Genomic DNA, 105,404 nt, shown 5'->3' on the forward strand with positions numbered 1-105,404 from the left:
CTAGTTTGCAAGCATGAATAAATGGAATCTAGAATAGTCCTCTCCCTCAATGCCCCTCATTAAAAAAGAAAATCACCGCTTAGCAGGTCCCCTGCTCTTCCTAAAGAGGATGGGCTTGAGAGTAACCTAAGGAGGCTGGAGGGCTGCAGTCACACGGTGTTAATCATCATATCTGCTGCCGGTTTCTCTCACCGGGCAGCCAGAGGCCGCAGGCAGCTATATATAGCCTGGCAGGCAGCTCTCCCCTCACAGCGAGGCAACGAACTTGGCAACAACAAGAGCCATAAGGGATGAGACAGGCAGAGTCATGAGCCTGTTGTCTGCCCACCAGTGCCTGCCCTTTGGAGATGCCATGACAAAGGAAAGCTCCCTGCCTTTGCCTCCAATGGGGAACAAGCTGACTGGAAAGGCTAGGAAGAACCTACTTTGCCCAAGTTCACCGGAGTGCCTTTGTCAGCCAAAAAAAGGAGCCAAAGAGGAGAAATAAGTGTGTCTCCCGAGGCCCCCTGTTTAGGGGCTTCCTAGAGGGGAAAACCCCAACTCCTAGACAGTACACAGCACTGAGAAGGGACACCCTTCCTTTGGACTGGCCTATCCAGGTCACTCAGATTACAAGACAGTCTCTCGAACGACACCGATGAGGCTGTGTGGGCGCTCAGCCTCAGCTCGCAGCTGAGGCCTCCTCTCAGCTCTTGGCCGTCCTGCCAGGGAAAAGGTGCTCAGGTCGCCACAGCTGCGCAGGTGCAGCAAGCCCAGCTGTCTCCTCGAGGTCAGCATGTGGGCCTGGGAAGTGCTGGCCTGTGATGGGGCCATTATCTTTGGGAAAAGAGCAGGACAGGGAAAGATGTTAGCAGCCTCACCAGGACTGGCCTTCTGACCTGCCCCCCCCCCTTGTATCCATCTGTGGATTTTAACGCTTAGTTGCTTTAGAATAGAAAGGCGTGTTTTCCAAAGTAGAATCTATTTAGAATTCTGAAGATGTCTTGAATTTTGCCTCTTTATAAAGTTTTGAAGAAATTCTCCTTATTTCTTTTTGTTTTAGCAGAAGGCAAGCCACTATATAATGGCTCAATTGTACTTTCTTATTTTATTGGTAAGGTTATAGTCTTCATATTTCTCCAGTCTCTCTGTGTTCCAAGCCAGTGACTCCTAGTGGGTGGAGAGGGATGTAGGCGGTATAGTTTCTTAGGAACATGGCAGGCCACCTGCCACTTATTCTGACAGTCTACATGGAAGCCTGGTGTGTGTGTGTGTGTGTGTGTGTGTGTGTGTGTGTGTGTGAGAGAGAGAGAGAGAGAGAGAGAGAGAGAGAGAGAGAGAGAGAGAGAGAGAGAGAGAGAGAATGTATAACCTAGAGGTGACAGTGTCTTCCTCTATCACTCTCCACCTTATTTTTATTTTTTATTTTTTATTTTTGGAGAGAGTTTCTCTCTCTCTCTCTCTCTCTCTCTCTCTCTCTCTCTCTCTCTCTCTCTCTCTCTCTCTCTCTCTCTCTCTCTCTGCACCTGATGCTGGTCATTTGGTTAGACTGTGCGCCCCAAGGATCAGCCAGAGTTATAGGTCAGTGCCACCATGCCTTGTTTTTACATGTATACCTGGGATCTGAACTTTGTTCCTCAAGCTTGCACAGTTAACATTGTATCCACTGAACTGTCTCTCCAGCTTTGTGAGTTTTAACCAGAAGCAGGTGGTACAACACAGAACCACTGGTCTGGATTAGGTAATGAGTTTATAAAATGCCAGTTAAAAATCAATGATGCTTCAGGCAGGTCTGATAACCTATGGATAAATAGCATTTAAAAGCAGGACACTTTATCTGTGAAATCTGGAAAATGGCTCTACTGCTAGGCCTGACTTCAATGTGTCATGTCATGTGAAGCATGGAACAATATCACTTCTCAAAAATGAAAAAAAAAAAATACAGACTATTTCTGATCCAAGTAGAACTGATGAGGAGGGACTGGCCAGCTGATGGATCTGTGGGAAGCTGAGCTTGCTATGGTGTGTGATGCTGTTAGTGCCTTCGGAAGGAATCAGGACTCTCACTGCACTGAACCTCACAGGACGATTGTCCCAAAGCCAGTCTGTTTCAGTCCGAGATGCAGTGCACAAAGGCACAGAGCAGGTAACACAAAGGCACTGTGGCGTACTAGGCCTACAGCATCTGACCCAGGAAAATGAGTCAACAGGCAAAAGGTAACAAACCTCTTAAAGAGAAGGTTCTCGCTGGGAGGAAATCTCACTTACTTGGATACACAGAGCTGGAGACTACCTAGCCCAACCCTTCCCTGTAAAGATGAGAAACCCAGGGCCCAAATGGGCTCCATGTGTGCCTACTTTTGTCTCTTTCCAGGGTGGCTTCAGTTTAGGGCACCTTTTACTTTTTAATCTACAGAAAGAAAAATATTTATTCCTCTAAGTCGGGGGTTCTCACCCTTTGGGGTGATCAAATGGCCCTCTCACAGGGGTTACCTAAGACCATTGGAAATACAGATAATTACATTATGATTCATAATGTAGCAAAATTGCAGTTGTGAAGTAGCAACAAAAATAGTTTTATGGTTGGGGGAGAGGGGTGGTTCCCCACGCCATGAGGAACTATATTAAAGGGTCACAGCATTAGGAAGGCTGAGGACCACTGCTGTAAGTCCGGTCAGCTATTTTGTCTGGCCCAGCAATTGACAGGCACGGGAACAGCTCCTAGATAGAACCTTGGCAATCATGAGATTCATTGTGTCATTCATGGGGGTATCCTGGGCATCCCCAATTCAGGAAATCATGAGAGTGATGAACTCCATGGTACCTAGATCCTTTCAACCAGGCTTAACTCCACCTCCCAGAAAATGGGGGCAGGCGGGGGGGTGTCTCGTCCCTTAGGCCAAGAGCACTGTGGAAAAGTGATGAAGCCCAGAGGAAAGCTCTCTGGTTTCCTCCCTCTCTGATGACGTAAGCCCCACCCCCCACCCCCAGGTCCTTGGAGACTGTGACTGTGAACTTAAACTGTCTTGGACGGGAAGTCAGAGAAACCACTTCAGCCCCGGTAGACATCGGCTATTGGACGCGTGCCTGATATTGATTGTAACAGTACCTGCTCTAGGAAACTGGCGCTTGTGATGGCTACCTCCATGTGCTCCTCGTCGGACTTGAGAACGGATTTGATATTTTCTACGAGCTCATGGATGTCCGGAGTCATGCTGCAGGAGGACTGCTCCAGGAACCTGGCCACCAGCAGCTTCGTGTCTATGTAAGACCTGTAATCTATCAAAGAGCGGGGTCTGCATCTGGATGCCCTTGGTCTCACACCTCTCCTCAGAGTCACTGCAGCCAGATCGAGCCTCCTTTCGGTCTGAGTCGCTGCTTCGCAGCTGAGTACTGGGGTAGCTGTGGACAGAGGTAAATAGAAACGTCACCATTGGACAAGCCCTTCTGAACACTGGACACAAAACTCAGTGTGGACAACATCTGGCAGATGCCCGAGGCCATGCGTGTACATCTCGCCTTCATCTCGAAGAAGGGAGGGAACAGAAGAGAATGAAACGAACGCAAGCCTATTATGTGACGTGCTCCTCCAATTGGCTATGTCATGAGACACTGAACCATGGCACATAAACGGTCCCCGATGCAAAGATGGATGACACAGCAGAGAATCCACAGTGCAAGCCACAGAGGGGTGTGTTTCATGGGGTGCAGCAAGGAGATGGGAATGGATGGCCAAGCAGAAAAAAAATGAAAGGATGTTGGGTGCAAGTACATTCAGAAGAATCAAAGAGAGGAAGGGATAGACGAGAGACTTGTGGGATGAGCAGAAAGTTCACTGTCACAGTACCTTTGTCCTAAGCATCCTCAAGGGCACTGCACAGACTTCTGTTACTGAGGCTCACACCGTGACTATGAGGTGCATCTATGGCTATGGCAGAAACCTTAGGTGCAGAAAGTGACACCGTTCCAGAAGTGAAGTCAGGCTCTAAAAACCCATCGCAGGCTCTAATTCCCACAGCTGCCTCTATCAATAAAGGAATAAAGACTGGCTGGAGGCTATTTCACCGTGAACTGGGTGGAGAAATTAATGCTCAGGTCTGATTGCCGTGTATCCATAGCCATCATCTGCCTTCCTTGCACACAACTGTCAACTTAAAATGTGTAAAGGCCTCAGAAGTGAGGATTTCGATGTTCATGGAGGCAGGAGGCACAGGATGGGGGGGGGGGGGCGGTGGAAGGCTAATGGGAGGGGAGGAACAGGACAAAGAAGGGAAGGCTTCCTTTGCCTCTGGAGAAAGGTAGACAGGAGCTCTGAACAAGGGTTAGAAGCTGTCCTTCCAGCTTGCCATGTGCTCTTCATAGACAACAAGCCTTCCAGAAGCACAGGTAAAGCACAGGTTTACACTCGCTCACTAAAGGCAACTTGGTTCCTTCTCCAGTGAAACAAGCCAACAGGTAAATGTCCTCTCCTCCACAGGACTGCAGAAGGCAAAAGAGCTCCGGGAAGGTCTCTACTTGTTGCAGAGAGCTAGGTGCTCCTAGAAGCTGGCACGTGGCTAGTTGAAGACTCAACTTGCCAGACAGCATACATAAGATCCACAATAAAGGTAGGGTCTTCGGACTACAGGCCAGGCTGCTGGGCCTACTGGTTTGCAGAGGCACACAGCTAGTCCCAGGGGGCAGGACACCCTCCCAACCTGGAAGCTGCTGCAGGGACAAGAGAAGTGTCCACTCTGGGTTCCATATGGTCAGGCCAGAGCTGTGACAAATGACACTGTCAGAGGGACAGACAGGACCCGAGACAGCAAAGTTAGAGGATGTCCAATTATTCTGCACAGAGTTTCCAAAGAACAGAGTGTAAATCTTAGACGAATTTCTCCAAAGAGGCCCCTGCTGGTTGAATTACAAAAGCTGTTCACTTTATTCCTTTGCTCCCTTTATTTTTATATACTTTTCTGTAATGAGACATGCTTACGGATGTTTAGGTATTCAAATATTCAAGAAAACCTCGATGTTATTATTTTGAAACTTTTAAGTTATTCAACATCTGTATTCAAGTAAAACCCAAAACAATGAGAGAGATGAAGTAAGGTGAACATGTTTCACTATATCCAAAGTTTTAAAAATATGTCATATGTCAATAACTAAGACTACTCAAGCCCAGTTTAAAAAAGACAACAAGCACACACCCCTAGACTGGCTCTCATGAGAAACCAGGATACAGTTTACATAAGAATCTTGCAGCCATTCTAAGCACGCACCATGTGTGACCAAATGCTATCGTCAATGACTCAGGAACAAATTCTACCAGGATCAAAGCGCCAAGACCAGTGAGATGGCTCACCAGATAACGGCACTTGCCTCCAATGTGATGACCTGGGTAGAGAGTCCCTAGGACCCACATGATAGAAGAAAAGAACTGACACGTACAAGTTGTCTTCCATCCTCCATATATGCACCATGGTGTACCCACTCTCCCCCACAACACAATGTATGTGTGTGTGTATGTGTGTGTGTGCATGTGCATTTAAAAAGATACCACATGTATTTTCCCAATGTGAACATAGACTATCTTATTTTCCCATGGCCTCTTAACCTCTCTCAAGATACTGCTTAATCTTGCAGGGTCCTCACCTTGCAGGTACCACCTGATTATACCTGGCACCTTAACCAATACTTAGGAGCAGTCAAGGAAGCACAGTGGTCTACCAAGAGCCTGGGGCATGACATCACCTCTTTCCTCGGAATGGTGAAGCACAGGGTCGCTCTTTGATCTTGCCCTCAGAGGTGGGAGAGTTCTCCGGCTTCTTGGAGGTTGTACCAGGTTGGAAACAGGAGCTGCTGCAGATGTGGTTTCCTCATTGGTTGTGTTAGGAAGAACCCCACCTGATTTTTTTTTTAATAAAAATAAAAGAAACACATTATTTCAACAGCTGTAGCCTTCAAAATGTTGGTCAGGAAACACCTGCAGGCCCAAATCTGCCAGGGCAAGTAGAATATAATTAATAACATTTACTTAGGCTGCTGGCCCAGTCAGTGTTTAGTTCCCAGCACCATGGCAAAGCCTCCATCTCCAAACCACCCTGCCACACTTAAAACTAGCAAACAAGAAAAAAAAATGATAAGCCCAAAGGGCAAAACAAAGAAGCCTTGCCAGAACATTGGTTTGGTTTGTTTCCTAGAGACATTTAGACTCTTTCTTACTAGGGCAACATGATGTGGCCTCCAGGAGTGCCAAAGGGTTTCACAGTGTCTGGCTCTTCAGCAGGTGGAACCTATATGGGTGTGGGTGCTATCCTGTGGGCTACAGATCCAAGGCTCGAAGATGCATACTTGCCTGGCTCAGAGTGTGCCCGGATTGGGACACTCTCAATAATCTAGCAAAGCAGCTAGTGGCTGGGAAATGAATCAGCAAATCAAACTGGAATTGGATGACCCCTGCTCAGAAAATGCAACTACATCATAGCGAAAACTGAGTTTCTAATTGGAAAATTCCTTGTTAAAAGAAGAAGGAGAGGCTGTTATCACACAGTGGGGGAGGATGGCCTCTGCTGTCTCAGGTCTAGGGGATAGGAATAGGGTGAAAGAGGGAGGAAGGCCTGGACAGGAAGATACAAGTGAGGGGATAAGAACTGGGATGTAATCTGAATAAATTATTTAAATAATAAAAAAGGAAAGAAAAGGAGGAGGAGGAGGAGGAGGAGGAAAAGGAGAAGGAGAAGAAGAAGAAGAAGAAGGAGAAGGAGAAGGAGAAGAAGAAGAAGAAGAAGAAGAAGAAGAAGAAGAAGAAGAAGAAGAAGAAGAAGAAGAAGAAGAAGAAGAAGAAGAAGAAGAAGAAGAAGAAGAAGAAGAAGAAGAAGAAGAAGAAGAAGAAGAAGAAGAAGAAGAAGAAGAAGAAGAAGAAAAGTGTTTAAGGGGAGTGAGTGCTGTTTTATAAGTCTTCTGAAGGTAGGTTGGGATGGGGGTTCAGTGGCAGGGGCGCAATCTGCCCTCTCCCAAATGTAAGGTGAATAGAAGAAAGTTTCAAACATCACAGCTGAAAAACTACCTCCATCTGAAATGGCGGAAAGTCAATCCATTATTTATTGCCATCTGCAATTTTGTACCAGTGGACAATTCTCTAGGCCATTTAAAACCTCCCCAAAGACAGAAAGCTGGAATAATGGAGTCCTCAAATTACAAGGATAAATGTAAATTGACTCTAGCATTGGCCACAGGACTGAAAAAAATCTTAATTTGGTAGGCATCAGAACCCTTGGTTATAAATGACGGTGTGAATACACACTGCACTACATGAAACTCATGTTCCTTTGAGGGAGCCCAGCTCGTTTCAATGGAACAAAGGAGATCAAGAAACACAGGAATAACAACAAATTGACATCCACCCAATCCATGGGTTCCTGAGGGTAGTCTGATTACCCATAAACCATTTTTGAGTAGTTCTCCTTAGTTCAATGTATAGTTCTTTTTCCTGTTCATATTTTAGATCTCACTTCTAAGCCCTAAGAGCTGACAGTACTTTGACCCTGACAGGAAAGATGTAGGCTGAACCATTTGCTCCCCGAATGCCTTACCTCTAGCAAAACACTAGTCAGTTCCTTTTTCTGCCATGTTCTAACCTAGTGAATGAAGGCGTGGGCGGTGAAGATGTGCGCTACCTTGAGTTATTTGTGTGCGAACTGGCTCCACTGCGCTCACAGCAGCTTCTGGTCCTTCTGGGATTTGGAATGAAGACTCCTGCATCACAAAGGAAGGGAGAAAGAGGATTAGGGTTTTGTTTTTTCTTTTAATGATGCTCAATCACTGCTCAGAGGACCCCAGTAAACTCCTTCAGATGAAGCGAGGGTATACTCTTCATGACGTGCGCCCCTGTTTCCTCTGGACCTACCTGTTCCTGGTCGATCTGGCTCACGACAGCTTCGTATGGAGGTGGGGGGTCCAAAGGACAGAACACTTCCACACCCTTGATTCGTGCTCCATAGATATGCGGCAGTGGGATGACATCAGGACCAACCATCCTAGGAAAAAGCACCTGGTCTTCAGGAAGTGTGCTCTGCACACTGGCCCTCTAATTGCAGCAGCCCCTGGACCCTCTGACTTCACCTCTAAACTGGGGGACTTGGGGGGCGAGAACCACTCGCAGTGGCTCAGTCCAGAAGAAGGAAACCAGTCCATTCTGTCCTTAGACAAATGCCCAGGGGGTCCTTAGACAAATGCCCAGGGGGTCCTTAGACAAATGCCCAGGGGGTCCTTAGGCAAATGCCCAGGGGGTCCTTAGGCAAATGCCCAGGAGGATCCTTAGACAACCGACAGCGTATAAAACATAATGCCTTTTTTCCTTTTAAGTACACCAGTGGAAATGTAAACATAATCCATTGAGACAGAAAGCATGAGTGGCTGCCAGGCTCAGAGGGGAGGGGACTAGAAAGTGACTGTTTATGTGTTTATGGACCTGGGATTTCTATAAGAGGCAGAATAATGCTTTGAAATGAGTTAGAGGTGGTGGTTGCACAATGTGGTGAATAGACTGAACATCACTGAATCATACAGTTAACGACAATCAAAACAACTAAGGCTAAGAAGAACCTCGGTTCTCTCCTGATATTAGTACATAGAAAAAGTTTCTTGGTTTCCTTGACGGCATATTCATGCTAAATAACTCTTTAAGGAGGCCAGGGGTGGAAATAGAATTAATTTCAAAGAAAAGGTAAGCAATGGCACAGCTCAAAGACAAAACAGGAGCTAGCAGAAAAGATCACAGAGTGACTCCCACATCTTCCTCAGGTGGCCGCTCTATACACCCCAATTAATGATGCACTATCCCAGGTGTCACGTTAAGGACAGTGAAAGAGGCAGGTTAAGGTTGGCAGTCTGTTTTTCCAGCCAAGGACAATATGCGCAGTAAACTTCAAACCCCTACCCAGATCTAGCCAATGGGCAGGACATTCTCCACAGTTGAGTGGAGAGTGGGGTGTGACTTTCACACGAACTCTGGTGCCCCATATTTGACCATGTCTCCTTGATGGGGAGACCTGGTGGCACTTAGAGGAAGGATAGCAGGCTACCAAGAAGAAACTTGATACCCTATGAGCATATACAGGGGGAGGAGGTCCCCATCAGTCACAGTCATGGGGGAGGAGAGTAAGGGGAAAATGGAAGGGAGGGAGGAATGGGAGGATACAAGGGATGGGATAATAATTGAGATGTAATATGAATAAATTAATAAAAAATATTTTTTAAAAAAGGTTGGCGGTCTGTTTTTCTCTGAACTAGATATAGCAAACCCAGCCGGGTTGACAAAAACATCTGTGCTCACTTAGAATACGGACACCCCACGCCCAACAACACAGCAGCTATAGCTGCCAGTTTCATAAGAGAAACTTTTGAGTTTCACAATGAGGCTGACTTAACACAGGGTTATTCTGTCATGTGTGGTCGAGGGACCCTTGACAGCAAAATAAGAAACAAAACTCACAAGAGTCCCTGTCACTCTTTATAGCAAATAATCAAAAGAAAACATACTAGAAAACAGGGAACTGAAAATGTAAACTAATTAAAAAGTATAAAAAGACAAACGGCAATACAAAAGAGAACCTTGTAATCAGGGTTACTAGAGAATGAAAACAAATAAAAACCCACCCAAAACAATGTCTGTTCTTAAAAAACAACAACAAAACAAACAAACCAAAAAACCCACCCAAAACAATGTCTGTTCCTAAAAAAACAACAACAAAACAAACAAACCAAAAAACCCACCCAAAACAATGTCTGTTCTTAAAAAACAACAACAAAACAAACAAACCAAAAAACCCACCCATAACAATGTCTCTTCTTAAAAAACAACAACAAAACAAACCAAAAAACCCACCCATAACAATGTCTCTTCTTAAAAAACAACAACAAAACAAACAAAAAAACCCACCCATAACAATGCCTCTTCTTAAAAAACAACAACAAAACAAACAAACCAAAAAACCCATCCATAACAATGTCTGTTCTTAAAAAAAACAACAATAACAAAACAAAAAAACCACCCATAACAATTTCTGTTCTTAAAAAACAACAACAACAACAAAAAAAACAAAAAGCCCACAATATCTGTTCTTGGAATACAAAGAAAAGACAAGGGGAAAATCTTATAGAAGTTGGTGAAAAGACAGATTCAAAGCCAGATGCACTTGAGAGACCGATTCTGAGAGGGAGAGGCATTAACTGGATTTAAAAATTCATCTTATTCATTGTGGCCATTTATGCTACTCCGAAAGGGAAGAATCGAGGTTTTATACTGGCACCTAACTCAAGATGTTCCCCAGGTGTATAAAATGTTAAGAACCCAGTCCACAAAGGAGTCCCATGAAAGACTCATCCTGGGCTGGCTGGAGGGCTCCTGACTAAACTTCTGCTTATAGAAACTCAGGCATGGATTTCATCCCAACTCCCCTACCTACCTCCCACTGTTTAAGACTTGTTGGAGGTTGGTCTAATGCATTTTGATGCTAATTACTGCTTGCTGTCTCTGTGCCCCACCTTGTACCTTGCCTAAGAGCCTGACCTGTTTGACCAATAAAAGGCCATCACACCTGGCCAGGGCAAATGGGATAGGCATGGCTAAGGGTCCTGGGCATGGAGAGACTGAGAATCTTGGGAAGAGAGGAGAGGAGAAGAGGGAGAAGGCTGCACCATGGATTAGGTGGAGGAGAAGCACATGGCTGGCGTGGATGGAGACTTGGCCCAGATGATGATAATTAGCAAGTATTTGGGACTATGGATGGGAGGTAGCTTGATAGAAATTATTAGAAGCAGATGGCATGGGATTGGGGCAGGTATGGAGATACCTGCCCCACTATGGGAAGTAGTTTAAGGGGCTAATATCTGCCCTGCCCCAGGTTAACGAAAGCTATTTTAAAATATAACAGGTGTTATTGATTGATTGCTAGCGGGTTAGAAAATACTGCCATAATAATTATAGGCCTAATAATAAACACTATTAGGTCATGCTGATAAATTAACCACAACAAAGACTCCAGCTGCTGGGTGATTCCAAGAAACTACATTTAGTGCAGGAATCCTGACCAATGACCAGCACAGCTGTTTGGTGGGGGGTGGGAGGGGGGGTAATCTTCTCCATACAGGGCCAGTCCTCAGACTCTAACCCCCATGATCCCGTGAGTCATCCTTCTAGCACTACTACCCACAGCTCTGCTTGCCTGCCTGTTCTCCTCTGATAGTCTCTGGCATTCCCAACGCATTGTCTATCTTTGCATTGCAGAGGTAAGGTGCTGGATTTCCAAGGACAAAGAGGTCAGGAGAGCAGGCTTTCACCTTAGATGCTAAACTACCACAGAATCTCTTCCAGAAGGAAACCCAGAAGTTGGGGAGGGCACTTTACACAAGATGATCACAAAATGAATGAGTCCTATGGTAGCTTTGATGACTATTGATCCTGCATTTGGATGGACGACACCTCAGAGTCAGCAGGAAAGGACAAAGCCACTTCTTTACCATCCATCACTTGGGCAAATAAGAGTTTATGGAGGCCATGGTGCTTTGACTAGGAATGTCCAACATAGGATTATATGTTTGAATGTTCAGTCAATGGCGATGGCACTACTTGGGAGGGATTAGGAGGTGTGGCCTTGTTGGAGTAGGTGTGTCATTGAGAGTTGGCTAAAGTTTCAAGGGCCCAACCAGGCCCAGTAGCTTTCTCTCTACATGATACTTGCAGGTTTAGATATAGAGTTCTCAACTCCTTCTCGTGCTCCACATCTGCCTGCACACTGCCATGCTTCCCACCATGATGACAATGGACTAAACCTCTGAAACTGTAAGCAAGGCCCAATTAAGTGCTTTCCATTATAAGAGTTGCCATGGTCATGGTGTCTCTTCACAGCAATAGAATACTGACTAAGACAGAGACAAACAGGATTGTTATTTTCTGGAAAGTTATTGTCTCTGGCATCCTTTATGAATCAGCCCTAACAATGGAGAAAAATCATCTTGGGAGGTTCTAAAACGCGAGATGGCTCACAGAGACCATGTGTTTCACTGCCATCCCTCTTCTGCATCTGTAACTCTCCCATTTTCTGAAAGAATCAGAATCATTTGGTCCTGGCCCCTGGTGCTCTGTAATGCCAGCAGAACACACCCTTGCTGTCTCAAGACCAACACAGATCATCTGTACACCCAGCTGACAGCCCCCTTCCCTGGCTTTGTGGACATTTCTGCCTGGGGAGGTGTTCTGAGGGGAGTAAGGTAAGAATCAAAGACCAAGAGTGGTACGTAGGTGGGACCTGTTTCAAATGCTTGGGTAGATGTCCTGAACATCAGAAAAATTTTTTCCAATAGCCCCAAACCTGTACCACATCTGTCTAATGACAATATAGATATCCAAAAATATATGTGCCTGATCCCAAATAATAAGTTAAAGATGCTAATATTCCTGTAGAACCCAGAGATTTTTTTCTTTGGGGGTTCAACCTTTAAATTCAGCATAAGTAACTTCTCTGCGGATTCCGGAGCTGACTGGGTGACCCAGTTGGCTATTCTGGGCATTGAATACTGTGATCCTAACACTCATGTTAGTGATCTGGACTGAACCCCTGGCTTGGAGCAGAGGAAGAGCTCTAACTCATTTTGAATTCTATAAGCTAGCACAGCACTAAACAATCAGTAGAAGATTGATAATGCTTGCTGAATAAATAAATGAGATCATTCTTTAACGGTTCAATTCTAGGCATCGCTAACAATCAGACAAATGCATATTTCATTCTACAAATAACAACTTCTGAGATTTAAGGAAAACAGTCAAAATTTGAGCTGGAATTTGAAAAGGAAAATTAAGCAGTGCCCCTGCTTTTTTTCCCTAGCCACGGAGATGCAATTAATAATTAATTTTTTCTTAGTGGCTGCAAAGAATTTCATGACTGTTGGGACCCATTGATGGTGTTATAATGAAACATCGATTCTGCCTAACTGGGCACGTTTCCAGGGCAACAGAAACTCTCAATCAAGTCAAATAACAGCTGTTATCTCCCTGGGTGTCCCTTTTCCTTAGGAAGCTAATTGAAATTGCAAAAGTTTATCTCTAGGTCAAGGTTGGATTTATCTTCGGAGTCATCTGGTTTATCAGAGAGAGAAACAAGGGAGGAAAAGAGAGCTAACCAGGCAGGACAATCTGTCTGGACTTTGGAGAAAAAAAAGTGAAAGTTCAGGCTGAGTGCTCTGGAGACCATACGTGTCTCAGCACAGAACGCACCACGGAGAGGCCAGCAGGACTTAGGAATGCTACCTGCGGTTCATGCGCGGTGTGCAGGAGTAGAAAGTGGCAAAGTAGGAAGGGGGAGGCACCGGCGGCACAAAGTCATCTGGATCTGGAATCCGCCCATGCTCTTCCGCTTCTTCTGCAGACATCTGGGATTCATCCTGGTCAAACAGCATGACGGGAGGGGGAAAAAAATGATCACACAGTAGGGATGGACAGATGGACAGCTAGGCGGAAACACCACACAGCGCTTCCACGGCACAGTACCACAGTACAGATGAACTGCTAGGTCAAAACACTGCACAGTGTTTCCTCACACTTACAAGACATGGCCTTCTGCTGGCAAAGATCTGGAGGTAGCGCAGGGCGGCAGCCACCAAACACACTGTGGTGGTCAGGGCGTTCAAGGCACACAGGGCAAATAGGACTTTCTGAAAATGACAAGACCACTGATCAGACAACAGTATAGCAATGCGCCAATAACATGCTGCCCAAACTGGCAAGCTTCCAAGCGGATGAGGGCAGGGGGTCAGATAGCATCTGGCTTATGGAAGTGCTAAAATAAATGCTGCAAGTGTAACTCTCTGCCAGAATGTAGATTTCTTGATTTTTAAACCTTATAATTTCAGCTACTTTGAAGACTGAGGCAGGACGGTCATAAATTCTAACTCAGACTGGGTAATATAATAAAACTGCCTAAACACACAGAACAACCTAAACGGAGTCTAGTGAGGCACCCCTATAATCCCAGCACCCTGAAGGCTTGGGGCAGGAGGATCTGAGTTCCAGGCCAGACTCTAGCTCAAAATATAAGTAACTCAAAAAGCGAGCATATCTGGAAGCTCCCTGTCCTTCAAAAGCCTAGTGTTAAATCCGGGGCAATGATACCTCTGTATCCACGGGGTTCACCTCCACAGAGTCAACTAACCCAGAATGGAAAATCCTCAGGGGAAAAAAAAAAACAAAAACAAAATACAAGACTGTGCTGAACATGTGCAAGAGACATTGCACCAGGAACTGCATCTAACAATGTCTCGAGCGTGTAAGGAATGCGTGCAGGTTATGTGAAAACCTATGCCATTTTATGGAAGGGGTTTGGGTGTGACAGAGTTCAGTATCCTCAGGGGTGCTGTAGCCAACTTCCCAGGGACATGGGAAGCATCTAAATACTATCTAAACACAAAGCTCCTTCCAGAAGAGCAGTGAGACTCCTCTGGAAGTGGTGTCCCCAGAGGGATAGAATCAGCTTAATGTGTGGCCACTGTTCTGCGACAGGCACTGAAAGTTGCGGTGACTACAGCCATGGCTCCTTCGGGGGTGGGAGTGGACTTTCCCCAAGCTAAGTCGGGCTTACAAAGTTCAAGATGACTCAACTACCAAACATGCAGAAGCCAAAGCAAGCAGGTCATTTTAAAGTCGGTACACCCCAAAGCTGGCCACTCTGCAGAGTTCTCTCCCTGAGCTTTCTCCTCCTCCCCAAAAAGCAAAGATCTAAAGAATGCCAGTGGTAGTTGACTAACCAACAGCTAATGGGCCACTGTTTTGCCACCTGCTGCGGCCAGGCTCCAGTTATCTGGCTCCATCATAAAGGCTGGTTTTGCATTTCGCTTTGACCTGAATCCTTAGTGTATTTTCCTAAATTACTTTTCCTTATTATAATATCTGCCCACTAAACAAGATACAAAGAACTCAAGTGTCTCCTGTACTGTCTGGCAGATCTTAGTATATGGGCCATAGAGTGGCAGCATTCAACAGGAACATGCAACTTAACAAATGAGCAATACCAAGGGACTATGCAACTGAGGCTTTCCTGAGAGCCGCCCCTCAGATGTGTGTGCAGAAACATATACATATGTGTAGTTAGACTCCTTTGCATTTTTTTTACCAGTTTATAATTCTTAAATGCAATGAAATCTCTCTTCATGTAATTTAAGATGCAATCTGTAGCCTTCTCTATGCTCCATTCTGACTGTGGGTCATTAGCTCATACTTGCTTTCATCAGCTTGATGAGAATACTCAAGGAGCGGCCCTCTTGGGCCCCTGTGGTGCATTTCCTGGTGGGGCCCTGAGCTGAGCATCCTACCTTAAGCAGAAGGTGAACAGCACTACAAGGCTGAACAGGAAAGAGTTTCAAGGCATTTTCTTTGTCTGTGCACTTGGCTGGTTGAAATTCTTCACAACAGAAGCAGATCTTGCCTTCACCTAGGTCCACCTTAAGAAAAGATGCAGAATAATGATTTTATTATTAAAGGGGGAAACAACACTCTTGCTACACCACACAGCATGTGTCGTACAGAATATGATGTGTACGGTTCCATGTCAGGCAATGCTAGTATCAGGCAAAGATTCATTTTATTTTTAAGTGTGTGTGTGTGTGTGTGTGTGTGTGTGTGTGTGTGTGTGTGTGTGTGTGTGAATCCTCTGAACAGTAGCCCTGGACCATGGAGAAAGACCTTCGGTGCTCATTTTCAACGCAGGCATAGGTTTTTATCGAAGTGATAATTGATGAATAACCTTGTAGCATCTTAATGAGATGCTCTGCCAACTTGTAGCCACTTTTCTCACTTTTTCTAAAGGCAAGCTGAGAAAATATGTAACACCTCCCAAAGCCTCAGGGCAGAGGCAAGCTTCCTAACTTGTTCTGCAGTCTGTGCCGAAGTTGGTTTTGCTTCCTGTTTTCCTAACAGGAACGGGTTACAGTGATTCGCTAATTGTTAATTAGGCAGCTCAGCTCTCAACTCTCTAACTGCAAACTCTGAGGCAGGCTACACTTTCACCCTGTTCTAACTGTTATGAAGGGGCAGGGATCTTTCTTGTTGAATTAATGTTCTTAATCTCCAGTTGCAGTTCTGAGTTTCATAGTTTTGTGGAAATTAAGGAAAGATTTGGTTCTTCATAGTGTAGGTGAAGTAGGAAAGCAAAGGGAAAAACTCCACCATCGAATTACACAACATGGGATCCACAACTATGGTTTATCTTCTCTTTTGAAGTAAACTTTGCATATATATATGATAATCTCATAGATGCAAGTAATAAGTACATCATTTGAGGAGTTTTTTGGTAATGTACTATATGACCCAAGCCTTTCCAAGACCAGCTGAAACTGTCATATCAGAGACAAGTCCTTCATGGCCCTTCCCCCTCAGTCTCCGCCCACTTCCTTCCCAGGGACAAGCACCACTCCTTTTTGTGCCTATTAATTTGACCTCTTCTAGACCTCCATGGACTCTAACATTTTTAATTCTCTGTCATAAAATTAAGTTGCAGGGGATGATTATATCAGTTTTATGTAAATTCTGTCTCTGATACAAAGAAGAACGATCAGAGTTACCCCGATGGTCTCCATAATTACCTCTACCCGTTCATTCCTATAACTTGGTGCTTTCCTGTTTTGTCTGCTGACACCATAACTTCAGCAACACCCCCATACCTAGGACCATGGGGCTGTTTGTATTAGAATTTTTCCACAATTGTTCCTTACAGTGTTGAGGGTAAGCCCCACTCTTTTAAAGTTGACACTAGCCTCTCACTCTCTAAATGAAATGGTCACTCCAACAGGCTCTCTCTCTTTAAGCCAGGCTCCACAGACTCCACACACTCCTCCACCTCTCAGAACCCTGGCCCTCCCCTTTGCCCCTCTCCTCCCACAGTCAGTGGGCTCTCTCACTTTAAGTTGAATTCAGCAGAACACTACTAGGAAGGCCTCCCTCCTCTGAGCTTCCTGTTGGACAGTACATGGGTTAGCACTCACAACAGCAGTGGGCGGTAACAAGTCAACCCTCTGCAGATGACAGCCAACATTCACTCTGTTTCCTCCTCGTGGGAGCCAAACTAATTTCCACGTGGCTCGGGATGGTTTCTACTTCTGGTCCTTGGTGCAGGCCTCCAGACCTCACTCAAGGACCCATATTCTGTAGTTCCTTCTCATAGTGCTAGGTGCCTCCAACAAAGGATCCCTTTGTTACCAGCCCATTCTCACTGTAAGGTGTTTACTGAAGGAAGATGAAGGCCTGGGGGGAAGGGGATGCATCAAGGCTACAGTATCCCACCAGACAGCCAAGAGCGTGGGAACTTCTGCTGTCTGCAGTCTTTAGAGTGAGTCTGAATAGACAGCAACACTGTCCCGATGAGTGGAAGCTAATCCCTTTAAATGGGACTACTTGAAAGTTTCATCATTACATGGTCATGAATGACAAGTATCATTCCTACTTGCCTCAAGGAAGTCCTGAAGCTGTATGCAAATGATAGTATGCGACAGTGCATTTTGTGTTCCGATTCCTCCACTATCCACTTGATTCCTCCACTATCCACTTGATTCCTCCACTATCCACTTGATTCCTCCACTATCCACTTGATTCCTCCACTATCCACTTGATTCCTCCACTATCCACTTGATTCCTCCACTATCCACTTGATTCCTCCACTATCCACTTGATTCCTCCACTATCCACTTGATTCCTCCAGTATCCACTTGATTCCTCCACTATCCACTTGATTCCTCCACTATCCACTTGATTCCTCCAGTATCCACTTGATTCCTCCACTATCCACTTGATTCCTCCACTATCCACTTGATTCCTCCACTATCCACTTGATTCCTCCAGTATCCACTTGATTCCTCCACTATCCACTTGATTCCTCCAGTATCCACTTGATTCCTCCACTGTCCACTTGATTCCTCCACTGTCCACTTGATTCCTCCACTATCCACTTGACTCCTCCACTATCCACTTGCCACCCGAACACCCACACCTTCATTCTTTATCCTACCTCTGCTCTGTATGTCTAAAAATTTGTTCTTCTTGCTCTTCAATTGCTTTAGGCCATCTAGAAGCATGTTCACACTTTCCCCGATCCCAAATGCTAAAGTTCCACCCTTCAACCTCAAAGAAACTACCTGACACTTTCAGATCCTTGCTCTCCCTTGTTATGCCCAACACTGTGGTTCTCAACCTGAGCTGCACCTTAGAATGCCCTGGAGAGCGTTGAAAAAGCAAGCTGAAGACATATTTAGCAATTAGGGAACTACAAATTAAATTGCAGTGAGTGTGTGTGTGCGTGTGTGTGTGTGTGTGTGTGTGTGTCCGCACATGCACATGTGTGAGTGCCCACGGAGGCCAGAAAAGGCCATCAGATCCCCTATAGATGGAGTCACAGATAGTTATGGGGACAGAACTCAGATCTTCAACCACAGCAACAAGTGATCTTAGCCACAGAGCCACCACTCCATCACCAATGACTATAAGCTCTTACTTTAGTCCCTCAAAATGGAAACATCTTCTGCTGGTGCAGATGGGAGTCATTGCTGGAAATACGAATTGAAGCTCTTCGATAACACTATCCATTCCAAGATGCAAATACTAGCCAGGCATGATGGTGGGTGCAGACCTTTAATCCCAGCACCCAGGAGGCAGAGGCAGGCAGATTCTCTATGAACTCCAGGCCAACCTGATCTACATAGTGAGTTCCAGGCCAACCTGATCAAAGAGTGAGTTCCAGGCCAGCAAGGGCTATATAGTGAAACTTTGTCTCAATCAATCAATCAATAATTGAACATATTTATTTTGACCAACTACAAAGGAAAATTGTTTAGTAACTTCTTGTAAAGTTGAAAGACTTTACCACATAATCCAGCATTACATGTGCAGTGTTTCCCCAAGAGAAAGGAAGGCAGGCACTCTGTGTTAGAATACGAACCTGCACCTCATGCCAGACCATAGAGCCCAAATCAGGACATGCAGCCCTGGCAGCTCTCCTCAGGGCAGTGTTAAGAAACGGTCTGTGCCATGATCTGACAGCTCTCAATTTATGACACCTGGCTCCTCCATGCTCTTTGCCATGCACACTGTGTTGAACTAAACCATGTGATGTAAACCTTCCTGCCACCCCCTAAAAGGTTATAATATAAAGTCAAATGTTTTTTCTTTGTTCTGGAGGTTGAGCTGAAGACATCTCATGGAAAATTTCATCATAGGAGTGTTCTGAAGGCTACTCCCTAAAGAGGCTCTCCTCTTCTGCACCCACTGTCTACCACACCCCTCCTGCTCTGGCCTCCCCCTGTCCTAGCCCTAACCCCTCTAACGGCAGGGATCATTGTAGTGGGCCCATTGTTCCTTCTCAAGTATATTTCACACCTTCTGCGTAATGCTCTCCCTCCCACCTTCAGGTCCGTCAGAGCCTTGAGGCCATGAATACGAGTGGCTCCCATAGCGTATGTCTGAATACCTGGTCCCCAGTTGGTAGAATGTTTGAAAGGATTAAGAGGTGTGGCTTAGTTGAAGAAGGCATGTCACTGGGGACAGGCTTTGAGGGTTCAAAAGCCCATGGCTAACCAACCCTCTGAAACCATAAACTCAAACCCTTTCTGTTATAAGCTGCCTTGGTCATGGTGTTTTATTACAGCAATAGAAACAAGTCCCTTTCATACCATTAAACCTCATACCTGAAAGGATGTCAGCTTCCTTTCTATTATATTAAGCATATGCTTTCAATGTCACCTGAAGACATTCACATCATATCAACTTGTCAGCTCTTGTTACTAGCATTTGAACAAAAAGCTTTAATGCTTGTTTTAAGATTTGTGAAGAATGTGAGAAACAACAACAGGTGTTTTGTGCTCCTGGGGCACTTTCCTGATTGGAAAGTTTATGGGTTTTGCTGAAATGGCTTGACCAAAGTTTTCCTTGTTGGCTCATGGCCTCTTAGCTTCTACAGGGTAGACTGCAATGGGACAAAATTCCAAATAAATAAGGTTTACTATAACCAGTTAAGGGTCTACACCTGTTGCTTTGTACTGAGACATTTATTGCTAAAAGTCTTTGTTTAAGGTTTAGAGATTCAGACATTCTGCTTTGGAGTAACATGCCCAAAAGAACTGACAGCTGGGCTTGGGACAGATGTGTGTGCATCCCTGGCCACATTAGCTTTCTACACAACAGACAAAAGGTGGCAACAACCCAACGATCCATCCACAGGAGAGTGGGTAAAGTGCACCACAGGTACAGACGATGGAGTATTACTCAACCTTTCAAAGAATTCAAAGAATTCTGACACGGGCTATACTGTGGTTACACCTTGAGAACCCACAGAAAGGCAAAAACCGTGTGCTTCTGTTTATGTGAATGCCTCTGGGGTATCTGAATCGATAAGATAGACAGTGAGATGATGGCATCTGAGGAGAAGGTGATGACGGACAGACAGACTTGAAGAGCTCCAGAGACTATTTGCACAGCAGTGTGAATGTATGAAACACTACTGAATCATATGGAGAAAATGGCCAGAACGGATTGTTGTATGAGCAATTTATAAAAAACTGTTTATTTGGGTTGTTTTTGTTTCTGTTTGAGATGAGGTCTCTCTCCATAGCCCTGGGTTTCCTGGAACTCATGATGTAGATCAGGCTGGCCTTGAACTCACAGAGGCCTACCTGCCTCTCCCTCCTGAGTGCTGGGATTAAAGGCATTTGTCACCACACCGGCACTATACAACCTGTTTTAAGTCAGAAATTCTGTAAGTTCCCAGCCTGTTATCCACAAATGTGAGATTCAGAGAGCTCTTGATTACAGTCTCCTGTCCCAGATACCCCTGGCATGCTACATAATTGATGGTCTAAGCATCATGTTTCTCTTCCAAAATCAGAAAATCTCCAAATGCTGACACATACCAGGCTTCTAAAGCTTTCAGATAAAGGATCTCTGACCTGGATTCTGGTAATAGCCATCTTTGCTCTTTAGATGCAGGTAGTCCCGCCCATTAGTTGTGGAGACCTGATCCGTTCACCCCTAACTAGTGGCTACATCACACTGCTCTGACGCTGGGTTGGCACTGGCCACTCGCTACTCCAGCCAAGTGACTGACAACTGAGGAAGGTACTTAGCAATAAGCTTACTTACTTACTTACTTCCCCCACCCACCCCCACTTCCCTTTTAGGAACATCAGGACAGTTTGTGCACATGGCACAGCAGCAAGGCTGCCACAGCAAGCTTACCAGATCACATCTGGGGACACTGGACACAAACTGGGCTCCTTGACAGCCTAGGATGAACCCTGCGAGATTTAAAAGGATGCAAACCACAGAGAGCAGCACAAAAAGATTTACCTGCAACGAGAGAGAGAGTAGATGCTTAGGAAGGAGCGGGGCTAAATGTGCAGGTGGCTTTGCACGCAGATACATGTTAAATATAACCATTGAAGCTGGACATTACCTTTCAGGAGGAAACTTCAAGGGAAAAGTCAAAACTCAAAAGTAAAAACTTGAGGAAACAAAGTGAAGTCATGTTTTTACATTTTTTTTTTTTTCACATTTGTAAGTACTGTGAATTCTCAAGTCTTCGGGTCCCTATTTTCTTCCTCCCTGCAAATATTTCTTGCATCTGTATCTTACATGAGGCTCCATTTTTTTCCTTCTGGAGCCATTCAGACTTTGCCCGAGTTTTGCCGGATCAGTAACTGCAGGCAGGCAGATGTAGAGCCTGGAGGTCTAAGCGGACCACAAGAAGGAGGAGGAGCTGAGTCATCGACACCCAGATATCTTTACAGTGAACAAATTAAAGGGAGAAGGCTTTTGTTTCAGTCCAAAACAGTTTAGGTTCTAAAGAATGTTTAATAATCTTCCATGAAATTTTTTCCAAAGTTAAAAATACTATCATTTCAAATAATTAAGGACTGCCTGAAGCCAACCAAGGAGTCGGTATTTGCTTGGTACCATGTCTTTCAGCTTGAGAACTATTACAAAAACAAGACCTTATCAAAACCAAAAACAAATATAAAACATCAGCCAGCAATTATCCGTACTAAGACCAGTCATCAATTTAGATAGCTGATAATCTCTGAGCTGGCTTGCAAAGGACTTCACAAATAATAAACTTCAATATGCCCCCCCCCAAAAAAAACCACCAACTACTGTTCTTATTTCAAGTCAAGCTAGCAAGATCTCCCCAGACCTATTCTATGAGTCAATAGTTGATGCCACTTTCCCTGAGGGAGTGTGTGTGTGTGTGTGTGTGTGTGTGTGTGTGTGTGTGTGTGTGTGTGTGTTTCTGTCTGTATCTGTATGTGAGTGTGTATGTGCCCTTCTTCCTCTGCAGTAGGACTTGGCTTCTTCCTTTCTCTGTTTATTTGCACACATGCCATTGTCAGATCTTTGGGAACTCCTGCAGCAGCTGCTATTGTGACTGTCACCAGCTGGCATCCCCGCTGATGTGAGCAGCATACAACACACGCCCTTCGCACTGTATCATTCATGCTACTGCTCGCGGGGGAAAAGAAGGATGAGGAAGTGGCGAAGGGCATGGTGCAGTCTTCCCACGTGGCCCTTCTCTGCACTGCTAGCTGCTATTTGAAGAGCTGTAAAGTGTCTGCAGTCTTCAGGCCCAGCAACACAACCAGGGCAGCCGCAAGAAAGACTTAAATTTGGCTCTGAAAATATTCTTTTATTTCAAGATAAGATACTTTGAGAAGAAATTTTTAAAATGTGACTATGGCCCATATCCCCACCAGCATAATCACTAATCTTTATAACTAAAAAATAAGACTACCACATAAAAAATGCACGAAGACCCATCACTCTCAACATGGGACCCCAAAACTCCTCAGTAGAATCTTAATTTAAGCTCATCAAAAGACACAAATTGGGAAAAAAAAAAAAAAAGACACAATTGGTAAAATCAACAGGCATATCACAGACTAGGAGAAAATACTTTCATGCACATAATACATTTTACTTACATATTTCTTTAAATATGTTTGCAGTGTATATGCAGGTGTGTATACACATCTATGCACATATGCATGTGGTAGCCAGAGGACAACCTCTGGGGTCTTTCTTCAGGCCCAATCCACACTGGTTGTTGAGACAGTGTCTCTGGCTGAAGCTTACCGATTTCTCTATATTGCCCGGTGAGTGAGCCCCAAGCATCAACCTGCCTCTGCCTCCCGTAGCTCAGACCGCAGTACAACACTTCACCTAGTTTCTTTTCCTTTTCTTTTCTTTTTGCATGGGTTCTGGGGCTTAAACCCAGGTTTCATGCTTGCAATGTGAGCACTTTACCAGTCAAGCTATATGCCCAGCCCCATAGTAAGTATTTTTATGATAGATTATTAAAAAATTACTTACCTCAGTAATGAAAAGACAATCCAAATAAAGAATGTAGTCAAACATTACATACATATACCCACTATACAGAGAGAGAGAGAGAGAGAGAGAGAGAGAGAGAGAGAGAGAGAGAGAAGGAGAGAGAGAGAGGGTAACAATAAAGAATAGCCAACAAACACATGATAGAGTTTTCATAATACATGAAAACTGTATTAGTCATCATGAATGGAAATTAATCCACAATGAGACATGGTTCTGCACCATCTAAAATGGTTACGTTTTCAAAGCCAACAATGCCAAGTGTTGCTGAGGGTGAGGAGTGTGGACACAAGATGGTACCATCACTTTGGGAAAAAAAGGCACTTCTTAAAAACCAAATCTAAATTTTGCATGTAGAAGTGTCCCAAAGGATTCATGAAGACATTTCACCCTGGTGTCTCTACTCCCTAACCATGAACGTACAGGGCAACTTCCTCCCAAAATCATAGCACCCAAGAGGGGGGCAAATAACTTCCCATCAGATAGATCAACAACACCCCATCCACCAGGTGACATCATGATAGCACCTCAAAAAGGTATACCGGTATTTTGAATTCACCTCAACTCAGATCTCTTGCAATTGAGATGTCATTTCAATCCAGGTTTTAACTGGGTCACCCCAAACAAGGAATATTGGCAGAGCCTGGAGCTACCCAGAAGCATGACCCTGGGTTTACCCATTCCTGCTGGCTGCATGTTTTCCATAGTCCTAACACACAGCATTATTAAATAATCATGCCTGACATGGCTTGTCATTGTTAAGTGCCTCCAAATGTCCTTCTAGAAACAGGATGACCTTTCCATCTTGGCTAAGGATTTGTACATTGCTCCTTGCTTCCCTACTGTTCCAGGTTCAAGAAGGAGGTAAACTTCCTGTGTCTAGATGATAACTCATTCCAGGAACTACGGATAAGCTAAGCTTAAAAGTTAGTATGTTTTAAAAATGAACTGACATATTTTGTTTCCATTGTATGTGTCTGAGTGTCTGCCTGCATGTACGTGTGTCTGTGCACCATGTGTGCGCAGTGCCCACAGAAGCGAGAAGAGGACATTAGATGTCCTGGAACTGAGGTTACAGTGGGTCATGACCTGCCATGTTAGTGCTGGGAAACCAGCTCTGGTCCTCTTCAAAAGCAGCAAGTGTTCTTAACTACTGAGCTAGCCATCGGGTGCTCCCCCAAACGACTAACTTTAACATGGTGAGCTAAGAGTATTTTAGCATATTAGTTCCTAGGGAGGAAAAAATACTAGAAACAGCATTAAAGTGAAGTCTTTAAGTACAGACATTTTAAAGATATGTAACCGAGGGAAAACACGAAGCTTTGGAAGGTGGAGTTGATTCGGGGTCGTGAGGAACTGGGTCCAGATCACCAACAAGGAAAAGATAAGCAACAGGGTTTACTCATCAGAATGCCTAAATATTCAGAAATGGTCAACCATCAGATCCTTCTGGAAGCGAAAAGAAGATTAAAATTAAAATTGATGGAGTCTATTGAGGAAGTTATTATAAAATAAAAGAACGATGGAATACTATTGGTCTTTAAACACAGCCATGACTCAATAATTCCACAAGGACTCTGCAGTGGAATCAAGCCCAGCAATGACCAGGAGCATATACCAGGCCACTGATGCATGTGACAGTATGGATGATTTCAGAAATATCCAGGGGAGTGAAAACATATATTCTTTGTGTTTCCATATATGCAAAGTTCTAGAACATGAAAAACGAAGGAGTTTCATATATGTAAAGTTACAGAGCATGAAAAACTAAGAAAAGAAGGGAGGGAGGAAGCAAGGGAAAGAAAGAGAAATGGGCAGATAATATTGTCTGCCCCAGTGATCAATAAGCTCATATTCATTAGATAGTCAAGCATTTCATATGACAACCGAAAAGTTCTGACACCAGAAAAATAAAACAACAAAACCTAAGGAGTTCATTTCTACCTGTGCGCATACAACCAAGCCTGCCATAAGGCATGTGCTCAATAAAGGATCACATAGTGACTGATTATTTCCTGAATGCTCCCATTGATTACTGGTTCTCTGGGAGAGTTTAACAGATAATCAAGTAGAGAAAAGTGATTGAAACACTGAGCATTTCTGGGGAGAGCTGTTACAACGTTCAGATAAGCTACACAGCATCAAGGTTGCAGTGTGTGGCTCCCTCCTGTTGATGCAGGTCCTTCCCAAAGACAGCCACCTGATGGAAGAGCTTTGAGGAGCCAGTGTAATATCTCAATGGTTCAGAGACTTCTACTTGTGACTATTTTTTTTTATTCATGCTTTAAACATAAAAGACTGAGTTGTCCAAATGTCATCAGTGACAGTCATATTACAAGAAGGGAGACAACAGACAATGTTACCCATAACAATGTGAGCCACCACCAAGGAACTATTTTGATTTCCAGAATGCAACCTGAGCCAAGTCAAGCATATAGATTAAAAACCAGTTATAGGATATAAAAGGTATAGAGGAACATGGCAAACCAGCCATGTGTAACTCAAATAGACAAAAAGAAAAACAAAAAACAAAAAACAAATCTTAAGCAGAAACTAGATACTTAGCAAGCTCAATAAAGTGTCTGTCCTTTATAAATATATCCCAAGGCCTTTAAAGGTGAAATGGAAATTCTGGACTTTACTTCAAAGCCATCCAGAGGCCAAGGGGGCGGGAAGTCATTAGATGTCTCCATGACATCATTTCAGACAAGTGTTGGTTACTGTAGCTGGACTTGGGGCTTGCTAGGTTTCTCTCCACTTGTAGTATGTTTGAAAGTCTCCATACCAAATGACGATAATGAAGAACAAGAAAAAAAGTCGGCTCAGTTTGATCCCCAAAACCCAAGTAAAAAGCCAGATGTGGTGGTATACATCTAGATCTATGTTTCTATGAGATGGAAGACAGAAGCAGGAGAAATAAATCCAAGAGGCTCATGGGCCAGCTAACCTAGGGTAATGCAGCAGAAACGAGAGATTCACCTTCAACAAGGTGGAATGTAAGAACTGACTCTAGAAGGCTGTTCTCAGACCTCCATGTGTATGCCATGGAGTACGAGCCAACTCATTTCATGGTGTGCACACACACACACACACACACACACACACACACACACACACATGCACATACATGCATGCATGTGCACACACATATGCACACATGCACACATGCACATACACATGCACACACACACGCATGCACACACAGGCACACACATGCATGCACACACTTTTTCAGAAGGACTTACTTTTTATAGTAAATATATATACTCTTTCTTTTATATGTGTTTATTGTGTTATTTTATGTGTATGAGTATCTTGTCTGCATACGTGTGTATCATGTGCTTGTCTGCTGCCCTCACGGGTCAGAAGAGGACATCAGACACCCTGGAACTGGAGTTAGAGACATCATTTGGGTCTTGGAATAGAGCCCAGGTCCTCCTCAAAAGTAACAGGCGCTTCAGCTCTCCAGGCCCAAAATGATACAATTTTTAATTGGTTGTCTTAGCTTGGGTTGCTATTGCTATGATGAAACACCATGGCCAAAGCCACTTGGGGAAGAGAAGGTGTATTTGGCTTATAGTTCCTTATCATTGTTCATGTTCAAAAGAAGTCAGGACAGGAACTCAAGCAGGGCAGGAACCTGGAGGCAGGAGCTGATGCAGAGGCCACGGAGGGGTGCTGCTTACTGCCTTGCTCCCTGTGACTTGCTCCGCCTGCTTTTTTTTTTTTTTTTTTTTTTTTTTTGAGGAGCAAATAGCATCTTTAATTCTACGTGAGCGAACCAAGTACCAATAAAGTCGTAATAACATACAGTTCCTACAGAGAAAATACTTTCTATAGCAGTGGTCAAGAAAAGCCTTAGTAGGAATCAACACTTGACACTGAATTAAAATATGTTAGGATTGCAAAAGTGGAAACAAATATTAAGAGACGGAGAGCCCATTAGCTGAATTAATGGGAAATATATCATCTTTAGGGAGGTTTTCTTTGGTGGGAGAAAAAGACAGAATTATCTTGTTAGGTTTCAGCCATTTGTTGTTTTAGCCCAAGTTCAATGTAGCCAAAGAATGGGACCCCTCCTAAAGAAAAAAAAAATTCAGCAAAAGTAGTTTGTTTACTTGGCAGTTACATTACATACTTGGACACCTGTTAACTCAGTTAGGGTTACAGTTGCTGTGATGAAACATCATGACCAAAAGCACGTTGGGGAATAGAGGGTTTATTTGGCTTACACTTCCACATCAGTGTTCATCATGGGAGGAAGGCAGGACAGGAACTGAAGCAGGACAGGAACCTGGAGGTAGGAGCTGATGCAGAGGCCACAGAGGGGTGCTGCTCACTGTCCGCCTGCTTTCTTATAGGACCCAGGAGCACCAGCTCCAGGCACAATGGGTGGAGCTTTACCTTGCCAATCACTAATTAAGAAAATGTCCAACAGGCCTGTCGACAGCCACATCTGATGGATGCATTTTCTCAGCTGAGGTTCCCTCCTCTCAGATAACTCTAGGCTGTGTCAAGTAGACATAAAAGTAGCCAGCACATGAATCTAACTTCAGTTCTCCAGAAAAGTTCTGTTTCAAAGTTAGTAAAGGAGAATACTCATATTTAAAGTATCAGATATGCTCTTACATATTTTTAAAAATATTTTATTTTATTTTATTGGCAGTATGTAAAGTAATAGGTTTCATATGGCATTCCATATATACTTCCTGGTATCATTTCTTTAACCTGTGGTTGACTTCCTTTCTGTAACTGAAACGGCATTTCTCTCCAGCTAGAGTAGAACAGTACTGATCACTACAATGCAGGAAACCTATTTCTGAGATAACAATGTATCAATGTATCTCATAAATACCTTCAAAGAGAGATGGGAATGTAGCATACACCAAACAAGAACAGCTGCCAAGGCAAGAATGATCAGGTGATCAAAAAGTGTTAATAATTTCACAAAAATATAATCATGAGATAATTATATGGTAATGAATGGTAAAAGCAAAAATCAAGAAAACACTTAGAAGATAGATAAAAAGCTGAAGAGGGGATGGAGCAGGCTCATGGTTGAGAGTGCTTCCTGCTCTTGCAGAATCCACTTCCCAGCGTCTACATCAGGCAACTCCCACTTGAAAAATCCAACACCCTACTCTGGACTCTAAATCCACAGATTGGACATATTCATATATTCCCCCCTCTCCCCCTCCATCTCTCTCATACACACACACACACATACACACACACACACACACACACTTACATAAATAAAAAATAAATCTTCAAAAAGTAAAATAGAGAACATAATTAAAACTGAATTGAAAAAGTAAGAAAAGAAAAAGACTGAATCCAAGCAGCTCTAGTTGACACTAGGTCCTCTGACTATTTGATACTCAAGAAAGAAAGAGCAGAGGAGGAAAAAACTCATGAAAATTGTGGGGAAAATTCAGTGTTTAAAAACGATGTGTCTTCAAGTTAAGAGGTCACTGGTACTCTGTTTCAGTTTTACTGAAGGAGCTCGCTGGCCGCTCTAAGGCTGAAGAGGGAGCACACTCGGCTGGATGTGCTTCTGCAGCCTTCAAGGGTTGTCAGAAACTTCCAATCCAGAGAAAGAAGCTGTCAAGTGCTCCCCACACCCACGCAAGTGGCTGCTTGACCCCTCCACAGGGCGTTTACACTGTAGGTTTTATTTCATTAGAAAGAAAAACAAGTTCTCCCTGGTGAAACAGAAAACCTCAAAGGTGACAGCTTATGGCTTTTCTAGTTATTAACCAGTTTCCTACTCATCTCTGTCACCCTCTCCTAAGGCTGATGTGAACACCTAGCTTCTCAGATGACCTTCGAGCTACTGGAGTCTCCCATCACTGATTCCAGCTCATTTTACAGTTTCTTAAAAATCTTAGGACTATCTTTCTGAAAATTAAACTATTGGTATCAAGGTAAAGTATTAACTCTAAGAGCTTCCTTTCAGAGACAGACAGACTGACTGACTACTGGGGCTCAAGAACTGACATAGCATCAAGCTTCTCTTTGTGAAAAAGGGGATCAGACAATGACTCCAAAATCTGGGCCAGAAGATATTTTGAAGGCAGGGTTCCATAGCCAGCCAAATACCCAGATATCCATGTAAGCAAATCTTTTTTTTTTTTTTTTTTTTGGTTTTGGTTTTTTTTCAGACAAGGTTTCTCTGTGTAACCTTGGCTGTCCTGGACTCACTATGTAGACCAGGCTGGCCTCGAACTCACAGTGATCCACCTGCCTTTGTCTCCCAAGTGCTGGGATTAAAGGAGTGCACCACCACGCCTGGCCCATATAAGCAAATCTTGAGACGGGAAGGGTGTTAGAGGTCTCACAGGACTGAAGGTAAGATAGAAAAATGGGAAATGACTTCTGAGGAAAAGGGACACAGGGTTTCTTTACAGGGGAGACAGCAACCGACGGCAGAGACACATGCCAGCTGCACAAACCACTTGCGGCTTTTAGACAAGTAAAATGTACATATGTCAATTGTAGCATAGTGAATCCATAGTTAAGAGAACGAATAAGAAGCAGGTGCACACCAGAGGTTAGATGTGTTGCTTTGCACACACAGGAAAGCAAAGGGTCGTTTAAAACCTCTAGGGAGGGGGCTGGAGAGATGGCTCAGAGGTTAAGAGCACTGACTGCTCTTTCAAAGGTCATGAGTTCAATTCCCAGCAACCACATGTTGGCTCACAAGCATCTATAATGAGATTTGTATACATAATAAATAAATAAATCTTTAAAAAAAATAAAATAAAACCTCTAGGGACACAGGATGCTATACATCAAAGCCATAGTGGTTTGAATGAGAAATAATAGCCTGACAGGCTCAGGCATTTAAACATTTGTTCCCTGTCTTGCGGAGGTGCTTGAAGAGACTGTAGACTCTTTGGGAGACACAGCCTGGCTGGAGGAAGAACATCACTTGGGTGGGCTTTGCATCTACAGCCTGACCCCACTTTCAGTTCACCCTTCCTGTTTGTGGCTAGAGATGTGATCTCTACGCTTCCTGTTCCTGCTGCCATACTTGCTGCTTGTTGCCATGGCTCCCTGCCACGATGGGCTCTCATCCATCTGGAACCATGTGGCAAGGTAAACTCCCTTTTCCTTATGTTTCCTTTAATCATAGGGTTTTATCAGAGCAAGAGAAAAGTAACTAAAGCAGCAGTTGTGGACCAGTGAAAATACGATGTCTGCTGAGTAAAGAATAGGCTAGAACAGTAATCTTTTTGGCTTGGCTGATCAAAACGCTGCTCCCCTGAGTGACATGGGATTACATCTCCTGCTCCCTTGCCCATCACAGGAGACAATGTGTACAAGTGGGAATCTTGAGAGAAACAGATCGCTGTTCCTTTCCAGTGTCAGCCAAGGCTGCCCTGTGGGTTTTACCACTCCTCATCTATTTAGAGGCAATTCATTCCCTTGACCTCTCTTCCAGTGTGAGATGAAAAATGTGCTCTGATCACTTCAAGTCATAATTAAAATCCAGTCATTAAAATGTCCATATTTGTATCCTAGTGAATGCTTAGAACTTCATTTAAACTTTGGCTTGTCTCCCTGGCACTCGACTCATTCCTGTGAGAAACAAGCACGGCTGCATGGGAAGGGCAAAGGGCAACTGCAATGTCCTATCTCCTATGTTTCGTGTCTATCCCTCAGCTTGCCATCTGGCTGGATCCCTGACTACTAATGTCTTGTTATTAATCATATAAGGATTGACATAAACCTTAGCATGTGTGCAGTCCCATTGACTCCTCTGGGACACCTACTGCTGAGACACAGTGCCTAGCTTGACATCAGCAGTACTAGCACAGTCTCTTTCCCTATGGCCACACTCTCCTACCGGACCATCTGACCAGCAACAAGCATTTTGCTAGAGCCTGGTCTGTGAGTACATGGCTGTTTCCCAACTGAGGCCATGCGGCATTCCAACCAGCCTTTTTATGTACAAGGCTGGCACAGTCCAACACCAAGAGACCCATATCAGGTCTCCAAGTGCTTATCTCTAAGTACCCCTAGGGGGAGGAGTAACTCATAATGCCACTACAATCCAGTAACTTTCTCCAAAACATTTGTCTCTTTAAACCCTAATCTCTTTCTAGAACATGGGACAGAGATCAGCGAAGGGCTGAAAAACAGGTTTTCAATAAAATAAAAAATAAGGAAAAAAGTGGCCCTAGTGAATATTTTAGAGGTCCTTAAGAAATAAATGAATAAATTCCTTAAAGAAATCTATGAAATCAAACAGTGAAAGGAAGTGAATAAAACATTTCAAGATCTGAAAGTGGAAATAGAATCAATAAGGAAAACCCAAACAAAGGGAAATCTGGAAATGAAAAATGAACCTGAATAGGAACCTCAGAGGTAACAGAATGCAAGTGATAGAAGAAAATAATCTCAGGCATTGAAGACAAGGTAGAAGAAATGGATGCCTCTGCCAAAGAAAATGTTAAATCTTAACAAAAAAATTCACACACAAAATATCCACGAAATCTGTGACTCTACGAAAAGACCAAATGTAAGAATAATAGGAATAGAGGAAAGAGGAGAAACTCAGGCCAAAGGCACAGAAACTGTTTCCAACAAAATCATAGGAAAAAAATTCCCCAACCAAAGGACAGAGATGCCTATCAAGGTACAAGAAACATACATAACACCAAATCGACTGGACAAGAAAAATTCCCCACAATGAATAATAGTAAAAACACTACACACAGAGAATAAAGAAAAATAATAAAAGCTGAAAGGGGGAAAGATCACACAAAAGAATATACCTGCTTCTCAGCACCTCATGGAGCTTTCTCTGAAATCGACCACATGCTCAGACACAAAGCAAATCTCAGCAGACACCAGAAAAGTGAAATAGTATTCTGCATCCTATCTGACCACCACGGATTAAAACTGGATATAAACAACAACAGAAACTTGCAAACTCGTGAGAACTGAATAACTCCTTACTGAAACAAACTGAAAGACAAAAATCACATGATTGTTTCATTAGTTGCAGAAAAGACCTTTGACAAAAATCCAATATGATATGCCTTGAATATAAAAAAAAAAATCCTGGTGAGATTAAGGGTACCAGGGAAATACCTCAATATAATAAAGGCAGTTTACAGCAAGCCCATAGACAACATCAATTTAAATAGAGAGAAATGCAAAGCAATTCCACTGAAAGCAGGAATACGACAAGGATGTTTACTCTCTCCATATCTATTTAATATAGTTCTTGAAGTCCTAGCTAGAGCAATAAGACAACTGAGGGAGATCAAAGGGATACAGACTGGAAAGGAAGAAGCCAAAGTATCTTTATCTGCAGATTATATGATAGTATACATAAATAACCCTAAAATTCTGCTAGAAAACTTCTACAGCTGATAAATAATTTCAGCAAAGTAGTTGGATACAAAATTAACTCACAAAAATCAGTAGCCCTCCTACACATGAACAAATGGACTGAGAAAGAAATCAGGGAAACAATACCTTTCACAATAGCATTAAATAACAGAAAACATTTTGGGGTAACTCTAACCAAGCAAGTAAAAGATTTGTATGATTAAAAACTTTAAGAAACTGAAGATGTTAGAAGGCAGAAAGATCTCCCATGCTTATGGGTCAGTAGGATTAATGTAGTAAAACTGGTCATCCTACCAAAAGCAATCTACAGAGTCAATGTAATCACCATCAAAATTCCAATACAATTCTTCACAGATCTTGAAAGAACAATCTTCAGATTCATGTGAAAGCACAAACAACCTAGGATAGACAGAACAATCCTGAATAATGAAAGACCTGTCGGAGGTATCGCCATCCCTGATTCAAGCTGTATTATGGAGCTATAGTGATAAAAACAGTATGGTATTGGCACAAAAACAGATACATTGATTACTGGAATCAATTGAACACCAAGAAATAAACCCACACCTGATTTTTTTAAAATAAGGAACCCAGAACATTGGGGAAAGCTTTCTCAACAAATGGTGCTGGTCAAACCTATAGAAGAATCCAAATAGACCCATACTTAGCACCCTACATAAAACTCAACTCCAAATGGATCAAAGGCCTCAACATAAAACCAGATACACTGAACGTGAGAGAAGAGAAAGCGAGGAGCAGCCTTGAACAGATTGGCACATGAAAAGACTTTCTGAACAGAACACCATTAGCACAGGCACTGAAGTCAACAATTAATAAACGGAATCTAACAAACCTGAAAGGCACGAGAAAGGGCACCATCATTCAGACAAAGTAGCAGACTACAGAATGTATGTACAGAAAAGATGTAATACTAACTACACATCCAGCAGAGGGCTAAAGTCCAAAACATATGAAGAACACAGAAAACTCGATATCAAGAAAATAAATAACCCAATTTAAAAATGGGGCAAATATCTATATAGAATTCCTAAAAGAGGAAACTCAAATGGCTGAAAAGCACTTAAAGAAATGTTCAACATCCTTAGCCATTTCACCTTAAACCTGTGAGAACGGCTAAGATCAATTTTCTTTAAAGAGACAGCTCATGTTGGTGTGGATGTGAAGTAAGGAGAACAGCAGCCATTTCCGGTGGGAGCGCAGACTTGTACGGCTACTATGGAAACCAATGTAGCAGTTCCCCGGGAAGATGGGATTCAGTCTACCTTGAGCCTAAACATGATCCAAGCTCATATGAACTCATCCAGACCAAGGCAGCACGCACAGGGCCTGCCTGGTCTGCACCAGGTCCTTTCTCTATACACTACGGCTTCTAATTTAGTGTTTATATGGGATTCCAGCATGAATGAATGAGTAGGTCTCTGGGCTTTTTTCCTCATGTTTGTTTTATCTAATTTTGAAGTGTTAGTTTTTGCTTTATTTTATTTTATTATTATCCCTTAGAAGCCTTTTTGTTTTCTAATAAGAGACAGAAAGGAAATGGACCCGGATGGGAGGAGACGTGGCAAAGAGCTTGGAGGAGCAGAGGAAGGGAAAACCATGATCAGGATATATTATGTAAGAAAAAAAAATCTACTTTCAATAAAAGGAAGAAAATAAACAAACAAACTCAAAGCAGGGACCTGGCAGCAGGAGCTAAAGCAGAAACCATGACGAGTACTCGCTCCCCAGCTCTTTTTTTATCTATCACCCAGGAATACCCACTCAGAGGTGTCACTGCCTGTGGCTGGCTGGACCTTCCTATATCAACCATTAATCAAGACAACCCCTACCCTGACTTGTCTGCAAGCCAACTTGAAGCATTTTCTCAGCTGAGATTCCACCTTCCCAGATGACTCTGGCTTGCGCGTCAAGTCACTGCCACCCACACTTAAGGTGTTCCCCCCTCCCTTAGTTCATCCTCTAGAAACACCCTCATAGACATCCAAAAGTGTACCTCAATCTTCTAGATGATTCTACGTCCAGTAAATTGACAGTGAAGATTAAATATTGCATCCCCTATTTAAAGGGCATTTAGCAAATAATGCAATGTTACAGGAATGTATTTGAAATACAGATGGATAAGATATTTATAGGCAGAGACAGATGCCAAATATATGGGACTTAGCCTCAGAGAGGTGAACTAACATGCCCAGAATTAGGGGACCCAGTACAGACATGGATCCTGCAATAGTGTGCAGAATATCCACTAATACACAACCATCCTCTTTACTAACGGGTTCTAAGAGCCACCCTAGGGCATCTTCATTGGTACAACTATTTGCCAGGACCACCCAAGCCCCTTATACCCCTTATCCAGCCTACGCTGCTTAGGCCAGGTACCCACAATGATACTGTCCAGTGTCGGCACTCCTGGACCTCCTGCTATTCACTGGGTTCCCACAAATGCCTAGTGCTTTAAAACAGATCTGAGCGCGCATGTGTGTGTGTGTGTGTGTGTGTGTGTGTGTGTGTGTGTGTGTGTGTGTTTTAAGGATAATATTGAATTCATGGGGGGGTCATACAGCTAGAGGACTTAATTATGTTCCTAACAAGAGAAGCTAGTCAGCCTCTTAAGCAGAGAAGGCATTTCTTGCAAGGCTATCAGGTAGCTCACAAAATCCACAGGAACCTGGGAGGGAGCCAAGGATACAGAGTGCTGGGACCTCTATCAAGGTCATGCAGGAAAATCAGGCCCCTTGCCACCAGCTTCAGGACTGCTGCCACCCTCGTCTCATGGATCCTAAAACACTGGCTGCTCTACATGGACACCGCAGCATACTTTGCAATGGGTGGTGGGGGGCACAGCCTCATAGAGACCCGAACTCTAGAGAACACAGATGCTGAAGACACTGAGCAGCGGAGGACTAAACAAAGTATAACTGTGTACAGCCTCCTCTCACCCAGTGTCTCCGACACAATTCAGAAAGTATGTCTTCCTCATTCCAGTCCCAGTTTCCTGAAAAATCTTTTCAGAAAGTGTCTGTGTAAATGCAAGCATTTAAACTGATTCCCCAAGTGGCCAATACTGTCCACTTGGTAAGACCTGGAATCCCCTAGGAGGCAAGGCTCTAGGCACTCCTGTGAGGGACTGTCTAATCTAACTGTATTGAGATGGGTAAGCTTATTCTAAGTGAAGGTGGCACCACCCTACTGCTGCTTCCTGTCACCAGACAAAAGGAGACCAGCTGCCTCAAGCTCCTTCTGCCATCACTTCCTCAACATAATAAACTGTACCCTGGACTTATGACCGTAAGTCCCTCCCTCCTTAAGTTGCATCTGTCAGAGCAACAAGAAAAGAGATTGACGCACTGGGGTGGGTCAAACACTACACAACGGTACCCTCCGTGTTATCCGTAACACCTCACAAGCCAATGGCCTAAGTTCAAGTTGCTTCTCTTCTTGTCCCAAGCCACTCAAAACCTGCAGTTTCCTCAAAGTCATTTCAGAACTAGAGAAGCACAGTCCATGGGACCCTAGAAAGCCAGGACAAAGAACAAAGAAAGCCTTCCTTCGGCACAGCCCGGCACTAGGCTGTCTGTTGTCCCCTTCAGCAGTGATGATATGGCATTATGTATGTACCGGCTGGTCTTCAGGACAGCCAGAAACTCCCTTTTCAGGACCGACGTCCAGCACTTATCAGCAAAGCCAAACTCCAGAAGCCCTCTGGTGCTTTCTTTGCCAACAACATCAGGTGTCTTTGCTAAAGCAGAATAGCAAATGTAGAAATGAGGCCAGCTTATTTAATTAATAGAAAAGATGCTACAAGTGGGTCTCCACGAAGCCTGTAAGGAGAACTAAAGCCCACACTAGCACCTGTCCCTGAGCTAGCCAGCTAATATGTCACAGATTCCAGCCTTGAGATGCAGCTCGAGCCCTGTCCTTGAACCCATCAGTTCTGGGTTGGGCTGTACATTTCTGACAATATTTCAAACAATACTAAAAACAACAAAAACAACTTAGCTGCTTTCGCTGGGTAATTCTCATCCCTCACAAGCAAGACGGGTACTCAGCTATCCATCTATATGTATCATGACTTAGAGCTGACACCCCCAAATTCTACACCTGGACACTTCTCTGGCTGACCAGCCCACAGGTCTTCTGACATATGCATATTCTGTACAGTCCTTGGCTTATAAAATTCAACTCCAAGTAACCCAGCCAGAGCCCTGGGGCCCTAAAAATATCCCCTGTTCCCTCACCCTTTCTGAAATCTGCCGACCAGGAAGCATTTCTCCTACTGAGGTAGACTGAAGAGACTACACTTAATGTGCTTGATCCACGGGCTCTCAGAGAATCAACCACAGGGTTCAAGACAAGTGGCTGCAGAAACATCGCTTGTGTCCCCTGTCCCATGAGAGGGTGATTTCATTTCCTGAGCCACTAACCCATGGAAAATGACAGGTCTGAGATGCAAAAGTGGGTCTTGTGCTCTCTTTGTTGTTGTCTGGCTCTTTAAAGTGAAGGATAAAATTCCCCCAAAGACTTTGTCAGTTCCAGATTTAAAGGGCATTGTACAGGCAAGAGTAAGAAAACAACTTATTTAACTTAGATTTCATGCCCCCACATAAGCCACTGTCAACTCCAGCGAGGTATCCACCGTTTTCCAACCAAGGAAGTTGTAGAACAGGACAATGGGAAGAACGTGAAGTCGTTCTAATAACGTGTCCTCTGCCTGAGGAGTGGACGAGCCAGTTAGCTTCTGAGCCACGGTTTCCTACGAATCAGGCATGCCTGCCACATAGATCTCATGAGAATCCGTATGTAAAGAACCTTGTAAATTCTTAAGCATTACAGACATACAATAATATACCATTAAGAATTCTAAAGAGTAAGACCCACCTCATCTGCGCCCCCACGTGTGCACTTGTGTTCGTGTGTTGTGTGTATGTGTGTATGTATGTATGTATATGGTGTGTGCGCACGCATGTATGTGGCATGGGTATGTGTGTATGCATGTGTGTGGTGTGTTTATGCATGTGTGTATGTGTGTGGTGTGTATATGTGTGTGTGTATGCATGTGTGTGTTATGTGTGTTGTGGGGTACAGGACCTAGAGCCTAAAGCCTCCTAGGTCAGCATCTGCTATTCAGCTTTTTTTTTTTTTTTTTTTTTTTTTTTTTTTGAGACAGAGTCTTACTGAGTAACCCAGATCTGCCTCAAACTTGTGATCCTCCTGCCTCAGCCTCCCAAGCAGCTGAGATTACAGTTGAGCACCACCATACCCAGCTATCTAGACATTTTTATGCCTTAAAGGACAGAGTGAGGTTTTAGATACAGCGTACTTGGTAGAATGCTTCCCTAGTGTGCATGAAACCCAGGATTCCAGGTCCAGCACCACGCAGGGTGGCACATGCCTATAGTCCTAGCACTCAGAAAGAGGAGGCAGGAGGAGCAGGAGCTTAAAGCCATCCTTGGCTACATAGCAACTTTGAGGCCCCTGGGATTCATGATAGTCTATCTCAAAACATTAAGAAGAAAAGAGAAAGAAAGGGAGGGAGGGAGGAAGAAAATTGTATGATCACTAAAGTACAACTTACACAAAGGGAACTTTCCATGCCCACCTGAAATTAAAATAGCAACAAAATAACTAGGGAGGGTTCTGGAAATCTCTAATAGCACAGCAGGAAGGACTCAAACACTGTTCTGAATTAAAGCACCTGTTTCACAGACACATACATTAAGAGATTTCCCCCACACACACACACAGGTACCTAATAATTAGGGGTTAATGTGTCAGCACTGTGAAATAATAAAGGCTCATTCCAAATTATGGTCAGCCACAAAATGTCTTCGAATGAGCCAGCCAACCCAGGCCCAAAGAGCCTACAGCTCCTGTCCTTCACATGCAGAAAACCCTCAACTGCGCCTGATGGTTTGGACCCCAACACTTGAAGCCATCAGGAAACAGGACCTGACTACAGCTAACCAATCTTGGAGGTTAGTCCTCAACCATGCTGAACAAAGTATATATGTCTCTCATGATCCTCACAACAGATGAAGGGCCCCTGGATCTCAAATGGCTTCATGGAACGGAGCCATCTCCCAAGACATACATTTGTTTGTTTGTTTACGGGGGTGTGCCGCAACATACATGTGGAGGTTAGAGGGTGGCTTGTAATAGTTTGTGCTCCCCTTTCACCATGGTCGTCCTGGGGAGCAAACTCAGGTTGTCAAGCTCCAGCCATCACACTAGCCCTGAGCCTTCACCTGTAACCTTAACACAGACTTCCTCATGCCAGTTCAAAACTGGAAAAAAAAAAAAAAAAAAAAAGGTAGCAACAGTTCCAACTACAACTTCCTAAGCAACAAAAGCTATAGCTGTCAGCTGGACTCTCACCAGCGGTAAGTCTTACTAATGGACCGCCAATGAGATGCATGTAATTAAGACGATTCCATTTGCTGAGGTTCCTGCCCATGACTATTTTTGAGGCCATTTCTAGAACTGCATCTGAGTTTTGAAACAATTCGGAAACATTTTGTTAAAATCAAGAAGGAATAAACAGTAGAAAAATAAGAATGTATTTTAAACGTGGAAAATGTTAGTCTGTTGTGGAAAACTCTCAGCCTAGACTACTACACAAAGGCACATGCTTGACCCTAACGACAACTACGAGGGTTTAAACCCTATTTCCCAGCATTATTATTGTACTGGAGATGCGAGCACTCTTCCAATACAAGAACAGTACTCAATGAATGAAGCACTGGGCTCCCATGAAAGCCTGAGTTTGAAGGAACTGGGGCAAAGTGACCCTCTTTTGTTCGAGCTCATGAACAACCTGAAGCCATCTCAGCGACAATCGGAGAAAGGCACACAAAGGAACTGCCCCTTACAAAGGAACGCTCACGTGTTCCAGGCTGGTATGGAGACAACTGAAAACGGGGACAGCTGGCCTCACAAGGGACTGGAGGGGGGGGCCAACCTTGCCCCAATCTCTACACAGCCACAAAAGCATATGAGTGAACTGGCCCTGGAGATGGAATGGTAAGTGAGGAGACCTCCCACTCCCAACCCCACTCCACCCCGCCCCCGCCCCCATCGATACCTAACTGTCTTCCTGGCAAGAGAATGATAAACACTAGGCAGCCAGTCCACAGGCTAAGCCAATTGCCTTCAATGGTCTTGGCTAGGCCACTACACTCTGGAGAGCAGGAGCCAGTCACTGGGGTGGCCAGTGAAAGTGCCCCTTGAGGGTGTGACTGCTGAGCTGAAAGCCAAAGAAGGCTGCAGCCAAGTACTGAGCTAGTGGAAGAAAGACCCAAGGCAGACGGTGCCCAGTATGTGAAGAAAAGTGAAGCTTGGTGGTGCCAAACCTGGGCAGCTGAGCCCAGATCTGCAGAACACTGCCCTAGCAGAAGCACTGGAACATTCATAAAAATCCCACCACTGGGACTCAGAGGCAGGAGGATGCAGAGAACAAGGCCAGCTTCAGTTACGTATGTGGTTCAAGGCTAGCCTGGGGTGCATGAGACCCTGTCTTGACAAACACAATAACAAAAGGCCCCACTGGCTTCTCTAATGGAACGAGGCCTCTTCCCCACATTAAGCCCTGGCATAGTCCAACACTCAGGAAGCAGGGGAGGGGAGGCTGGGTAACAAAGGAAGGAAGGAAAGGAGGGAGGGAGGGGTGGAATACACACCAAAGGAGGGGGTGGTGGAGCCCACCCTAGTATCATAAAACCATCCCCTCAAAATCAGAAAAAAACCAAGCTCCCGAAGGACAGAGAGTTGTATGGCTCAGAGGGAGAGCCAGGCATGCGTGAAAGGGGGTTCCAGTTTCTTTCTGCACACACTGTTTTTATTTCTTAATACAATGTATTTGATGCAGGTTATGATGGTGTATGTGGGGAGGGTCACTTGTTTAGTAAAGGTTTTAAGATTTTATTTTATGAATCAGGTATGTGTGTGTATCTATGTGTGTGGATGCACGCATGTGCGAGGGGTGGGGGAGAGGAAAGAGGGGCCTGCAGAGGCCAAAGGGGATGTCAGAGCCCCTGAAGCTGGTGTTACTGGCAGCTGGGAGACACCTGACGTCGGTGCTGGGAACTGCAACAAAATGCTGACCAAAAACAACTTTAGGAGAAGAGAATTTATTTCAGCTTACAACAATCAGGTCACACCCCATCACTGAGGGAAGTCAGGTCAGGAACTTGGAGGGAGGAATTAGAGCAGAGACCATGAAGGAATATTGCTTACTGGTTTGCTCCTCATGTCTTGCTGAGCCTGCTTTCTATAGCACCCAGGACCTCCTGCCCATGGGTGGCACTGCGCATAGTGAACTGAACCCTCCCCCATCAAACATCAATCAAGTAAATGCCCCACTGACATGCCCACAGGTCAATCTGATGGGTCATGGTGACTGAAGAGGACACCCTCTAACTAGACAGGACTCCTAGTCGAGGGAGAGAAACACCAACCCAGCCACAAAATTTACCCTGCCTACAAGTTATACAAGGGTAAAGAGAGAGCAGAGGTTGAGGAAATGTCCAACCAATGCCTGTTCCAAACTGAGACCCACCCCATGGAATAGAGCCATGCCGTGACACTGTTAACAATACTCTGATGTGCTCGAAAACAGGATCCTAGCATAGCTGCCCTCTCAGAGGCTCCACCCAGCAGCAGATCAAAACAAATGCTTAGACTCACAGCCTTAAACATTGGGCAAAGCATAGGGAGTCTTATGGAAAAGTAGAGGGAAGGCTAGAAGGACCTGGAGATGACAGGAGCTCTACAGGAAGACCAACAGAGCCAACTAACCAGGGCCCAGAGGGATGTGGGGAGACTGACGCACCAACCAAGGGCAATGCATGGACTGGACCTAGGCAGCCTACACAGATGTAGCTGATGGGCAGCTCTGGCTTCATATGGGTCCCCTAGTAAGGGGAGTGGGGGCTGTCTCCAACATGGACTCTATTGCCTGCTTTTTGGTCACTCTCACCAAACCACAGGGGAAGAGGACACTCTCAGTCCTGATGGGACTTAATAAGCTAGGGTGGGTTGGTGGGTGGGGCTCCCCTTTTCTGAGGAATAGGGGAGGGGGACAGAAGGAGGGAGGGTGGGACCAGGAGGAGAGGAGGAAGGGGGCTACGATCAGGATGTATAGTGAATAAATAAAATATTTTTTTAAAAAAAGCTAACATGGGATAAATATGATCAAAGAATGTTCTTTAAAAGTTCAAATGTCCAACCATATGGAAAAATTAATGATGGGATAGAAATACAATAGAAGGTTACTTAACAATAATGAGTGACACATGCAGAAACAGTATTAGATAATACTGATTTAAAGTACACTGAAAAGGCAAGACATAAAACCATATATACACACTGGTTACAAGTTTTTAGGTGTTATGCATGTTGTATGTTCTGTGTGTGGTGCATATATGTGAATGTCAGTGCATGTGCCCATGTATGTGCATATGGAAGCCATGGCTGGACACTGGGGTCTTCCTCTGTCATGTTCTAGTGTATGCCCTGACCGGGGTTTCTCACTGAACAGGAAGTTCATCATTTTGTCAATGCCCCATTGGCCAAGGAATTCACATGATCTGCCTATATCTGCCCCCCAATGTTGGGTTGTGGCCATTAACAGCCTTGCATGGCTTTTGTATGTGGGCACTGGATGTCATGCCATCTCCAAGTGCCCCCAAACTGGATACAACTTTTCAACAAAACCTATGTGTTTGTGTGCATGTGTAAAACAATGATGAAAAGTAGAATAAAAAGCAATTAAGGAAAGTGGCTTTTATTAAGGTCATTTTCACCTACAATTGTTAATGCTCGATAACTAATATGTAAGCGACGTTTCCATCTGAAAGCAGTTCATGAATAAATGCCTTTAAGTATGGGCTTTCCTGAACTCTACCTAGGATACATACGCATATTCTTTTTGTCATTTTGAAATTTTAGAATACAAACATCAGGGGGGATTTTCTTCCCTTCATTTACTTTAAACTAAAGTACTTTAATACTGACCAAATAGCCCACAATACCACAAAGGTCATTCCTATAGCCAAATACAAACACAGAACACCATCCATCCAAAAAATTTCCTGCAGAGCCTAATCCCAAACAGCTGCAGCAAAACCTGCCTCAGCTATGAGCCATGGGTCCACCCAGCACCTCCCTCCCTCCCATCCTGTGTTCCAACATTAAGCGCCACAGTAACAGCTTACTCCTGCCAATATTTTAACGGTGTTTCACTAAATGCAATGAATGATGGAGTTACAAAACGATGCACATGTTACTGGAGGAGCTGCAAACAGGTTGGAGTTCAAGGTTCTCAAAGCAGCGTGGGGGACCCACGGCTCTGACACATCTAGTTTACACCATGCTGTTCCACCATGTGCTGGAACCGTAAGCGGCCTCCCATAGCTTACCCTGTGTGTCTGAAACAACTCTCGGGGTTGGAGAGACAGCGCAGTCAGTAAACTGCTAGCTATGCAAGCATGAGGACCCAAGTAAAAATGCTGAGCATGGTGGCATGTGCTGCGGACGGGGATAAAAGGAGGACGCCTGGCTCTCCCTGGCCAGCCACTCTAGCCTAATGCTTAGCTCCAGGTTCAGTGAGGGACACAGCCTCAAAGGAGATAGTGTTCTTGAGGATGGCACCAAGTTTGCATCTAGCCTCCACCCCCGACACATATAAAACAAACCAATCATAAAAATGACTTCTAGAAATAACTAAACCCTATATCAAGAGATATGAAAAAGAAAGAAGAAAAGCTACCATGTGTAAGATGTTACAAATCAAATTTCCTAAACTCTATTTTAAACTTGGCGGTTACATAAGCACCAGTGCCGTTTGTCTATTTATTGTCCTCATCTCCTAAACTCCCACACCAGGTGATAACATAGGACACGGGTTCAGATCATTTGCATTGCTGCTGGATGCTGGAGACTGGTCGGTTCATTTTGGAACATTGACTTCAGCTCAATAATAGAAAAAGAAGGATAAAGTCTGCATTTTTTTTTTTAATCAAATTAACGTTTGTGGGCTAAAAAGACAATGTAGCAAACCTCGGGAACAAAATTATGAAGTAGCCCAGCCAAACCATCCTAATAATAAGAAGTAATGTATTTGTGGTCAATACATGTGGGTTGCTTGGGGCAAAGGAGAACACGGAATGTGGAGGGTGGCAGAGGTTCAGAGCCGGGTAACAGGCACAGTGACTTCATTGTATCATTCCCTCCACGTCTGTATCCACAGTGACCAGACCCTGAGCAGGGTTCATGTGTGTGCACCAGACGAGGATGTCAGATGCTGTCTTCCATCATTCTCCACCTTAGACTTTGAAACAGGACTGCTCACTGAACCCTTGACTAACCCAGTAGCCCACCTAGCTTCCAGGACCCACCTATCTCCACCCCTCGGTGACGGGGCAATAGGTATACATGGCCATGGCCAGCTCTTATGTGGGCACTGGGGATTTGAACTCAGGTATTCTTACTTGCATAGCAAGCACTCTTACCTACTAAGCCTTAAACAGATGTTTTTCTATTATATCTTCCGAATGAATTTAGTTCTGGAACTGGAAACATATACATAACTCTAGATGTATACAGAGCTTAAGACAGGTCATAAACCATCAAGATTATCATCTTTCATCATCATCATTATTAAAGGAACATTTACTTCTATTTTATTATTTTATCTATCTATTTTGGGGACTTTGGTTTGGGGCAAGTTTTTGTTGGTTTTGTTTTGTTTTGTTTGAAACAGGGTTTCTCTATGTAGTCCTCTCTGGCTGTCCTGGAACTCACTAACTCTGTAGGCCAGACTGGACTCATTGCCTCTGCCTCCTTGAGTGCTAGGATTAAAGGCATCCGCCACCAGGTCTGGCCGTCAACTTATTTTTCAATGAACAAGAATGCTTAAGGATTTCAACAGTTTGCCTCAGTGGCTTCATGCCGTATAAGGGTAGTGTCATGCAATCTGTACATACCAGCAGTATCATAGGCCTTTTCCAAGTTGTCAATCCAATGACCCCAGAGAGTATCACCTGTGGGGATAAACACATCATCAGCCCAGAAAATGCTAGTTAAACACTTCCCATCCTTGCTGGTCATATAAGCCATGGCAAGCCACTCTGGACTGTCTTACAGACCCACAAAGCATATTTACTGGCTGTGTGTGCTTTCATTTGTGTCAGGAAAAAAAAATACATATCTCTGACCAAGTTCCATAGACTCATTTACTGTCAGAGTCAGTCTGTGATGTACATAGCACCTTTGTGAGACAGGTAAACTCCAAAGTGGTAGACAAAACCCACACCGCTATCCCTGGGTTCAACACACACACACACACACACACACACACACACACACACACACACACACACACACACACACACTTCTCCTTTCCAAGCACCCCTGTCCTTCCTCAGCCATCCAGGATAGACATTCCAGGACTTTGTGCTACGCCCTCGTTGTTGTAGGACTCATCTTGATGGCCTACCTAGCAGCTGCCTGGGAGTTCATATCCACCTACAAGCTCCTGCTTGTCACCTCCTCTGAGAAGCCTTCAGTAATCTCTTCACTCCACATGCCTGCCTTGTGTGTAGCAACTTCTCTTTTCTCTTAAAAACTCCCTATTATGGAGCTGGAAATACATCTCAGCAAGGAAGAGCACTTGTTCTTGCAGAGGACTGAAGTTCAGTTCCCTGTACCCATGTCAGGCACCTATGTGCACATAGACAGACAGACAGACAGACAGACAGACACACACACACACACACACACACACACACACACACACACACATACACACACACACTAAAATTCTTGGTAAAGAAGAACCAGAATGTTGCGAAAACATAGACTGGAAGCCACCATGGCCTTTTGGATGACACAGTTCACTAAGCCACTGGCAAGAGGAATCAAAGTGATCATTCACCCTGGATACCCTGAGGCCTCCTGAGTACACTTCCCCTGAACAACAGGGTGTGGCCACTAAGTGCAGCTAGGAGGAGTTTCCTTCTTGGAGCATCCCCCTTGCTCAAACCCCACCATGCACATAGCCACAATCTCTGTTTGTTAACTACACATCAGGCAAGGGTGTTCAGACTGACACACAGTTCACCGCAATGCCCAGCTGAAACTGAATCAACCCATAGTACCAAACTATCAGAAGACAAAATGCACTCATCTAGCCTTGACCCAGAACCTCCTATATGTGCAGGCAGGTGATGTGTTCCCTCTATGCCACTCTATCCTCACAGCTCCGTTAGTTCTATGAGGACTCTGCTTGCCTTCATCCCTAGTGTGTGGGCTGTGTTGACTCTCTACATTGGAACTAGAACTCATGAGACCTAAGGCTCAGGCTTCCTACTCAGTCATGTGAGCTTGGCTAAGTCTCTTCATTGCCTCTGGCCCTAACTTTGGCCTCCTGTGAGACTTCTGCGTCTCTTCAGATGGCTGATCTGGGTGTAGTGGCGCATACATATAATATTCAGGATGCTGAGGCAAGAGGACCACAAATTCAAAGTCAGCCTGTTCTTAAACAACTAAAAAAAAAGAAAAAAAGTCGCACCATAATGACAGATTCCTCAGAAGCCCCAATGTCCACTGCGTATATGAGCACACACACCCATGTGCCCGCCCATGTTTGCACGAGCACACATGCATCTGCTAGGTTGGCACACTTATTCACGCATGTACGCATACAAACATCTGCGAGTGTGCCCTTGTATGTCTCTGCCTCCTCACCCTACAGGGGCTGGACTTTACTGAAAAAATGCAAAGTGGTTTTGTGTGAAAACAGGACTGAAAATGTCCCTGCCCTTGAGGGAAACACAAACTGCCCACTTCGGTAGAAAATAACTATGATTTGAATTATTCATTGATGTTTGTTATTTGTGCCACTGTCTCATATAATACCCTGTGGTCCACTCTCAGGAGCATTCTCTTTCTTCCATTAAAACAGTGTTATTAAGATGAAGTCTCCAGTTTCGGGACATAAAAGCCTATAAAACAATGCTGTGTCGAAGCTACACATTCTATTTCTGTATTAACCTTAACATCCTACCTCCTCCATGCTCACAAGTTAGTACATTAAATGTGTTTTATGTAAGTACAAATTGCTCCCCTAAAATCTTACTGCTACATTCAAGTGGCACATGCACATGTGTGTACATGTGTGTATACACCTATTCATAAGGGTGTGATTTCCATACAATCATCATGACAGAGTAGCTTTTTCTGATCTCAGTACATGCTTCTGAAATAGCTGTAGTTCATTTCAGAGTGATGGCTATATAATCTTCCATTGTGCAGCAGTGCCTAATGTATTCAGTCTTTTCCATATCCCTGGGCTTTCACTCTTGTGTAAACAATACAACCATTAACAGTCATATGTTTTATGAGCGTATCTTTAAAGACATGTGCTTTTATTCCTGTTGGGAAAAGTCGCAAAAAAGGCGTGGCCGAACAGGATTTTATTTATCCTTTTAATTCTGATACAGCCTCATACATAGATGTCTCTCTAATGAAGGCCTTCTGAGACAAAGAGAAGCCTGCATGCTTCGCTTCTTCCTTTGGAGGTGGTATTTTGTTAACAAAGTAGCAACTCCAGAAAATGTCATTGAAAAGTATGAACAAAAAACACATAATATATAAGAAATATCAATAACCTCACAATATATTTGGCAAAAATACTTAAGACTTGTTAGAGAGAAAAACAAAGCTTACAGAGCAATATTAAATAAAGACCCAAATAAATCAAGATATAACAAGGTCATCAATTAGAAGACACTCTGTTTAAAAGCATCATTGCCACATGAATTCTGAACAGATTCAGAGTACAGCCAGCAACCTTGTGTGAACCACATTCCTTACCATGCGCTGAAAAGTAAGTTTAGTCAGGTCTGACAGAGCTGGTTTACATTCCCAGTACTTTAGGAGGCTGAGGCCAGAGGATCACAAGTTCAAGGCCAGCCTGGCCTATGGAGTAGCTTCACGGTCAACTGAGCAAGGCAGTGAAATTCTATTTCAAAATAAATAGTGAAAAAGAAGGCTGGGGCACAGTGAGTGGCTCATTCCTCAGCACAGGGGTGGGGGCAACACAACTGCATCCCAGTTCCGGGTGGGAGCCACTCAGTCCCGAACCCACACCCTGTTGAGTTTTACCCAGTGGCCCTGTTCTTTGCAAATGCAGTGAATCCCAAGGCATTCTGGGAACACTGTGAGTGGGTAGGGGAGAAAGGGAAAACAAAGGAAGGAGAAACAGAGGGTTAGAAGCCTCTGGGATGGTGGCAGGAAATGAGGCTCTGCTTTGAGGGCGGTTCCTTTAAGAGTTCAAGACTCAAGGAGCAGATGCTTGTGGCATCCACAGATGCTTGTGGAAGGCAAGAAGTGAAACACGAAACACATTCTCTAGGCTTCACCTCACTCTGTGCAGCAGTGTCTGGGCTCTGACAGGAAGAAGTCCAGGAAGTCCATTAGCAAAGGACTCACTCAAGTATCGCGAGCAGCTTCTAGAAGGCACTTGGTAATGACAGGCACCAATGAATGAGTGAATGAATGAATGATTGAATACCACCAGAAATAGAACTTGCTTAAAGATGACTGCTTAAGCCTGAACACATTCCCACCTGTGGTGCTTCCTGAAAGAGTAGAGCCGCAGAAAAGGACAGGACATCAGCATTCTTCCATTCAGCACAAGACGCAACAACATGCCCTGAATGTGCGGGTCAGGACTCATCGTCAGCACCAAACCAGCTCCGGATTATCATAACCCGGGACCTTATCACTTCTCTTTCTCTCCTTGTACGTAATTCCTGAAGCTCATAGGCACGAAACAGATCTCTCCTCTTCCTGATGACACAAAGGAAATGACCCGCCATGTGTGGTCAATGCTTTAATTTTCCAGCTTAGAAACAATTGTTAAAATCAAAAGCTAATGCTTCTACCGCCCTAGTTTCCTTGGCTACTCCACAATCACACCTTCAGGCAAAACCGTTCTGCCTCCTCTGTCAAAAACTGCTAGATCTAAACAGGTGTCTTGTAAACAGGCAGAAAATAATTTATCAAACTTCTCAACAACTTATCTTTCCCTATAACTAAAAAGGGGTGTGTGTGTGTGTGTGTGTGTGTGTGTGTGTGTGTGTGTGTGTGTGTGTGTGTGAGAGAGAGAGAGAGAGAGAGAGAGAGAGAGAGAGAGAGAGAATCTTCCCATTTTATAGCATAACTCATTTGAAAATCTGAGTAAGTGAGCAGTGACATCAAAGCTGGAAATTTTGTTTTTTAAAAACCACATGAACAACCCAATGTAACTCCCTCTACTCTTTTATTAACTGTAGCTCAGAGGTGCCATCTCCCACAATCCCAATGGAATCAAAATAGTATTAACTAACACACACCAAAACTGAAAGCCCGGACAACACAACCTAAAGAAGACAGCAAGCTCTTCTTCCCTCAGCCACTTACCACCTGTATTTAAGGATACCTGGCCAATCTCTTAGCGCTACAAGTTTCGGGCAAATAGTAATTAACCAAGGTTGGCAAGGGGGAAAATGATCATAGCATGCTCAAGTAAAAACATCTAAATGGTTTTTCCCCCTGAGACAGAATCTAATTTAGCACAGGTGAGCCTTGAGCTGGCTGCCAAGGATGATCCGGAAGTCCTGATCTGCCATCTTCCACCTCTGAGTGGCTTAGATTATATGACAGACAAGTGTGCTTCCATCACCGGTTTAGCAATGTTGGGGATTGAACCCAGGGTCTCTGGTATCCTAGTTAAGTGCTCTACTCACTGAGCTACATCTACAGCAGGTGAAAAAGAACGTTTACATTAGGGGCCACCACTGAGCTGGACCAGCAGGTAAAGGCATTTGCCACCAAATATTACAAACTAAGATGTGGGACCCACAAAGTAGGAGAAGAGAACTAATTCCAGGAATTACTCATTCATTCATTCATTCATTCATATTCTCTCTCTCTCTCTCTCTCTCTCTCTCTCTCTGGAAATTTAATTTTAAAAAATAAAGATTATGCCAGGCAGTGGTGGCACACGCCTTTAATCCCAGCACTTGGAAGGCAGAAGCAGGAAGATCTCTTGTGAGTTCGAGGCCAGCCTGGTCAACAGAGCGAGTTCCAGGACAGCTAGAGCTGTTATACAGCTGTTACACAGAGAAACACTGTCTCGAAAAAATAAATAAATAAGTAAATAAATATTATATCAAAATGGTGCCTTCACATTGCTTCATATTGACTTAAAAGTGTGAGAAGGCTGCTTATAGGACTTGATTCCTAATGTCTTTTCAAATAGATAAAGTAGCACCTTGGGGGTCAGACAAGTGGAAAAAAACCTCAGCTCTGACACTTTCCCAAAGATGAGCATGGAAAACAGCCTTGACTGTGCCATTTAACAGCATGTATGTGTCTCTTGAACCTGCTCTTACATTAAACACAAAGCAAAAAGCTTTATAAAAACCAACTTAAGATTTGCCAGCTTTGCTGATGTGGCAAAGGTAAAGTTGGCCATTCACAGTCTGGACGGAGGAGAGTTTTCTCCAGAGCTCACATGTGGATCCCAAGTAGCGTTAGGCTTGCGGACCACTTCCTCTCAATACTAGATCAAAGGGCTGAGTGAGCTAGGTGTAGTTCAGGAGCAGAGCTCTAGCCTCTGTCCCTGACTTCAGTGCCCAGATCTGCAAAAAGGAGGGAGAAGAGAAAGAAGGGAAGAAGGAACCAGAAAGAGACTCTAAGTGGACATAACCCATGGTATGGCTAGCCAGTGAAGTATCACTCCACAATTAACAGGAACAACTTAGTGCTAAACTAGATGAGCCTTGAAAATATCCTAACTAAAAGAAGTTATTTGGTCATAAAAGACCATATACTGTAGGATTGTGTGTGTGTGTGTGTGTGTGAAATGTCCAGGGTAGAAGTAATCTACAGGGCCAGAAGTAGGGAAATTAGGGGCTGGAAAAATGGATGAGAGGTAAGAGCATTGTCAGTTCTTCCACAGGTCCTGAGTTCAACTCCCAGCAACCACATGGTGGCTTACAACCATCTACAATGAGATCTGGTGCCCTCTTCTGACATGTAGGCACACATGTGGGAAGAATGCTATATAAATAATAAATAAATGAATCTTTTTTAAAAATTAAAAAAGAGAAAGTAGGGAAATTGGTAGTATCTGGACAGAGGAGTGGGGAAGGGGAGAGAAGGGAGATCTCGGGTTGATTAGAAAAAAAAACTTCCCAAAACCCATTTTGATGATGGCTCAGTGAACCCACAGGGAACTACCAGACAGCATTCTCACCTGATGGTGACTTGTCAGGCATGCAGGCTACAGCTCAATAAAGCTGGGTTATTTTGTTTTGTTTTCATGTCCCCAGTCCCGAGTCACAGTTTTTCACCATTTTCCATTAAACACCTTCATTCAGCCACCTGAGTTTGTTATAATGTGTCATTAGGCCCCTTCTTTGAGAATACACACTGGAGTATTTAATAGCTGAGGTTGCACATCTGTCATTTGCCTTAGAATAACCCAGTGGTTTTTTTTTGGGGGGGGGGTGCCAGATATTCAAATGTTGCTAGCTCCTGAGGCTCGTGATGGGTCAACACATAGGGTCATTAATCCTCATTTCTACATTCGTTAAAACTTTTTTTTTTCATAATGAAATGTTAAAAGTGGAAGGGAGTCTTAAGACATCCCAGTCACTGATCACTTCTATTAAATCTCTCTCTCTCTCTCTCTCTCTCTCTCTCTCTCTCTCTCTCTCTCTCTCTCTCTCCCTCTCCTCTTTCCTCCCTCTTCTCCTCCTCCTCCTCTTCTTCTTCTTCTCTCTCTTTCTCCCCACCCCCCCATCGAGAAATACACACATTGACATTTTTACACATGGAATTATAATGATATAATACTGAGATTTTTCAAAACAATATGGGAATTTTAATGTGCCAAGTGGACTGGGAGTACAAAGAATCTAGTTCCTGCTTGACATTCCTTGTTCTTGCACCCATCAGGACACACAGGACCAGTGGCAGAGCCTAGGCGGGGATACAGGTGAAACCACTGTTCCAATGGCTGCAGGGTAGCTGCAGTTTTATTATACTGTGTCTGCTTAAGTCTAACTTTTCTCATAATACAGAATTTTTTAAGCCCTCTCTCACCTACATGGGTTTAAAACATGATACAAGTGTAGTATTTTTCTTCCTAAAACACCAAGAGAAGCATGCCATATAATGATGTCTGCTTAAACCCTATTTAGTTGTTCTGAGGATGCAGTTAATATTCATTGGTTCTGATGCCACTTCACAAATTCTAAAGTCAACCTAAGGAACAGGTCATACATACACAAAGAAAGAATAAGTGACATTTACAGGTCTGAATACTGACCTAGGGGCACAGGGTGGACTATGACATACAGAAGAGAACCTCTGAGTTCCAAATTCTTGATTCCTTCAGATCTGCTTACTGCCTGAGGACAAGCCCAGCCTGTGACAAGCTCAGGCGCCATCCAGCACATTCTGGTTTGTGAGCTTTCTTTTCCATGTCACCAAAAGCCACCATGACTTCATTGACAGCTAAGTGCACTTACCTCTGAAATAATTCACAATTGCAAACTGAGTTCAGACTTTAATTTTAGAGAAGAAAAACAAATGTGTGTGTGTGTGTGTGTGTGTGTGTGTGTGGTGTGTGTGTGGTGTGTGTGCACGCGCGTGCATGCGTGTGGTAGCAGAGAATAACACTAGAGTGTAGATACACTCTCTACCATATCTTATTTTTTGAGAATGGGTGTCTCATCCGATTGGCTGGCCAATGCATTTCAGGGATCTTCTGTATCCGCCTTCTTTCAACCCCACCCCAGGCACTGGGGTTCAGGCACTCCCCGAACACCTAGCTTTTAGGTGAGTTCCAGAGATCCAAACCCAGGTCCCCATATTTATACCACAGGTGCTTTATTAACTGAACCATTTCCCAAGCACCCTCCACAAATCTTCTCAATAAACTAGCTATCTTGAGAGAACAATGGATTGTGGTTTTACAAAGAGTTAATCCACAAAATACATTCAAGATTCTGGCCCAGATTACTTAGAGGAAAGAAATGCAGCCATCAGAATGACTAGCTGGGCTGAGGTTGCGGGGGGGGGAAGGGGAGGGAGCCTTATTATCCTGGTTGCTACTGTACTTGGAGTACCCACATTTCAAGGTACTCCAGAACACAAACAAACACAGTAGCAGAGTCCAGGGACAGAGCTATAGGGTGGAATTCTATGTACCTAATACATAAGTTGTAGACTTCGCTCACTATAGCAGAAAAGGACTGAGGTCCCAACAGAATCTTTCAGCAAAGGTGTTTAAAAGAAAACAAGATTGACATTGGGTGATACAAAATTCTGGGTGAGGCCAGAGAAACCTTGTGTTCTTAATGTTCTCATTCAAGCAGTTACTCTAGGTTCAGCAAGTTCTCCCACATTTTTGAAATTTGGTCTTGACTCTTGATATGTTTTAACCAGCAGAGCACAAAATGTACACTCAGTGCAGATCGTAGAAAGAGCTATAGACATCACCAGGCTTCGAACCGCTACCCAGATCTAGCCAATGGACAGGACATTCTCCACAGTTGAGTGGAGAGTGGAGTCTGACTTTCACACAAACTCCGGTGCCCCATATTTGACCACGTCTCCTTGATGGGGAGGCCTGGTGGCACTTAGAGGAAGGATAGCAGGCTACCAAGAAGAGACTTGATATCCTATGAGCATATACAGGGGGAAAAGGTACCCGTCCCCTCAGTCACAGTCATTAGGGAAGGGAGTAGGGGGTAAGTGGGAGGGAGGGAGGAATGGGAGGATACAAGGGATGGGATAACAATTGAGATGTAATATGAATGAATTAATTTTTTAAGAAAAGGAGTTATGGCACAGTTAGGAAGCAAGGATGAGTAGTCACCTACAGAAGCCTGCTCACTGGCAGCCACTTTTCCCAGAGGCCAGGCTTCCCAATGCCCCATCGGCCAAGGAGGCAGGACCAGCTGCCAGGGCAGGACAGACATCATCGGAGCTAGCTACCCCACACTTGTGGAGTTCTGGGGCATACATCCATAATGACAGGTTCTGTTTCTTGTGCACCCATTTCTGCAGAGCAGCTTTGGTGGTTCCAGGAACCCACCCAGGGTTTGAGCCCTCCTTTAATGACCAGGTACAAGCTATCAGTCACACACAACCTCTTATTACCTCTGAGCTCCTTGGAGTTCAGTCATCCAACACCAGATACTCTCTCATTTATTCGTCTCTTAATGAAGAATAAAGACAAATCAACCCCTCCCACCTCCACTTCAATTTGTCACTTGTCAATTCCAGAAGTACCCCACCCTGTACTGGCATTGTTGTTGTATTGGTGAAGAAAACGGATCAAAATCCCTGCCCTATTGGAGTTTTACTTTACCAATGCAGTAAAGTATTCAGTGGCAAAAAAAAAAAAAAAAAAAAGTTTTAAATAATTTCTCCCAGCCACATGCCAATCCCTCGAAGAGCCTGATACTGTACTTAATGTTAACTTGACAGAAACAAAATCCTTAGCGTGCAAGGGACAAACACTGCCCAGGTGCAATCCAACTCTCCCTTCAACTCGCCTGCCTCGCGACACGTATCCCCCACCCCCACGCCCAACCCCAACCCCCACTCACTTCAGGTGACTTTAGGATCTGAGCCCCCCAACTGAAGTCAAACAAAAACAGCTGAGGGGACCCCTCTACATCCCCCTGCCCCAAGGGGTAGACCCCCGCAAAGAGGCACACGGTACTCACCGAGGAGCCTGCCCAGAACGGGCAGGAGTTCTTCACCTGCGGCGAGCTGCTCAGCGACAGCGCCCCGAAGCTGAGCGCCACCATACAGCAGCCCAGAATCAGCTGCAACAGCCCGAGCGACAGCAGCGGGCGGGCCGGCAGCAGCGCGGAGCCGGGCGCGGCGGGGCGGCGGGACGCGAGCGCTGGCGGCGGGGCCAGCGCGGCGGCGGGGGCGCAGCGGGGCCGGGCTGGAGGCTGTAGAGCGCCCCGGGGCCAGCGCGGCCGCAGCGGGGGCAGCGGCGGCTCCTGAGCGGCGGCGGCTGCAGCGCCAGGACCCCCGGCCTGAGGTCCGCCCGACAGCCCGGCCACCGGGCAGCAGGAGCCCGGGAGCACCACGGGCAGAGACATGGGCGCGCGGCGGGAGGGCGGTGCAGCGGAGCGGAGGGCGCCGCGTACCGGGCACCCGCGCCGGCGCCGCGCAGGACGGACTGCGCACGGCCCAACCACTTGCTGCCGAGGCCCGCGCCGGCCGCGCCCACCTGCCCCGCGGGGCCCGCCCCCCGCCGTTCCCTCTCGGTCACCCACGGTGACAAGTGCACCGCCGCCTTGGGGTCACCCAGGGAAAGCCTCCGGGCACGGCAGGGTCTGGCAGCTAGCGGCCCACGGTTCTCAGAGTCTGTCCTCAACCGTGCGCCACGGGAAACGTCGTGGACTCCGGTTCCTCCGAGGGCAGGCCTGAGAGTGGGACCCTGGCTGTTTTTAAATAGGAAAGGAATCCCGCGTGACTCTCTTTCCCCCCTTACGACCGAAGGAGGGGCTGTGGGCGACCCGACGGGAAAAGGTCCAAGCTGGGGAAGAGGACTCTCTCTGGACGGTACCCTTAGGGAGTGCGACCTACATCTATGGCCTCTAAGAGAGAGTTCCCGGCCACTGACGCTGCAGCCCTACCGGGAAGGAACAGGGTGCTTTCCGGGCACCAGAGTGGGAGAACAAGAGTGGCAAGCCCAGGTTACCTTGGGAGTCGCTACTCAGCATTCACGTTGGAAGAGCACAGGGCAGCCCTGTGCAATTAATTGGCAGGGGTCACGTGCTCCATCGTTCTAGCTTTGACCTGGAGCTAATTGGCATTACCTGGTAGAACACAGCACCCCAGACTTGGCAGAAAATAGTCTAATGAAATCTTAATCTGTTTGGTAATTTATAATACATTTATCGAGCTTTAAGGAAAAAGCAACTATTCGCCTTTGCACAATAGTTTCCCTTAATAGACCGTCTAGCCAGCTAATGTATCAGAGGTGAGATGCTGATAATGAACTTCTTTTCCAGGTAAGAACCAGAGCAGTGTCAGTTTGCAGCCAGTTGTGGCATTTGAAAGCGTGTCTTGATGGAGAGGTGAGGGAATCAAATGCCCTCCTGTTGAGGAAAACAAGAGAAATGCAGATTTGTCTCTGTGTTCTGTTTGTGAAGATTGTACTTACGTTGGACATTATGTCACACAGGATAATGTATTGCCAACGTGCATATGTTTGCATGCACACTTTTAAAATCATTAAACCGCCTGTGATTAATAAGGCCTAGGACTTCCTTTCAGACTGTTCACAGGAGTAAACTTCAAGGTTTGAAAGAGAAAGTAGATGTTTGTTTGTTTGTTTGTTTGTTTATGGACTTTGAAAATCCGATGTCTTGTGCAGTTAACAAAAACCAAAATCTACAATAGATGCTCTTAAGTTGCAGGTCAAAACGAGTTGAGTTTCTTCAGTGCTGTGTTATAACTTTTATCTTAAACACAAGCTTAAAAGTATTTAATTTCTAAGGCTGGATGATACCTTGCAATACAGTATGACTACTGAGTGTTCAGACGTTCTCTCAGCTAAACAAATCTGTTCTACTAGCCAGAGCCTGACACCAGAACCACACTATTGAAAATGCATCCGTTGTGTCTAAGAATGTTTGTGTTAGAAGTCAGGAAACCCTCCTTCCCTTGGGGGGATACTTAGGACTAGGACAGGGTTGGGGGAGGTGCTAATGACAATCCATTTCTTAATGCCAGTGCTAATTACACAGCAAGGGTCACTGTGAAAATCCATATAGTTGCACCTGGGGTCTATCTGCTTCTCCATGTTTTATACTTTAGTATCTACCTAAAAGAGTTCGAATGCCCCAAAGTTTCTAGGTGTGTTCTCTATGTAGAAACACGCAGTAGCAGAGATACCTGAAATCCACACATGGCTTTCATCTACCAGCTCTACTCATTAGAAGGTCACAGGGCCTCCCTCAAAGCGGCTACCTAAGGGAGTTTGTTTTTCTGTCCCCCCCACCTCTCTCTCCCCACCTCTCTCTCCCTCCCCCCTTTGTGTGTGTGTGTGTGTGTGTGTGTGTGTGTGTGTGTGTGTGTGGTGTTATTGTTGTTATCAACATTTATGGCTGTGAGATTCTTTTTCTTGTTTCCATAAACACGAATCTAGATAAAATTGCCCCAACCTTTACAGTTCCACCAATCAATGCCCTCTGGTATTTGTGCTTATCCTGTAACAGAGCTTGATTCCTCACAACTTCACACAAACACCTTCTTAGGTAAGGATTCAGTCATACTTGACTGAGTTGTATGAAACAGATCTCTTACAACAGTGATTCAGAGCCACTGAGTCCAGCTTGGTGTAGAAGGTATTCATAAAAAGAGCCAGGGAATGGGACTTGAGTGACGGGATGGGAAAGGGGAAGAGCAGGAGAGGCAACTGAACCTTCCTTACAGGGGAGGGAGGGAGTTCCTCCAAAAACAACAGGCAGAGTTAACAGGAATCCCCATCAAATGTGTGCACAAGTAGTCTCACAAGTCTCCATAGCCAGAAGACAGTTAGGAACAACCCAGCAGTAAGTCAACTAGATCAACATACAACTAAAATGGGGGTTACCCACCCAGTGGAATGAAGGGCATGGACCCTGGCAACAGGCTAAGTGAAAGGCAGTCAAAGAAGGCACACAGTATACCATGCTGTTTCAATGGAATGTCTACAGCAGACAAATCCATAGAGACAGTAAGTTACTTTGTGATTGTTGAGTGCTGGGGAAATGGAGGGATTGTCAGGGGAGGTAATAGCTAATAGGTATGGAGGGTTTTTGTTTTTTTCGCAAGGCGATAAAATATTTTATAGCTGACTGGTGACAACTGTACAATCCTCTAAATATATGAAAAACGCTGAACTATATCCTTTGTTTAAATGGACAAGTTATGCACGTATGTGAATTATGTCTCAGTAAGCATGTTACAAAATTAGGAAGATGCTGTGGAAAACTTGACCCAGATGCCTTATTAATATAGGTAAAAGTTCAAGTTAACAACAGTTACACCGTATTGTTTCGTGGAATCAAGAAGCCGATTGTTCTCAAGATAAAAGTCAACTCCAAGAAGGTTCAGTTACCTCCCACCCACTTTCCCACTGCCCATCACACAAGTTCTGCTCCCTTCCTTAAAGCCTTGTGCACAGAGGAGACCTACTCTCTGGACACTGTTCAACTCCCACTTTGATTTCTTCCATACTCCTCAGAAGACCCACCCTGCAAAGCTAATTAAAGGACACCTTATTCCTGTCACAGTAGGAGCTGGTGAAGACACTCTCCCCAAAGCATGTTCCTGGTAACCTGCCTCCAGCTGTTATGTTTTACACAAAGACAAGAACTTCTCTGAGTTTATGAACTCTCACAACCTCTGGAGCAACTTCTCAAAGGATGTTCCACAGAGTCAAGAAACCATCATGGGGGTGTGCCGTGCTGAAACTCAGGGTCACAGGCTTTCCCCAGCCCAGTGGATCCAGAGTCTCTACCAGATGGCCAGGGTCTTGTGTTTTAAATTGAGAGAAATATTGGTACCACAACAGTATCCAGAGTCCAGAATTCTTATGTGTGTAGTATCATATAGTAGAGGTCTAAGGACCGCCATTTTATTAGAAGGCAAGAGTAGAGTGTTTGGTTTAAAAGCAAGCTCATATGTACATGTTCTGAGGTGGGGGCTTTATTGGTTCCCAGCTAAATATTGCAACACAGGTGACCACTAGGCACATATGGGTGAAAATGGCGTGTGCCACCCCCTCAGTGATCACACACCAGTCAAGAGTTTGGATAGCCTCAGTTATTGGACAGCACAACCACACTGATGCCCTTAACCCTGGGAATCAGCCTTTTATTGTCACTATTTCTTAGACTGCCAGCAAGGGAACAGGAGCTTAGAAAGGCACCCTGAGGTGTGGGGAAGTTACGCCTGGTATAGACCCAAACTATGCAGCACACACCCTCGAATTCCCCCTTCTAAAGCCTGAGTCCCAAGCTCCAGGTTGTGGTTTTTCTAGAGGGCACTTTGATGTATAAGAGGACGTGGAGAAATTAATGAGTGGAAAGTTCCAGAGACCGTTACACAATACAAAGGGCTGTGTGGCTGTTTTTATTAAGAGAATGGAATAAACATGGGCTAATGAATGAATAAAACTCTGCGCATACCTAGGCAAAATAGACCCTGAATTGTTCTGAGGTACTGGTACAAAATGGTTGTGAAGAATTGCTAATGCCTTGGCTCCAACACAGATTTGTACATTAAATACGAAAGTTTCAGTCATAGTTTTCTCATTGTTGAAATTAAATACGGCTTGCGTTGAAAACTCTCACAGAGGGCAACTTAAGACAACTGCCTTAAAATTTGTACTTTAAAAGTTCTAGAATAGATGACTGTGTGTGTGTGTGCGCGCGCGCTAAATGAAGCTGAAAGAGAACCCAGAGCCCAAGGCCCTGGTGTCAAGCTACCTGTGGCTGGAATATCGGGTGTCCCACTCACAGCAGTGTGTTATCTGTGAGGCAAGCTCAAGCTCTAGTCTGGAAGGACAGGAGCCAATGGCCCCTTCTCCGCTGAGAGGCTTTGCAGCTCAGGGGGGGAACTAAGATGAGCCTGACCTGTGCCTAGCTTCTCACAACACTAATGAACTACACCCACCCCACGCTAGCTGGGTTGGAGTGGTAGGAGAAGAGCTGAACTGGACAGTGCTGTGGGCTTTCAGTGTTTGGAGAAGAGGCAGGTGGTTACAGCTTGGCAAAACCACCAAAGCCCTTTAAAGTTGGCTTTGAACATTAAAGTCACTAACACCGAACTCCGTAGGGTGGGCATGCCAAGTGCACCTGAGAGCAACTTCTGGAACTATTCCAGGAAGCAGGAGCCTGTGCAGCAACCATGTAGGACATGGAAACCAGAGAGGATAAGAAAATAGACATTGCATTCTTCAAGCCTCTAAATTTTATAGGAGACCTGAGGCATGTTTTTTTAAAATATGTATTTATTTTTACTTTATGGGTAAGGTTGGTCTGCCTGCTTGTATGTCTGTGCACCACATGTAGTGACTGCAGAGGCCAGAAGATGGTGTCTGATCCTCTGGAACAAGAAATACCACTCTCGGGTGGTGTCATGTGAGTGCTGTCATGTGGGTGCTGAAAACTGAACCCGGGTCCTCTGCAAGAACAATTAACTACTCAGAGCTCTTAAACACTGAGCCATCTATTTCCCCAGCTATGATGTCAGGCATATTCTCAAACTTAAGACCATCAGCAGCCATACCCAGCAGTTAGTTTACAATGAGACCCAAGGATTACTAGTTTGAGACTTGGCTGGGCTACACAGTAAGACTCTGACAAGAACAAGAAAAAAGCAGTGGAGAGAAAAGGAGAGAGGGAGGGTGGAACTTGAGGTTTTAAAGTGACTAAGTGTGGTGGTGGTCTTGTTGTTCCAGCTCCTGAGGAGTTTAAGACAGAAGGACAGTTTGGGCATAGGAGTTCAAGACCAGCCTGAACAACAAAAAAAAGGTTTACAGGTTTAAAAATTTCCTTAAATTCAAACTATAAAGACATAGAAAAAAAAAAAAAAAAAAAACCCTAAGCCTAGGTCTTCTAGTTTCTATTTCAGCTTCCCAATACAGCACAGAGATATTTTGTGTCCAGTGTCGTTCATGGTTCAGGAACTCATAGGCTGTGGGTAGAGAAGGGACTCCTAATACCTAGTTAAGGAAGATGTTTTTAATTATGTCTGTCCCATTTTCAGTGACTGTTTTGCCTTTCCCTGGATAAGTAATCTTCACTGTCACTGGGACTAACTTAAGAACCACTTAGGTGATACACCTTGGGCCATGGAGTGACTTCCTCAGTGTCATAAGTCTGACAACTCCTTGTGAGATGTTTTTTAAAAACCAAAATATCCTTCTTAATATTTTCTGAAAATGTTTTCATCAAATTCAGTATCCAGTATTCTAAGTGAAAGAAGCCAATTGCAAAAAAAGACAAAAAACAAAAAACAAAACAACAACAACAAAAAAACCCACATGCTAAATGATTCTATTATATGAGTCCAACAAAGGCAAACTTAGAGTCAGAAAGTAAAGTAGTGGTTACACAGGGCTGGGCGTGGCACTAAAGATATAAGGGATGGGGAGTAACCAAAACTGTCAATGGTAATGGTTGCACATGCATTTGACTACACTAAGACTATTGAATTATAGGTTTTAAATAGTTTGATTGGTAATATGTGAGTTTTATTTCAATAAACCTGTTCAAAAAATCCTTATTTTTAAATCTCTTCCCTCCCCCCCCCCCCCCCGCAAGACAAATCTACGATTGGATGGTTGGGATCATGTGAGACTCAGGCCTGTTAATGGGAACTTCTGAGTACTTTGAGGGTTTTATTGTCTGTCTGTGTAACCCTGGCTGTCCTGAAACTAGCTCAGTAGACCAGGCCAGTCTCAAGCTCAGAGATCTACCTGCCTCTGCCTCCCAAGTGCTGGGGTTAAAGGCATATGCCACAACACCAGCCTTAAATCTCTTAAATAACATAATTTCTCTCTCTTTTTGTTTTTGTTTTTCTTTTTCTTTGATACAGCATCTTGCAATGTAGCCCAGGCTGGCCTTGGACACAAGATCCTCTTGTTTCCACTAACTGAGTGCTGGGACCATAATTTCTCAATTATGGTGACCTCAAATTGTCAAGAACATTCAAAACAATACTTATTAAATTTAGAACAAGTTTAGTGTGACATTTGATGCTGCCCTGAGCTCCTTAGCAAAGCAATGAGAAATATTTAGAAGGATAATAATTATCATAATTTAAATATATAACTTACAAGCTAGACAAAAAAGTAAGATAATACCAACAAGACCATGAAATCACAGAGGAATCCAATCAAGTATGAACCTTTTTACAGTTAAAAATATATTGAGATTTCAGGTCAGGTGATGGTGGCTCATGCCTTTAATCCCAGCACTTAGGAGGCAAAAGCAGGCAGATCTCTGTGAGTTCAAGACTGGTCTACACAGAGAAACCTTGTCTCAAAACTTGGGTAGCAAGGCAAGTTGTGTGTGTGTGTGTGTGTGTAATCCCAGTAAATTTAGGTGGCAGTGTACCTCTGCTACATTAAAGCACCATTACTTTGTGTCTCACTAAGGAAGGATACTGCTGTCAATTAACTGTTGTCACTGAGCAAGGCACATCCCACTTTCAGATATGTCCTAGTATGGATGAAAAGCACAGCTTAAAACAGGTAAGAGTTCACTAGTAAATAAACACCTAGAAAAGTCTCAAATTAACCCTGATGAGTTGGATGGGATTCTTTACTGTACCTTACTGAATACAAGCTTTAAGTTGGGGAAGGTTTAAGTAACTCTGAGCAAGTCTAAAGGTATCAAAAACATGGCTTTGACATTTTTGTGTTCTGAAGATCTGTCTTTGTTTGGTATTTTCTATGCCTGCAAGATGAAAGAAACTTTAACCTTGAAGAGTGACACTCCGGGGATCTGGCTTTAAGAAAGGCAACTGAGTAGCCAAGCTAATGAATAGTGCCCTACTGGAAGCCTGCCAAACCCATGCATATATGGGACCACCTACAAGAAAGTTGAGTTCTCCTTACTGGTGAGATTAATTTACTGCATTCTTGTGAGACTTTTTTGTTTTGTTTTTGTTTGTTTGTTTGTTTGTTTTTCAAGACAGGGTTTCTCTGTGTAACAACCTTGGCTGTCCTGGACTTGCTTTGTAGACCAGGTTGGACTCAAACTCCTGTGAGTTATTTACATGCTCAGGAGATTAATTGTTCAAGAAATTAAAATATTTAGGAAGAAAGCCAAGTGGAAAGCCACACTGTTTTCTATAGTCAACCTTTGCTTTGTAGAAATCACTGCTTAAAAGAAATAAAGACCAAGAAAAAGATGAGACGAATATATAGAGAAAAGCAAAGACAATGGAAAGGAGGGTGTTAAGAATGGGGGAGAGCCGGGCGTGGTGGCGCACGCCTTTGATCCCAGCACTCAGGAGGCAGAGGCAGGCGGATCGCTGTGAGTTCGAGGCCAGCCTGGTCTACAAAGTGAGTCCAGGATGGCCAAGGCTACACAGAGAAACCCTGTCTCGAAAAACCAAAAAAAAAAAAAAAATGGGGGAGAAAAGAAACAGAGAGAAAGGAAGGGAGGGAGGAGTAGAGGAAAAACTAGCACACACGATGGAACAGGGAAGCTGAACTGTGGAAGATATTGGCAAATATAATTTTCCCATGGAGCTTGGAGAAGATACTAAGAAAGAAGCCTAGTGGCTGCTTTCCTACAGCCAGAACATTTATTTATTCATGTTCTTGTTTCCTTAGGTTTTTTTTTTTTTTTGCTTCTGCTTATTTTCTTTTCAGTTCCTATCTTAAAATTAATTTCCTGTGGCAATATGGTGACTGGAAACAATCTTAATAACAGTGTTCTATGTGTAAGGCTACCATGAGATAATTCAAGTGATGGACCGAATCGCTTCGGAGTTGTTAAACACACTATGGTCTTTGATATAATCATATTTTGTCACAAATTTATGATTTTGTTCAAATTCTGGAGGCAGATATTTAGTTACAGCTATTTGGTGAATTTTACATTTTAAAAAGTTGTATTCTTAGGTTTCATTGTAAATGATCAACACACACACACACACACACACACACACACACACACTAGCTATGCGTTCTTTCACTGCAACGTTAAGAAATATGATTTCTTGTTTTACGGTGTACTAGACCCACCTCTATATGTTGGTTTATTAAAATTCATGCTTTATTGAAAACAAAAATAGAAGAAGAAAGCCAAATAAATTATAGTGGTTATGCCTGAAATGTTGAAGTAATTTAGTTGGCTGAGTTTTTAATGCACATTTAAAGAAAGAGTTAGCCAGGTGCAGTGGCACACACCTGCAATCCCAGCACTCAGGAGGCAGAGGCAGGCAGATCTCTCTGTGAGTTGGAGGCCAGCCTGTTCTACAAGGAGAGTCCAGGACAGCCAAGGCAACACAGAGAAACCCTGTCTCCAAAAACCAAAATAGACAGGCAGGTAGAGGAAGAGTTCTGCAATGACCACGGGAACTGTAAGTTGAAAACAAAATCCTGTTCCAAAAGGAAACTTCTAGAGTCTTTTCTGAAAAATAAAACCCTCAAAGTACTCAAAAAGCACCTAGTAATGGGCCTGAGTATCACATGATCTCAACCATCCAATCAGAGTATTTGCCTAGCATTTCCAAATTGGTGCTGGGGCAGGAGGAGTGGGGAGGTGTGTAGGTGAGTTGAGGGGGGTTATCAGTGAAGGGAAGATCTTAGAGTCAAAGGTTGTGTGATCTACCCGAGGCCTTGTCTTGGAAGAGAACAGCTTACAAGAAGAGCGAATCTGATGGGCTGAGAGAAACACAGGTAAAACTCAGGAAAGGGAAAACAGAACACAGCACCTTCCAACCCTGGTGCCAGCTACCCTGACGTTAGGTCACACTTGCCCTCTCACATAAATTCTGCATTTAGGGAAAACTGTAACATCTTTTCAGGCAAGAATGGTAAATCTAATAGAACTAGGAAGTTCTTCCAGGATCTAGACGGATCTATTTATAAACCGAAAGAGGTAGAATGGACAATGAATACTTTCAGAGCAGAATAACCCTCACCTCAGCCTGTGAACCCCACTCTTACGTCAGCCTGCTGAAAAAGACAAAATGGAAACCTGGGACATTGTTAAAATTATGTAAGCCACCAAATTCTTTATCATTAAAACTGAAATAACAGGACAGTGGTGGTGCACACCTTTAATCCCAGCCCTTGGGAGGCAGAGGCAGGTGGATCTTGAGTTTGAGGTCAGCCTGGTCTACAGACTCAGTTCACACAGAGAAACCCTGTGTCAAACACAAAACAAAACACACTGAAATACCAGCCTTAATTCCTTCGCTTTGCTGTAAGAAGCAAATGATGGGCAGGATACTCTACCATTAGGAAGCATGGCTAAAGCAAAGGGCCTCAGTTACAATGTCAAGGAAACTGTGACCCAAACCTTTCCCCAAGGCTACAGTAACCTGCACAGGCTAACACTGGCCTAAGGATGGACATACAGGTCCATGGAACAGAATTGAGAGACCGGGAATGAATGCATTTAAAGTCAACTACTCCTCAACATCAGTGCTAAACGGGGAATGCCTTCTTCAACAAACAGCACAGTGACCTGCTCACACACCATGTGCAGAAGAAGTGAGATGGAGCTTTCTTCCCATCGTGCACTGGAATTCACTCACAAGGCACCTGAGTTACACTCAGGGTACAGAATTATTCTCTAAATTGTGTGTGGTGGCACATACCTGTAATCTCGGCACTTAAGAGACTGAGAGAGGACGGTTGAGAATAAAAGGCTTGGGTGACATAGTAGAACTTGTTTCAAAACACTAGTTCAGAAGCCTAAACGTAGACCTAGAGAGATAGCTTCGCTGTGAAGAGAACTTGCTGTTTTTGCAGTGGATCAGAATTCAGTTCCCGGCACCTGTATCAGGTGGCTTACACCTGAACTCCAGTCACGGGGCATTGGCTGCCTTATTTTGGCCTCCGCAAGCACCAAGCACACAGGCAGTACACAGACATGCATATAGGCACTAGCACAGACACATAAAATGAAAATTAAATGAATCTTTATTTTAAAAGACTTAAATGTAACAACCGAAGTATAAAAAAAATCCTAAACAAAAGTATAGAAGATATCTTCAAAATCTTTAGTTGAGCAACAGTTTCTTGTCTACAATCCTAAAGTATAAGATAGGAGCAAGAACAACTAAAAAGAGATAAATAGAGGCTATGAAAATCATCCCTACATTAGCCAGGCATGGTGGCATATGCCAGGACAGCCAAGGCTAACACAAAGAGACCCTGACTCAAAAACACTAAAAAAAGAAAGAAAGAAAGAAAGAAAGAAAGAACGAAAAAGAAAATCCCCCCTATTTGCTACTGTCTTTGATACTGAAAGGTACTCTATACGTTACCAAAGGAGAAATATAAATAGTAGCCTAGCCACAAACTCTTTGATCTAAAATAGTGTTCTGCCTACAAGCTATGCTAGTGCAAGAGTGACATAAAGCTTCTGGGAGTAACCAACCAATACCTCTGTCTTAGTTGGGGGACGTCTGTTGCCATGGAGAGATACCATGACCACAGCAAATCTTCAAAAGGAGAGCATTTAAATTGAAGCTGGCTTATAGTTTAGAGGTTTAGTCCATTGTCATCATGCCAGGAAGCATGGCGTCACGCAGGCAGACAGGGTGCCGGAGAGGGAGCAGAGAGTTCTACATTTGGTTTGGCAGGCAGCAGGAAGAGAGAGTCTCCCTCTCTCTCTCTCTCTCTCTCTCTCTCTCTCTCTCTCTCTCTCTCTCTCTCTCTCTCTCTCTCTTCCTCCCTCCCCCTCTCTCTTTCCCTCCCTCTCTCTCTCTGAAACCCTAAAGCCCACCCAAAATGACAAACTTCCAAAAGGCCACACCTACTCCAACACCTCCCCAGAGTGCTACTGCTTATGAGCCTATGGAGCCATTTTCATTCAAACCACCACAATCAATTTTGACTTAAGACCATTCCACAAGGTGGAACCCATACTCAATACTAGAGATTAGACAGCCCAGTGACCTACAGTTAAACCAAATGCCACTATTGGTTTTTTTTTTTTTAAGTAGCAATAAAATTACTCTTAATGACATTCTGCTATACTCATAAATCAGTGCCTTATTCAGCCTTCATCAGAGAAGCTTCCTTCTGCAGCAGATGGGAACAAATACAGAGGCCCACAGCCAGACATCATACAGACAGCGAGAGACCTTGGAACACGAAGCCATAAAAGGAATGTCTCCATCAAATCTCTCTCCTCAGGGTCCAGGCAACTAGGCAGAAAAGTGTAAGAGCCAGAGGGGATGGAAAACAGGAAGGACTGACACACATACGAACTTACAGAGACTGAGGCAGCATACACAGGACCTGCATGGGTCTGTCCCACTTGGGGTCCTAAAGCTGAAGGGAGAAGTGGACATATGACTGCATCCCTAAGCCAGAAGCCATCTCCAACTGATGGCCTCTTGCAAAGGAAAGTTTAGTTTTCTCCAAGAAAGTCTCACTTGGAAAGCAAACTATTCTTAAAGGAGGCTATATGCCCAGCAGAAAACTAACTCAAGGGTATCTTTGGAGGTTCCTGTTTTATTTGTCAGGACTTTTCCTTTTTGAAGAATTTTTATCTTATTTTCTATTTATGTATATATATTTTCTTCTCTCTCTTTTTACCCTACAGGTCTTTTGCACATACATCATGGCTTCCAGTTTAGTGTTTTTATGGGATTCTTGAGTGTGCAAATGAGTGGATCTTCTTGGGCTCTTTTCCTTCTGTTTGTTTGTTTTGTCCTATTCCAGTGTGTTAGTTTTTGTTTTGTTATATTATTATCCCTTAAAAGCCTGTTTGTTTTTTTTTTCCTAAGATTTATTTATTTATCTTACGTACAAAAGTACTCTGCCTGCATGTACACCTGCAGGCCAGAAGAGGGCATCAGATCATATTATAGATGGTTGTGAGCCACCATGTGGTTGCTGGAAATTGAACTCAGGACCTCTGGAAGAGCAGCCTCTTAACTGCTGAACCATCTCTCCCACTGCCTGTTTGTTTTCTAATGAGAGACAGAGAGGAGGCAAATCCAGATCAGACAGGAAATGAGGGGAATAGTTACAGTCAGCATACATTATGTGAGGAAAAAAAAAGTCTATTTCCAATGAAAGAATAAAAGAATGCTATAAAGATTGTGAAGACAATCTCAAAATGGGAGAAATTTCCATAAACCATGTATCTGATAAGAGACTTTATGCTAAAGAATTTTATGAGTTAACTAGTTAAAGGTAAGTAACCCAGTTTAAAAATAGGCGAACGACCTACTTCACACGGCCAACAAGCATGTGAAAAGATAGATGATCAATGTCCTCAGCCATTAGGAGAAAAAAACATGTTAGCCCTTCACACTCAACTGGATGATGCAACAAATATGATACAAATAACAAGCGTTAGAGAGGATGGGACAAAGTTGTGGGTGACGGATAGAAAATGGAGTGGCCATTTTAGAGAACAGCTAGGCAGTTACTTAAAATATTTAACATCTGACCCAAAGTGACTATATGACCTAGAAACCTCACTGCTAGTTCTATGCCAATTGTAAATGAAACTTTTATGTCTAAAAAATGTCTGTCTATAAAGTTCATGTACAAATATTCATAGCAGCACTATTCATAATAGACAAAAACAAAAAATAACTCATATGCTTTCTTCCTATCCACAGACAAAAGGATAAATGCAGATGGAATATATCTATATAAAGGAGTATTATTCAGCCATGAAAGAAATGAGACACTGGCATGTGCTTCTACACTAATGCACCTCCAGAATATTATGCTAAGTGAGAGAAGCCAGACACAAAGAACGCATACTGTATTTCCCTATTTAAGTGACATTTCCAGACTAGGCAAATCTATAGAGGCAGAAAGCTTAATGGCTGGCTGAGGCTGGAAGGGTAGGAATGGAGCAAGGGGTGGATGTGGGCTGTTACTAGAAACATGTATGTGTTTCTCTGCGGGGTGATGGTGAGGTCCTGAAATTACACTATTGTAACCGTTCCCCAACTCTGTGAATACATGGCAAGCCACAGACACCCACTTTAAATGGATGAATGGTGTGGCATGGGCGTTACACTTCGGTAAGGCCGCTCTAAAACACCTAAGAGTCATACTTCCCTCTTGAATTCTTCATTCCACTCTCAGGAACACCACAGCTCCCGAAGCAAACCCTCTCCAGCCAACCTTCAGCATGTGAAGCAAACTCTTCTCCCTTAAGGATTTCAGGGCTGAGAAAGAGCTGACAACAATCCGCAGAGCTAGTCAATGTCCTGCACCTTATCTCGGAGTATCAGCTAACATCCTGCCTTCTTCACAACCAAACTAGCGCTTGCAGCCGAATTCATTTCTCCCCGACAGCTGGGATTGCGCGTACAAACTGAGCTGTTGGCAGAGGCCTAACCTCCGTCCAGTCTCCTGATGGCCAGAGCTCAGCCTTCATGTTCTGTCAACATGAGGAGACCCAGCATATAGGGCCAAGACACTGCCACAGTAGGAAAGCGGGCCAGCAAGGTCAGCATGGTGAGAAGGGAGACTGAGGAAGCTGTCAGTCTCGACCACGCAGCTTGCAGACGAAACCATACCCTCGACCTGCAGCTCTTTGGATAGTACCGCCCGCCCGCTGACACACCATTTCAGCTGGTCATTAACATTCTTCTTGTATTTATTTTGGGCCGATACCGTCCTCTCAGTGCAAAGCCCCAAAGTCACAGTTCCTCAAGAGATTAAAAATAGAAATTTCTTGAGATTCTGCAATTCCAGAGGAACTGAACGCAAGGGCCTCCAGGGGGTCCTCACCCACTGTCTTGGCAGAAGCCTTTTTATAGTAGCCTAGAGGTGTAAGCCACCAGGTGCCTGTGAGTGGATGGAAATCGGGGAACTAGTGGGGTTGCTGACATGTCTCACACACACACACAGAGAGAGAGAGAGAGAGAGAGAGAGAGAGAGAGAGAGAGAGAGAGAGAGAGAGAGAGAGAGAGAGTTCATTTCATCCACATGCTGTTTAAAGTATTATTTAAGAATTACCATTAGAGTTGGATGTGATGTAATCCCAGCACTTAGGGAGGCAGAGGCAGGGGGATCTCTGTGAATTGGAGGGCAATCTGGTTTACAAAGTGAGTCCAGGACAGCCAAGGCTATACAAAGAAACCCTGTCTCAGAAAAACAAAAACAAAAATTACCATTAGGCTATGTGAAGTACACAGGAGGCACGAGTGAGTCTCTGTTTAGATGTGGGCCCCGTCCACAGGACATCTCACTCTTCCTATGCAAATATTCCAAAAGTCATAAAACCCCCGAGATCTGAAAAACCTCTGGTTCTAAGCATTGAGGATGATTCAAGTGGTGTCTACACACAATGGAGTATTACTTATCTCTGAGAACAGAAACTTCTTTCATCCGTGGACACTATATGAATGTGTGGAAACACATTGAAATACATCAGCTTATGCAGTTAATACAAAGCTAAAAAGTTAGAAGCAGGGGTTAGAGACACTTGCAACAACATAGACAAAAACGGCCTTAGTGTTAAGTGAAATAAGCCACTCACAAGAAAGACAAATGCTGAGTGGTCCCACTTACCACTTCTGCCTCATGTAGACAAGTTGAGACACAAAGTCCTGAGACTCAGACATAGGAACGTGGGAGGTTGGTGACGAATGGGTTTGGACTTTTGAGCTTTGCAAAGTGACAGTTCTGAGGCCTCGGTGCACAATCACATAAATGCTTCAAAGACTGCCGAACTGCACATGTGAGATGGCTTATGTGCTAGCATTCATGTTATATTTTACGACAATAGGTTTTTTTGTATTTGTTTATTTAGAGACAGAGTCTCACCATGTACCCTTGGCTGCCCAAGAACTCACTATGCAGAGCAGGCTGGCTTGGAACTCACTATCTTCCTGCTTCTGCTTTCTCAGTGCTGGGGTTAAAGGTGTGTGTTATCAGGCCAAGGTAATGAATTCTTAAGTACAATTTCAGAGTGAGTGAGAGAGAGAGAGAGAGAGAGAGAGAGAGAGAGAGAGAAAGAGAGAGAGAGAGAAAACATAATCCCTTTTCATCTCTCTCCCTTTCTCCCAGTTCTCTCCCCGAAGCCATATTGGTCTTTTTAAAAGCTTCTCATGAAGGTCATCTTTCTTCTCTGTACCAAACTGTGCCATTGGAACACCATGGGCCTGCCCAGCTACCTTCCTGCAGACACTATGGGATGCGATTTGAACACTACAGCATCTCTTTGCAGCTGCTGCTATAAAACCCAGGGAGTGAATCACCTTCATCCTGTCTGGCAGTTAGGAATCCTGATGCTGGAGAGTCCCTCTGGGTCCCTGAACTCTTCCAGGTCCTCTCCAGATAGTCCACAATTAATATATGATGAAAACCACAGACAGAACTTTGCTGCTGAGACTAAGCTATTGTGATGGCAGCCTACCCACGCCTGCCTGGAGCATGCTTTGATAAGGCTGCAAGTGTTCTTGAGGCCCAGACACTTTGGCTCATGTCTTCTTTTGGTAATGCATCATATTGGTTAATGTGGACCATCTATGGAAGCATAACCTACCCCCTCCCCGCAAACACACACAAACTTAATAGATTCATGTTTTATGTACAACAGTAGTGTGCTGATGAACAGGCGGGTAGCTGGGCTTTCTCCACGAGGTCATTCAGGTGGTGGATCTCAATGGTCTCTCTTTCAGGCAACTGCACATGCATGGCTTTCAGCCATTGGCTAGATAGAGTGTTGTCACCTGACCATGCATCTCTGCGAGGGAAGTGAGGGAAGTTCTCTACTTGAGCACCTGGGAAGAGGAGAAGTAAAAGGCATCCTCTATCACCTACCCTTTGGCACTTCATCCCCAAATTGGACACATGACTTACACTAAACCAAGCAGACTGCTTCCTTGGATCTCCTCTATGGATCAGATAGGAATTTATTTCTTGGCTTTGAAATCTGGATCAGCCATCACCCTTCATCCTTGAAACCTGATAAAGCATACCAACCATTGGAGGGAGTGAGGATGAGCTTGGAGTTTGTGGCTGAGAGAGGGGAGACTGAGAGCGCTCAAAGCACACAGAGCACATGGTCCTAGTGGACCCAGCTCCAGTGCCTGGTACCAAACCCAGCCCTTCCATTCCAGACCTGCAAGCCAGAGACTCTACATCTGACTTCTAGATGGCCTTCTGTCCCGAAATTTGTGGACAAATGGATTGAACTAGAAATGATCATAATGAGTGAGTTAACCCAGAAGCAGAAAGAGTTAAATGGTATATACTCACTTATATCTGCATACTAGCCCAAGGGGCATGTCCCACGAAAGCCTTCACTTACCAGGAAACTGGGACAGATGGGAGGACATCCTATTGGGACTCTAGATGAGAGAAACATGGGAGAATGGCAAAGTAGAAGGATCCAGAGGGTCCTAGAAACCTACAAGAAGAACATTATGATAGGTAGATTTGGGCCCAGGGGTCCTGCTCAAACTATGGAACCAGCCAAGGACAATACAGGCAGTAAACTTCAAACCCCTACCCAGATCTAGCCAATGGTCAGGACATTTGTGGGGAGCCAAGACCATAGCCGGCAAGCATCTTGGACCTTGGCATAATACATCGAGTGGACCTGGGGCAGGCTGCCTTGTGACCTCTTTCCCTCTTTGCCTCAGGGTACATTCCAGAAGGCTGCCTTGTCACCTCTTCCCCTCCCTCAAGGTACTCTCCAGCTGTTCTCAGTATTCCTGGAATTACAAAGGCCTTCAGAGGACTAGCGGAACAAAGTCTATAGATAATACCTTGTGGTTCCAGATGCCTAACAATTCCACCCAGCCCCAGTACCACAGGGGCCCTCGTCCTGCCAAACTTCCTAACTTCCTGATATCTTGCAAAAACCACCTACCCGAATCACCCCACTCAGCCTCCTGCTTCAATGGTATATAATTGCCTGTGAGAAAATAAAATTTTGTCAGCTTGATCAGACTCCTTGACTTGCTGTCCGTTCTTCGCGTCTCTTGTCCCCCATTCTCTCCCTAGGGGTCCGAGGGTCCCAGTTGATTGTCCGGCGGGTCCGGACAGACATTCTCCACAGTTGAGTGGAGAGTGGGATCTGACTTTCACACGTACTCTGATGCCTCATATTTGACCACGTCTCCTGGATGGGGAGACCTGGTGGCACTCAGAGAAAGGATAGCAGGCTACCAAGAAGAGACTTGATACCCTATGAGCATATACAGGAGGAGAAAGTCCCCCTCAGTCACAGTCATAGGGGAGGAGAGTAAGGGGAAAATGGGAGGGAGGGAGGAATGGGAGGATACAAGGGATGGAATAACCATTGAGATGTAATATGAATAAATTAATAAAATTTTGTTTAAAAGACCAAAAGAATGTCACCAGTGCTCAGCTCCTGTGGGAATGACGCATACTGACAAATGAACAAGCTTCTGTTCAGTGGCCCACAGCATAGAGGAGGAGTCTAGTGGAACGGCAATCTGAAGAGTTGACTGTCCCTTCCACTAGCTGCCCATGTGACCTTAAGTAGATCAATGCTTCAAATTCCTCAGCAGTAAAATGAGGTGCCTGGGTCGGTCTCACAGGATCCCACCAATGAAAAGTTGAGGCTGTCCACGCTACTCATGTCCCAACACAAATATCCCTTCTCTAGAAGTTGCAGGGGACAATGTCTGACGCTGGCTTCACTGTAAACACTGTTCTCCTTGCCCCCAAAGTCTCTCAAGAGCTGCATTCACCTCAATTGTTTCTATGACATCTAATTACTAAATGGGTACCCTCTAATAACAAATACATCCATTCGTCATTCTGTGGGCTAGGTGGCTGAATGAAGGCATCATTGGGGCCTTGCTCCTTCTAGAGCTCTAGGAAAGAAAGCTTTCTTACCTCACCAGCTTCAGGTAGCTCTAGGTGTTTCTCTCCTGCGGCTATATTACCCTGATCTCTACATCTGTGTCCCCATGGCTTCTCTGCGTGCCTGTGTTGTTTCTCCTTCCAACTCTTCAAAGGAAACTTGTAGTTAGGTTTCTGGTCTACCCAGAATCCTAGGTTGATCCATGTCATCTCCAACTAAACCTGCAAAGATCCTTCTCCAATAAGGTCACATTCCCAGTTCCAGGCATCATGGTATGGCCACAGATTTGGGAAAACATCATATAACACACTATAGCATGTGTGAGAATGATTAAGAAAACCTGCAAAATGCAGCACATAGTTTGGGCATATGTTACACATGTCACTGATATGGTACATAAAGAAAACAGAACATTAAGCCATTACCAGCTGTGGCATTATAGATCACCTGGAAAGAATCTCAGAGCTAACAAGTTAAGCAGGAGCTCTTTTCTTGTTAAATACACAGTTCATCCCACTGATGGCTCCCTCTGTATATGTGCTAATGTGCTTGATTTTATTTTGCTCCCACTCCTGCTGCCCTGGGAACAAGATGAGCATATATAATCTTTCCTGTGCCTGGCTCTTCTCGAATGCAGACTGTCTGCCAAAGGGAAGTAAGTATTCAAGTGCTATTTTCTGAAAGCAAACTGGAGAGCAATCACCTCGTCTTTTCAAGAAGCCATTGTGTTTGTTTTTTCCATTCCAAAAATACCACAGTAGTTTTGAGAGACAGTTGTATGGCAAGGAACCAGGGAGTGGAATGCAAAGCCCTTGTGTTTCTTCTGGAAGGCTCTTGAGCACTTAAGTAGTTACATTCCAATGCCATGGGGGAGCTGAAGAGGTATAAGTTAGCCAACTGAGGAGAGTGACAGGCAATCTAAGACCATGAGACCCTGGGAAGTTAGTGTGCCCTGCAGGAGGGGTGGCCACCTCTGAAGTCTAGTGCTCCAAAGTATAATTTTTAGTGAGAATTCTGGAATTTTGGATTCTTTAAAACACACAAAGATATTATAATAATAATGTTTTTGTTTTAATCTCAGGTCTGGGGATTTGGGGCTGCTTCGAAGGAGCGCACACTGATTTGCCACCATGCTCTACCAAGGGTGTGACTTTACCAGCTGCAGATTGTTTCTGTGACTGTGTGATGTTTGGAATTCTGGAGACTTTTTAAGGGGCAGATAAATGCTAGGTCCCTGAGAAAACAGTTTGTTGTTGGTTGGTTGTTGCTTGTTGTTGGTTGCTGTTTGTTAAGTAGTTGTACACAAAAAAGAAGAGGAAAAGAAGGAGGAGAAGAAATTAGAGGTCCTGACAGTGAAGATCAACTCTCCCCAAGGCACTCAGCATCCCTAGTCAGCAGGAAATAGTCTAAGGATAAGGTAGCCCCCTTCCTAACCCCTGACTTTATTCAGGGACCCCTTTCCTTTCCTCTCTACCTTTTCTCTTTTATCTAGTTTTAGAGGGTTGAAGTGGAAGGAGAAAAGTGGCGGAGAAGGGTGGAAGGAAGATGAACCCACAAAGTCATAAAAGACAAGTGACAATTCCCTGGACACCATCTTGTTTTCCTTCATAGCCTCCAGGGCCAGTAGGATGAAGTGCAGCCTAACATTGCTACTTTGCCCAGTGGACGGTATGCAGACGCTTATGTTTTGTTCTTTTTCCCACTATAGGTTTTCTTCCCCATTGAAAATGGATCATGCATGCATCCCCTCCTCTCCCCACATACCTCAAGAAGGGACAGGGAGACATTCATGGTAGCCCACATCTTTAATCCTAGCACTCAGTAGGCAGAGGCAGAGGCAGAGGCAGGCAGCTCTGTATGAGTTTGAGGCCAATTTGGTGTACATAGAGAGGCCAGCCAGAGCTGCACAGTAAGATCCTGTCTTCAAAAAGGTGGGGGGTGGGGAGTGCAACATAGAGAACATGGGAAAATAACCACAATGTGGATCACAAACCAGAACCACACCCACACCCCAGGTGTGGGGGAGGGGCACTGCAGCTGTGGAGTCTTAACTGGACAGCAAATACCAAGATACCTGAAAAAACTGCAATTAAATATCAGAAGTCGGGGATTTTTGTTTGTTTGTTTTCGGGTTTTGCTTTGTTTTTTGTTTTTGTTTTTGTTTTTGTTTTGAGACAGGGTATTGCTAAGTAGCCTTGGATGGCCTGAACTCACATTGTAGACCAGGCTAACCTAAAATTCCTAGAGATCTGCCTGTCTCTGCCTCTTGAGCCATGGGATTAAAGTCATGCACTATCATACCTGGCAAAAGTAAATTCTTTGTAAAAGTTTTAAATATAGATATTTTTAATGTCCCAAACTTTTCACTTACTTAAGCAAATGTTTGTTTTTTATTTGTTTGTTTGTTTGTTTGTTTAATCAATGATTTGTGAGAGAAGTCACCACAATAAAATGTCTATATAATGAGTCTAGGAATAAAGCTGAATAAAATTGCCCATAGGCTCATTTGTACAATGTTCTCCTGACTGACCAGACAAAGGGCACAGGGTGGGTTCCTATATGCAAGCTACACACAGCGCAGGGAGGAGGGCAGAGTTGCCATTGGCCTGTGAGAAGCTGGCTGTCTACTCCAAGAACAGCCAAAACCTCCCTTTGAAGCAAAGGACCTTGCAGCCAGGGATGGTGCTCCACACCTGTAATCTGTAATGTCAGCATTCGGGAGGCTGAGGCAGGAGAATCTGAGTTCCAGGCAAGAATAGGTTGGACAGCAAGAGTCTACCAAAAACAAAAGGAAGAGGAAATGGAGACATAGTTCAGCTGATAAGAGAACATGCCACTCCAGGTGTCTGTAACTCTAATTCCAGGGAATCTAACACCCATTCCTAGCCTCCAAGGACACCAGGCACACATGTGGTACACAGACATAACGTGCAGGTGACACATTCATATAAGTGGATTCGTACACATAAAGAAAGGGAGAGAAGGGAGGAAGTGAAACAACAGAGAAGGGAAAGGCAAACAGAAAGAGAAGAGGAAAAAAAAGAAAAGAAACAATGACAGCAAATATAGTTTTATAAGTCTTAACCAGCTTTGTGAGTCTAGAATTTTTTAAAAAAAGAAGAATGGTTCATTTACTGGTTAGTAAGAGTGTGTTATAAGCTAGGTGTGGTGGCGCATGCCTTTTATCCCAGCAAGGGAGGCAGAGGCAGGCACATCTCTGTGAGTTCCAGGACAACCAGGGCTGCATAAGGAAACCCGTGTTACAGTCTGCTGTATGTCAGCATAGGCTACAACCCACCATGGACAGAGCTTCTAGACAGCTTTGCTCCACATGCAACTCAGTAAAAGTTAGGGCTCCTCAGGTCAGGGACACAACACCAGGATCTTTTCAGGATGCCCCACCATGGGTGTACCTGGCACCCAGAGAACATTTTGCTTCAGGACTGCTCCAGAATAAAGTCACCACGCCCCTCCAATACACATCCCACCTCGGGACACAGGAGCTGGACCACTGTTGTAGAAAACCTGCAGGGTAAAATAATGCCCTCCGTGAACAACTTCTTAAACAGTTACTTTTATGAACAGCCACAAAAATATTTTTTAAGCCAGTGGAGTCTTCAGGAGGAACAATCACCAGTGTCCTCTGTGTTTACATTATGGCTTTTAAGTTTAGAATTTTTATGGGATTCCTGAGTGTGCAGAGAGTGGGACTCTGATTCTTGTGTCTTCTCTTGGCTCTTTTCCTTCTGTTTGTCCTATCCACCTCTAATGTGTTAGGTTTTTTTTTTTTTTTTTATTATATTTTATTATTATCCCTGAAAAGCCTGTTTGGTTTCTAATGAGAGACAGAAAGGGAGTGAGTGGATCCTGGTGGGATGGAGAGTGGGGGAGAAACTGGGACAAGTAGAGGGAGGGGGAACTAATCAGATTATATTATGTGAGAAAAAAAATCTACTTTCAATAAAAGGAGGGGGAAAAGAAAATATTCTGCAGCTCACTGGGTGGACTAGACCACTGTCTAGAGTTGGGTCTGGGTCTCTAAAAGCTACATATCTAGAATGCTTTCCTCCAGCCACTTCCAGGGAGTGCCCTGTCACCTTTGCTTCTAGGTTACTCCTTAGTGCTACATGTAGGAGGAGCCTAGACACTGCCCACTGTTTTACTGAAAGAATAACCTTGAGGATTCTGTCCCTTATATCACACAAAGACCTCCTGGAGTAATAGGAATTTCCAGAGACTCTGATTCCTTTGGACTTATTTTGACCTCAATGATTGCAATCAATGCTATTGCTCACTTTGTTTTGACTGCCTGGAAGCAAGAAACACAGGGCCCCATGGCATTTGTTATGTGCACCCAAGTCACCCCTGATCACATCGCACTCTCCTACACTGGACTTTCTTTACTCTGATGGCATCATACTTTTTTTTAACTCTCCCCACATCTGCCCTTTTGACTGTACTTAAAGGCAAAAAGCTTGGTAAACAGCTCAGATGGAGGAACAGCAACTTGTTTTAGAACAGTTTTATCCCATTTTTGCTGCTGTTGTTTCTATGCCTGCTGTCCCTTGTCTTTAAATGGCTGTGTTTACAAACTAACATCTGCTGTGTTGAGTGAAGAATGTGTTTCTAAATGACTAGTGATATTTTTAACTTCTGATGGATTTATTCCCACTCGTGGACTTCTTCCAAATGATGTGTCATAGAGCTTCTCCTGAGCTCTGTGAGAGCACCCTCAGAGAACTTCCCAGGGAAAACCAGACTTGGGTGTTTCTGGGTGCACAGAGAAATCTGTGCAGCCGTGAAGGTCACGTGACCCAGCGGAATATGTCAGGGGTCTTAAGGAAAGTGTGTGAAGGGCTATCTGTTTCTTTTTCTTCTTCTTCTTCTTTTTCTTCTTCTTCTTCTTCTTCTTCTTCTTCTTCTTCTTCTTCTTCTTTCTCCTCCTCCTCTTCCTCCTTCTCCTTCTTCTTCTTCATTTTCTTTTCTCCTTCTCCTCTCTTCCTCCTCCTCCTCCTTCTTCTTGGTCTCAGGCTTCTCAGAGAAAAAAAGAGGACAATGTCCAGAATGGTGTGAGTGAAGGAAGGCAGGAAGCACAGGAGAACTACCTGTGGCACCACAGGACTACACAGAGATGGGGAAGGGCCAGTCTGTGTGTTATGGTTTGAATATGAAGTGTCACCCTCTGTCCTCGTTTGTTTTCATTTCTATGATAAACATCATGAGCAAAAGCAGCTTGGAGAGGAAAGAGTTTGCTTCAATTTACAGGTTACAACTCATTGAGAGACACCAAGGTAAGACCTCAACTAGGAACCTAGGAACAAATTGAAGCTGAAACCACAGAGGAATGCTGCTTACTGGCTTGCCAGCAGGCTTACATTCAGTTACCTTTCTTAGACATCCCAGGCCCACTGACTAGGAATGGTGAATGGTGCTGCCCATGGTGGAGCCTCCTACATCAATTAGCAAGGAAGAAAATGTTCCACAGACATCCCCTCAAGGCCAATCTGAACTGGGCAATTCCTCAACTGAGGGTTCCTTCTTTCAGGGTGACTCTAGTTTGTGTCAAGCTGTGACCATAAAATTTAACAAGGGCCAAAATAAAAGTGGACTCACGTTTGGCAGATGTCCTGTGTCTTTGCTTCCTGGCAGCCTTAAGGGAGCAGCAGCTCTGTTTTCCCTCATATGCTCATCACAAGGATTGTTCCTCTGTACCGTCCTGAATGGAGCCACTGTACTGTGGGCTGAAGCTTATGAAACCGGGAGCTGTATGGCTTCCTTTTTTTAAATTCTTCCTTTTAGGCATCAGAAACAAAATGTTTCTTGGTTCTGCCTATGAGCGTGGGTGAGTGTCCTCACCTATTGTCTTAAAGACCCAAGACCGAGGGAGGGGCCTACAGTTGGGATATAAAGTGAATAAATTTAAAAAAAAAAAAAAAAAAGGCCTGAAAAGAAAAACCCAGGGCCTTTGAGTAAGGAAAGTGGGCCGGGGAGAGACCCAGCTTAGGGAAATGACAGTCTTACCTGAAGATCTGGAGGTAGATTGTGGTCTTTCATGACCACGGCTTTCACCACATGCTCAGTTTTCTCCTCTTCTTGTCCCTCCCATATTATTTTTTTAGCTAGGCCTAGGAAGCATTTTTATTGTAGTAAACTAATAGTATCATAAAGTTTATGCCGCTGATCTGTTGGTGGATAATTACGTTGTTTTGATCCTTACGGTATTGTGAATCACGGGTTTCAGAAGATAGACACAGGGCCTCAGGAGATGCTCAGCAGTTAAAGCACGTGTTGCTCTCATAAAAGCCAGGGTTCAGTTCTCTTTAGTTCCAGGGGATCCAACACTGTCTTCTGACCACTGTAGTGATACATATATCCACACACATACATACATATACAGACTTGCTAGACCTTACACAATCTTTTATTTGTTTGTTTTTTATTCTGTTTGAGACAAGGTCTCACTATATAGCCCTCCTGTTCTGTACCTCACTATGTAGACCAGGCTGGCCTTGAACTCACAGAGACCTGCCTGCTTCTGCTTCTGCCTCCCCAGTGTTGGGATTAAAGGTATGTGCCACCACCTCCAGCTCTCTTAGACAAACTTTTTTAAAAATCAAAGCCACTTTTCTAAGGTTGCAAAAATGGTTCTTGCAAAGGACCCACCCACATTTAGTTCCCAGAAATCACTTAGAGGCTGTACGTAACTACACTGTCAGGGGATCCACTGCTCTCTTCTGGCTTTGAAAGGCACTGCATGCACATGCTGCACAGACAAGCAGGCAAAAACACTCATACACATAAAAATGACTCAAAAATTTTAATAAAATGTTTGAGATTCTTCTTCATAAGACTGTTTTACCCTAGGTTGGCATGGCGGCACATGCCCGTAATCCCAGAACTCTGGGAGGCAGAGGCAGGCGGATTTCTGTGAATTCGAGACCAGCCTGGTGTACAAAGCAAGTCCAGGACAGCCAAGGCTACACAGAGAAACCCTGTCTCAAAAAAACAAAACAAAACAAAACAAAAATAATGTTTTACACTACAGTGAGAAACCCTGCCTCAAAAACAAAACAAGACAGAAAACAGAGAGAACGTTTATACACCCACAAAAGCAGATGAAATTGTTACTACATAAGTGCCTACATCTGTGCATCTGCCATGGCACGCTTGTTACATCTGTATTCTGCTTTCTACCACTTTAAGGATGCAAACTACATCATCTCATTCTGTGCAGTTCAGAGTCTACAACAGAAATGACTGAAGCATTTATTAGGGAGTAACATACATTGTGAGTACCTAACTACCAAACACTAATGTGGGTTCTTACTCACTGAATAACCAACAGTCAATGTGGCAGCCTTTCAAAAAACATGCTATATTACAAAAAGAAAAAAAAAAATGAAGCAATCACCATGGGCCCACATCTAACTTCACTAACTGAGTACCCAGAATGTGAAATACATTTTAAAAAGTGTGGACAGTGGAGGTGAAGAAGATGGCTCAGCTATGACATATTTGCTATGGAAGCCTCAAGACCTGAGCTTGATATGGAGACCTGATGTATAAAGCCTATTATGGTGGGTGGCACACACCTGCCATCACAGCACTAACCAGGCACACACCTGCCATTACAGCACTGACCAGGCACACACCTGCCATCACAGCACTGACCAGGCACACACCTGCCATCACAGCACTAACCAGACACACACCTGCCATTACAGCACTGACCGGGCACACACCTGCCATCACAGCACTGACTGGGCACACACCTGCAATCACAGCACTGACCAGGCACACACCTGCCATCACAGCACTGACCAGGCACACACCTGCCATCACAGCACTGACCAGGCACACACCTGCCATCACAGCACTGACCAGGCACACACCTGCCATCACAGCACTGACCAGGCACACACCTGCCATCACAGCACTGACCAGGCACACACCTGCCATCACAGCACTGACCAGGCACACACCTGCCATCACAGCACTGACCAGGCACACACCTGCCATCACAGCACTGACCAGGCACACACCTGCCATCACAGCACTGACCAGGCACACACCTGCCATCACAGCACTGACAGGCACACACCTGCCATCACAGCACTGACCAGGCACACACCTGCCATCACAGCACTGACCAGACACACACCTGCCATCACAGCACTGACCAGGCACACACCTGCCATCACAGCACTGACCAGACACACACCTGCCATCACAGCACTGACCAGACACACACCTGCCATCACAGCACTGACCAGGCACACACCTGCCATCACAGCACTGACCAGGCACACACCTGCCATCACAGCACTGACCAGGCACACACCTGCAATCACAGCACTGACCAGGCACACACCTGCAATCACAGCACTAACCAAATGAGGCAAAGACAGGAGGATTCCTGAGGTTCCTGGCCAGCCAGGCCAGGATTGGTAACTCCAGGCTCATTGAGAAACCCTGTCTCAAAAAATACAGTGGATGGCAATTGAGAAAGTCACCCAAGGTCACGGGGGGCGGGGGAGAGACATTTAAAGTGGACAGCAGATGACTCCAGTGGCATTTTGATACTCCCAATGTGCTAGAGAGGACAGAAAGTGGAGCAGAAGAAGGGGACACCTGTCCTTTCTGGAAATGTCTGACCTGTCATTGCAGGCACATTTTCTCAGATGGCTGAATCCCTCCTGTAAGGGCTCATAATTCCCAGCCTGAAACCCCAGCCACAAACGCGACTGTGGTTTTGCTGAGCTCCGTTGTCTTCCCTGTCTGCCCACAGTCTGGGTGACTTTGAGCTTTCCCAGTGTAGGTGGCTATTTACAGAAGGGACAGGCCAATGTGATATTAAACACGGTGGCTTAGACACTGTTTCTTCCTCTGCCGTAAGCACCGACAATATGGTGTCATGCAGTGATCTCATACAGGGGTCCAACGGTTGCTTAATAAGAAACTGGTAGGATTTTAGAGTCAGAGGCACTTACCAACAATTTTTATAAGTAACTTTATCACTTGGCCCTACTCATATCACAAATTATCCCCAAAATGTAGTAGCTTGAAGTATTATCTGTCATTGATTCTTAGCATTCTATTACCTGTGAAATTAGGCTATGTCTAATCATCTATAACAGTGTAACTTTGATCTTCAGTGTAGTATGACACAGCTGCTACTGCCTTCACAAATAGAACTTGGCTGTGAGTGTTCACATTACTGTTTTAGTTGAGTTGTGCAGAGGGATGCGCATGTTGCGTGATCCTCAAAAAGATTACTCCATGAATAGCCATGGAAAGATATTATTGGAGTATCTCAAAAGGTGCTAAAAACAGGTTGTTTGAATAGAAATTTAATGTTATTAAAAAAAACAATTTTAACTGTTAGAAAAATAGCTTTATTTAGATACAAATTTCCTTGTAGAACTATCCAAGAAAGGTTCAAATGACCCTAATTTGAGACTTAGATGCACACAAAAGAATTGCTCATCATATGCCAAGAAAATTTCTCAAAGTGAATGTCAGAGGCATGACTAAACAACATGTGAGCAAACACTGAGTGCTCCCTTGGGAAAACCCAAAATAGCATTGCCCTAAAAAGCTCTCAGTTTGTTTCTCTGACATGTCAAATACATGCGGAGGACGCCTGCGCGGGATTGCTAGATAGGTTCAAATGCTGTCAAGAATATGGTGTCCTCTCTCTTGCTGTTCACTAATCTCTGTATATGACTCCCACTGTACAATCTAATTAATATATATTGCTGCTTTAGATGCAGACATCATACCCACAGTCCATCCACCTGATTAAAGAAAGGAAGGAGGAGGAAGCCAGGAGTAGGTACCAACTGGTTACAGCATCTTCATGGAGGCATGGCCACATGCAAGAAATGTCAATATCTTCTTAAATTGTTTCTTTTAGTTTATTTATGCACATGGGTGTTTTGACTGCACGATGTCTATATACCATGTGTGTGCAATGCCTGCAGAGGACAGTAGAGGGCATCAGATACTCCAGGATTTGAGTAAAAGACTATCGTTATATAGATTACCCTGTGGGCACTGAGAATAGAACCCCGGTCTTCTCAAAGAGCAGCCAGTGTTCCTAAACCACGGAGCCATCTTTCCAGGCCCAATAGTGTCCTTTTTATTCAAGCAGTCATGCCAACTAAAAATCAAAGTTTCCACCCCTGGGGGAAAAAATGAAAAGAATGGGGGCTGGAGAGATGGCTCAAAGGTTAAGAGCACAGACTGCTTTTCCAGAGGACCTGGGTTCAAACGCAAGTAGCTACATGGCAGCTCACAACTGTCTGTGACTCCAGGACCAGGGGATACAACACGTTCACACAGACATAATGCAGGCAAAATGCCAATGTATATAAAATAAAAATAAATTATGAAAAATTTTTAATTGAAAGAATGAATTTGGGGAAAATGACAGTCTTGACTACATCAAAGTTGTCAAATTTGTTGGTGTGAAACTGTCTTCAGGATTCCATTATTTTTATGCTTTAAAGGGATTCACTAATTGGGCATGGTGGTGCATATACCAGTAACCCTAGCACTCAAGGAGGCAGAGACAGGAGGATCTCTGTGAGTTCGAGGCCAGCCTGGTCTACAAAGCAAGTCCAGGACAGTCAAGGCTACACAGAGAAGACCTGTCTTAAATTTAAAAACCAAATAAAGAAATAAATAAAAGATTTACTTTAGTATTTATGTGTGTTTGCTTGTAGGAATGAGTGCATACCCACAGAGGGCATAGGAGAGGGTGTTAGCTCTTCTAGAATTGGAGTTAGGATTGAATTTTGGGTCCTCTGAAGAGAATATATACTCTTAACTGCTAGATCAAACTCAGTCTTCAAACCCAGATGCCCTTATTTTTAAAACTCAGTTACAGGGCTGAGATTGCAGCGGTGGAGCTTGCTTGTGCACGTAAGTTTCTGAGCTCAGTTCTAATAATAATTATAAAACTCTCAATTGTGTCAGCAATTCTTACTGCTTGGTTCTAACATTTCATATTTGTGTTTTTTTCTCTTTTCTTTGGGGGAGGGAGTGGGATGAGACAGGGTTTCTCTGTGTAGACTTGGCCGTCCTGAACTCACTTTGTAGACCAGGCTGACATCGAACTCACAAAGTTCTGAGATTTTCTTTCTCTATATTTCTCTCTATATATATCTGTCTCTCTATTCTCTAGATCAGCCATGGAAGAATTTTGCTTATTTTTTTTTAAACTATATATCACTTTGTTACTGTTGATCTTTTTTTCTGATTTTTTTAAAAGTATTTTCTTTCTTATTTCATGTCATTTGCTTACTGTAAGTTACTCATGTTTCTTTCCTAGCTTTGTAGATTCTAAACACAACTCACATTTTTTTAACTTGGTTTTGTTTCAAGAGGAATTTTACTGTTGAGATAATGAAATGAAGTAATACACATCTCTGCCCTATCGCCTGGCAATGATTCCTTAGTCTATGGTGCATCTTTGGTTCTAATACAGTGGGTCTTGGTAAGGTTGAAGATACAGGCTATCCACAAGAAAGTGTAAGGAGGACCTTGGTCCTCAAAGCCCTACTCTTCATCCTCCAGGAAGAAGGGAAGATGGAGGACAGAGCTGGCTTGCAACTGTGCCAACATTCTGAAGACAAGATAAAGATCCCTGCATGAGTGGTTCCCAGAACACACTGACGTACTGCAGGGGCTCTCCTCCCCTCTCTCTACAACTTTACCTATTGCAAATCTTCAACATACCTGCTGCTCCCAAGACCAGCTCTGGGAACAGTGAAGAGGAGCGAAAAGAGGTGAATCCAACGGTAGGGAGAATTGAGAAGGCGGTGAACGGCTGGTTAAGAGAAACCAACTGTTGGTTGAACAACCAGCCAGAGGAACTAGTCGTTGAGAAGTTGAGAAATGGGGGAAAAAGAAATACTAGGAGACTCAGGCATATGTGGTACAAGCTGAAGGTCTTAAGGCCCAGGAGAACTTTTCTTCTGGCTCTCTGTCTCCATCTCTGTCTCACTTGCTGTCTGGCTGACTCTTTGCTCCTTGCTTGCTTACATGCTTGCTGCCTTTATATCTAACTATCTCCTTTCTTGCTGTTGCCCATCTTTCTAATTTTCTTGCTTGTTGTTGCCCATCTTTCTAATTTTCTTATTTGTGGTTATCATCTACCTATCTCTCTTGCCATCTCTCTTGCTATATTCTCCATCTCACTCTAGCCTACTCTCTCATGTCTGTTACTTGTTTGCCCTTTCTCCTTGAGCCAACCCCAATATTTTACTGAAATGAAGTTCAATTTTTTCATTACAGATTACATCATGAATTTTTTTCATCTTTTACAATCACTATGGCAATCAAAAATCAACAGAGTAATAAGGAAATACAAAAAGTTCTGTAACCAACAACAAAGCATACAACAAAAATTAATCAAATTTCAAGCAATGGTCAGCATGACCTGATTGTTATTCTTTAAACAATACACAGGAAAGTTTAATCATAAATTTCCCTGGGCTAAAGCCAATGTGTTTACAAGATGATCATAGCAACATAGCTTGAAGTAGATGTTCTCTAATAAAGAAAAAACTTGAGTTACTCCCAGTCCCAGATCAACAGATGTACTATCCAAGCCTAGGCTAACTGCCAAGGGGTCCTCTATTGTAAAATATCTGTAAAAACATGATGTTCCAAGCCCACCTTCTATTGCTCTCAAAGCAGATTCTAAGGAAACATTTCTACAGGTAACAGTATCTAGCCAGGTACTGTTATGTCAAGGTCTTACCTTTCTTTCCTGCAGTTTCTGCTTGGGTGTTCACACTCAAAGCAAAAAACTCTATCATTGTTTCAAGTCCTTGGCCAGATGCTCTTCCAACATTCTCTTTGGGAAAAAGTTTTTCCCCATATGAATTTCCTAAGGGCTGAGAAATAAAGAGAAAAAAATGTTTAAGGAGAAATAGCAGATTTCAAAACAACATTACACCTGGACCATACATAATATTTAAAGGCAGTGATGATCAGTCAGAGATCTTTGGAACTTTGTTAAGCAAAGCCTCAACAGCTGCTCTGGATGTTTAGAGATCATGTTGGATAGTCAGAGGTCTCTGGAACTTTGTCAAGCAAAGCTTCTACGACATATCCTCATGTCTGTGACACCTACCAGTTCATCTTTAGGCTTTGTCACAGGCTTTACAGTGAGCAAATGTTAAGTTATCTGTTTCTCTAAACAAATCAATGGAACCCAAGGAGGAGTCATGGGGAAGCCCAATTCACCACCAGTTGCCAGTCCGTGTCTGCTCTTCCCTCTGGGTACCCAGGCACCACTGTTCGCCTGAGCAATAGGCTGGGCTGGAGGGAGAGAAGACGGGCAGGCTCCAGTGAGTTAGGCAGGATCTCGGCTGGCTTGAGTGTAGGAGAAACAGCTTTCTCTAGAGGCAGTTTTCAGTAAAACAGCTCTCTCTATGAGGGGCCGAACAAGGGCTATATAAGTCTTGGGGAGTAGGTCGTTGTAGTGGATATAAACATGTTTTTGTTTTTATCTCAAGTGTGGGATATATAATGGGTATAAACATATTTTTGTTTTGATCGCAGGTGTGGGATGGGGTACAGACTTGTGAGAGAGCAGGTGATGTTTATCCACTTGGAGGCTGAACTACCTCATGGTGGGGGTGGGGACAGGGGGCTTGGTTTTTGCCAGTTGAAAAACATCCTAGTACAGACTCTGAGAGGAGACATATCTATGAGCCCAAAACAGGAGGCAGAGCTTTTTGGGTTTTGGTATTGTTTAACTGTTCATCGCTCCACTTTGAGAAGCTCCTAGAGAGAACCACTCCAGCGAAGGCTTCGAGGCTTTGAGCTCCGGCTGAGGCTCTGGGTTCCAGTTGCTCCAGGTTTCAGCAGCAAGTTTGGTGGAATTGCTGGTCTGCTGAAATCCTGCCGACTACACTAGGAAAATTGTTCCCAGGAACTGAATCCAACAAGGTCTATTTCCCTTCTTCCCATAAACCTCCTTTCTCTCCTATCTAGGGTAAGTGGGTTGGAAGGAAGGTATAAGCATTTAAAGAAGCCCAAATATATGATGGGCAGATCTGGGCCCAGGGGTCCTGCTCAAATATGGCACCATCCAAAGACAATACATGCAGTAAACTTCAAACCCCTACCCAGATCTAGCCAATGGACAGAACATTCTCCACAATTGAGTGGAGAGTGGGGTCTGACTTTCACACGAACTCTGGTGCCCCATATTTAACCATGTCCCCAGGATGGGGAGGCCTGGCAGCACTCAGAGGAAGGATAGCAGGCTACCAAGAAGAGACTTGATACCCTATGAGCATATACAGGGGGAGGAGGTCCCCCTCAGTCACAGTCATAGGGGAGGGCAGTAAGGGGGAAATGGGAGGGAGGGAGGAATGGGAGGATACAAGGGATGGGATAACAATTGAGATGTAATATGAATAAATTAATTTTTAAAATGTTTAAAAAGTAAAGAAGCCCAAATAAAGTAGGTTTGGAAAAGTTGGAGCCTACAGGTAGTGGTTTTTGGGGTGAATGTACATCGTTGGCTGAGGCTAAGGTGCTGAGAATGCTTCATTTGCATCAAGAGGAATGCCAGGCATTTGCTGGACATGTCTTTACAGGGAGAGAGAAAGTTTAACCTGAAACATTGCCACCAGGCTACCGACTACCACAAGGGTGGTAGAGGTGAGGGTTACAATGATACATGTGCTGGGACTTGCAGGCTAAGAGCAGAGTAGACGCAGTCCTACTCCTGCCAGTCTCAGGATGAGATTTTCAGTGTTTGCTCACATCTCAACCTCACTCTTGCTCCGGACTGGCTCCCCTGTCACACAACTTTCCTTGTCCCACAAGCAGTTGGTTAGATGTTCAGTTCCTTTAACTCTTGATGACCTCTGAGTGGTGGTAGTCATGTAGGACTAAGTCCTGAAGCTGGCTACTAAAGAGAACAGATAAAGGTTACTTTTTCCTATCTCAAACAACAATATAAACAAGTGTGGTGACACAGCCTTTAATCCCAGAACTCAGTAGGAGAGGTTCTCTGAGTTCAAGGCCAGCCTGGTCTACATAGTGACACCCTGTCTCAAACAAAACAAAACACAATCAAACAACACGCACAGATTTTGAGCAAATAAGTTTATGTATACTATTCTTAAGGTCATTTAAAAGTTCTCAATACTATATAATTCCCAGTATGTTCCTCTTAAATTTAGGTTTTCAAGAGATAGATTTGTTTATCTGGTTGTTTGTTTGTTGGTTGGTTGGTTTGTTTTGAGACTATATTATTAATCTTTTTTTCCCTCTACATCCTACATGCTAAGATTACATGCATGTGCCACCATGTATGGCTTATGCTGTGTAGAGAACCAGACATCTAGGCAAATGTCCCACCAACTAAGCTGTATCCCCCTTGTTACAGGATCCCATTGTGAACCCCGAGATTGTGAACTGTAAAAACCTGTTACTTGTTTGGTGTGGCTCAGCCCTAACACATTCCTCCAATCCAAGAACTTTCTGTACACAGGATTTAATAAAGTTAACCTGATGGTGCAGAGAGGCAGAGAAGGCACCCAGCTGACCTTCCTAACTCTACCTATCATCACAAAGGAAAAAGCCCAAAAGCCAAAAGTCCAAGGCCAAAAGCATGCTAGCTCAGCTGACAGCCCAGGAGGAAAAAGCCTGCTAGCTCACCTGACAGCTCCGGGCTGGGGGGGGGGGGGCCGGAGTCAAAAGCTAAAAGCCAGAAGCTCCTTCTTCTCCATGCTGTCTTAAATACTCTTCTCTCGAAGCCCCGCCTTCCTGCTTAATCCCTGTCAGCTGGTTTCTTGCTCTGCCTCCTGACCCAGCCCCAAGAGATCATTTGTAAAGCTTAGGATCCGATCCGTGTGTAGTGTTTAAAATATCTTCCTAGTTTCAGCACAACTGGTAAAACCCTGTTTGAACTGAAATACTAGATCTTAAAAATACATTGAGACCTTCTTCGAAAATGGCATCTAAGAAATCTCTGTAAATCTCCTACTACCTCAAAAAGAGTGACTAAGTCATTTTTATCTTTTACTGCTTATTAAGAATATGCCTCTGAGCAGGACAGTGGTAGTTTATGCCTTTAATCCCAGCACTCGGGAGGCAGAGGCAGGTGGATCTCTATGAGTTTGAGGCCTGCCTGGTCTACAGAGTGATTCCAGAACTGCCAGGGCTACACACAAACCCTGTCTCGAGAAACTTAGAGAGAGAGAGAGAGAGAGAGAGAGAGAGAGAGAGAGAGAGAGAGAGAGAGAGAGCACACTAGAATGCCTCTGAAGCAATTTCGAGGCAGAAGCAATAGTACCTTTGAAATTTGGGCACTAGCCTGGTCTACATTGCAAGTTCCAGGCCAGCTGCTGCTACACACTAAACCAATGCCTCAAAAGAACTAAAAGAAAAAGAAAAAAAGCTCCATTTCTCACCGCACATGTCATATGTTCGTATAGTTCTGCCACTTTCATATTTTAAAGTGAAGCTGTTGGTACAGTGTTCCTCTTTACCCTTAGGAGTACTTTTGGTTTTTAAACTTCTCAAACATTGGCAGCTTTTTTTTAAATCTCTCTATCCACATATGTGTGTGTGTGTACACGTGCATTTTTGTGAATATAAATGCCACATGCAAACGTGCATGCTTGTGAAGGTCAGAGGTCACTCTCAGGTTTTTTTTTTTTTTTTTTAAACAAGTTCTTTAACTGGCCTACAACTTGCCAAATAGGCAAGACTGGCTGGCCACCAAGCCTGGAACTCTCTTGTTTTTGTTCCTCAGTCCTGGGCTATAAGCACAGGACACATAACCAGCTTTAGGGTACGTATAAGTACTTGCCAGGTTTCAAACTTAGGTCTGCAAGCCATGCAGAAAGCAGCTTACTGAGTGAGCCATCTCCCAACCCTCTCTTTCCTAATTTTTTTCTTCTTCTAGTGTTTCTTTATTTATGGTTCTGTTCCTGTACCCATGGTCTTGTGCATGCTACGCAAGCTCTAAACCACTCTCAAAGAAGGCTATTCACTAAGAAGCCCCATATATGAAACCGGATGGCTGTCCGTCTCAACAGATGGACAAACAACACAGAAACACAAGAAATGTGAAAAGGCAAAGCAAAATGATGCCACCAAAAATTCGTATTGAAATGCAAAAAGAGATTTTTCAAAAGTTGAGGGAGTTTTTATCTTGTTATGTTGAGACAGGGCCTCACTGTATAGCCTTGGCTGGCCTGGAACTTGATAGGTAGACCAAGCTGGCCTGGAAGTCACAGAGGTCCACCTGACTCTGCCTCCTGAGTACTGGAACTAAAGGTGTGTGCCACCATTGCTGCCCAAATGTTAAGATTTTTTTTTTTTTTAATAATCAAGATTCAAGTAACCTCATCATAAAGTAAAGAAATCAATTCAAACTTGAATGAAAAATTTATCAGAGATAGAGTTTGAGAAGAAAAAATATATCGAAATCTTTGAAATTAAAAGCGCAACTAAACTGGGTGGTAGTGGCACATACCTTTAATGCCAGCGCGCAGGAGGCAGAAGCAGACAGATATCTCTGTGGGTTTGAGGTCAGCCTGGTGTAAACAGTGAGTTCCGGGACAGAAAGGGCTACATGGAGAAACCCTGTCTCAAAAAGCAAACAAACAAACAGAAAAACTTAATGAATGTAACAAACAATAGAATAGAATAGATGGTGGAAAGAAAGCAATGAAAGACAAGGCTGAGGAATTCTTACATTCAGCCACAACACAAACTAAGAGACCAACCACACCACCACCTCCAAGATCCCAGGGACATGAGTAAGGGACCAAATACATGCATCTGTGATGCAGTGCTTGTGAGTCTCTGCCACTGTGACACAAACTTGAAGGGATTCCGAGCATCAGACTGGCGTGTGGGCACATCTGTGGACCATTTGCTTGATTCATGATTAATGTGAGAGAGCCCAAAGCACTATGGGGGTTGAGGTGCCATCCTGGGCAGGGAGTCCCAGGTTGTATAATAAAGGCAGCTGAGCAAGCTGATAAGCAGCACTCCTCCGTGACCTCTGCTTTGGATACAGCCTCCAGGTTCCTACCTTGAGTTCTTGCCTGGTGTCTCTCCAGAATGGACTTTAACCTTATAAGCCAAATAAATGCTCTCCTCTCTGAGCTGCTTTTGCTCAAGGCGTTTTTAATACAGCAAGCAAAAGCATTAGGATTGGTGCAGAAGGATCCAAGATACAGACTGAAGGCATATAAAACTTAGCAAACAAAATGATAGCAATATGGTTCCAAAGCCTGGTGGCAGGGGGAGAGGCAGACACCCAATTACAAAGGGTCATTTAGAACCCCAAATAGACTTATAAAACTATAAAAGATGTTACGTTGGTTTGGTAGAAAGGAAGCTGAGACTACTTGCCTTCAGAGAAGCTTTATTCGAAGACTTACCGACAGTTCCGTTGCCACAGACAGCAAGGAAAGGGCCCTGAAGTAAGACATCGGGCCAGCCAGGGTGAGCCACTTTGTCACAGGGAAACACAAGAGTTCCCCCTTGGGGCTCTTAATCTCATTAATATAGGAATTTTTAAAAAGCAGATTCAGAAGGAAGCTTGTGAATAGTTTTGTGAGACTTTGAGAAAAACAACAGTGCAAGGAATCCACCGTTCTTGGCAGATGCAGGAGGCTGATGGATGAGTTCGGGACCAAAAATGTAGGCAGGTTCAGCAGTGGAGGTTGGCAAGTAGCCACAGAGTGGAAGGGGAAGAAAATGAGTAAGAAAAGACAGAGTGAGAGGGAAGGCATGATGGGGCGGATCTGCACTGCTACAGGAGAGTGAAGGACAAGTCCACTATCTCATTAAGGGGATAATTAAGCCTTCCTCATCTTAGCACGTCTTTGGATGAACTAGGTTTGGGGGCAGGCACACACACTCCTGGCTGCATGATTGAGAGGTAACTGAGGAGGAAGGAGCTTTCTCTTAAAGGGCCTCAATAAAGCCCTATACATTGTCATGTGGTAATTTAAGTCTTAAAAAGCCAATTGAATGCTTGAATCTCACTGAGAAGAGGAAATTATAAAATAGTCATGGGGGGATAGAGGAAGGAAACAGGATGGAAGAGAAGGTGGGGGGAGGAATAGGATGGATTAAGTGTGGGGAGCTAGAAAACTAGGACAAGAGCAACTCCCAGGAACCTATGAGGGTAACTCTAGCTAAGACCCCTAGTAATAGGGGACATGGAACCTGAAACAGCCACCATCTGAAACCAGACAAGAACTCCAATGGAGAGATAGGGACACCTCCTTCAACCCACAATTTGTCCTGCCTACAAAATGTACAGGGAAAAGGATGGAGCAGAAATTTAAATAAAGGCCAAGCAGTGACTAGCCCAACTAGAGATCCATGTCATGAGCGTGAGCTCACCCCTGACATTGCTAATGATGCTCTGCTAAACTTGCAAACAGGAGCCTAACATAACTGTCCTCTGAGAGGCTCCACCCAGCTGCTGAGGGAAAGAGATGCAGAGACCCACAGCCAAACAGCAGGTAGAGCTCAGGGAGTCTTGTAGAAGAGAGGAAGGATAGATTGAAGGAGCCAGAGAGGTCAAGGACACCACAAGACCACCTTCAGAATCAACTAACCTGGGCTCGCAAAGACTCACCCACCAATCAAAGTGCTTGCTTAGGATGGTACTAGGCCCCCTACACATATGTAACAGAAGTGTAGCATGCTCTTCACGTGGGAGCTATGACAGCAGGAGCAGGGACTGTCTCTGACTCTGCTTCCTGCCTGTGCATCCCTTTCCCTAACTGGGCTGCCTTGTCCAGCCTCAATAGGAGAAGATGTGCCTAGTCCTACTCCAACAAAAAAGAATGAATGAATGAATGAATGAATGAATGAATGAGAGATCAAAACAAAAACATGTTTACATCCACTACATAACTCAATTACAAAAGGGATGAAATATACTGACTGGATGAACCATATGCCTTGGTAGCTATTTCCCAAAAGCGCTCTTAAAATTCAACACAGGAATTTAAATCTTATACTGTTTAATGCAACATCACAGAGGAGCCCTAAAAATAGTATGGCCAGTGAGAGAAACCTAACAGGAAAGACTGTCTTTTTTCCAACTCCATTTGCATGAGGTTTCGAGAAAAGGACATAAGGCAGAAAGAGGAAGCCACTTGTCTGTGGCTCAGAATGGGAGCAAGGAGCACTGCACATAGCCATGAGGGACTGGTAGGTGATGGGAGCCTTCCAAACCTAGCCAAGTTGTGGATCTGGTCCAGTTTCCTGAAACTCCCTGAGCTGGGCTGAGCTTCGTGACATGAAAATTATACCCCAGTAGAGCTGCCTTAAAGAAGAAATAAAGCGTCTCCCATTTTTTTTTATAGCAGACTGATAGTATAGTTGATGGTATTTCTACACATCTGTGCTACTGTTTCATCTTGTTGGCCATTTTGAATTAATTTTTCTTTCAACAAGATACATTATAATCCTTTTTGTAAAAATCTGGGAGTGTTAAATTCAGGGTGCTTTTTTTGGTCTAATTTTGGGAGGCGGACGTGGACATCAAAAGTTTTCCTCAGTCACTCGCCACCATCTCCACTGAGGCAGTGTCTATCCGTTGAACCCAGAGCTCTTCAATAAAGCTAGTCTAGGTATCCAACTCACTGTGGGGATCCCCCTGCCTCTGACTGCTGAGTTACCGGTGAGTCATCATGCCCACCTAATGTTTGTGTGGGTTCGGATGATTTGAACTCTGGTCCTCATGCTTGCTGGCCATAGGAGGTGAGCCATTGCCCAAGCCCTGTTGGCTTATTTGAAGCAGGATCTCACTATGTAACTCAAACTAGCTGAAACTTGAAATCCTCCTGCCTTAGTCTCTCAAGGGTGGAAGTGAGGAGCAGGTGCCAGCTCACTGAGATAAACTTGGTTTGTGTGTGCCTGAATGACATCCATATTGCTCTCGCTCTTTGATTGCTGGGCTGAATATAAAAATTATGACTTCATTCATGTAAAACATGTTTTCTTGTCCCTACTGTCCTGGGGTTGGGCACGTTGCTGACTACATTTGTTGCCAGAACAAAGTCCAGTAGACCAGTGATGTCAGTTTTCCTGTTGTTTTGCATTTCTATTCCATGTTGTAGCCCTTGGTGTATCTTTGCTATTAGATATGGCTGCTCCCCTTCCCACTGGGACTTATTCTCAAAAAACAAGTACATCACTGTCGTCTACCATATAGTTGAGAAAGTCCTCCAACTAGCAAAACCAAGAACTTGGAAACAAAAGGCAGCAAGGAGCTCAGGGGAAAGACAGACAGTAATGGAAACAGAAAAATATTAAAAAAAAAAAAAACTAAACTAAATATCATCATGAATATTGCAGTGAGATGGCAGGCTTAAGATTATTTTCGGTAGCACTTAGAATTTAACACCAAAAACTGTCAATAGCAAGGAGATGGAATCAGCCTAGGCATCTATCAGCAGATGAGTGGATCTAAAAACAATGTGGCTTGTTTATGGGGAGGGTGTTTCTGTGTGCCTGGGTAATGGATTTGCATTCAGCTATACAGAAGGAAGTTAAGTCGCTTACAGTGAAGTGGATGGAGCTGGAGAGGATCATGTAAAACCAAATAAGTTAGACTCAGAAAAAGATTGCATGTTTCCTCTCCCATGTATGTGGAAGCTGGGTTTACACATCTGTGAATGAAAGCAGAAGGGGCACTGTTTGGGGTAGGAGAGGATGGGGGGGGGGGTGGGGGGAGGACAGGAGAAGACAATGGGGAGGTGAGGTTGAGCAAAGTTCAGTGATGTGCATGTTTTAAAATGAAATCTGTGGCCAGGCAATGGAAGTACATGCCTTTAATCCCAGCACTTGGGAGGCAGAGGCAGGCAGGTCACTGTGAGTTCAAGGCCAGCCCGGTCTACAAGAGTCCAGGACAGCCAAGGCTACACAGAGAAACCCTGTCTTGGAAAACAAAAAACAAACAAACAAAAAAAGCTGTTTATATATGCTACTTGAAAAGATATTATTTGAAAGTGTTTAGAAGATATGATTTTTGCTTCTTTAACTGCCTCCCTGTCCCAGAAAGAAATTGCTCCATCGCCGTGAGTTGCAGAAAGAAGATGAGAAAAGCAGAGCCACGGCCAGCTGAAGGATGACCTGAGTGAAAGAGGGCACAGTTCCTGCTGTTAACTAGAAAGCTGGGTGCTGCTTGTCGCTGCAGCACATTCTAGTGTATCCTGGCCAACTCAGCCACTTCCTTCTTACTCCTTAAAAACGGAAGCTGAGGGGCTGGAGAGATGGCTTAGTGATTAAGAACACTGGCTTTTTGTCTAGAGGTCCTGGCTTTGATTCCCAGAACCCACCATGGAGGCTGACAGCCATCTGTAACTCCAGTTCCAGGGGACCCAATACCCTCTTCTGGCCTCTGTGGGCACCAGGCACATACATGGTACACAGACAAACATGCAGACAAAGATCCCTATGCATAAAACAAGGAAATGAAAGTAAATTGAGGGGTTTTTTTTTTTCTTAAATGGGAGTTGGTCTAGCATGGTGGCACAAGTCTTTAATCCTAGCACTTTAGAGCAGAGGCAGGTGGCTCTCTGAGTTCAAGGCCATTGTGGTCTACAAAGTGAGTTTTAGGGCAGCCAAGACCACATAATGATACCCTGTACCAAATAAATAAATAAATAGATCCACCAACCAAATTCCAACTTCTTTTATGCAAGAAAGAAGAAAATTCTATTTAAATCTCTGATATTCTGAATGTAAAATGGGCAACATAATCTTATCTTTACGGATAAAATAACTGCTCGGATGATGGAAGGAAGTTTACGTAGGGATGACTTTTAGAAGGCAACAGCACCATCTTACTAGATGTGTTAAAACCAGCAGAGGTTGAGCAGGACAACAAAGATGGTGGAATAAAAACGAAATGAGTTGGAGGGTTTGACTCAGAGAACAGACCAAGCAAAGGGGAAAGGTAAGGCAGGCACTGCTTCATCTTGGTAGAGGCATTTTAAGAAAATGGCTTTAAACTGTAGGGATGGGAACACGGAATAATGATAAAAATTAAATTCCTTAAGGAATGGCAAAGCAGCCCAGTGTTAAAGTTAATATATGCCCAGTGCTGAAGTTAAAACAGAAGCAAAGGGAAGAGTCCCTGTGTTGTGGACATTGTAATCTGGAGAGGCACAGAAGTAGCATTTTAGACAAAGCAGTGGTGTTTGCTAGGGAGAGGAACAGTTACCGACCTCGGAAGGCTTCCTGGAGGTGGTGACTGCTGCCATCCACAAGCTCACATGGAAAGGCTTCCTCCAGCTGGTTTCAGTATTTGGGGAGGCGGTGGAAACTTTAGGAAGTCGGGCCTAGCCAGAGAAAGGGGGTCCCTGAGGGTGTTCCTTTGAAGGTTCTGTCTTGTCTCTGGTCCCTTTCTCCTGTCTTCTACTTCCCGGATGCTGTGGGGTAAGGGGCTCTGCTCTGCTCTGCCCACACAGCCATGATGGTCTCCTCACTATAGGCCAGACACAGCAGAGCCCATGGAGCAAGTTCTGAAACCATGAGACAGAAGAAATCCTTCTGCCTTTTGAATTCTTGCTCAGGGGTTTGTCACAGCAGCAAAAGGCTAACTAATCCAGTGACAAGTGACACCGAAGCAAGAGGGAACAGCACCAGGGGACTGGCTGAGTCCTGCGGGACTTAGTCACATTAAAAGAGAGTAGGTGCCCTGGCATGGTGGTGCAGGCCTTTAATCCCAGCACTTGGGAGGCATAGGCAGGTAGATCTCTGTGAGTTCAAGGCCAGCCTGATCGACAAAAGTCCAGAACAGCCAAGATAACACAGAGAAACCCTGTCTCGAAAAACTGAGAGAGAGAGAGAGAGAGAGAGAGAGAGAGAGAGAGAGAGAGAGAGAGAGAGAGAAAGAAAGAAAGCAATTGGGACTTCTACAGGAGTCAAGAGAAAGCAGTGGGGCCTTGGACACCAACTACATTGCTCTCCGCTGGCTTTAGAGGCAGTGACAAGATCTGGTCACTTGACAACAGTTTTCTACACATGATTCCATGAATGCTGCACTGGTGGACTGCCTCCTACTCCTCAGGATACCCTAAGCCTGAGGCTTTCCCACACTTTCTCCTCTTTCCCTGCCAAGCCCGAGTCTAAGATTCTGCTATGTTTGGAAAGCCACACCTGCCGCGTGGGAAGACCATTCGGATGAGGTGTGGCCAGGAAAGAATGGGTATGAACGAGAAGATCTGAGGTAAGGATAACATCTACCCAAGGGGCTACTTGGAAGCGATGGGAGAATGCCCCAGACAGTGACAAGGGTCATAAATAACTGGGGACTCCTCCCCAGCAGTGCAGCACTGTGCCTCTAGCCTCTCAGGCTGTGGCAGCATGAGGAAAGTGTGCGTGCTAAAGGAAGAGACAGTAATGTCTATAAAGTCAGCCTTTCTGAATAACACAGGAGCCAAAGCCTCCACTCCAGTCTTGGCTACTTTGTCTGTATGTTGTCTATCCCCAACCCTGAATGTTTCTGGGCACTGTTTCCTTTTCTTAGCATTTTCTCATCTGATTTTGGTGGGCTGCCTGATCTACAGGGTCAGCACAACACAATCCATTGCCTGTATAACACCAGGTACCCAACGTCACTCAATAAATATGTGCAAACCCACGTATGAGCCATCAATTGGGCCATGGAGGAGGGTGATGGCTAATTGGTTTGCAGACTGGCTTATACTTAGCTAGCTTTCTTACAGTTCGGGTACACATGCCTATGGTGAGCTGGGCCTTCCTACAGCAATGATAATCAAGACAACGCCCCCCCCCCCCAGACATGCCTACAGACCAACCTGATCTACACAATCCCTCAACTGAGGCTCCCTTCTCAGGTGACTCTGAGCTGTGAAAAGTTAACTAGCACATAAGATATCCAGAGGGAGCGCCTTCCCCTGGATCCTCTCCTGCATAAAGAACCTAGTCTCCCTTCTGAGACAAGCCCAACGCAACCTCAACAGAGAAGCTGGCAGAGGATGCTACCAGGATGTTATTCAGTGACCATCTCTTGCCAGGTAGCATTTGAGATACATTGTTTGCCCCAAAACAATCAGAGATCAGTGATGCCCTTACAAGAAAGAAACAGTTTTTAAAGGAGGCAGATCTTAAACATTAACATGAAAATAAAAATCCTCAAACTGCTTATGAGTCATTTTCACACGCTGGTCTTCCATGCTACATTGAACACAAGCAAGCACCCACCTTTCCATAAATGATACAGAGCCACAGCTGCTTATAACAAATTGCAATGCTAAGAATGAGCCAATGGCAGGGGCTTTAAAGTGGCAAACTGACCTCAGTCAATGTACTATTTTTCTCCTTCCTGGACAGCTAATACAACAAAAAGGTAAACTGACAAGAGTAGATACAGTTAGCCACTGTCCCTCCTTATCATCCATGTATCCTACATTCTAGGCCCAGACCGGCCCTTAACCTACTTCAAGGCTAGACTAAATTATATCAAGGTTAAAGACTTTTCCCTAGCTTGACCCAAAAGGGTAGAGCACTGATTCTGCACCCAATGCTTGTACCATCTTCAGAGGAAAGTGATTTTGCACTCCCTTAATAAAGACCATATGGGGCGAAGGCCTTCTCCTTTCCCCAGGTGCCCACTTTGCCTTCCAAAGTTTTAGTAAACACACTGGGCAAGTTATATTGACACCACTGGACAGGCAATGCATGTGTGCCAGTTTTCCAAGTCTTTCTTCCTCACAGGATGCTTCTGCTGCTAAAGTCATCCTGGCTGAGGGCAGAAAGACAGGAAATGGGCAGATGTGCGAAAGATGTGTGCTAACTGTACAGTTGTAGAAATATAAATTTGCCCAACACTTGTCATCTCTAGCCCTAATATGTTTGCTAGACCTCTGTCTTTGTTTTTAACTTATTAATTAGCTTATGTGTGTAAGTATTTTGTCTGCATGTGTATATACGTTTGCCTGGTTCCTGCAGAGGCCATAAAATACATCAGATGCCCTGGAACTTGAGTTTCTGGTGATTGTGAGCTGGGAACTGCACGCGGCTCTTCTCCAAGAACCGCAAGCGTTCTTGATTGCTGAGGCATTTTGCCAGCTCTAGGGACTCTGTTGTTAGCACTGGCATTTCATAGTCCCGCCATGTTTCTTAAAACAGAAGAGAAGGTACATAGGGCATAGTGTTAAGGTGTGTCTGTATTTTCTATTGTTGATCACTGTACCTGCAGAGAGCTGAGTGCTGGCAGGACTTTGGTGGTGTGATTTCTATGGCCCATCACCACCTTTATATTAGTAAATGCTTGCCCTTCCACACCTGCTCAAAAACATGAAGGGCAGGCTCCAGCCCTGCCTAAAGGCATACTAAGAGATGTGGCAGGTAATGAAGATCTGACGACCAATAGCTGGGGCAAGAAGTACAGGGGCAGAACTTCTGGGCAAAGAGAGTGCCAAAGAGACTCAAGCACAGAAGGGAATAGTCAGGTAAAGTTTAGATAGTATCTGGGAGGTTGCCCCAGCAAAAAGCCTAAGCTTTCAAATATGTTAGAAGTCTCATGTCTTATTTAAACCACAGGTGGGATCCAAGAAAGTCCCACAATACATATCCCTCTAACTTATCACTTCTAGTAGGCATCCAATTTTTACTGATTAATTTGTGAAAACCAAGATCTGTAGAAACCAACAGACAGAATTCCCACAGTAGCAGCACCATCAAGAACCCCATCACAGTAATCCCAAACCTTATGAACATTGTGGTGGTCACAATCTCACAGAGGCGTCTGAGGTCTACTCTCGTGAGAGCCTGATTGTAGCAGCCTGAGGCCACCCTACTGGGTGTATTCATTTGTGTTCATCTTGACCTGGCTTCCCCCAAGGCGAAGGCCCACACAGTGACCTGTGTGTGAGGTGACTCGAGAAGGAGGCCCAGAAGAAGGAAACTCCAGTGTCAAGGTGCACTTCCTGTCACTACTCATGGTCTTGGCACTTGACTCCATGGGATTTTCTGAGAGAATGTGGGCTGATGTCTATGAAGATCCCACCATGCTGCCGACTTTCCACGTTCAGTTTCTTAGCACACTGGGGAGGTGATCTCCAGGACACCCCCCATTTTATTTTGCTGCGCTGGGTGTTGATCCCAGGTTGTTATGCTCTCTGAGCACTGTCCTCAGCTTCCTCTCTGCTACACAGATGAAAAATCAGAAGCCTGAAAAACCGAAAACTGCCCAGGACACCAGGACTTGCCCACACTCTACCTTCAAAACCTTTTGCCAATTTATCATGGAAGGGGACAGAGTTTCACTGATTTCTCTTACAAGCTCTTAGAAAATGTAAAACATATCCTTTTGGCTTCAAAGCAGAGTGCCTCTGCTGAAGCAGGAACTCCCAAGTGTATCCCTGGGAATTGTCTGGCAACACTTAGCCCAGGCGACGCAGCTGAAAGCTGTCAGGAGGGACCCACGAGAAGCTTCTAGCCCTGGATAGTAGCTTAAAGGCTACAGAGCTGACAGGAAGTGTTCACAGAAAATTTGGGGTAGAAAAAGCACAGAACAGCAGCCAGTTCATCAGCAAAGACGGAATCTGAGTCTTAGGTCTTTTAGAGAAGCCCTGGCAGAGAGCAGAGTCCCTTCCAGCTTGTGCCTGTCACCTTCCTCCATCAGTCAGGATCCTATTCTTAGTTTGAGGTATCTCAGTTGTCAGAGGAGAGCATGCTCAATGAATGAGTAATTACTGTGACCTAGAATAGCACGTCTGAAGCAGGGAAGGGCCAACCAGACAAGCCCTGCGGAGCCAGGGTGGGCAGCAGCCAGTCTGAGGATCCTCCCCTCCCCCAGTTGGCCTGCAACAGGGCCTTTGTTTTCACTCCACGAAGATGACAAGAATTGCTCTATTGAAAATGCTTTAGGAGAGCAGAGCAGAAAGCCCAAAGTAAATAAATAAATAAAAAGTTTAAAATCCACCTATATAATGTTTGTCCTATTTATTGAATTTAACAAGTGGAGGTGGCTAGGTAGTCCTATACTTGTAAAATGAATACATTTCTCAGTGCTAAACATTCAAGATCTGGCAAGACACACACACGAAAGTAGAAATCTCCACTAACTCCATGATTCAAAGCTCAGAGACATCAGGCAATTTTTGGTATTTTCCCAACTCAACGCGGTATTTGTTATACAGTACTTTCCCCTTCTCCTAGGAAAAGTTTCCCCAAACTTCCTGATCAACATGTTCCCTCTACCCCTCCAGTTCTCAGCCAGTGGGTTAGGGGCCATTGGGCCCTCAGTGGCAGATGCTAACATCACTGTCCACTCATTCAGGCACTCATGCGATCCAAGCCAATTGAATCAGAGTGGTTTATGTCATTTTTCTGGGACAGTGACATGGAAATATAGTCGCAGGAACAGTTTCTTTTCTTTTCTTTTTGGTTTTCTTTTAGCTTTTGTTTTTCAAGACAAGGTTTCTTTGTGTACTCCTGGCTGTCCTAGACTTGCTCTATAGAGCAGGCGGGCCTCAAACTCACAGAGATCCACCTGCCTCTGCTTCCCAGGTGCTGGGATTAAAGGTGTGATCCACCATTCCCAGCTCTCAGGAACAGTTTCAATGTGATAAAGCTGAGATCATGAGAAGTAAAGCAGTTCCATAGGATACAGATGAGAGAGACCCAAGAAAGCAAGGGTCTCTAAGGCATGAGCCAGGTTGGTCTAAGAGCAGAATTCCAAACCTCAGGAGATGCTACCTAAAAAAGAAGAAAGAAAGACAGAGAGAGAGAGAGAGAGAGAGAGAGAGAGAGAGAGAGAGAGAGAGAGAAATGACAGCCAAGATTGTCCTTTGGCCTCTACATGTATACATACACTGATGCTCACCTACCTGCAGATACACATGCCCTTCTCACAAACATACAAATGTACACACACACAAGAATAGATTAAGGGTCATGGCCACATTCCAAGAAACTGGATCTGATTTTTTTTTTTATTTTGGAGACAGGGTTTCTCTGTGCGGCCTTGACTATCCTGGACTCACTTTGTAGATCAGGCTAGCTTCAAACGCACAGTGATCCGCCTGCCTCTGCCTCCCAAGTGCTGAGATTAAAGGTGTGCGCCGCCACCACCCAGCTGGATCTGATTCTTAAAAGTCCAGCTGTTGACTTAGGGTCCTTTTCTTGCTTGAGGGTGCTCCTCAGATAGGAGAACAGTGGGGTTCTAAGGTAGCAGAGGCTGAGTGGCCACAGCTAATGGCCAGGAACATGGTGGGTGTGGACAGTAGACTGGATCCGAATCAGCAGTGATTTTGGTGTGGGCTAGCTGGTTATACTGTCCCCAGAACTGATACAAGTGACTAGCCACATTGCTGTTGTTTCATCCATCATCCATGTAATGTAGAAAGATCTGGGTGTGTTAGAAAGTGGTGTGCCTTAAACCATCAGAATGGAGAGCTGCTGTCCCTTTTGGGGCTTGAGCCAGTTCAGACTCCGTGGAATTCCAGGCTGGTTCCCTGGAGAAGAGAGCTCTCTTAGCTCCTGACAACTGTGCTCTCCACCCTTCCCCCAAGGGCACGGAGGCCATTTTCCACGTGAATCAAGCTGGTTACTGGCTTTGCCTTGTCAATACTTTCTGGAGACCCAAAATGCCCCTGTTGCTACCAGTTAGTGAGGACCAGTGAAGGGCAGGTGATCAGTGGGGCTCTTCAGGTCCTGGAGGTCTCTGACCCACCTAGGGTAATTGTTCACTTAGGGAATGCATAATTGGAACAGGCCTAGCAGCATCTGACATAATTCATATCCCAACCCCCACCCCAGCTACCCTTCTACAATAACAACTACTACTGCAATAACCTGACAATTGTCCATCAAACAAGGCTCTATGGCAGCAGCAGCAAAGACAACAGCTAACACCCACCTTCTATGTTCTCTGGACACTCCTCCTTCTAACACACCCAGATCTTTCTACATTACATGGATGACACAACAACTACACGGCTATAGTGGACTCACTCACTCACACTTCAAAACAGAGGTTTTTCATCTTTCCTGTGGTCCCAGAAGCCACACACCAGTAAATGCATGTTACAAGGCAGGCCTGTGACTGCTTTGTCACACACATGATGCTCCGTTCAAAGGCTTTTACCGTGCGTAAGCTTCGGACTGCCTTTGCAGGGTTCCTCTGCTTTCTGTCTTCCTAACGGCCTTCAGAGGTTCTTAGCCCAATGCCAGCACCTGCCTGAGATCTGGATGATTGTGGATTCTCAGGCTGGCCCATATCTCAGTTCTTAAGGGCTGGGTTTCCCTGCCAGCCTCCTGCATGGCAGCTCTGGCAGGAAGCCATCCTCTGGATCTTCCTTCTTGTTCACAGAGCAGTACAGCCAGCCCTCTCCCTGCACCTCTGTGGGGCTCCAACAAACTGGAAACATCTTTGCTTCCCACTCACTCCAGAATAACAAACACCCAGACTTAACAGAGAAAGAGGTTCCATCTGCCCTAAAAGATCATTTTAATTGTTGTTAGTTTTTCTTTTCTTTCTTTTTATTCTTTCTTTTCTTCCTTTCTTTTTTTCTTTTCTTTTTTAAATCTTGTGGCTAGAGAAGCTCAGGGGTCAAGAGTGTTTGTTAATCTTTCAGAGGACAAACTCAGTTCCTAGCACCCACAATGAGTGTCTCACAAGCACCTGTAACTACAACTCAAAGAGATCTGATGCCCTCTTCTGGCCCCTGAGGGCACCTGCACACATGTGCACACACATACACACAGAAAAATGACAGAGATCTTTTCTAGTCTGTAGGCTGCAACTTTGTTCTGTTACAGTGTCCTTTGTCTTACAGAAGCTTTTCAGTGTCAAGAAGGCCCATTTATTAAGTGTTGATCTTAGAGTCTAAGCTGTTAGTGTCTTATTCAGGAAGTTGTTTCCTATACCAATGAGTTCAAAGCGATTCCCTGTTGTAACCTGCTTAAATTCGATAGCCCCTCTGTTAAGACCTGCTTTAGTTCCTAGCATAACTGTGGCTCCTCTGCGAACACCAGCTATTGCTCTTAGCACATTAGAATCCATTTTGATCATAAGGTAAAACTAAGGTCAGGTACTCAGGCTCTACCTGCCTGGGAGCTTGAATAGCCTGTTACTTACAATGCAATACTTGTTGAACATTCTGCTTGAATTAATGATTTATGTTCTACTTAAACAAAACCACAATATCCTGCTATGTTCCTTTCTCCCAGAAGAGTGGGGAACTGAAAAGTTCCGAAGCCTACATCCTAGCCAATCAACCTAAAATGCTTTGTTTAGCTATCTGGACATTGTGCTCAGAACAAAATCTATTCTTCTTGTGTTTAACTGGTCAAAATGATGTAATTCTGCCCTCCCCCTTGCTTCCTACCTGGTTACATGGTTGTTACCTTGTTATGGTTTTTCTTATTAAAAATCCTGCCTTAGTAGAAGACCAATGTCACAGTTAGGCTCCCAAGCTCTTTCTGTGTCCCTGGTCATGACCAGTCTTTAGGTGTGGCATCCTAATAAACCATTAATATCTCATTGGGATTGGTGTTCAAGTGGTGTGTGTGGTAATTCTTGCATTATAGCATTCCTCACTTTTTCTTCTAATAGATTTAACATTTCCGGTTTTATGTTGAGGTCTTTGATCCATTTGCACTTAACTTTTGTGCAAGGTGATAAATATGGATCTATTTGCATACTTCTACATGCAGACATCCAGTTAGACCAGCACCATTTGTCAAAAATGTTTTCTTTTTCCCATTGTATGGTTTTGGCTTCTTTGTCAAAAATCAAGTGTCCATACGGGCGTGGGTTCATTTCAGGGTCTTCAATTCAATTCCATTGATCACCTGTCTGTTTCTATGCCAATATCATGCCATTTTTATTACTATTGCTCTGTAGTATAGCTTCAAATCAGAGATTGTGATACCTCCAGAAGTTCTTTTATAGTACAGGATTGTTTTAGCTATTCTGGGTTTTTTGTTTTTCCACATGAAGTTGAGAATTATTCTTTCAAGGTCTATAAAGAACTGTGTTGATATGATGGGAATTGCATTGA

The 105,404-nt window shown here is 44.2% G+C and overlaps 1 protein-coding gene across 2 annotated transcripts; it reads right to left on the reverse strand.

Annotated features, from left to right (window-relative positions):
- Positions 1-434: 434 nt before the first annotated feature.
- Positions 435-54,951, reverse strand: Entrep1 (endosomal transmembrane epsin interactor 1). 2 transcript variants are annotated; one of them, XM_051146265.1, is made up of 11 exons: positions 54,550-54,951; positions 44,743-44,799; positions 21,230-21,340; positions 15,325-15,453; positions 13,564-13,671; positions 13,268-13,401; positions 7,868-7,997; positions 7,638-7,716; positions 5,713-5,865; positions 3,089-3,381; positions 435-816 (listed from the first exon to the last, which is right to left on the reverse strand). In XM_051146265.1, the coding sequence occupies exons 1-11, from the start codon at positions 54,934-54,936 to the stop codon at positions 610-612; spliced, it is 1,788 nt and encodes a 595-aa protein (XP_051002222.1). In that variant the 5' UTR covers positions 54,937-54,951; the 3' UTR covers positions 435-609. The 2 variants fall into 2 exon arrangements, with proteins under 2 accessions (XP_051002222.1, XP_051002223.1); XM_051146266.1 differs by lacking the exon at positions 44,743-44,799 and having other exon boundaries at positions 54,550-54,717.
- Positions 54,952-105,404: the final 50,453 nt, after the last annotated feature.

The sequence above is a fragment of the Acomys russatus genome, chromosome 5, assembly GCF_903995435.1.
Source record: "Acomys russatus chromosome 5, mAcoRus1.1, whole genome shotgun sequence".
NCBI lineage: Eukaryota > Metazoa > Chordata > Mammalia > Rodentia > Muridae > Acomys > Acomys russatus.

Bases quoted from the DNA above. Each gene is read 5' to 3' on its own strand.
- Entrep1 (XM_051146265.1), bottom strand. From the start codon at position 54,936: ATGTCTCTGCCCGTGGTGCTCCCGGGCTCCTGCTGCCCGGTGGCCGGG. The intron at 15,454-21,229 runs GTAAGCTTGCTG...TCTTTTCTTAAG, and splicing joins GTGTCCCCAGATGTGATCTG to GTGGACCTAGGTGAAGGCAA. The intron at 7,998-13,267 runs GTAGCATTCCTA...GCTTTTTCCTAG, and splicing joins ACACCGCGCATGAACCGCAG to GATGGTTGGTCCTGATGTCA.